General features: G+C 36.6%; 3 protein-coding genes and 2 pseudogenes across 4 annotated transcripts; 2 read left to right on the plus strand and 3 right to left on the minus strand.

Moving 5' to 3' along the window:
• Nucleotides 1-1,378: 1,378 nt before the first annotated feature.
• On the minus strand, nucleotides 1,379-75,843 carry Pak2 (p21 (RAC1) activated kinase 2). The gene is made up of 15 exons (XM_047563816.1): nucleotides 75,556-75,843; nucleotides 41,086-41,293; nucleotides 30,160-30,260; nucleotides 29,666-29,813; nucleotides 28,151-28,182; nucleotides 27,686-27,793; nucleotides 26,119-26,251; nucleotides 24,158-24,221; nucleotides 22,228-22,276; nucleotides 21,821-21,933; nucleotides 20,415-20,532; nucleotides 17,350-17,449; nucleotides 14,742-14,938; nucleotides 5,027-5,164; nucleotides 1,379-4,593 (listed from the first exon to the last, which is right to left on the minus strand). The coding sequence occupies exons 2-15, from the start codon at nucleotides 41,270-41,272 to the stop codon at nucleotides 4,507-4,509; spliced, it is 1,575 nt and encodes a 524-aa protein (XP_047419772.1). The 5' UTR covers nucleotides 41,273-41,293; nucleotides 75,556-75,843; the 3' UTR covers nucleotides 1,379-4,506.
• A 5,911-nt stretch (nucleotides 75,844-81,754) lies between these two features.
• Pigx (phosphatidylinositol glycan anchor biosynthesis class X) lies at nucleotides 81,755-115,283 on the minus strand. The gene is made up of 8 exons (XM_047565479.1): nucleotides 115,220-115,283; nucleotides 113,895-113,992; nucleotides 113,274-113,445; nucleotides 109,704-109,767; nucleotides 102,698-102,839; nucleotides 93,812-94,025; nucleotides 84,928-85,028; nucleotides 81,755-82,655 (listed from the first exon to the last, which is right to left on the minus strand). The coding sequence occupies exons 1-8, from the start codon at nucleotides 115,281-115,283 to the stop codon at nucleotides 82,512-82,514; spliced, it is 999 nt and encodes a 332-aa protein (XP_047421435.1). The 3' UTR covers nucleotides 81,755-82,511.
• Nucleotides 98,667-98,775, minus strand: LOC124993863 (uncharacterized; annotated as a pseudogene).
• On the plus strand, nucleotides 113,707-118,637 carry Cep19 (centrosomal protein 19). Of its 2 annotated transcripts, none has more exons than XM_047565296.1 (3): nucleotides 113,707-114,028; nucleotides 115,801-115,964; nucleotides 116,627-118,637. In XM_047565296.1, exons 2-3 carry the CDS (start codon nucleotides 115,835-115,837, stop codon nucleotides 116,986-116,988), a joined length of 492 nt encoding a protein of 163 aa, XP_047421252.1. In that variant the 5' UTR covers nucleotides 113,707-114,028; nucleotides 115,801-115,834; the 3' UTR covers nucleotides 116,989-118,637. The 2 variants fall into 2 exon arrangements, with proteins under 2 accessions (XP_047421252.1, XP_047421250.1); XM_047565294.1 differs by having other exon boundaries at nucleotides 113,710-114,028; nucleotides 115,825-115,964.
• A 4,614-nt stretch (nucleotides 118,638-123,251) lies between these two features.
• On the plus strand, nucleotides 123,252-123,941 carry LOC124993285 (programmed cell death protein 10-like; annotated as a pseudogene).
• Nucleotides 123,942-144,179: the final 20,238 nt, after the last annotated feature.

Consider the following 144,179-nt stretch of genomic DNA (forward strand, 5'->3'; position numbering starts at 1 on the left):
TACAAGCAGTTATTGCCTATACCTCTCACCCCAGCCATGTATTATGCTTTTTGATAACTAACCCTCAATATTGTATCTGTTACCCATACTAAGGTATCTAACCTCACAAATTGAATTTGTATAATTAAATGATGACTTTAAATAATTTTACCCTGTGTGTGTATGTGGTATTGGGGGTTGAACCCAGGGGTGTTCTGCAGCTGAGCTTCATTCTCAGCCCTTTTTCTTATTTTGAGAGAGTGTGTCATTGTAAGTTGTCCAAGCTATTCTCAAACTTGTGATCCTCCTGCCTCAGACCCAGAGCTGCTGGGATTATAGGTGTGCACCACCACGAAGTACGGTACTCAAGTCAGGCATCATGGTGCACGCCTGTAATATCAGTGGCTTGGGAGGCTGCAGTAGGAGTACTGTAGTTGGAAGCCAGTCTCAGTGACATAGTGAGGCCCTAAACAACTTAGCAAGACCCTGTCTCAAGATAAGATATTAAAAATGGCTATGAATGTAGCTTAGTGGTAAAGTGCCCCTAGTACCCTGGTTTCAATTCCCAGTACAAAGAAACAAAAAAGAAAGACCTTTAAATAACTTCTTATACATTCAAAATGGTGCCATGACACCATTAAAATGTTTAAAATATTTATTCCAAAAATATTAGTATGCTCTTTGAAAACCTTTTAGACTTTTAAACATTATTTTATGCTATACTGACCAAAATAAAAAATGGAAGTTTAGGAAAGGTAAAAATGAACATTAAAAACGTTTATTTCTAGCCCTGAAAGAACAAAATTATTGAAAGAAGTCTCAAATACAGCAGTTAATGTCAGTGTAACAATACTGAATGGGATTAAATTAAAAATAGGTCATATAAAATTTTAAGACAAAACAGAAAAGACGGCTACTTGCACTGAATTCCACTTCTACCTACCAAAACAAGAAGAAAAAAGCCAACACATTCCAACCAACAATGTTGAATTTTAAACAATTTTTTCTTATGAAAATCTGTCAGGATTATCAGGCATTTCTTTCTGCCTCGTGTCTTGACAATGTTTTAATATGGTGAATGATACAGACTTCAGTTCTTTCAAGGCCAGGTCAGTGCTGGAGTCTTCTTTCTAATGCCAATACCTCCTAATGCAGACCTTTGCCAATTTTCAATAATGTGCTGAGAAAAACTGTGTGCGTTTTTTCCTTATACATGTGTGTACATGTACACACACTATGGAAAAACTGATTTTTAGCTGTTTAAGTATCTACTGAGAGCATGGAGACAAGGAAGGTAATCTTTTTATATTACTATGAAATCCCACTATAAAAGTCAAAAATAAGTGTTCATCTGATTTTTAGGTAGTCTATTATATTTTGAAATTTCACTGGATAGACAGTATATTTAAGAAGTATTAGTTCCAAAAAAATTGATGCAAATTCCTTAATCCTCTTTTTTTTTTCTAACTACTCCCTAATCACATCTAAAATCATTCAGGCTAGAATACAGTATATACGAACAAACATGTATTTGAGTGAGCCCTACAGAGAAATACTCATAGGTAGTTTAAACTCACTTGTTAAAGGCACAGGTTTGTTTAGGACTAGTGGTTACTAGATAAAAGTGAAGCAGCTCAATATTTATATATTTATATGTTGAAGGGAAGAGAATTCCTATTTTGTGCCAGACACCTAACAAAGACAGCTGTGTTAGCCATGATGTCTTATGATGAACTATCACTCTCATTATTTACTATTCTAGATACCATAAAATTTCAATATTTTCATAGTTTCCCAGTTTTAATTGTCCCTAAGAGCAGCAAAAGGAACAAGAGAAGATAACTGTAGGACCAGAAAGTCTAAATAAATAAGTACTATAGTAATATTGCCCTAATAACACAAGAGGATCCCTACCATAACTTTTAGATTTAAATGGGAATTCTCATTTTAAAGTGATGACAAAAAGGGTAAATACAAAAGGCAATTATTAAAAAATATGAATCTTGATTCAGATATAATTGTTCTTTCATGAGATCTAAACATTTTAATTTAAAATTAATAAATCACAATTTTGTATTGCTTTTTAAGATTATTTTGTTTCAAATGACACATTTCAGAATTAACCAAAATATATTTCTATTACAGGTTAGTTTACCCAGTAAGTAAAGAATGAACCACAGTGCAGCTCCCTTAACCTAGGAGGCAGGTTTTAATGACAAAGTCCGTTGCCAGCAATGGACATGCAGGTAACCATCAAAGAAGTTGTAAATACAAATCACAAAATGCTTCTATCAATGGAAAAGCCCTCTGTTGAGTCACAGCATAAAATGGGGGCGTTGGCACATATTCCTTGACTGAGGATGGAAATGCCTTCTTGAGTGGTTGTGACGAGCACAGTCTTATCATCCATAAGTACATCCATAAGTACTACAGTAATATTGCCCAGTTCGTTTTCTATTTCACTGGTAGCATCTTCTTTATCATAATCCATCCAAACAACTGTTTACAAAGCAGATTCAAATTTGGAACTCAAGAGGCACTGTAGCTTTCCTCAAAAAATAAACCAGCTTGTTTCTGTAATTTAGTGATAGCTATAGAAGACCAAATACAGTCCAGAGAAAAATGAAATCAAGAATCCTACTGAAAACAGAGGCCATTAAGTGCTCTAGATAAGTTTCATTAATTATTTCACTCATTTTTCTGAAAACCTTACTGCATTATCAATAAAAAGCCATTTCTCTTTATACCTGAATCTTAACACAGATAGGGTGGGAATAATTGGAAATGAAACCCTGCTGGTTTTCCCAATATACTCCAAAACAGCAAAAATTATTTTTATTCATGATTTGTACTATTGCAGGATGCCAAACAGGTGTGAAGTTCATTGCCAAGGGATGGTGGGAACAAAATGCCAGAACCAACCACAGATTCTTCTCTTGTAAGTGGTTCCAGGCATGTTAGGATGGACAATACCTCCTCCAAAAGCAAAACAGCAACAACAGTAACGATGAAAAGGAGAAGAAAAGAAAAGGGGAGGGGAGAGAGAGGGAACTCAATATAATGTAATATAATGCTAAAGGTCACAGACCTTTTATTAAATCTTTTTAAAGAAGCATTACTATCAGTAAGCACATTTTTCTTCCTTTCTCCACTTTTTTACATGAATAGTTTTACTTATTTGAAAAACAAAATCTAAAGTAACTCAACATCTCAAATGATGCATGAATCTATTAACAAGTACTTTGCTATTTAAGTTCTTGTAGACAGTAAAACACTGCTAATGGGCTGGGAGAACAGTAACTTACGACAAATATTTACTGTTCATAAGCCTCACTCATCTCTATAATATTGACATTTCATGATTTGAATTATTTTAGAACTCACCAAGGTTCAAGCCTCTCACTTTTGCTAGCCCCAAATATAAGTGGGGAAAAAAGTTTACTTTAAAATTCTGAAAATTCAATGGTTATTATATTATTTGTCCTAGGGGTTGGGGGAGGGGTAATTGTGATGGGAGAGGTTAATTAAAAACAAAACAACCCCCCAACAAACCTAAAATTGCAACATATACAAAAACCTATTTCCAAAATGAAGGGGACAGAAGAGGGAAAAGAAAGGGGAAGGTAGTGGCACCAACCAAAGTCACAAAGCCCAGGGTGCAACAAGCACAAATCACTTTGGCTCCTGAAGCCAAATCTAAAGAGGAAACAGGTAGAAAGGAAGACAAAACTGTAAGGTTGTACAGTTGATGGGATTCCTTTTCTGTTTCAATGATTTTAGTTATAAATATAGATTATTAGTTTTCTTTCTATACATGTAACAAATGCCAAACTCACTACCATGAAATTTCTAAAACTGACTCTTTCACATTTGTTAAAAAAGGTAAAAATCACATACTTTTCTTCCTTGCTTCCTTCAGTTCAAGTTCTGAACTGAAATATTACATGTAACAGTAGCTGATCAAAACTTCTATAAAAAGTTAAGCCATATCAGCCTCCTTTGCCAATATAAAGAGCTACATAATTTCTATCATACTTGCCTTCAATTTAGGCATGAGAAGAACTTCTCAAAGCAACTCAGAAGGAGCAAGTCAAGGAAAGGAAAAGTTATGAAGGAGAGAAATAAAGACTAGCAGATAAAACACTCTGAAAAACTCCAATCTGCCATTCAAGTATTGAAAATATCCCAAAGGAGACAATGAATGGGATCTTTTATACCAAAGTCAGCAAAATAAAATGCAAATCTCAAGCATAATAAATGGCCTTGATAGGCTGCCTGCTGAAAGATGTAAGGCTAGTGATTTAGTCCATAATTCCTTTTTGACCACAAAGGAGGGATTCACTTGAAAGTCATAGTTCTCCTTTTGTAATTTTTTCTTGGTTGTCTTCAGGGAATAGTAGTTTTTTGTATTTTTCTTCCATGTTATGCAGACCATCTCTGTAAACCTCAAAAGAGAAATAACTTTCATATATTAAAATATTTCTTTTTAGAAACTGGAAAAAAGAATATAAAGCCACGTCAATGATGTTAACGGTTACTCTTCATTGCTTCTTTAGCTGCCATGATCAGTGGTGTCAAGCTGGATAATGGTTTGGCCAGTTTCAGGAAGGGGTGCTGCCAGAAAGAGGGAAGAAAGAAATGCATGAATGTTTTCAATTTAGAAACAAAACATTTTCTTTCAACTAAACCCTGAAGACTACTTATGAATACAATTTACTTAGACAACACATATTTTAATACCTGCCCAAACCCCTCATAATCAGTACGTAATTTTCATGGTTGAAACAAAGTTGTTTTAGTTTTTCTAATTTCCAAAAATACACAGTTAAACAGTCCATGCCAGCACTGAATGGGTACAATATGTGATAATATACAAAAACTTACTATTACAATATTAAACTTTTATTCCTGGCAGATGAAACCCTAACAGCTGCCTTGCTGGCAGTGATCAATGAATAGCGAAATATTATTAACACTATGAAAATGTTCTGTTGGTTATTCAAAAAGAGTCAATATTTTCAAAATATGGCATCATTTCCAAATTTACCTGTAACAATTCTTTGGCTGAACCCCTTTTCTCAACATCCATTTCCAAACATCGATTTAAGAAATCTCGAAATATTGGGGAAAGTTTCTCTGGATTCTGAAGTTCTGGAGTTCCATTAGTTGCTATCAGGTATAATGCCTAAAAATAGAACAATATCTGTGACACTTTTTCTTTTTCTTTTTCTTTTTTTTTTTTTTTTTTGTGGTTGGGGGGGTGTTACTAAGGATTGAACCCACGGTTGTTTTACCAGTGAGCTACATCCCTAGCTCTAGTCCTTCTTTTTTGTTTTGTTTTTTGGTAGCAGGGATTGAACCCAGGGGCACATAACCACTAAGCCACATCCCCAGTCCTTTTCATTTTTTATTTTGAGACAGGGTCTCACTAAGTTGATGAGGCTGGCTGTGAACTCACAATGTTCCTGCCTCAGCCTCCTGAGCTGCTGGGAGTACAGGCATGTCCTTAGTTTTCATTTTTGAGACAGGTTCTCACTAAATTGTTGAGGCTGGCCTTGAACTTGTGATCCTCCTTCTTCAGGCTGCCAAGTCACTGGAATTACAAGTGTGCAACCATTGGGTATGGCATTTGTGACATTCTTAAGGTAGCTCAACAAAGTTTTATCAAGTTTACAGAACTCCTCCCGACTGCCCCCACCAGGGCCTGCCTTGTGCTTGCTGGGCAAGTACTCTACCACTGAACAACATCTCCAGTTCTTTCAATTCTTCAAAGACAATCACCATAAATACTAAAGAGAGGTTATCATCTCTTTTTTTTTTTTTTTTTTTTGCTGGTGTAGGAATTGAACCCAGGCATATGCTAGGCATAAGTGTTCTACCACTGAGCTATGCCCCAGCCCTGTTTTTATTTTGAGACAGGTTATCTCTAAGTTGCCCATGCAGGCCTCAAACTTGGGATCCTCCTGCCTCAATCTCCCCAGAAGCTAAAATTACAGGTGTGTGCCACCAGGCCTGGCAGCTTCATCTTTTCTCTGTTGAACTATAAATGTGATACATCTTGCTTATTAAAGGAAACAAAATCAACAACAAAAACTGACGAACACTTCCAGCCAACATGCTACACTCAGAATCTTTCCACATCTAGTCTTTTTAGACTAAATTTCTTCAGTAAGCAATATGCATTTAAGATCTTCCAGAGTCTAATATGTCCATTCCATGAGCATGTAATAAATTTTCCATGTTCTTTCCCTGTAATAAATAAGTAGATAAAGTTCTTTCATGTCTTTTTGTGGTCTGATAGCTGTTTTTTAATCAATGAATAATATTCTATATGAATATAACACAATTCAATTTTCTCTTATTTATTTTGTGGTGCTGGTGATGACACCCAGGGCCTAAGCATGCTAGGCATATGCTCTACCACTGTGCACAACCCTTAATTCACCTTTTGAAAGACATCTTGTTTCCAGATTTGGCAATTATGAATATAGATGCTGTAAACATTTGTGTCTAGGTTTTTGTGTGGGCATGTTTCAATGCACTGGGGTAAATATATAGTAACACATTGCTGGGTTATGTAGTAAGGTCATGAGTAGTTTGGTGGGAAACTGAAAAAACTGTCTTCTAGAGTGGAGCGGCCCACTAGCAATGAATGTATTCTGGTCGCTCCACATCCTCACTCAGCATTTGGTATTGTCAGATTTTTTTTTGGACTTGAGCATTCAAAGGTGTGCAATGGTATCTCATTGTTATTTTAATTAAGCAATTACCTAACTCCATGCATGTTTAGCTCTTTTCATATGCTTATTTGCCATCTGTGTATCTTCTTTGGTGAGCAGTTTATTTAGATATTTTGCTGGGGGTGGGGGAGCTTCCCTCTGTGCTCGGGAATCCAGGCCCTCACATATGGCAGGCAAAAACTCTACCACTAAGGTACATCCCCAGCCCAGAAGATTCTAATTTTAAGGAAGTCCAATTCATTCTTTCATGGATGGTCCTTTTAGTGTTGTACCTAAAATCACTGCCAAACCCAAGGTCACCTAGATTTTCTCCTGAATTAATTTTATTCTAAGATGTCATGCCTGAGACAGCAACTAATTTCAGGTTAAGATCACAAGACTGTTGGAAGTCTCCATACCCCCATCAGAAGAGATAAAGACAAACACATAAAATATTCTAAGTATTACCACCCCCACCATCACCAGCCTCCCCATAATCTTCTCCCCACTTTGAGATCAATCTCACTATATTCTTTACCTTCTTTTATGTTAATGATCACAAGCAGCCCAGGACTCCCAGTCATTCCCTTAGTTTCTGCACTCTAATGCCCATGGGGCTCTGAACATTCTCCTTATTCTCACCAGCAGTGCTTAGAGGGGTGGCTTTTTTCCCCCTCGCAACTTTAGGCCTAGAGGTAAAGCAAATGTCCTTTCTGTTCTTCATTTTTCTTTGAAATCTTCATCATTCCTTTTCTCTATAACACAGGCTTTTGACTACAAATCTACCTTTCCTTGTTTCAAATACCTACTAAACCCCAGGTCATTCCCCACTCACTCCTTCAAGATTATAGCTCTTGGGACTGTTATCTCTAACATTACTCCTGTCCTAATTCATGGCTATCTCAATAGCTACACAGATTCATGTTAGTTCCTTGTCTTCTCTCATGCCCTCATGCCCTTGCCTTTCTCACCATATACACTCATGCCCTACCCTTACCAGGAGAGAAACCAGCAACTGCAACTCTTAAATTGTTGCACTCTACCTCCTATCTTTTGTACTCCCAGTACTCCAAAGTCAGCAATCCTATGACTCCACTGGGACCTAAAATCTCATAGGTCTTTTAGTGTCCATCATTCCTTTCATGTCACTCCCATGACCCTCTCCCACTCACTTTATAGCATTTATCTAAATGTGGTTAAAGCTGTGTACTCCTTTCCCGTATCCATTCCGCTAAATGTAGTGAGATTTAAGATTGATATCCACTAACCTCATATGGGCTCCTAGTGCTTTCAGCAATCATACTAGATTTTCCTACTCTATTTACTCTCCTACTCTCCTTTTCCTAAGACATACACATTTAGCTGTCATATCTCCTTAGATGCCTCTTGGCTATGGCGATTTCTTACACTTTCCTTGTTTTTGATGACTCTAGACAATTTTGTGGAGTACTGGTCAGGTACTATATAATACTTGATAAAATACCCCTCTAATAAAATGTGTCTGACATTTTTTTTATGGTTATATTGAAATTATGGGTTTTTAAAAGGAAGATCACAGAGTTAACAGTGCCATTTTCTTTTCCTTCCTCCCTCCTTCCTTCCTTTTTTCCTCTTTTGCAATACTGGGGATTGAACCCAGGAGTGTTCTATCACTGAGTTACAGCTCCAGCCCTTCTCACTACATTGTGGAGGCTAGCCTCCAACTTGTGACCCTCTTGCCTCAGCCCCCCAAATAACTGGGCCACCACTGCCTGGCAACAGCACTGTTTTCACTGCATCATATTAAAGGTACACACTAGCAACATGATTTATGACTGCTGGTGTTAACCTTATCACCTGATCAAGGGATTGTTAGGTTTTTCCATTGTGAAGTTTCTCTTCCCTTTCCATACTGCATTCTCTGGAAGTCACTATGTACAGTCCATAGTTGAGTTATGCTCTACTTCCTGCAGGGTGGAGCATCTCCCACATGATTATTCAATCATTTATATCAGCATGGACTCATAGATATTTATTTTAAATTTCAAGTTATAATTCCTTACTACTTTATTTTACTTTTCAAATTGTTCCAGTTTTGGCTATTAGGAGCTCTTTCAATTGCCCTCTATGATATACCTCCCTCAATGTAGCCTTTAAAAACATTTTTTAAATATTTTAATTGACTAATAGTATGCATTTATGGGGTACAATATGATGTTTTGATATTTGTCCACATTGCTGGATGCTTTTCTATTTAATTATTTATTTATTTTTGTAGTTCTAGGGACTGAACTCAGGGCCTCAGACACTAACATACTAGGCAAGTGCTCTACCACTGCTACATCTGCAGTCCAGCATCCCCCCCATTTTTTTTTTTTTTTTGACTCCTTAGTTATTAGGTACAACTCTCTCTTATTATTTAATGTTGGCATCTTTCAATACATCATGTGACACAGGACAAGAATCTTTGGGTTCTCCCCCTTCACCCTGAAGCTTCTGTTGTCATCTTACATAAGCATATCTCCAGTCTACATTGTTATTATTTTTATTTAAGCGGTTTTATCTTTTAAAGATACTTATATAACAAAAATTTATATATTTACACATGTAGTTGGATGTACTTTCAACTTTAATGTGTTTGAGAAAGCTTTTAGCTTTTGAAAGAGATTTCTGGGTTGATTTTTTTCTTTCAGAACTTCATTACACATTACTAACACTTGAAACTGTCTCACAACTCACTGATGCTATTTCATTTAAAATTTTTTTCACTTCTATCTTTATATTTTACTGTAGCTAGCTTCTATTGCTTTAATAATCTATCATTAATTCAACCTCAAATATTTTAATTTCCATAATGTTAGTCAGCTTTGTGTCACTGTGACCAAAACAACTAACAAGAAAAACTTAGAGGAACAGGTATTTTGGCTCAGTTTCAGAGGTTTAATCCATGGTGTGCTGATTCCATTGCTCTGGGCTCAAGGTGAAGCAGCAAGCACATCAAGGTAGAAGGATATGATGGAGGAATGCTGCTCTGCCAGAAAACAAAGGAAGAAAGAGAAAATGGGCTACAGGGAAAACACACCCTTGGAGGGCAGCCTCCAGTGACACATCTCCAACCACACCCCTACAGTTACCACCTAGTCCATTCAAACTAGGACAGACTGATTAGATTATGACTCTCACAGTCTCATCATTTCACTTATAAATATTCCTGCAGTAATACAGGAGCTTTTCAAGGACACTTCATATCCAAACCACAACACATAACTAACTTTAACTTGGGTCTTTAATTTTAAACATATGACTTCCAAATAGCTAACTTTTTAATACCTGGAACATAATTATAAAAATTATTTTAATGATCTGTGTGCTAATTCTTTTATCTGTGCCAGTTCTGGGTTAGTTTCAGCTGATTATTTTTCTCCTCATGATAGACTAGGTTTTCCTACCCCTCAGCCTGTCTGTTAAAGCTATGACTGGATGTCTGGGTGCTCGTTAGGTCCTGGCCACTTCTGGATTCCTATAAATATTCTCTTACTTTTTTCCTGGCAGATCAAGGCTTCTTTTATTTGAATGACTGATCTATGTAACTATGGAGGCCAGGCAGGAGGTAGAGCTCTATTTCTGGGTCTCTTCATCTTTGGACAGTCTTGATGATCTCTGCTTCCTTTCTTGGCCTGGAGATGCTCTTCACAAAGCTTGTGGTGTTCCCTGGTTTCAGACCCACAGGCCTCAAGTCAGCTCATTCAAGATTCTCACAGGTCTTGTGCCTTCAGTTTGTGATTATGTTCCATGAGAATCTGCTTTGTTTTTTAGCCATGTTGCTTCATTTACAGTTACAGGCTCTGAAACAAGTGGCAATCTTCTTAGATTCATGGTATTTTCTGAGCAGCTGACGCACAATTCCCACCCTTTTCATCCTGGTTACCTTTCCTAACCTAGTTGACAACATATGGGATTTGACTGTTTCACCGGGGTCCAACCAGACCTTCTTTTGCCCACAGCAGAGGATGCTGAAGACAAGCTTCTTCTGATGCCTGATTATAACCAGGCTGTGGTCATGGCCCTGTAAGTGTTCCTGAGCTTTGTTTTGGCATGCAGTTTTAAGTTATATGGATCTTAAGATTTGTTAGGTAGAACTGAAGCAATTTTTAATTTAAGGGTAATTATTTCCCATCATTGAGACAAGACACTTACAAGTCTTCTATTCAATATCTTGTGAATGATAAGATTTTCCACAATGGATGACAGAAACAAGCACTACTCCCAAGCTTAAACATATGGCAGGCTCTTCTCTGTCTAATCTTGTTTTTCTGAGCTGGGGGTCTCACTATGTTGCCCAGACTTGAGCTCAACTGAACCTCAGCCTTCCAAATAGCTGGGACTATGGGTGTGCAACATGACATCCAGCCCCAGTGTTTGTGTTCAGTGATGGAACTAAGTGATTGAACTAAGGGCCTTGTGCATGCTAGGCAAGCACTCTACCACTGAACTATACCTCAGCCCAGTTCTTTGCAATCTTATCAGATAATTATATCTTAGTTTCTACATTGGTTCTTCACATTAATTTCATTAAATGCTTTAGGGGGGGTCATCCACAGATCTTGAGAGTCTTCAGCTTTCCTCCTTTTCTAGCTTTTTCAGGAATGTCCCATTTGTTATCCCTCTCTGTACATGGCCTGGAAATTGGGGCCATTGTAGGGTTCGCTTCAGTTGTACTCACTTTCAGACGTCACTCTCCTTGAAAACCACTGTGTCATATAATCTAGTTTTGGGGGACTGTTTCAGGCAAGAAGGGTTAATCTGGTCCCTGTTACTTTACTTTGACCAAAAGCAGGTATCCCCATTCATCAAGTTTTAACCAATACTTCTAACATTACATTCAAAATTGATCAAGTCTCAGTCTTCATCTTAATTGACATAACTATAGTTTCTGCCAAGCTTATCTCTCCCTCACTAGATTTCAGGGTATATCTTTATCTAGTTTTACCTATCTTTCCTGTCATTTCTTTTTAAGTCTCCTTGCTGGTCTGCCTCAACTCTTTGATGAACTGTGTCAGGGTGCCAGCTAAATTTCTGACTGCCTATACCCATTTGACCTCGTTACCTCATCTTGCCTTGCAGCTTCAGACAACATCTATAGTTAAGGAGCCTCAATTTTATATCTCTAAACTGGATCCCAAACTTGCATACCAAACAGCCTCACTAACATCTCCACTTGAACATTTTACTGGGTGTCTTAACTAACATGTCTAAAACGTGTTAAAATATTATCAACTGATCTCTCAACTAACCATCCCAAACCTCTACTCTTCCTGAAGTCTTTCCCATCTCACCTAAGGTAAACTTCAATTTCATCATTCCCCTTGCTTAGGCTAAACTCTTGGAACTATCCTCAACTCTTCTTTTATATAGACTCTTTTCAAAATACATCTAGAATCTAACTGTTTTTTTAATCACCTCCACTGATACCATCCTGGTCAACATTACTGTCATTTCTTGCCTAAATTATTACAATAGCTTCCTAATTGATCTTCTTCCTGCTTCTGCCTTTGCCATCCTTGAGAATCTCTTCTTAACAAAGTGACCAGGTAAGTCTTTTAAAAATTAAATAAGACCATTTTACGCCTCTGCTCAAAACTTTCCAATGGTTTCCCCAACTTAGACAAAAAGTCAAGAGTCCACACAAAGCATTCACAATGCCTCATTTCACTGATCACCTTAATGCCTACTTAGGTTTGCTCAATACACTATATCTATGCTAAAATCCTTGGAAGATCTTTGAATGTACCAGGAACATTCCTGCATCACAGCTTTGTTCTTGCTGTTTCTTCTGCTTGGCGTGCTCTTCCCTAGGTAAATAAGCATTACTCTCTTATATCCTGTGTCCAAATGTCCCCTCACTGAAGCCTTCCAAAAGTACCCTTTTAAAAGCAAACCCAACTCTCTCTCTCTCCTTGCCAGTCCCAGCACCTAAATAGTCCATTGCTTAATGTATTATTCTTATTTGTTTTATTATTTCTCTCCTTCCACGAGAATGTAAGTTCTACAAGAGCAGGAATTTTTGCTGGTTCTCTACGCAGTAACTTAAACACCACCTAGCACAATGCAGGTACAAATTCAATATTGGCTAAATGAATATATGAAACTAGAGGGTTTTGAAAACTGTTCTGAAAAGCGTTCTAAATTAACCACCTATTGAAAGTATTTTAACCGTGTATTTGAACTGGAATCTGTGGCAAATGGGGCAAAAAGCATTCAGCAAAGAATATCCAAATCCAATCCCTCCGTTTTCTGACCTTTTTACTTAGCATAATATCATCAAGGGTCACTGTTGTACATGTATCAGTACCTCCTTCCTTTTATGGTCAAATGATATTTCACTGTTCATCAGGTGATAGGTGTTTGGGTTGTTTCTACTTTTTTCTATTCTAAATAATACTGCTATGAACACATTTGTGCTAAGTTCTGTGTGGACATACGCTTTTGTTGTCTTTTTCTTTTGCCAATGCTGTGGGTTGAATCCAGGACCTTCTGCATGCTAGGCACTCTAGCATTGAGCTACATCCCCCACTCCATGGACATATGCTTTTAATTCTCTTGTATATATACCTAGTCGTAGGATTGCTAGGTCATATGGTAACTCAATATTAATTTTCTGAGGCGCTGTCAAATTTTTTTCCAAAGCAGTGCAACATTTTACATTCCCACCAGCAATTTATGAGGGTTCTAATCTTTTTTTCCTTTTTATTTTTGTAGTACTAGGAATTGAACTCAGTGGTGTTACACCTATAAACTACATCCTGCGGGAAGCCATCCATAAGCCATGTGTGTGGGAACTGAGCCACACTGGTGCCATTAGGCAAGGAAGCCTGGTTTTGGGAACTCCCAGTCAGCACCCACTGGTTCCTGATTCACATGGTGCACTGTCCTAGCTGACCACTCACATTCAAGCACAGATTCAGAGATGGGAGTGACCCATGAGAGCCCACCCATGTCCTGATTTTCATGAGGAAGCAAGCACTGAGACAAGACTCCTCCCACACTGAAACATTATGTCTACCAATCCCCTTTGCTCTGTACCACTGTAAATAAAGCAAGCAGGGGCTTCATCTTTGTTAGAAGCCGTACCTCTCTGATCATATTAACCCATTACTGTCCCTGCTCTTTAAAATATATTTCTGATCTTTTTTGTTTATTTTGTGGTTCCATTTTCATAGCTTTTATTGCACAGCCAGCCCGAGGGGAACCCTTTCCATTGCCCACTAGAGATTTGAGCAAGAACATCTGCAGCCTTTTAAATTTTATTTTGAGATGATGGTTTTGCTAAGTTGCCCAGGCTGATCTCAAACTTGCAATCTTCCTACCTCAGCTCCCAAGTCCCTGGTATTACAGGTGTGCATCACTGTGCCTCGCCAACAATTCCGATTTTTCCACATTCTCACCAGCACTAATTACATTAGGTATAAAGTGGTATCCTGTGGTTTTGATTTGTATTTCCTTAATTACAAATGATGTTGGGCTACACACAGTAATTTACAAGGGGACAGGAGGATGTCTGAAATTCTTCACATCAACTGCTAGAACATTTACTTATTCAAAGTCTACTCTGAAAATGGCCTTGAACACTATCAGTTATACACCTTTCTCAAAGGTGTGATCTTTCTTTCCACTTTTCTGGACCCTGGGGTACAGAGGATGAAATTCAAAGTTGATAACCTGATTTCTATATCCATGGTACTTAAATGTGCAGGAGAAGGTACCTTAACTGTGTAGAAAAAGGTATCTCTATCTAGGTACTTGGACTATGGAGAAAGGTGAGTATATTCTGACTTATAGCCCAAATAAGAAACCATACAGCTTACTAATAAAAATCTACACTCTTTAACTAACACTTTCATCTCAGAAGCACTGTGATTTGTATATACAAAGTAAGGACAGAGATTAGGTTTTGTCAAGTTTCAATTCTAAATTCTTGACCAAAGAATAACACAAGGAAGTTCTAACTACGTTTTAAGGAAAAGTATTTTTCTTACAGTAAAGCTGGTGTTAAACTGGTCTTACCCTCAAGGGATTTTCATTGAGGTATGGAGGCTCTCCTTCAACCATCTCAATAGCCATGATACCCAGAGACCATATATCGACTTTGGGGCCATAAGCTTTCCGTGTAACCACTTCTGGTGCCATCCAGTAAGGTGTTCCAACCATGGTACTGCGTTTACTCTGCTCAGGGGTGATCTGGGCACAAAAACCAAAGTCGGCTAAGAAACAAAAACAAAACATCTAGAGTTAATAGTTTCTAGGGATTATTTTATAAAAGAGTTCACCTCAGATGACATAATTACATTTTGACTACTCAGGTTCTTTTATTTTTTTTTAAAGAATTTAATAATAAAATATTCCAGACTGGAATTAAAATATTTTGCTTCTTGTGCCTGTAACAAATTATTAGATTATTAGAAGGGCTTTTATTCTTAATAATAAATTTCATCCTAAAAAATTTAATAAAACTGAAAGAGGTCCAAAAAGGCGGCAGGGGGAAATAACCAAAGGAGGACACCAAATGTAAATGCAGTGAATCGGGCAAAGGTCAGGACACTGAAACTACTTTAGAATAAAATGAAGAGAAGTTAGTATCACTAAGCATACAACTTAGCAGAGAGCTTAGAAAAAGAATGCACTTAAGTGCAATTGTACTGACAAGGTACTCAACAGCATTAACCTACTCCAACTATCTCAACTATAACCGGGGAACAGAGAACCTACTTTAGTACCTGATATTAAGTTTTGGGGAAATGTCAGGATGAGAATTTATACTCTTCTCTTCCCTCTATTGTTAAAGTTATTCAACTACTTATGTTAACTACTGGTATCAGGTCTGTAAGCTTTCAACTGTTTTGTATTTATAAAGTATTAATAATAGCTATGAACTGCTTGATTTGTTTTATCTAAGATATTTTATACACTGTTTTTTTTAGGTGATTCTTCCACATTAGTCCATTTATCTGCCTCACTTTAAAAACTATATTACAGTATAAAAAAATACCAAATTACCATTCCCTTAATGTTTGACATTTAAGATAGTTTTAGTTTTTCTTTACCATGTTGTAGAGAATATCCTTTTACTAATTGTGGTGAATATATTTAGAAATCTATAGGAGTGAATAAAAAGCCAGGTATTGTTCCAAGTACCTTGTACAAATAGTTAATTCTCCCTCATGATAATGCTGAGATTTTTTTTTAATTGGTTCTAGATAATCTACTTTTCTTTTCTTTTTTTTCTTTTGGTACCAGGCACTTAACCACTGAGTCACATCCCCAGATCCAGACATTTTTAATATTTTATTTAGAGACAGGGTCTCCCTAAGTTGCTGAGGGTGGCTTTGAACCTGCAATCCTCCTGCCTCAGTCTCCAGAGCCACTCAGATTACAGGCATGTAACACCACACCCAGCTTGGGTAATTTATTTTTAAATTTATTTATTTATTTGTGTGTGTGTGTGTTGCTGGGAAATTAAATGCTAGGGAATTAAACCCAGAGTCTTGTGCATACTTGCCAAGTGCTCCACCATCATCTACAACCCCAGCTACAGGTATGTTTTTTCTAGTGGGGGTGTGGGGCGAGGGTAGTACCAGAGATTGAACCCAGTGTTGCTAACCACTGAGTCACATCACCAGCCCTTCTTACTTTTTTTATTTTCAGACAGGGCCTCGTTAAGCTGCTGAGGCTGGATGTGAACTTGCAATCCTCCTCCTCAGCCTCCCTAGTCACTAAGATTACAGGCATGCACCACTGTGCCCAGCCCCAGGTATGTTTTCTATTAAAATTATTCTCATTTACAAATAGAGAAACCAAGGCATATATATTTTCAGTTAATTTACTTGTGATCATTCATCTAGTAAGTGGCAAAGTCACCACAAATCATTATCCAAAAATGTCTAATTCCATTTTCATATGTCTCACCCAAAATAGTGATTATCTATTTCCAACTTGCCCAGTAAGATAATTTAAAGACAGAATCTTAATAAATTTTAATGACCTTTAGAGGATGAAGTTTAGTAGCTCTGCTTGAGTTCTCCAGAGGGCATGGCAGAAATTCAAAGATCATGGACACAGAGAAAAGAGGTTCAGGATGTTTTTCATTGTGTCTCATACAGAAGAACATTAGAAAAGTGGGATATTTTCCTTGGCCTCTCTGAGATCAGAGTCATATAGCCGTCTCCTGATTAGGCTATACAGTACATACCTCAGAGAATGCTGAAGAGTGTAATGAAACTAGTCTAACAGATGGCAGAAACAAATCCAGTTTATCTCTTTAAGATAGCATCAACACTGTTTGTGCCAGTCCCAGGCACTGCTTCTTAGTCCTTTACATCTTTAACCTCCAAATAAATCCTGAGATTGCTACTATTATCTTCCTCAGTGAATAAATGAGAAAAGAGACACAAAGAGATTCAATTGCCCAAAATTATTCAGCAAGTAGTAGCAGATCTGCTATTTAAACCCAGTCCAGTTCACAGTTCATAGTCTTTACTCCCCTTCCATATATTAATTTTTTAAAATATTAAAATATTTTTTAAAATATTAAATTTTTTAAAAAATTTAAAAATGCAGGAGAGTAAACGATAATAAAAAATAAGTAATGAGTGTTTTTTCTTCACTTGTTACTCACTAAGTTTAACTGATCCTTCCATCCCCAAAAGCACATTGTCACTTTTGATGTCTCTGTGGATCACTTGATTGGCATGTAAAAACTCCAATGCCTGTAAACACTGAACAGAAGAAAACACTATCAATGAAACATTACCAAAAAGTCCCGTTCACTAGTTCACACAGAGTAGTTACAGTAGTAGTTATGACTAGAGCACTGCCTCCAGTATTCAGCGGATTACCTGCAATCCTTAACATTTATAAAGAACATCCTCTCATATGCAAAGTTCTGAACATAAAATACCTTAATTAGTAAGACAATCCCTTCCCACATTCTGATCTCATCTAGAGACATTATTAAATAATGTCATAAAATTCTTTCTTTCCCAGGGTTTTTTTGTTGCTGTGTTTTTTTTTGTTTTTTGTTTTTTTAAGACAAGGCCTTTCTATTTTGCCCAGGCTGCCAGGCTGGCCTCAAATGATCCTCCTGTCTCAGTTTCCTGAGCAGCTAACACTGCAGACATCTGCCACATGCCCAGCTCATCCATCACTGATTTCAATTTTTTTTCCTCTTTTGCAGTGCTGGGGAACAAACCCAGGACATTGTAGATGTTAGGTAAATAGTCTACCTTAGAGCTATATTCCCAATCTTTGCCACGGATTTTTAAAACTTAGTCTTCAATGGGCTCTCTTATAAAATGATGAGTCCATATAACTTCTAGGCCTTTTCAGGTTTAAATCCCTCTTAGTACACAGTACTTGATAAATAAGCGTAAGTTCTTTAGAAATTATTTCAACAGTAGAGAATAAACTTCCGGTTATTTGCACTTGAAACCTGAGGTACTCAGAAGTCTAATCAATGTGAACCACTGAGAGAAGGAGGCAAGATTGAGTGTGGTCTAGTTGCATTCAGGGGTTCATCAATGTAATATACTATTGTCTTCTTCATTTCTTCTATAGTGCATTTTATGTCAAGCTATATCCACAATGAAGGAATATAGCTAGGGGTACAGCTCAGTGGTAGAGCACTAGCCTAGCAGGTACAAGGCCCTGCTCTGATCCCCAGAACTGAAACTAAACAAACCAACAAAAAAAAACCCACAATTAAAAATAAATAAATAAAATAAAGTCATTGTGTCTATCTACAATTAAAAATGTTTTTTTAAAAAAGGATAAATTCCTCTCTTCCTTAAATACAAGAATAAGATGAGACTTTAAAAATTTCTTTGCCCCATGGTTTTTTAATATAAACTGAGAGAATAAATTATACACCTGGGAAAAGTTACTTGTATTTTTTTTCTTATCCCCATCAGAACAGAACAATGAACAAAATCTGCACATTATTTATAACTACTAAAAATCTCATTCAAAATATTCTACTATTATACAAAGAAAAAAACAGATGTGATTAGTATCATTATATTTACCAGGCATTTAATCGAACTCTTGAAAAGAATAAAGTCACAGAAAAATACTCAAATAAGTAGAAATAAACTTGTCACTATTTAAAAACTTTTGGAGGTGGGTACTGGGGATTGAACTCAGGGGCACTCAACCACTGGGTCACATCCCCATTCCTATTTTGTGTTTTGTGAAGAAACAGGATCTCACTGAGTTGCTTAGCGCCTCACTTTTACTGAGGCTGGCTTTGAACTCGAGATCTTCCTGCCTCAGCCTCCGAAGCCGCTGGGATTACAGGCGTGGGCCACCACACCCAGCTGCAATTTAAAAATTTGTCAACTAAAAGAGGACCCAACTGAATGAAGCTAGAAAAACTCCTAAAATTGAAAAAAAAAAAAAAAAATTGAGAAAAACACATTAAGTATGAATAGATAAATTTTTGTTAAGTTTTGGTTAGTTTTTAAGTGGCCAAACATACTTTGTAAGGGATATAATATTCAGAACTATGAAAGAGTTCTTATTTCCTTTTTTTAACCACTCAAGTCAAACATAACTCAGAATTAAATTTTCAAACAATATTATCTAAATAAAAATAATTCACTATGTATTATACAAAGTTTATAATTCACTACATAATAGTCCTTCATAAACTTTTATAATTTTGTCATTTATGACAATGATTTCTATATCAGGACAAAGTAGTATCAGTTTCAATGACAATAAGCAGAACATTAACCTAAGTCACCTCTATATAAAAAGTTATAGACAGACAGATGGAACACTGTTTTTGGCTTAGACTTGGGCAATTTGGAAAATTCTACTAGCTCAAGCAAATAGTACATCTAGAAATTCATCAACAAATATAAAGAAACAGCCAATTTCTTCACCTTCAGTGAGCTCGATAAAGCCAGAAGCAGACTTACTGATATTAAAGGTAAACATGTGTCTTGCTTTGTCTGTGATGGTTCTAGTTCCCAATTGACAGGGGGGAGGGGTGGGGGCGGGAGGAAGGATACTGAGGATTCAACCCACAGGCACTTTACCACTGGCTACACATCTAGCCCTTTTTAATTTTTCCTTTGAGACAGGGTCTCACTAAGTTGCTTAGGGCCTTGCTAAGTTGCTGAGGCTGGCCTTAAACTTGTCTGCCTCCTGTCTAAGCCTCGTCGGGATTACAAGCAAGTATTACCACACCTGTTGAAGGGCAAACTTTTAAAAGAACCCCCATTTACTCTCAAAAGTGTCCTGCCTGGATGAAAAACTACTGTGATGACTATAATGAGATTTGACAGTGAATTTAGTTCTTCAAAGGCCTTAACAGGGCATGTGTGTTAACCCCAGCTACACTAGAAGTAGAGGTAGGAGGATTACAAGTTCAAGGTCAGCCTAGGCAACTTTTGAGACTGTCTCAAAATAAAACAGTAAAAAGGGCGCTCAGGATATAACTCAGTGGTAGATCGCCTCTGGATTCAATCACTTGAACCTCAAAAAAATTAAAAAGGGTCTATACCTCATTCCCTAGGTATCTTACACATAAAGGGCTAAAATTCTCATTTGAGATCAAAAGAGTATGGGATAACTTACAGAGAATGTGTACGATAAAAATTCTCTGTTCAGAATAACTTTCCTTTTATTCATCTTGCTAACCAATATCATCCTACTTTATCCAAAAGAAAGCAAACTCACCTCTCTGCACACAGCAGCAATCTGTGCTTCATCCATGCAGGTTTCTGTTACAACATCAGTAAGTGACCCACCAGCAAGATACTCCATTACTACAAACAATTCATCTCCTACCAGGTAACTAAAAATAGAACATATAAAACATACTCACATTTTTATTCTTGTAAACATATGACACTCTATGTTCAAGAGTTCAAATATTAAGCACCATAACAATAAAACTATAGAGTTGATAGTTTAAGAGCTAAGAAGAAAACGGGAAAGTTACTATATAACAGCATAAAAAAATAACCAAAGGTCATTATGTTTTAAGTCACAGTTTGTCCATAATGGTCCACATATAAGAGTTTTCCAATCAAAATAACCCATAATATAGGGATTACTGGTCTCATTTTCCAGATACAGAGGCTTAGAGAAGTGAACTCATCGAAGGTCACATAGTAAGTGATAGAATCAGCACCTAAAGTCAAGTTCTAATGATTCCAAAGCATACAGCTTATCTTAACCAGCACTCTGTGCTGACTTGAAATACTATTTTAAAAAGCAGAGAAATGTACCTGAAAGTTTATTTCCATGAATGCAGAATTTCCATGAATAATTAGGGCTAACATCTCAAAATATATTATCATTTCCCCATCCTAAACAAATTTATATATGGAAGAAAAATCACCTGTAACCTTATAATTCAACCACTAGTATCACTGTTTGTTTTCTTTTTAGGTACTGGGGATTAAACTCAGGGGCACTCGGCCACTGAGTCACATTCCCAGTCCTATTTTGTATTTTTATTAGAGACAGGATCTCACTGAGATCCTGCTTAGTGCCTCACTTTTGCTGAAGCTGGCTTTGAACTCAATCCTGCCTCAGCCATCCAAGTCGCTGGGATTACAGGCATGCAACACTGTGTCTGGCAAGTATCACTTTTCACCAGTCATCTTTCATTCATATATACAATCAATTAAAAAAAAATTGAATAATTTTCCATTCTCTTTTGTTTTTTTAAACATTAATTCCTAAAGTACTTGAGCTTTTGATAAACATGTACAATTTTCCAACAAAGAATATATAAAAACTGATCTAAAAGTTTAAGAATTGTGTAGTCAACTCTAAGATATGAATCCCAGCTGACCATTCCTTATATGTTTCTACTTCTGATCATTTGCAATGAATATACACACACCATCAGCAATGCGCTTCATTTAGCTGCCTTCTCTCACTTGCCAAGTAATAACCTTGTAGCAAAAGGACCTTTTAACTTGGAATATGTTATTTTTTCACCTTTCCTCTCTCACTTTTAAAATTTACTTCTCGGTATTGACATTCCAAAATGGCTAGCCTCCATCAAACCATGAGACTACCAATTTCCATATTTTTCTCCCAATGTTTAAAAGAACCTCAAACATATTTACCTGTCTAAGAAGTTAACTATGTTGGGATTCTTTAATTCTTTCATCACCAAAATCTCATTAATGATCAGTTCCTTCTTGGGCTGTTTCTGTAAATTAATCTGTTTGATAGCAACCTATAATAGAAAAATAATTGAAAAAAAAAGTGGTTTTCCTAATTCTCTTAGAAAGTAACAAACACCAACCAGTTAATTTATAGTAACACATGATATTACATAGAGAGGTTATAACTGACAAATAAATAAACAAGAAGTATTTTTACTTGCACATTGACTATGCACAGTGTTTTATACTCCAGAGACCCTAAACAAGTTTAGATTTATCTTGACGTTGATTATGCTTAGCTTTATCTAGCATTTCTTCTACACAAAAAGGTGATATAACATCTAGAAATATGAAAAAGTTGCTACCTCCTGTCCCAGAGCCACATCAGTAGCAGTAAAAACTGTACCAGAAGCCCTAAGGGGAAAAAGACACAATCAGAATTAAGGTTTCTAAATCACTGCCATTTATAACATCCAAAGACTTTATTACCCCCTTCTCAAAATTGAGAAAGGATCAAAGAACACTTAAGATATAACATCTTAAAAACAAAAATCAGGGTAAAGAGGAGGCAATCCTTGTGACCAAAACTTTTATTTGAAATATTTCAGAACTACAAATATATAAGGATCTAAAAAGATGAAGAAATTAAAGAATAACATAGACAGCTCACAAATACAGTTCCCTGCTTAAGAAACAAAGAACTGCAAATAAACTTGAAGATTCCCAGTATGCCCTATGTCATTCCCTCCACCAAGGGTAACTTGTATTTGGTGTTTATCCTAGGCATCATTTCCATGTACTTTTCTATATTTTTAACTATGATGTTTTATTTCATGTATTTATCTGCAATTGCTTTCTAAAATTCACCTGGTTGAGTGTGGTGGCACACTCCTGTAAAAGGGCTAGGGATGGAGCTCAGTGGTAAAGCACCTCTGGGTTCAATACCCAGTAGCAAAAATTAATTAACTTGGATTTGTGATACCTATCCATATACATAGGTATTATTCTTACTCACTCACTATTAATTATTCAACATATAACATCTATTATCACATTCAAAATATTAAGGTGATTTTCAATTTTTATTATTAAAATCAATGCTAAACTGAATTTAGTTGTTAAAAACAAATTCAAAAGTTGCCAAAAATTCTCATTCTAAATTCCAATAATGCTTTCTAAATTCATAGAACATTTTCTAGAAATTAGTAACATTAAAAATTCAAGATGGGGATATAGCTCAATTGGTAGACTGCTTGCCTCACATGCACAAGGCCCTGGATTCAATTCCCAGCACCATCAAAAAAAAAAAAAAAAAAAAAAATCAAATCAAGATGTTGGGCTGGTGTTGTGGCTCAGTGGTAGAGCACTCCCCTAGCATGTGTGAGGTGCTGGGTTCAACTCTCAGCACCACGTATAAAAATAGATAAAGATACTGTGTTCATCTACAGCTAAAAATATTTTTTTGGATGTTCACTTGCTCTCACTTGCTTAGTATACTTTAAAAATAAATAACTGAACAAAATCAGATTGGCAGGCTCAAAGATCAATACTCAACAATGTGATTCAAAAACATTTTATTTATTTATTTTTTTTTTAGTACTGGGGATTGAACCTTGGGGTACCTTACACAGTTCTTTTTTTTTTCTTTAATATTTTTGGGTGTTGATGGACCTTTATTTTATTTATTTATATGTGGTATGGTGAACTGAACCCCGTGCTTCACACATGCTAGGCAAGCACTCTTCCACTGAGCTACCACCCCAGCTCTCACCAGTCCTTTTTATCTTCTGATCTAATTAATTGCTGAGACTGGGTAAAAACTTGCAATCCTCCTAACTCAGCCTCCTGAGTTGCTGGGATTATAGGTGTGTACCACCATGTCCAGGTAAATGCATAGGTTTTTGCTTTCCTTTGTTTTTGCAACACCAGGGATCAAAACCAGGACTTCATATCCTAGGTAAGTGCTCTACACTGAACTATACATACAACCCCAAATGAATGTTTTTATGGCCTATGATTCTGCAATGAAAATTTCCATCTAAAAATCCCTTAATATCTATGAGAAATAACATTCAAGAAGAAACAATGAAAAAAAAAGAAGAAGAAGAAACAATGATGTAAAGTTATTGCTAACAAGTAGGGTTTTTCGACAAATGCATTATGTATTTACACAAATCCCCTAGAGTACCACTCAAAGAATACAGTAAGTGTTCAATGTCAGGGGGAAAAAAGAGAGATCATGCTGAATACCCAGTAAGTAGTGAATATTATCACAAGAGAATCATAAATACTTACCCTTGTCCAATTTTTTCATATCTTGTATATTTTTTCTTAGGGTCACCTATGCTCACAATAGTTCCTATTTTAAATAAAAACATTGAAAGCTCAGTCAAGCTTTTTAAACACAAATTAATTTTAGTATAATTATTCCTTTTAATAAACTCTGATTTTAAAACAATGGTTTTCAAACATATAGTTTCAACAATAATTTGTTTCAAACAAAACACTGAAGAAACTTAATAAAAGCAAAAATGTATCAGAAACAAGAAGACACATACTCTCCATTAGTATTAGGACTCCTAACTAACCACCTTCTCAAAAATCATGACATTTCAGAACAACCAATTGTTCTAGTCTACCTGAGATTTAAGGAGATTCTCAGGATATATAGCCTTCCAAATGGCAATTCTAACAGGGCATGGTGACATGGGCCTGTAATCCCAATTATTCAGGAGCTGAGGCAAAACAATCACAAGCTCGAGACCAGTCTTAGAAACTCAGCAAGACTCTTTCTCAAAACAAAAAATAAAAAGGTCTGGGGTGTAGGTCAGTGGTGAAGCACCCCAGAGTTCAATCCCCAGTACCAAATATAAATAAAACAGCAATTCCTGGGAAATGGGTCACTCTACTTTTCTACTCCACTGCATGTATTACACACTAGTGGTGTTATGAAACTACTACAGTAAAAATAAATAAATGATATCTAAATGAATAACCCCTGACTATTCTAGTATATCTTATTTCAATATATTTAGGAAACCATCTATTACTATAGGATTACTCTAATATGAACTAATCATATATCTACTTTAGGAATGTTCAAAGTCATGACTAACAAATGGTAAAATTAGGAGGCTAGATATAAAATTATAACTTAAACTCTTATGACCAGTAAGTCAAAATGTAAGAAAGTCACATTAAATTTTTCACTTACTCAAGACAAAGAAGACAGGGACATATCAAGGAAACTCACATAAATAATCTTATGTAGGTACTCAATCTCAAGTTAGCCACTTAGGTTCAAGCCAAGAAACTAAGGGCAAAAAGATAGGGGATGTGATAACTAAAGGTCACAAGTGAATAGTCACAACTAGCATTCTACTATTTTTAAAAGCAGGAGCCCTCCTATGTTATATATATAGAGAGAGGATACCACAGTAAAAGCAGTTTTATATTTTAAAGTACTGATGAATCAAGACCACATAAATGTACAACATGTAACCCATCTATAGAAGTATTTTTCCTTGAGCCTTCTAGGTCATATTGTTCTTTATAACTATAGTTACTGTAGCCTAGTAATCAGACTTTATTGTTACCCCCTTCCTGGAACTGTTTACATTATTTATAATGCTTGATTCAGGCTACTGACAATTAATGAATTTAAAGGGAGAAGGAAAAAGTGTTTTACCCTAGATTATATTTTATGACTACACATAAAATATATTTTGGAAAAGCTATAGGTTCAGACAAATATATATAAACCTCCTTTGATAAGGTTTCCAACTATGTCTATGTTCATATCCTTTAGACTTGGTTCATAGTAAAGAAGTATTGCTCCCAAAGGGACTGACTTCACAATCAATACAGGTTTCGAATGCAGTAACAAACAAACTGAATATTACTTTGCCTTCACTTTTTTTTTTTTGGTACTTTGGGTTGAATCCAGGAGGGGCACTAAATTGCTGGGATTATGTGCTACCATGCCCACCTCTCTACATTTTAATTGAAGCAATTATTCCTGTAAGAAAATAATTTTTCTTTCTGCCTGAAGGCAAAATAAAAAGGCATGTATTACAATCCAGCTGGGTCGTCTTCTTTTTTTTTTTTTTTTTTTTTTTTTTTGCAGTGCTGGGGATGGATCCCAGGGCCTTGCACGCACCAGGCAAGTGCTCTACTATTGAGCTATATCCCCAGACTTGGGTCAAATGTTTTAGGAAATGTTAATTCAAGAATAATGTAAAATGTAGGTAACATACTTAATTTCTCCATAATCTCTTCATCTGTCATCTTTGTCTTCTTTTTCTGTTTGTCTGAAGACTTGGCACCACTGTCAACATTTGAATCACCAACAGGTGCAGGAATAGGGTCAATTACAGACCGAGTATATATCTGCAGAGATATATAGTTCATTACTGAGATTTAAGAAAAAACATTTTAAGATATTCTTACTAGTTATTCAGTTCCTTAATTTTTTACCAAAACTAAAGTTATTGCTCTTATTTTTCTAAAGAACACAATATTTTCAGACTACCAAAAACATGTATTGAAAAAAATGTGAAACATTTTTCTTGGCCATAGCATGAATGTATTTAAAAGAAAAACTAGCAGCCAGGCACAGTGGCACATGCTATGATCCCAGTGACCTGGGAGGCTGAGAGACAGGAGGATTCCAAGTTCAAAGCCAGCCTCAGCAATGTAGCGAGGCCCTAAGCAACTAAGTGAGACCCTGTCTCAAAATGAAAAATAAAAAAGGGGGCTGTGAATGTGTCCCTGGGTTCAATCCATGGTAACAAAAAGAAAAAAGGATAACTAGCAAAATAGCAGGTCCGTGAATAAAATGTATGTGTGCCCAGATCTAAAATAGTGTAACTGGGGCTTGGGTTATAACTCAGTGGTAGAGTGCTTGCCTGCCATGTGGGAGTTACTGGGTTCAATCCTCAGCACCACATAAAAATAAATAAATAAAATAAATGTATTGTGTCCATCTACAATTAAAAATGTTTTTAAAGTTAAAAAATAAAATAGTATAACAATGTAGTAAAAAAGCAACAGTTTAAAAATAATGTTTTTAATTAAAAAAGATAAATAAAATGCAAAAAAGACCTTGCATTTTGAAATCCTGATGTTGAAATAACTATTAGTGATTTCTACAAAACATTTTACACAAATATAATGCCTATCCTCTCTTTTACTTCAAAGAGCCAGTGGTAAGAAATAAAGAAAACAGAGTCATCTATCCTGAGATCAGGATCCAGTGGCAGTCCTGGGAGCTCTGCCTGTGCTCTGCACTGTGTCCCACCACATCACAGTCCACTGCAAGTCCCTTTAGTAGTTCTCTCTTCCTAGCTCCATCTGAGGTCAATACTATTAAAATTCTCCCTTAGCTGGTGAGGAATTTCACTCTCAACTGTCTTTTGAATGACATCAAAGCTTTGAAAGAAATATAAAAATGAGAAATAAAATATACGATCTGGGGAAGAGGAAATATCTAAGTTTTACATATAATAGTTATCTACATTATGAAAGAGAAAAACCAGACAAATAGATGACTTCTCTGGAGAGGAAGACAAAATATAGAAAGAAAAAACCCAGTGAGTTAAGTAGTCTAACTTTTAAATAAGTCATTAGATTTTTATTTTTCAAAAAAGTAGTTTTTGATGAGTATTCTTTAGGTAAAATCTTTATCTTAAATTAATTTGCTTATACTAAAATATTTAAACTTGAAGTCTTTTTGAAATTATCACTGAAAGTCAAACAAAAACAGCTATTTTTAGAAACACACATGCACAGATGCACACACCAGGACATTAGTCAATCACTCACTGATTTTGTATGATCTGGTCGTGGTGCAATGACAGGAGGTGCAGCCTCTTCATCATCATCATCTTCCTCTGTTACGACTGCTGATGTTTCTGATCCCTTTGTATTTAGCTGCATTCATCACATGAGCAAAGGAAGAGAAGCCAGTAAAATTAAAAGGTTAAAATGTGACCATCTCTCTTTTTTTAGACATACTTTAAGAAGTTATGTTTTCAATAGCTACTTTTACATGATTAAACCTCACTGGTTCCAATATCATCAATTAAAAAGTAAAGGTGATTTATGAAATATGGAAAAGTATATGAAATAAATGTATATGATAAATATTCTTGAGTACTATGTACAAATATATTGAAAAATCATTTACCTCTGATGGCAAAATTTATTTTAGAAAGCAAAATAAAAACAGTTTTGTTTTGAGTAACCTAAATTAGAACAAGAACTATAAAAAATAAATTATTAACTTACTGCTGGTGTTCCAGAAGGGAAGCCATCCTTCTCTGAATATGAAAAAGAAGGGAATGTTAACAATTCAAGAAAGAAAACTTTATATAATCAAAAAAATAATAATATAAAAGGAGAGCAAGTGAAATTTCTTAACCTAATTTAATTTTACCTCTTGAGAAAAAAGACAATAACAGTAATACAAACAATAATTTATGTAAGACTCAGTTAATAACGCTCAAATCTTAATGAAACCTCAAAAATATTTTTTAAAAAAACCTGAATTGATACCGAAAATGGGTGAATTTTATTATATGCAAATTATGCTTCAATAAAGTTACTAAAATGTAATGAAAACTATACCTATCAATCTGTATTAAAAACAAAACATTTTATTGTTTAAGATACTTTCTCCAGAGAATTGCCTATCAAGGAAAAAGGGGATATAAAGCCACCATTTAAACATGGCAACTGCCAAAAGCAGTATTTTTGACCTAAGGTTTCTTTCTTTTTAAAATGCAACTTACTAGTTGACACAAAAATTCTAGGTAAAAGTCTGACCTTTTCCTAAGGATAAACCAGATTAAAGTTTTAAAAAGCTCAAGATTAATATTACTTGCAAAGAAGTTTACTTCTTCCTGAACACAGCCTTTCTTTCTGTGATGATGTACATATTAAATACAATTAATTCAAACCACAGATGATTTTAGCTTAAGTACATTATTTTTAAAACTAGATGTATAACTTCAGAGAAAGAAACTTTAAATAAAAATAACATCCTGAGGGATATAATTGGCAAAATCTACACTGAGGGAAACAGGACACACGATCTTGCATCTTTAAAGTACAATGCAAGGAAGAGAAAGCAGAAGAACCAGTGTGGGGAATGGGAGTCTAAATCTCAAAAGATATTCCAGAGGAACCAACTGTAACACATGGACTTGATTCTGATGCTGATTTAAATGAACTATTTTTAAAAATCCATTATGTTCCAATTCTTATCCAGTGATATCCTAATTCTGAGGTATAAATCTTTTCAGTTATGTTTATTTTTATGTATTTACATGTTTGACCGCTTTCAATTTTTGCGTAGGAAAACATTTTTTACTTCAAGGTCTGTACATTAACTTAGCAAAAGTCCCTTCTATGCAACTCACAATAAACATAACTCTAGCATAAACATTTCTATGAATCCACACCTTTTCCTTTTAAACTGAAGATCCTTAAAGCAGTGAGGAGGGAAAAACCCCAATTAAATGTAACAAATCCCACTATCACATTTAATTCTAATGTATAAAAATATGGAAAAAAATTTAACACATCCAATTCCATTTCTAACAAAATTATGAGATTAATGTAATCCTCAGAGTCCAAATGATGTTCAAGAACCACCTAGTTTACAAAAAGCATCTATACAGGAGAAAGTAGGAACAAGAACTAAAGCTTAGCCTTTTATTTTTCCAGAAATAATCCTTCTATCTAGTAGTGCTTCACAACCTTCCATGTGATTCAGTCTTTCACCACTGTCTGATATCTTACCAGGAGGAGTAAAACTTAGATATTTCTGCTTTACTGTGTTGGAGTCATAGAATTTTAAGACATCTAGCACAGCTTGAGGATTCTTCTTTTGCTCTAGTTTGGTGATGTTAGAGGTCTGTAACAATCGAGCCCACTGCTCTGGCATGCCCTAACAAAAAGAAATTCAGAAATGAGTTGTGGTTTCAATTGCTTTAATAAAATCGATTTTCAGAGATAAATATCAAAACACATAAAACAAAACATATAATTTTAGATTTGACTAAATTTTAACTGGTCTGGTTTTCTAGTCTACTTTTCTATATCTGTTTTGGGTAATCATAACTAATAGGCTCAGTTCCCCTAGGGAAAAAATACACCCTACCTTTAGTGCTTGTAAGAAAAGACAGTAAGAACTGACAATTAACTTGTGGGCAGAAAAATTAACTTCAAAAGTTAGTACCACGGGAAAAAGTCTGAGTGATGTTATAAACGAAGCCTAACTAGGTAAAACTTACAGTAAATTCTCCAGTAACGGCATCAAAGCCAACATGGATGGTGTGCTCAAAATCAGATGGAGGAGAAATCTCTGGTCGTTCCTTTTCTTTCTTTTTACTTCCTAGAGGGCATTCAGGAAAAAAAAAGAGAGAAGTATCTATTTAAACAAGGTTAATAATCTTAAATTTATATAAGATAGGAATGATGTTATTAGGAATGATGTTATTCAAGAAAAGAGAATTCCCTTAAAATACTGACAGAACAGAAACCTATAAATGAGGTGAAGTAACCTATACTGCTGTAAAGGGCTGGGGACCTGTTAAGACAAGTAGTTTAGAAGCCATTTCTTTATAGTACAAACTTATCCTTTCCTCTTACTGAAGTTAACAACTGCTATATTTCCAAACAACCCAGTTTTTGAACGACCTCACTGTAAAATACTTTATGCAACATTTCTGCCAATCACATTCTATCACCTATAAATCACATTCTCTGTAAATTCAAACATATCAGTTCCTTTCCTCCCTCCCCAAATATCCCTGCTTTAATTTGCAGCTGATACTCGTGTGGGTCTATTTCCGGATGTCCTGTTCAGTTACAACGATTGGCTTATCCACACCTTTATGCTAACACCAGTCGGCCTTAGTCACCATCATTTTTGGTAAGCACACAGTTTAAGTCCAAGTCGTCCTCCTCATTATCTTTGTCCTTCTCCTTCTCTTCTTCTAAATCAAAACTACTTGGATATTTCAGGTCTGCCCCATTTCTATAGGAATTTTAGAATGATCTTGTTAAATTTCTATAAGAAGCCTGCTGGGATTCTTACTGAAATTGTCCTGAATCTATAGACCAATTTAGGAAGAACCGATTTCTTAACACTGAGTTTTCTCATCCATGACAACAGTGAATCTCTCTCCATTAAAAGGTCTCCTTTTTAAAATTTTTTTTTTTTAATTTCTTAGTTTCAAGTGGACACAATACCTTTGTTTTATTTATTTACTTTCATGTAGTGCTGAGGATGGAACCTTGTGCCTCATGCGTGCTAGGTAAGCACTCTACCATTGAGCAACAACCATAGTCCAGCTTAAGCTATCTTACAAATACCTGTGTTTTGATTTTCATTTTCACTCAGTATATTTTCTAAATATCCTTTCAATTTCTTTATTTGGAAGTGTTTTATTTACTTTCTACATATTTTCAGAGGGCTTCCTGTTACCGATTTCTAATTAAATTACTTTGTGTTCACATAATAAACTTTGTTATTTCAATCCTTCCACACTTATTGAGATGTTTTTAAAAAATTACTCAAATATGATTTATCTTGTGTACACTTATAAGAATACACATAAAAGAATCGTGTATTCTAATTGTTGCATGGAATGTTCTATAAATATTCATTAGGTCGAGTTGGCTGGTATGTTCAAATCTTCTAAATACCAATTTTCTATCTACTTGTTCTATCAATTACTAAAAGAAGTGTATTAAAATCTCCAATTATAACTGGATTTCTCAATTTCTCTTTGAAATCCTATCCATTTTGGTGTCATGTATTTTGAAGCTGTTAGCAGTGCATAATGTTTACTTGTTACATTATCTAAATGAACTATTATGAAATAACTTTCTTAATCTGATAATATTTTTTGAGCTCTAAAATCTAGTTGTCTGATGTTTACATAGCCAGTTCAAGTTTATTTATGTTGCTAATATAACCACCCTGTTCTGTGGTGCTAGGGATCAAACCCAGGGTTTCAAGCATGCTAGGCATTCTACCACTGAGCTACACTCCCAGTTTAGCATACTTTTTATTTTAACCTATCTTGTGGCTGGATGTACAAAAAGGAATATCCTTAGTTAGCATATCATAGGACTGCTTTATCAATCTTTTCTGCCTTCTTTTGAATTAATCAAGTATTTATTATCCCCTTTCATCACCTTTGTTGTTATATTCACCTTTTAAACTATATAATTCAATGGGTTTTAATATATTTTTGAATTTTGCAACCATCATCATACTCTAACTAGAATATTTACATCAGGAGCAGCAGAAACCTTATACCATTCGTGATCATTACTCCCCATTCCATCACCTGTGTCACCACAAATCTACTTCCTGTCTCCAAAGATTTGCCTATTCTGTCTAATCATATAAATGGGATCATATAAAATGTGGTCTTCTGCAAATAGTTTTTTTTACTTAATATTTTTGAGATTTCATCCAAGTTATAGCATGTATCAGTACTTCATTCTTTAAGGACATGATTGTTTTTAGTTAGTTAAGAAAAAACATAATCTCTTCCAGTGCTTTTCATTTCTTGGTGAGGATGCACATTTCACCTGACATCATTTTCCTTCTGCCTGAAGGACCTGGTTAAACTTTTTTTTGGTAATAAAGTATAGTCTGATGCTGATAAATTCTTTTGGCTTTCACACATGTTAAAAGGTATTTGTTTCCCTTTTCTTTTGCAATGCTGGGACAGAGAACTCAGGGCCTCACGTGTGATATTCAAGTGCTACATACCACTTACACCACCAGCTCTCTGCCATTATTTTAAAAATATTTTTCAAATATTTCTCCCCTCTCTCCCTCCCTCCCTCCCTCCCTCCCTCTGAGACTTTTTTTTTTTTTTTTTTTTTTTTTTTTGCCGTGCTGGGAATCGAACCCAGGGCCTTGTACATGCCAGGCAAGCACTCTACCGACTGAGCTATATAAACCAGCTCCCTCAGAGACTTCAATCATACATATGTCAATCTTCCTGAAATTGTCCCACAGCTCTTTCACTAATTTTTTCTTCTTCAATGCCTACTCTGCTATTAATCCTATGATCGAATTGCTGTTTCTTGACTTAGGGAGATCACCAATTTCCTTTCTCTTTGCTGCAGTCTAGAAACTCTGCAGGCAGAAAGCTGAATGACTCACCTCATTTGTTTCTTTTCTCTTAGGAATCATTTTTCTTCATTGCCTGATGTCCAGTGTCTTGAAAACCATTGTTTTGTGTATTTTTTCCTTTGCTTTAGTTCCTTTAAGTAGAAGTATAAATCCAGTCCCTGTTGCTCCACCTTGACTAGAAGTGCAATAGACTTTACTGTCTTATCTGTGGTATTATAAAATTTGAGGATGCTGTGATCTTCATTAACTGAGTTGAGTTCACAATGAGTCACATTCATCTGGAAATCATATTCTTCAGGTCTTGGACACTTTTTTTCTATTATTTCTTTGATATTTCCTTCATTCTATTTGTTTATTATTAGTAATTTGAAACTATTCTCTCATATTTTCCATGTATTTTTTTTGGGGGGGGGGGTACCAGGGATTGAAAACCATACACCCTACAGCCCATTTTATTTTTTATTTTGAGACAGGGTCTCACTAAGATGCCTTTAGGGTCTCACTGAGCTGCAGAGGCTGGCTCTAAACTTGTGATCCTCCTGCCTCAGCCTCCTGAGTCACTGGTATTACAGATGTGTGCCACTATCAGCCGGTCCCATTGATTTCTTTTTTAAATTACTTTATTTTATTTAGTTTTGTATGTGGTGCTGAGGATCAAACCAGTGCCTCAGGCATGCTAGGCAAACACTCCACCACTGAGCCAGTCTCAGCCATCATTGACGTATTTTTGTTTAACTCTTAGAACATTTTCTCAATTATCTTCCAATCATCCTCCTATTGATATCGCTTATATATTTTTGGTAATCTTAAATATTGACTTCCCAGGAATTACTCCTCATTGTAGTCTTTTCTTGTTTTATGGGTTCTTTGAAGATTATATGGTCTATGTGTGTATAAAACCTGAGTTTTGTGATCTATTTTCTTTCTACATTGTGTTTTTCTAAATGCCCTTTTAATTTCTTTTTCTTTCTTTTGTTTTGATGGTACTGGGGATTTAATGCAGAGGACCTCTACCACTGAGCCACACCTCCAGCCCTTTTTATTTTGAGGATAGGCTCTTGATAAGTTTTTGAGGCTGGCCTTCTTATCATCCTCCTGCCTCAGACTCCTGAGTCTGGCATTTATTGACATAGGTGGTAAATGCCTTTTATAAATATCCCGTTATTTTGGGCTCTTACAATGTCTGGAGATCTTTTGCTATCTACTAATATAGAAAAGTATTAAAGAGTTAACTGAGAGATAAACTTAGTCTTTCTTCTAAAGATGGGACTGGGGTGTAGAATGCCTAGGGTATATTTTCCCCAAGAGTACTGTTTATCTGGGGAAAAAAAAATTCTCCAATCTCTTGTGAGCAAACTATGAGTCAAGCTACAAGTATTCTGAAAACAGGACAGAGGAAAGGAGTTTTATATGCTGACTTTTATTGAATCAATGTTTTTCATTCTAATGCTTCAACTTCCCGTGAATTGAAAAGGGGCCCCTCTGGTCTAATTTCTCCTGAACTAAATGCAAATATTCTCCCTCCATCCACAGGATGGGGGGGGGGGGGCGCTATATTTTCATGGCTGGAGAGATAAGAGAAAAAGAGTCCCAGGGAGTCTCTGACATTTTATATGTAAATTTTCAAGTAATTCCCAGTCCTTTCAGGCTGGCTATCCCCTCCTCTCCTCCCCCATTCCCCACAGTACTGTGTGCCTCTAAATCTTGAGCCTCTGAGATTTTTAGAAGGGAAACTGATTCACTTCCCACAAACATTACCCTCTGCAAATGTGTGATGTCTTTTTTTTCCATTTAGTCAGGTGCCATTTCCCACCACTCCACTCCTCTAAATATGCACTGAAAGCTGTGCACTATGTCTCCTCTCCTATTTTTGTTGTCCTTGTAATTTTTTTTTTATTATTTTTACTGTCATTTTAGCTGGATCTTGGGAGGGAAAGTAAACAGAAGCAATGTGGTTAAATAGATATGTTTAACCAGAATATCCTCCTATTACGAAAGAGTTAAAAATCATGCTCTTTGATAGGTCTGCACACACAAAGCTGGAAATGTTACTGCTATTCTTTGTTTACGAAGGTAGTAATGATCTAGCATTAATAGGAAACATGATATTTTTTGAACAGTGATGACAGACTTGTGTTCAAATGTCTACTTCTTCTCTAGGTCTTCTAGGCACATCTGTGGCCATAGTAAGAGAGCAGGTCATAATGATCATGGAAAGGAACAGAGGGAAATCCAACTCTCAGAAAAGTTTGCTGTCTTTACTGAAACATGCATCCATCATAACCAACCTCTAATTTTCCACAAGACTGACTTTGAGTAATCCAAGGTCATACCCTCTACTTCTCTTTATGTCCTGTGGCTTCTAACTCAGTATACTGCTTATAGAAGAAATACTTGTTAACTATAAATTCGTAGTTTAATTTGTGTACTGTTCTTGTATGGCTGACAGAAAAAACAGAATTTTATGAACTATGAAACATTTTGTTTTTCTTTTTAAATCTGTTTGTCATCCTACTTCTGGGAACATCCATCATGCTTTCTTTGTACATGGTTGGGGAAAATGTCATTTTCTTATATAACCCTGATCACAGATGATTGGCCCAAGGGGATATCTCACTCAAGCCAGGCCAGCCAGGTTCCCCAACAATCCCAGTCAACTGCTTCAGGGGTGATATCTGACCTAAGCCAGACCTGGCATCCTGAGAATCAGTCTATCTCCAGTGATTATGGTTATAAGAAATAAAGCCCAGTTACTGTTGAGGGCTATATTTCCTAACACAGAGAGAAAATCCAGACTAAAATACAAAAGAAACAGGAAACAGGTACACAGAAAGAGGAAAGATAAGATATAGAGCAAAAGAATTCCTGGTTCCTGTTGTGTCTAGGGCCCAACCATGTTCTTCAACTTGGGAGTGTTGTGTTTAGAGAAACAAACTTATTAAAGAAAGTTTCATATGTTAGGGATATAGAATGAAAAGTTACAGAAAGACATGAAAATGATTAAGAAGAACTTGAGATACACTTATATGCTGTACTATGCTCAAAGTAAAATGACATAATATCCTAAAAAAAGTTTAATTCCATTTGTTCTTCACAAATACTTCCTACATTTTAGTAGTCCCAGCAGGAGCGGAAAGGGATATCAGAAACAGTATGTAAAACAAAGGTGCTAAAGCAAGTCTCAAGCTGAACAATATGCTCAAAGGACCCTGCTATATAAACTGACCACATAATTCTAGAAGCCAAGAATTAAAAGATAAATAAAAATAATTTATTTAGACACCTTAGTTTTGGAAGGAAATCTGTTAATGTTTAAAAAAAAAAAAAAAAAGTAAATCAACTTCCCACTGTTGCCTATTAATCATCTACAGTGTGTCCACCAGGCAACTAGATCACTTGATGGGAAGTAATGGACTCCAGAAAGAAGTTTCATTTAATAAAATGCAAAACTTATTAGTGTTCTAGGAGAAAACGAGATTCTTAGAATCATTTCCCAACTTTACCTTAGACAACAAAACAAGAGCAGCAGGCAGGCAGCAACCTTCAGTCAAGAGGTAGAGCTCCTGAGGCAGTGCTGACAACAGGTAATTCAAAAAAGTATAAGTAGGCTATTGTCACATCCTTTCAGGGTCTCGGGCCTTTCAGGCTACATTTGAGCTACTGTCTAAGGTTAAGAAAATCCATATCTGTTTAAAAGGAAGACTCTTCTATTTCTATTCTAACAATCAGTTTTTACATCCCCTTATTATTTTGACCTAGAAAAGCTTCAAATTGGGAAAACTACATTTGTTCCACTATACAGAAGAGCATTCTTTAAGAAACAGGTAGGGAAGTATGAGCTAGCATTATTACTACTAATATCAAAATTCGATTTTTGGACAAGAAAGAATGTTTACCATCTATTATCTCCATAATCAGAAGTGAAGGTGCATGTTGGTTAAATAATTATATGTGATAACTGCTTTAGTTAATAAATACTACGTACTCAACACCAGCTATCTGAATAGAGCTTGGAAAAGTATACCAAAAGGTGGCTCACTGCTATTTTCCTTATTAAAACAACTAAACTAGCTAAGCCATTTCTCACTACAAAGCCTCCTAACTAGTTTCCAATTTCACTCTTAGACCCCAACAAAACCTATTTTCTACACAGCTACCAGTCCCTCCTACCCAAAACAAAAACATGACCAGGACTTTCCCCTGTTTAAATTCTCTAATGGTTCCCCAGAAAACAAGATGACATCTGAGCTTAGTACTATAGAACACAAGGTCATTTGTGACCTGGTCATTACACATTGAATGCAGGTACCCAAAAACCATACTGTATCCCATAAATACATACAATTATGTATCAATTTTTTTAAAAAAGGTATTTCTAATGTTTTACATTTTTCCAGTGACACCAATTAAAACCAGTAATAATGGAAGACACCTTAAAGCATTTCTTTTAAGATCATTATGATTTTTAAACTGAAAATGTACTTGTTTCCCTTCTAGCCTCTGTATACTGACCACATATTGTAGTGCTCCTCTTCTACACCAAATCCCTATATGTAAAAGAACACAATCTATGAGGAATGTTCAAAGATAAAAAGCAATTAGGAAAAAATTAAAGAGGGAGACAGCAGCTCAGGATGTAGGTAGAACACTAATAGAAATGCTGCAGGTGGCTGAAGAAAGAAGCCCAGCGGGTAGGGATGGGGGAACCCAGAGGCAACTACCAGGCAATGAATGAGAGAGGATACAGTGGGAACAGCCCAGCATGACATACATACACAGGTTCTCCCTCATCCTGATGGTGTTGCTCCTAGGCAGGAACAATAAGAACAGGAACTTGAGTTGGAAAGAAGCGTCAAGAGGAGGCAGAATGATGATAATGACTGAAGTTGGGAAGGAGGTTCATTATACTATTTTCTTTACTTTGTATATGGCTAACAAGTTCTGCAATTTTTTGTTTTCAGTGGTAGGGACCAAATCCAGGCCCTCGCACATGCTAGGCAAGCATTCTGTCACTGAGCTATATCCTCAGCTCAGAGACTTCTATTTAATATAAAGATAAAAGTGGGGGACCTGGAGTTAGTTGCAGCTGCTAGGTAATTCTGGGAGAAAGCAAAGGGAAAGAGAAGGTTTGGTAAAGAAGGGGGAAAAAGGAAGATTCTTAAAATGATCAGATTATGCTGTTTTGCACTTGCATGTTTTGCACTTGCATGCTATTTGCAAATGCATGTTCAGTTTGCTCACAAACCCTACCATTATCCAAATGGAAGTACTGGACTAGTCACATTTTCTATTTTGTTTTGTTTCATCTTATGGGTTTCTTTAACCAGCTACAAGGTTGTCCCCAAGTATTAATTTATGTTTATATGTATGGGTGTATATATATATATCCAGGTCCCAGTAATACTGGGGATTGAACCCAGGGGTACTCTACCACTGAAGTTATACCCCCAATCCTGTTTTAAATTTTTTTTATTTGGAGACAGAGTCTTGCTGAGTTGCCACGGCCGGCCTCAAACTTGTACTCCTGTCTCAGCCTTCCAAGTTGCTGGGTTTACAGGTGTAAACAACTGCACCATGTTTATATATATGCAAAATACATATTTATTTCCAACACACTTTTAAATCTGTACCCAACATATTTTATCCTATCTTGAGCATTCCCTTACTCCACTTTGGATTCTGGTTCCCCACAGTCAAGTAATTTCAACTCTGCAACTTCTTCTGGTATTAACCTCCATAATTTTATTTTTTCATTTCCAAAATTTCAAATTCTATGTTTAAATGTACTGAGCCACTACAATGGAAGATGAGGATTTATAGCTAACACATGCCTTTATGCCCTCTTCCCAAGCACAGTTTTTGGTTCATTGCTTTGTCTTCCCCTTTATCCTTTACTTAATCCAGCCTAAATTTGATCTTCAAACATACCAAATACACACCTGATCCCTTGTTATATAAATTTTAAAAACATACTTTCACTAGGCTCTTCAGTTTATAGCCTCATGAAAAAAAATTTTTTTCAGGTGGTACTGGGGATCAAACCCAGGGCTTCATACAGCATTTACTCTACCACTGAGCTACGTATCCATTCCCTCACATAAAATCTTAATAAAAGCAAAATTAGAAACAAGTGATATATGACAAAATGAACAGGTTTTCAACTATCCAATGATTATGTCATATTTGCAAATCTAAATTCTTCAAGATTGGATTCATTATTAATGTTAACTCAAATTTTCACCATTTTAAAATCTCAAATGTGTCTTAAACCAGGTGTGGTGGTGCATGCCTGAAATCCCAGCGGCTCAGGAGTGTGAGATAGGAGGAATGTGAGTTCAAAGCCACCATCAACAATTTAGCAAGGCCCTAAGCAACTCAGCAAGACCCTGTCTTTAAATAAAATATAAAAAAGAGCTGGAGATGTGGTTCAGTGGTTAAGCACCCCTGGATTCAATCCCTGGTACAAAACAAAACAAAAAAAATACTGTATTAAGCATTATTTTATACAAAGCATCACTCTTCCAACTGGGTTTACCTCTCCATGTAGACTTAGGACCTGTATCTTTCTCTTTGCTAATATCTACTACCATCTATCAGAGCCACATTACCATGCTTACTGTGATTAAATAATCCCCCTACCCTTACTTGAAGAAGCTCTGAAAATGAATAGTTTCTTCCTTAATTTGACACCAAAATTAATTTAGGGACTTCTGACATATATAATTTTCATATATACATAGATATGTATATTTATCTACATATATGAGATTATTTACAGCCTTTATCCCAAGTTGTATGACAAGATCAATGGGTTCTTAACTGGGAGTACTTTTGTCCCCCAGGAACTATTTGGCAATGTCTGGGGACATTTTTGATTGTCATGACTGGGAGAGGTTGCTGATATCTAGTGGGTAAAAACTAGAAATGCTGCTAAACATTCTATAATGCATGGGGACAGAATGCTACAACCACACATTATTTGGCCCCAAAATATCAGTAGTCCTGAGAGTGAGAACCCCTGGACTAGACATGCTTTGCTGAAGACACACTGTTAATCACTAAGGCTACCCCAGATCTTTCTGAGGACTACAAAAATCAGAAAAACATCTTAATTCCAAAACAGCTGACTCCAGGGATAGTTGTCCCTGTGTTAATAGTACGTTTCCAGGCTGGAGGTGTGTGTGATTCAATGGTAGAGGGCGTGCCTGGCATGTGTGAGGCCTTGGGTTTAATCCCCAGCACAGGTGTATGTGTGTGTGTTCACATGTGGGGAAGCAGGTTTCCTCAAATATCACTACTATGGCTAGATATGGTTTGTCCCTCAAAGGTTGAGGAACCTGTCTCCAGTTAATGGTATTGAAAGGTGGGTGGACCTTGTGGGAAGCAACTGGGTTCGGACTATCTCAGAATAGATTAATACCCGTCTCAAGAATTGCATTGGTTCCTGAGGGAGATGGTGGTAATTAATAGAAGAACAAGTATAGCTTCCCCCCACTCTCTTACATCCTGGCCCACCTATGTCCTCTTCTACAAGCAACTGATTCCCATTTTGTATTCTGCCATGGTGTCAAGATGCCAGAGGCCCAAACCAAACATTCTTTGGACTATTCAGTCACCAGAATCATTAAGCCAAATAAACCTCTTTTCTTATAAAGTACCCAGTCATGGATATTTTGTTAAAGCAACACAGAATGGACTAATGCAATCACAAATCCCCATTAATTTAAGAAAGTCTTAAACAATGACCAAAAGTCTCAGAAAAAGGAAATGAGTATAGAAATTCTCTGATTATAATAAGTAGGATAAACAACAACTTTAGTTTTATTCTTTTCTATTACAGTTTCAAATAAACTAATCTTCTTGTTTATTTTTATAGACAGGTCTCATTATGTTGCCCGGCTGGCACTGAACTCCTGGGCTCAAAGTGATGTCAATAGTGCCTTTATATCAGCATCGACTGTTTTCTTGGATCTGTTTGTTGTTCTTAAACGATACCAACGCAGGTAACATACAATAATAAACGAATACGGAGACTCTTGAAACCGCAACAGCTATTTACCTTTTTCTGTACTTGAGAATATGGAGATGATTTTATTCCTGGGCTTTTTTTCCTCTGGAACAGAAGGCAAAGGTTTCAAACTATGATTGGCTGACAAAGGATCTTTGCCTCCGGTGCTAAAAATGGTACTGCTCATTCGCACAGGAGGTGCTGGAGGCTTGTCTTCCAGTTCTCCGTTGTCAGACATGATTTAGAATTATGAAATGGCCTGAAAGATAGGCAAACCCCCCCCCAAAAAATATTAATAACAACATTAAAAAAAGCAGTATGAACTAGCACAAGACAGTAGTAACTAACCCTGGCACACTCCAAATTAGAAAATGTCATCCATTTAAAGTGACATCTGCAAATTTGGGGGGATCAATAAATCATGGGGGAGACATTTAAGAGTAATATTGATCAAATCATGTTCTTATGTATGCCACAATGAAACACACCATCCTGTAAATTAATATTTACTAATTTTTTCAAAGAGAGAAAAATCAGGAACATGTAACATTGTGATTCTCAACAAAGGTAATCTCCCCTAACAAAATTAGTAAATGTTTAGTTTTAAAATGTTAGTAAACATTTAAAAAGTCAAGTGGAAATCATGATAACACTAACATCAAAAGCAATTCCTGGGCTGGTGTTGTAGCTCAGTAGTACAGTACTTACCTAGCACATGTGAGGCACTGGGTTCTATCCTCAGCACCTCATAAATATATATACATAAAATAAAGGTATTGTGTCCATCTATAATTTTAAAAAAGCAATTCCCCTCATCAACTGATTGTGAGACTGTTCCAATGGACAGACAGGCAACGTGGAGTCTTAAAAGAGAGAAAATTCCAAAGAGGAGACTATGTCCTGAACAGCTAATTAGGATATCTCTGGTAGGTCCCTCTTTAGAAATAGAACGCTTAGTTCTCAAACCCATGACTAACACCCCTCGACTGAGATTTCACACAAATCAGTCTTGTGATTGATAACTTACCTTTCACATAAAACTTCCAAAAAGAACATGTTATTGATGCAAAGTTTGATCTCTCTGGAAATCTGACATTCTAATCTATACACATTAGTCTCTTTTGCAAGACAGTCACATGATGCTTGACCAATTCCGGTACATTGCCAAAATTAAATCTAGAGCATAGCTGAGAACCAGGGTATAGCCACAACCACAAGGTTCTATCACGGTCAGGTAACCTCTCTCACCCATATGGTCATTTTGTTAGAAATATCAATTTGGTTTATATATGTTGATAGGTATATATTTTCTTTTAAAAAGGTGGGTCATACAGATTTAAAATCATCAGTAAAGGGGAGAGGATTTCTAATTTATACAAGTTCTAATGCAAAAGTTTATTTAAGTTTATTTAGGAAACAACATATTTCCCTATTAAACAAGATTTTGATTGGTTTCTGATCTTGATTTGATTATGTCATTTAATACATTTAGTAAACAAAAGTGTGTGTGTGTGTGTGTGTGTATTGAAAAGAATTCTAATAGCACTTCGAAAACTGAGGGATGAAAAGATTATTAAACCAAATTCTACTCCAAATCTTACAACTTTTGATTCCCTTGATAGAGTGTGTCACAAGCACTACTTGTGCTAGTGAACTACTTTAACACACTATTATCTGCCGAAATGACAATTATTTTTCAGCCTATAAGAAGAATAATGAGAGAAGTTAAGGAGAAAAAGTACATATTTGGGGGGATAACCACATAGAGAAAGCAGGGGAAAAGGAAGTAAAAAACATCTAATATGTGGGGAAGACTGCCTGCCTAAGGAAGAAGTGGGGTGGAAACTAAGGTAGCACCAAGGACATGCTTCAGATGATTCTTCCAAAACAGCTGCTTGCAGGGAGTGGGTGGGCGTGCTGGTGTTTTCTTAAGCCGGCAGAGGGGAATGCAAGCAGATTCAACTGGCTAAAAGGGACCATGGATGTAGCTCAGCAGTAAAATGCTTGCCTAGCATGTGAGAGGCCCTGGGTTCAATCCCCAGAATCCCCAGTACCGATACCAAAAGGAAAAAAAGGGGGGCGGGGGGGGGGCAAAGGGAGAATAAGGACATGTCAAAGGGGACAAGGAATACAGAAAGAGTTCCCAAAGACCAATACCAGAATGATGTAAACAATAAAATTAATATAGTATTAGATTACAACTCAAAGTACACAATAAATATACATCATTTCGCACAGATACAAATAAATGAATGGGGGACAAATCTTTATAGAAGAGTTCCAAATTTACATATGTAGATACATCTTTTCCTAGGAAATTGAACTTAATTTTCTCTCAAGTGTGGGCTGGACTTAGGATTCATTTCAAAAGGATGAAAAGGAAAAAATAACTTTGCAGTTAAACCTGGCAAACATAATGATCATAGTGAGCAGTTACCAGTTTTAGGCTAACATACTTTACTCCCTAATCTAATGTAATGAGAAGGCACTTCACCTCTGTAGTACTCTTCCCCAAAACCCATAATCCCAGTGTAGTCATAATAAAAACATCAGACAAACCCAAATTGAAGGATACTCTAAAAATTCCTGAACAGCATAATCCTCAAAACTTTCAAGGACATTAAAAACAAAAAGTGATTAAAAAATAGTAATAGAATTTTAGGCTATGTAAATTACACTTCAGTGAAAAAGGAATTAATAATATCTACCTCATAGAATAAAGATTAAATGAGCTAATAAAGATTAAAAGCTGCTGCTATTATTATCATTTTTTAAAGCCTCTATGATAGGCACTGGAGAAATTAAAGACCACCCAGGTCTTCTCCAAGAGTTCACAAGTCAGTGAAAAAGACAGGCATGCCCTTTATCTCTGCCTATTCTCAATACATGCTTATTAAATCACTCAGTTTCTTCAAAACAGCAATTCTCAAACAATAGCAATAACAGTTTTTCAAAATATTTCAGCTTCAAGAAGCTCCCCGTACACTGGAATTGAAGCCAGGGCCTGCACACATTCGAGGCAAGGGCTCTACCACTGAGTTATATTCCCATCCCTTTTACTTTTTTTTAAATTTTCAAACAGGATCTTAGGTTGAACTCAAACTTATAATCCTCCTGCCTCTGCTTTCCAAGCAGCTGGGATTACAGGCATGCACCAGTGTAACTGGCCACTTTATACTTTAAAAATTATTGAGAAAAAAAAAAATTATTGAGGATTCTATTATGGTTTAGATTTTAATTCCCTCCAAAAGCTGGTATATTAAAAGGGTTGGTCACAGGATGATGGCATTATTGGGAAGTGATGGAAGCTTTAGAAGGTAGGGCCATGTTGGAGGAAGCAGTTCTTTCTCTCTCTGGTCACACTGGTCAGTCACAAAACAAGCGGCTTTGCTCCACCATGATGTTCTGCCTTACTACAAGCCCACAGCAATGGGACCATGTGACTATGGATTGAAGCCTCAGAAACCATGAACCAAAATAAATCTTTTCTCCTTTCAGTTGATTTCCTCAGTTATTTTGTCACAACAATGGGAAGCTAACAAATTCCAAAGAGTTTTTGTTTATGAGGGTTACACTTATATTTACTATGAGAAATTAAAATATTTAATTCACTTACAACTTTAAAAACCACTATATATTAACATAAATAACATTTTTATGAAAAACTATTTTTTAAAACAAAAATATCTTAGATGGGCTGGGGATATAGCTCAGTAGGTAGAGTGCTTGCCTTACAAGCACAAGGCCGTGAGTTCAATCCCCAGTACCACCCAAAAAAAAAAAAAAAAAAAAAAAAAAAAAATCTTAGATGACTGGCATTTTTTACAATCCTGAAAATTTCTTTTGATACTGAGGATTGAACCCATTAATGCTTTGCCTCTGAGCTACATCCCCAGTCTTTTTTCATTTTTTATTTTGAGGCAGAGTCTTGCTAATTTGCTGAGGCAGGCATTGAACTTTCAATCCTCCTGCCTCAGCACCCTAGTCACTAGGATTACAGGCGTGTTCCAGCTCCTGAAAATCTTTTTAAATGTCTGGTTTAGCAGAAGACAGGTGGATGGATTATCATATCTACTACCATATTCAATCTGTTATGCTGTGTTGGTTTAAAATTTATGACAAAATCTGGTCTTAACCAGGTGTAGCTAAAAAGGAAGATATATTCAAGAGCTTTTAGATAACTATGGGCATTCTTTGATACTATACCAAACCTAAACTTCCTAAAGATTAGTTGTAGAGTCTGAAATAAGCAATGAATTTTCTGTACTCTGTGACATTAAAACCACCGATTTTTCTTTTTCAAACAAGTATAAAGTTTATGATATCATGAATTAGTTCTTTGGAAAATATGAATTAAATGGGTTTTGAAGTATCCCAAATGTTAACAGGTATCATTACATAGTAAAAATGAAATCACATTCATCATTATTACCCACATGCTCCCATTTTTTTGTCATGTTTATTGAGGTGGCATGAAATCTATATTTATTTCATCCTCTACTCTACAGAACACATTTTACAGAGGAAAATGTAATTAATAGCAGGGTTTCCATGCTAGGATAGAAAAACCTCCTTAATCCCAACATGGTTGAAAGTTTATATACATAAAACATTATGTACCATATTGCTTTTCATTACAATATCAGGCTTTTGTGAATTATAGAGTGACTAAATGACATCTATATGAGAAGCAACACTAAATTCTAAGCACATGACTTACATAGCAACTTTTCATAACACAGCCTTTCTTTATACCCTAATACTTTGATTATCCTAAAATTATTTTTCTTCTGCTTAATTTTAATGTGCAGTGTAACTTTTAAAATTTCCTCATAGATTTAGTCTAACAGAACTAAAGAGGAAGTGTAAAAAAAAAAAAAGGAGCCAAGGTATTTTTTTGTCTGTTTCAGAACTAACCTTCTGGTAACTGTACACAGGAAAGTTAAATTAGCCGTGTGTCAAGGAAATTCCAAAGAATACAACTCTAAAGCAATATTTGCCTAAACAAAACTCAAATTTAGTATTTAACACAAATCAGAGATGTCCCTAACAAAATTACTCAATATGATAAACTATACCATATTTATCATATTGAGTAATATGCTAGATAGCAACAATTCTAATAACTAATAAATTATATAAATGAATAGATCTTAGTAAATATAAGCACAACCCTTGATACAATATCAACATTTATCCCATCAGCTTAGCTGAGAATTTTATTTCAGGATTTCTCTAATTTTGTCTCTACGTCTTTAGCTGTGATCAGAGGAATTTAGAAGATACTTGAACTAGCTGGGCACAGTGGCACATGCCTGTAATCCCAGAGGCTCAGGAGGCTGAGACAGGAGGATCACAAGTGCAAAGCCAGCCTCAGCAATGCAGGTAAGGCCCTAAGCAACTAAGCAAGACCCTGACTCAAAATTTTAGAAAAAGGTGGGGTGGGGAGGCAGAACTGGGGATGTGGCTGGGTTCAATTCCTGGCTCAAGAGTGAGGCAGGAGGATCACTAGTTCAAAGCCAACAGGATCACTAGTTCAAAGCCAGCCTCAGCAAAAGTGAGGCCCTAAGCAACTTAGTGAGACCCTGTCTCTAAAATAAAATACAAAATAGGACTGGGGATATGGCTCAGTGGCCAAGTGCCCCTGAGTTCAATCCCCGGACCCCCAAAAATAAATATATAACACATGATAACACTCTCTCTGGCTATATTTTCCCTCAGTAACTGCCTACAACCTACAGATTGTGGAGGATCCCTAAGTGCCTAAACTCTAGCATTTAAGGTCATTTAACTACAAATTACTGAGTCAATCTTATTTCAAATGAAAGCACCACACCAGTCCTATGCTTGATGTTCCCCAAATATATGGAAGATTTTCCTAAGTCATTTTTGTGTATATTTTTCCATCCTTCAGATAACCTAAACTTCCAAGGCTCAATAAAAATGATTTCCTGGGTAAGGTCATTTCTGTCTCTCCCTACTCAAAATGATCCCTCACATTCTCCAAACTTGAGTTACATAGGAAAATAAATTCAGGGTGTATTATAAAGGATTAGAATTCATCAGTTCTATCACCCTTATTTTATATGTGAAAGAACTAACCTACCAAAAAGTAAGTGGTTTGCCAAAAATCACGCAGAAATAACTGCTGAAATAAAAATTTAAATTTCCTAACAATTCCATCTCATGCTTTTTTCTCACTTATGCTAATACAGAGTCCTGGAGCATTCTTTGGCAATGAATTACAACTATACATCATTAGTTAACATTTTATGTGTTTTTTCCAGTCCAAGATTTCAAGCAATTCAAAGGCAGAGACTTTGTACATATTACACAATGATGTTGACTGACTCACGGTACCATGCTCTGTCCCCAAAGGAGATACTGTTCTTCGTGAATTTATTAGATTTTTTAAAAACAGCTTTTTACTAGAGAAGATATAAACTAGCCTACATTAACAAAACTTATCTTTGGAAATATTTGTACTTTTCCCCTCACAGTTGATTCATGGCCTTATCTTGTTCTTTTCCATAAAGCAGATTTTGGGAGTTTTGCTTGTGCACTGCTTCTATTGACAGTGTCAAATGCCTGAAAAGTGCCAAATGAGGCTGTAATAAGGTTCTTTATATTGTTCTTACATTTTAACCAGAAAAAAACAATTCATGATAAAATACTTTATTAACCTTATGATTTGTTCTACCATTACTCAAAAATTTCTTCTTCAAAATAAAGAGCAAATAAATAGTGCCCTTCTTCCATCTGTTCAAACACTTTTTGCTACTTTTCAGTGACAAACAAGTAGGCGAAACAAAAAGTGTGCCCAAAACACACTGTACTCTTCTAACAGACCCATTGTTTAACTGTGACACAACTCAAACACAAACAATTCCTCAATTGTCTGCTGAAGGAGGCTAGGATAGCTAAATATACAGCAGAAATGAAAAAAGTAATGGTGTCTGGAACCAGTCAGTCCAACTTTATTGTCATACACTGAGATCAAGTAAAGTCATATACATTTAAAAAACAATTTGAGAAGCACAATTTTGGTTTATATCTTGAATTAGTTTATATAAATAACAAACTTTATGAATGTAATAACATAATCAGACCTCTAACAATCTTTCCAATAAGCTGCCCCAACACCAAAGGCCCTTCCTCTACCCTAAAAAAGTCTCAAGAATTTCTGAGAACCCAAACATTAATGAAAATATCCCCACATCACCTGAAGATGGTAACACACACTATGAACAGCAGGTTCACAAATCAGAAGGAAAGGAGTATGTTCATTTGATGACAATAACCATAACACAATAAAAAAAAAAAAAAAAAAAACCATAACATCAGGCCAACTAGTAGCCAGGCTAGGAAGAAAAAAGGGAAAGGGAAGATATAGAAAACACAATCAGGGGACAGGGAGGGAGGGAGGGAGGAAGGAAGGAAGGAAATGAAACTTTGCTTCAAACTCAAATACAAAACTGGATAATTTATCAAATATTTTTAAATACATAGATGGAGCTAAGAGGAATGATTTCATGGAGATCCAAAGCACACAGTGAAATCAGAAACTAAAATGAGCAAGCAATTTACTAATCTATTTCCCCTCAAGGAATTTTTACTATACCGTGGAGACCTTAAGCTTCCATTTGATGACCTTCATAGGGGATAGGTGATAAAACCCAGAGTCTGCCTAAGGTGAAAATCTAATAGGAATCCCTCTCACATAAGGCTAGGACCTAAAAGGTTTTAATCTATAGGACAAATCAGAAATAAATCCCTCTGGACAGAAGGGAACAAGAAACCTTAAGCACTAAGTATGGTGATGGTAAGAGGGGGGAAAAAAATCTGACAAATCCTAATAACAAAAATGCATTCTGATGGTCTGAACTCATTCCATCTAGGAGGTCCAAAAAATCTCTAAAGAGGTTTTAACTGAATGTGGTTTCATGTTGGAGCATTCTCGAGTAGGTGACAGAAGCATATATAAAGTCTCTCTGGGAGAAATTAACTTCAACACAGGTATCAAATAATACCTGAAGGTAAAGTTCTGAGGGAAAGGATTAGCCCTCAGTGAAAAATCAGAACACAAGCAAGACCAGCAAGACACTGTGACTGGGAGCTAGCCGCACAGACTGATGACAGAGATGATCGGACAGATGATATATACAAACTTGAAAATAAATGCAGAAAAGAGTGAATGTGAAAAAAACACCATACAAAGCTTTCAGTAAGAAAAAATAACAATCCCAGAAAATTAAAGACTCAAGCTTCAAGTAAAAAAGCAGGACACAGCCCAAGAGAGACAAAGTAAACTTGGAGATGTATCTGAAGAAAGGGCCTAGAAATGTAGCAGAGAAAACAAAAGAGAAGATGAGTAGGTTGGACAGGCTAACCTACATCTATATGAGTTCCAGGCAATGACAGATGATTGAGGGGCTGGCCCCTGGATAAATTAATAGCTGAGAATTCTCAGAACTGATAGTGGTCATAAATCCATTAAGTTGAAGAAATGAAATAAAAGAATGACAAAAAATAATTTACATATAGACATGTTATAGTGAAATAACATTAAAGACAAAGAATTGTTAAAGTTAGCCAAAGAAGAAAAAGACAACTGAACTGTCAGTTTACTTCTTATTATCAATGATGAAAGCAAGAAAACAGTGGAAGATCTGCTGTACGGTAAGGGATCTGGAGATCCAACACAACTATCTTAAGAATGTAGTTAGACAGAAACAAAAAGTTTAACAGGATGGGAATCACTCTACACTCTTTAAATGAAATCAACTGATTTGGAAATCGATACCAAAAAGATAACTGGGGGGAAATCCCCTTAAGTTTATATAAATAAAACACTGCCAATAAGCTATGAGAACACCCTTAGAATTGAATAAGAATTTTAAAAACTGTATTAACTGTATTAAGTACAAAAGAGATTACCAGAGGCTAGGGAATTAATGAAATGAGGAGTTACTGTTTAGTACATACAGAATTTCTGTTTGGGATCATGAAAAGATTCTGGACATGTATACTGGTGATGGATATACAATACTGTGAATGCATTAAATGCCACTAAATTGTACCCCTAAAATAGTTATAATGGTATAGTTTGTTATACATTATTTCACCATGATCACAACAAAAAAATTACAGGATATGAGGCACTTAAGGATATTTATAACTCTGAATTTTTATTTAAAAAAGAATTAAAATTAATGAATTAAGCCAGGCGTGGTGGTGCACGCCTGTAATCTCAGCAACTCGGAAGGCCAAGACAGGAGGATTGCGAGTTCAAAGCTATCCTCAGCAATGGTGAGGTACCAAGCAACTCAGTGAGACCCTGTCTCTAAATAAAATACAGAATACGACTGGGGATGTGGTTCAGTGGTAAAGTGCCCCTGAATTCAATCCCTTGTACCAAAAAAAAAAAAAAAAAAAAAGAGTTAAGTGTCCAGTCTAAGGAATCAAAAAAAAAAAAGACAGAAATTGCTACACAGAAGAATAATACACAATACAAAAGATCAATAAAGTTAAAAGTTGAGTCTTAGACAAAATTAGTAAAATATGTCTGATGAAGTTAATTGAAACAAAGAGAGAAAGCACAGATAACAGTATCAGGAATAAAAAGTGATTCTACTAGCATTCAAGGAGCAGAGGTCATAGATGTCAAACATTCTACAACGTACTGTGACTCCTGAATGTTCCTCCATGCATAATTTATACCTTAAAAAAAAAAAAAAAGGGCACAATTCTCTGAATGTAGTATTCAGGAATTTTTGTTTTGGGTTGTTTTTTTTTTTTTTAACACTAAATGTAAAAAGACTTTCTTGAAAGAAAAAGATTTTTTGTGTTTTTAACATACTCAGAATTTTTCAGCTATGTAACCTCTATTTAAAGTACAAAGAGCTTGTACTTCGCTCTGTTCAGATTTTACCAAGCTTATTCACCATTTGAGTCACCAACACCAGTTCTCATGTGTGAGACTATACTGCAGCCAAGCCCACGTATATACAAGAGCCTTTGATTACTTCTCAATGACTTGTTAGTGGGGTCATGATCAAGTCTTTACAAACGGAAATATATATTTGTTCGTCTTTTATTTTTTCTACTACAGTTAGGGTATTACATTGATTTCTTTTTCCCCTGAAATTCTGTGGGGTAGGTTTAACAATCTACAGTTTCCATTTAACATGAAAACAGTGTAACACAGAGTATAAGATACAGATCCAGATATCCTATTTCTGGGAATCTATTCCAAGGATACACTGACAAAATACAAAAAGACATATGCATTAGTCTATAACTGTAGCATTATCTGTAACAACAAAAGACCAAAATCAATTCAAATGGCCATAATAGTAGACTGCCTGAATTAACTGTATCACAAACTAAGGTATTACGAAGCCACAAAACAAATCCCTAACAACAAAAACAATCCCTAATACCAAAAACAATACCATGAAAGAAAAAAAACAGCAGCAGCAAGAAAAATCACCCCGTATATTGCCATATTCACCAGCATATTAGATGAAAAGGCAAAATAGCAAGATGGTGTTGGGGGAATATATATGTACATGTGATACACACAATGCAATATATAACATGTATATTAATGCTATCATTTACCAAATGGAGTGGGGGAGGGTAAAATTGGGTATATCAACATATACATGCTTGCTCAATTCACAATAGCTAAACTATGGAACCAACCTAAGGGCCCTTCAACAGATGAATGGATAAAGAAACTAGTATATATACACAATGGAATATAACTTAACCTTAAAGAAGGAGGAAATTATGGCATCTGCCGGTAAATGGATAGAACTAGAGATTATTATGCTGAGGAAAACAAGTCAATACCAAAGAACCAAAAGTCAAATGTTTTCTTTGATATGCAGATGCTAATTCACAATAAGGAAGGGAGGGAATAGAAGTATTTTGGACAAGACAGAGGGGAGTGAACTGAGGGGAGGGGCATGGGGATAGGAATGATAGTGGAATGAATCAGACATTATTACCCTGTGTGCATATATGATTTACATAACCTGTGTAACTCTACATCATGTTCAACCAAATGAATTTGAAGTTATACTCCATTTATGGAGGATGTGTCAAAATGTATTCTACTGTCAAGATAACTAGTTAGAACAAATAAAAAATATATTTAAAAAATAAATATATTCTTTTAAAAAAAAAGTTTTTCCAGCTTTGAGGCATAACTGACAAAAATCATACATACCACGATGTGATATACACTGTATAATTACTATTAACACATCCATTACCACCCATAACTATCATTTTTGTGGAAGTGTGCATTTAAGACCTATAATTTTTTTTAATGGTTACTTTAGGGATGAAAGGGAACAAAATGCAGGGCACTGAGTTAAAAGTCAGATTTCTTGTTTTTTTGTATTTGATACATCTTTTAAACTATATAAAATCTCAAGCATAAGCAGAAAAAATACTGCTTGTAATAAGATATCAGAAAGTCAATATAACAATCCATTATTCACTAAAAACAATCCATGTAGTTTTCAGTTTGCAGACAACCCATGAACCTTTCTTTCTTAGCCTTACAATTAAATGAAACAAGGACCAAATATTGAATAGAATTGCAAGTAAATTAGCAGTGGCTGAAAAGTCTCACGTTCTTCTGTTTTTTTACATGTTCAGAGAATGACAGTCACAGTGGAAACTTTGATTATATATATTACACATTTAGCAAATACTCATTAACCAAATTGTGACTTTGTCCCTATTATCATCTATTGTGATGTACCAGATTTCCTCTCCTAAATTCTCCGAGAGGATACTAAATTTATAGGTCTTTTAAAATTCCTCCAAAGTACCTAGTAAAGTATTAAATACATCATAAAAATTCAAAGTGTTTTCAAATAAATAATGTTAGTCATTTTAGGCAAATAAATTATTGCCACTATTCAAGTTGTCTATTAAAAGTCAATTCAAAATTTCCTTCATTCAATCACCAAATAATCTGTATTATCTATTCTTTCACATTGAATGGGATGGGAGATTTCAAGATGTGAAAAGTGCTTTGAAGAATTTCTATCTAAATTTATTATTATCATTAATTCTTTTGTCTCCCTTGGTATATTAGAAGAAACAAATGCCATCAGTTGCAAAGCTAAGTGATAAATTATTAGAATAAATGCAAATTTTTAAGGCAAAGAGGAATATACAAAATTCAATTGAATTTTTGTATTCTAAACAGAAAATGAAATGGAGAAAAAGATACCATTCACAATATCATATAAAAATATGAATTTCCTAGGACAGAGGTTCCCAGACATTATTGGTTCATAATACATGTCACATCCCAGTAATTATTTCATAGTACCTCTAGGCAAAAAAAAAAAAAAAAAAATCCAGACTGTTTTATTTATTTAGCAGTCAGGTTAAAATACTTGCTATTAAGAAAAATACACATAAATTGAAAGAAAATGATTACTTCGTTCTCAATCACAAGTATCTCTGAACAGGAAATATGTGCCCAATGGGCACCACAAAACTTTCAAACCTTGCACACAACCCATCCTTATTCCAAGTTCCAAAGATTTTCATGCTTTCAATCTCAGCAATCACATAACAAAGATAAACTTTGTTTACAAAGTAAACAAATATACTACAACCTAATGTTCAAATTATGGTCTATGTAGAGCTAGAAGCCAGGCCTATTGTCCAACAAATATCATGCACTGTTCCCTCCTAAAATTGAAAATAGTCCATGACATCTACGAGCTCAGTGGGGCACCACACAGTACCTTGGCATAGCTTGAGACTGGACCCAGAACATTTATACAAGGGAAAAAACATACTGAAATACCTTAAAGTCCTAAATAAGTGCAGAAAGATATTAATGTTTATGAATTTAAAATTCAAAATGGAATAGATACCAAACTTCCATCAACTGATCTACAGATTCACTATAATCCTAATCAATTACAAAAGGGTTTTGTGGAGAGAAAAAAAAAAAAAAAAAACTGATTCTAAATTTTTATGGAAGGCCAAAAGGCTCACAGAATAGCAAGGACACCCTGGGAGAATAATACAGAACAGCTCACCTTGTTCCTATATGAAAAATTTTATTAAAAAATTAGATCCTAGCCGGACGTGGTAGTACACATCTATAATCCCAGCGGCTCAGAGGGCTGAGGGAGGAAGATCAAGAGTTCACAGCCAGCCTCAGCAAAAGTGAGGTGCTAATAAGCAACTCAAGTGAGACCCTGTCTCTAAATGAAATACAAAAAAAAAAAATAGAGCTGGGGATGTGGCTCAGTAGTCAAGTGCCCCTAAATTCAATCTCCAGTATAAAGCAATAACAAAAATCCTATCAGATATCACACTTTTGTATCTTTTCAGATGATCCTCTCAGTCTCATCTCCCTCTTGTTCAAGCCACTACTTTAGTAACCAACTCTATATTTGCATGGCCAACTTTCCTACACATAATAACATAATAATGTCTCACTTTCATGTGTGAATAGCACTGCCATGGTATGTAGCACCCATAACCTACAACCTGGGTGCAGAGGAGTTAACTGTGGAGTGAGCCTCTGACCAACAGTGATAGAAATAGTCAGATCATTCCCCTTTCTCTCTGACCAGTTGGTGATGGGAATAGATCATTCCCCTTTCTCACCCAGTACTGGATGGTCCTGTGACCTACTTTATATAAGTCTCTGGGGGACAATACAATGGGCTTGAGCCTTATTAGACATTCTGGCTACTGATTCTTTTGTTTCACTCCCCTTTTTTCACACTTCTGCTCCCTGGAAATGCACTTCCTAATAAAGTAAAGTTACATAAGCCCTCTCCCTCTGCCCAAGTTCTGCTCTTGAGAATCTAGGTAAAGACAGATTGCTATCTTATATCAGAACAAAAAAACTTTAGACAAATTAAAGATTGGATATGAAAGTCAAAATTCTAACTCTTAGATGATTACATAGAAGAGTATCTTTATATAGGAGAATATCTTCATGACTAGAAAGAATATCTTCATAGAATATCTTCATGACTGTGAGGGAAAGACTATTAAATATGACTACATTCTACATGGTAGAATATAAAGCTCCAAACCAGGACTGCAACAAAAGTAACTGATAAAAACGTATCTTGGATAAAGGATTCTCAGAAAGAAGAAAAAGATAAAAGATCCATAAATAAACAGCAAATGACATGAGCAAGCATTTTACAGAAGAGGACAAATACACACATACATGAGAATATGCCCAACCTCGGAAATTGTGAAAATAAATTAAGGCCACTAACAGATAACATTTTATACCTCCCACACTGACAAACATTAAGAATTAAGAAATTCCACAAAATAAAAGTGTTAGCAAGTATGTGGCTCAGAGAGAATTTTCTATATTGCTGGCAGGAGTCAGTTAGAACCCTGATCTTTTTATTTTTTTCTTTTTAGTTCTACATGACAGTAGAATGCATTTTGACATACATACATGAGTATAACTTCGCATTCTTTCAGTTGTACATGATGGGAGTTACACTGGTCCTGTAGAGAACCCTGTTCTTAAGAGGGGCAGTCATGTGAAAATTTGGGGGCAATCAAGAGAAAAACAAGATAGGATTCAAAGTTACAATGTTCCATCAGAAAATTTCTTCTTAATGATCACTTGAAAAGCACCAAAATAATGCCTATTATAATCTATTTAACAAATGTTAGAAAATTTGTGCAAATAAACTTCATATAATTTAAACATCAAAGATAGAAAGCACCTGAGTGTTCATTTATGAAATTTAGCATCTCAGCCATTTTTTTCTGTAAACAAAGATACAAAAGTAGCAGCAAACACAATTACAGAAAGATTTCCCACCATACCATATCCACTAATTGGCCACATTTTATTGAGTGATTAACACTGGCTATCACCTCATAGAAAATGGAGTTGAATGCTATTCCTTTCTTTGATGGTTTCGTTTGTTTGTTATTTCCGCAATCCCACAGTGCTGGGGACTCGAACCCGGGCCTCAAGCATGTGAGGCAGGCACTCTATGTGATGGGCTATATCGCCAGTACCCTTTCTTTGAGGAAAAACAGTAAGTTACCTTTAATTTTAAAAAACCAACCTACTCATCTTACAAGCTCTCTCAAATACTAGTTATTCCTTTATTGTCATAACCTGACATAATCTCTACTCCTCTGGGATCCTACAGCACTTAATGCCATTCCCTCGCTGATTATTAATCTAATGCTTCTCAATTCCATATCATCCTTTCTGCCTACTCTGAAAACAGACAAGGGCCTATATTTTTCCTCAGTGAGCAAGCACAATAATAAGCTTGTCAGTAGAGGGCGCTGGAGACATTTCAGGAAAAAAAGAATTCTGCTTCCTGGTTCCCATCACCAGACTCCTCAGAGGCAGGCAGTTCGTCTAGTGTCAGGTTCCAATAGGACAAGGTGGCCAGTAGTACCCTGTTTAGCTAAAACCCTGTTCCAGCAGCCAGCAGTCTCTTCCCACCTACCCACACTCTTCTTAAGCAGTTTTGTAGGAGAGTTAACTGTGAACAGCTTATTAAGTGATTATCACCCTACAGGCAGATGTCCAGCATCTATGGCAAACACAAAACCACTAAATGGCAGAGACTTCTCTGCAATTACAGTGATCCATAACCATTCACTCTTCCACAAGGTTCAGAGCTTAGCACTAGACGAAGGGAGGGCTTGTCTCTGGGTGCTCTCTCAGTCCTGGTTATAGTAGCCAATCCTTTTGCTATTCCCATGTTCTTTTTATTCTTACTTCTTACTTTATGTTCTCTTTACTTTTTACTAGCTAATTCCTCATAATCCTGCTACTCCCCTACTAGTCAGTCAATCATTCTTTTCATGTCCAAATCTCTCTTGATTGAACCTGGAATGATAGAGTCTCATTCACCAATATGATAGTTACACACTTCCTTTAACTTTGGTCACCTGGTTTCTTTTTTTTTTTTTTGCAGTGCTAGGGATTAAACCCAGGGCCTTCTACCAACTGAGTTATATCCCAGCCCTGGTCACCTGATTGCTAACTTTATTTTGTTCTTTCTACAAAATTATTAACTGCCAGGCAAGGCAGAACACACCTATAATCCTAGCAACTAGGAGGCTGAAGCTGGAGTATCCAAGTTCAAGGTGAGCCTGACAACTTGGTGAGACTGTCTCAAAATGAAAAAAAAAAAATTATTGACTGGCAAGGAACACCTTCCATACTTCTCTGCAACTATGTACAACATAATACTTTCAATAAAGAGGCACCAATAAATGTTTAAACTTTTATTCAAATAATGATGCAAAAATGCCCCCATAAACCTTCATTAGTTTAAAGGCACTATAAACACATGACTCACTTTGTTTCAGAACCTTAACCAGAAAATATAAATAAAATGATGATGCTAAACCTCATAAATGGGACAGTTTGAGGAGCTTTCTACTTTTGGTGTTTATAATGTATGAAGTTTATCTGTATAACTTATCTAACAAACCCGTCAAATAGATAATACCTGTACATGAATGTTTGTAGCAGCATTGTTCATGATGATAAAAAAAAAAGAAAAACAACCCTAATATCCAATAACTGATGAATGAATAAGTGAAATGCAGTATTGTCCACACTATGGAAATATTACTCAGCTAATAAAAGGAATGAAAGCTGGGCATGGTTGTAACTGTAGTTACTCAGGAGGCTGAGGCAGGATATGACAAGTCTGAGGTCTACCTGAGCAACTTAGGACTATCTCAAAATAAAAATTGAAGAGGGTGTAGCTCAGTGGTAGAGTGCTTGCCTAACATGTAGGAAGCCCAAGGTTCCAATCCTAGCACTGAAGTGGGGAAAAAAGGAAGAAGTACTGATTCATGCTAGAAGGAGGATGGCTCTTGGAAACTGCACTAAGAAACTAGTCGCAAAAGACTACATATTGGATATATATGTCCAGAATAGGTAAATTTAAAGACAAAAACAGATTAGTGCTTGTTAAGGGGAGCAGGGGTGACTGACTTTGAATGGGAGATTTCTCTTTGAGGTGATGCAAATATTCTGGAATTAGTGATGATGACTGCGCCAACTTGTGACTAAAAAAAAAAATCTGACCTTAAAGGGTGAATTTTATCATATACGAATTATATCTCAGTTCTATGGCCACACTACCCTGAATGTGCCCAATCTCCTCTGAATTGTATCTCAGTTTAAAAATTTTAAGGGAGTTTTTAAGGAAAAGAAAGCAAGCACCATGGGGCAGACAGATACAAAGTTAAAAGGGACACAAACACACAGATGATGAGTTTGTCTCTGGTGAAGTGGATACTCCAAAGAATATGACAGGGCTGGGTACAGTGTAATCCCAGAGACTCCGGAGGCTGAGGCAGGAGGATGCCAAGTTCAAAGCCAGCCTCAGAAAATTAGTGAGACCCTGTCTCAAAATGAAACATAAAAAGGGCTGGAGATGTGGCTCAGTGGTTAAGTGGTTCAACCCTGGGTTCAATCTCTCATACCAAAAAGAAAGAAGAAAAAAGAAAAGAAAAGAAAATGACAGGTTCCTAGAACAATACAAGAAGAACTTTAAAAACGAGCTGAAGAATGGAAGCACCACTGTAATAACCACATGGCTTTTCAGTGGGGTTACTTTTGAAGGTGACAAAACTACTTAGAATTTTTACTATATTAAGAAACAGAACCACTCTCATGACTTCATAGCTATGCCTCCTACATTCTATGCTAGTATATGTAATATGTGAAAAGGCTGACAACAGTCATCATTTTTTTAAAAACTGCTGTCTGGATTACTTATTTTGCCAGTAAAATTTCTTCTTCTTTTTATTTTTATTTATTTATTTATTTATTATTGTATGGGGATGGCACCCAGGAGCACTCAACGTTTAAGTCACATCTTCAGTACCCTCCCACTTTTTTTTTTGGTACTGAGGATTGAACCCAGGGGTGAACCACTGAGCCACATTCCCCAGCCCTGTTTTTTTTTTTATTTTTGACATGGTCTCATTTAGTTGTTGAGGCTGGTTTTGACTTAAGAATCCTCCTTCCTCAGTCTCCCAAGCCTCTGGAACTACAGGCTTCCATCACTAGCTAGTTCCTTCTATCTTAACATTCATCACAACAAACAAATGTGTGTTCTCTTAAGTACAATATAACTCTGCAAGCACAGATTCAGTGAATTTTCTGGTTAACAATTCTACTAATACATTGCATTGTGCCCAGTCCAGAGATGGCAATAAGTAATTACTTGTTGAATGAATAAATTATTGAATTAACAGATTCTATTTGTGAAGGCATAGGAATTAAAGGGTTTCTTCTTCTTAGAGCAGTGAAGGTCCAGGAAAATGAGAAGACATATTCACTACCTTCTTGAAGGTCACTATTCTAGAAAGGGGGAACAATTAATGGAAATGTGACATTTAATTAATCGCTCTAACAACTGATAAAACAGATTCAGAAACCTCACATCTTAACCATCATATGTTCAAAATGAGACTAGGACATTAAATAGTCTAACCTTCACTGTACAATTTCTAATACAAGTATTTGTGGGAAGCTGTCATTTAGCAGAATCAGACTAGGTTGAGTCATGTGATGCAGAGGCCCTGTTTCCTTCCGGAATTTTCTCCTTAAGAAAATGGCTTCAGGGCTGGGGAGATAGCTCTGTCGGTAGAGTGCTTGCCTTGCATGCACAAGGCCCTGGGTTCAATCCCCAGCACTGCCAAAAAAAAAAAAAAAAAAAAAAGAGAATGGCTTCCCTAACTCTATCCTATCCTGTCCATCAGAGAATAAGCTCCTCCCAGTCCTTGCCCCCTTTACCTGTATGTTATAAATAAAAGAGAATTGGGCAAGTTGTTGCCGTAAGAGGCCAGAGCTGGTATGGCCAGACCCATCATGCCCCCTCTCATTTAAAAAGAGTATTGGCTCTTATGTGTTTATTAAGTAGTTAAGTTTTTTGGGTAACAGAAAAACCTCCAACATCCTCTTCTGGCAGTTTAACCCTTTTCTCCTCCACGCAGGACATGACAGAGAGGACCCCAACAAGTATCCCTTGGTATTTATAAGAGATCATATTCCTAACCAGAAGACAGGATTCCAGGTAACAGGAACAGTAAGTATGACCTCGCTTGTGAGATAGTAAGGATAATCATACATATGGTAGCAAGTAGTAGCAAATAAGACTAAACTGAATGGGCCCAGAAAGTTGTCGGTAATGGGCAATCGGGGGCGGGGGGGGGGGGACCTGGAAACTTGAGGAATATTGTTTTTATTCTTTTTTTTTGTTTGTTTATTTTTGGTACCAGAGATTGAACCCAGCGGTACTTATCCACTATGTCACATCTCCAGCCCTTTTTATTTTTTATTTTCAGACAGGGTCTCACTAAGTTACTTAGGGCTTCACTAATTTGCTAAAGCTGCTTTGAAATTGTGATCCTCCTGTTCCAGCCTTCTAAGCCACTGGGATTACAGATGTGTGCCACTGTGCCCAGCTTGTTTTTATTCTTAAAAGTAGTATGTGAGCATTATAAAAACCTCACAGATTCCTGTGTTCTTTCCATTTCCACACAAGAATAAGAAAAACTAAATAAAAAAGACATATTTAGGGGAAAATAATAAAAATCTTAAGTTTTCCCTGATCCATTCATTCAAATATTTCTTTACTGCCTAAAATGTGTCAAGTACTAAAGATCAAAGATTGAGTCTTAGTTGGACATTATGGTACACACCTATAATCCTAGCTACTCTAGAGGCTGAGGCAGGAGGATCACAAGTTCAAGGCCAGGCAGGGCAACTTAAAAATAGAAAAGAAAAAAGGAAAGAAAGGGTTGGGGATATAAGTCAGGAGCACCATGCATGAGGTCCTGGGTTCAATGCCTCATACTGCAAAACAAAATAAAAAGAATTAGTCTTGGTTTTGAGGTCAGTCAGTAGGAAGACAGTAACGAATAACACTCAGCAATGAAGTAAAAACTAACAGGGACCAAAGAAATGCAAAGGAAAAACAACCAGAGAGCTGGGGATATGGCTCAGTGGTACAGCACTTGCCTAGCATGCCTGAGGCCCTGGGTTCGATCCCCAATACAAAAGAGAAAAAATAAATAGATAAGTAATTAGACAAATCAGATTGGTTTTTGAAAGATGGGAAGGAATTTGCCAGGCAGAGAGGAAGGTCTCTGTATACACAGGAAACACAAGTATAAAGAAATTTTGTAATTCAGATGTGATCCTTTTTTCTTCTTCCCCTTGGCCTCTGCCCAATCACCACCCTAAAAAAGTGAAACATGACCAAGCACAGAGAAAGTGAATTGGTAAGGCTCGGAAAATGCTTTAATACTATCTGTACAGTAGAGAATGGGGAGAAAAGAGGCAATAACAACAAAGACTACTATAAATGTAGAAAGAAGAAATGTGTTAAACACTATGAGGTCTAGCTTGTCTAAGTTTAGCTGCAAACTCCAAATGGCAATTCAAAATGGGAAAATGGCCCAGGGGTAGTGGTGCATGCCTGTGATCCCAGAAACTCAGGAGGCTGAAACAGGAGAATCACAAGTTCAAAGTCAGCCTCAGCAACTTAGCAAAGCCCAAATATGCAACTTAGTAAGACCAGTCTCAAAATTTTAAAAAGGGGCTAGGATGTACATCTGTGGTAAAGGGTACCCTGGGTTAAATCTTCAATACAAACAACAAGCAACAACAACAACAACAACAAAATCAGAAAAAATGGGTGGGGGCATAGGAGGGGCAATAAATATATGACATGTTCAACTTCACTGAGTATCAGAGAGACACAAATTGGGACAAGATAACTTTTACCTGTCAAAGTGACAATTTTCATTCTCAGGTAAAATCTTTTAATGAAAGAAGAAGGTCAAGATTGATTTGATTACTTAAGTGGTAATCTAAGTGGAAAAGGGCTAGAGGTGTAGTTCAGTGGTAGAGCATGTGCTTAAATATCCTAGAAAAGAAAGGAACAGATTTATTCTAGTAAATAATGGTATCAAATCAAAGTCACTCATGTAGTCTGTCCCAGATTTCAATGAACACAATTTATATCTGACCTCTGAGTATTCCCACTAACTATAAAGTCACTAAATCTTAACTGAAAAAGATTCATAACAAGTCAGGTTCTGCCTCATAAAATGAAGCTCAACCCCCCGACTAAAATAAGATATGAAGATACCTTGTCCCACTGCACAGGCCATACCTTTATTTAGGGACTCAATGTCAAAGAAACAAAACAGGCAGTCACCCCCTGCTATGCAGAGGCAGGCAGTTTTAGTGGCAGCCAGAGTTCCTTATCTTCTCTGACTTTTTCTATATACATTAGAAGGGCATGCAAATTCCAAAAAACAAAATGAAACAAAACAAAAAATTTATGTGTTTGTGGGTACCTAAGGTTCAGGCAGAGTTGTGTAAGAGCAGAAACCTGGACTGACAGACACATCATTTCCTGAGAGGCGTAAAGTTGTATAGCTTGATTTAATTCTAACCTTACACTGGCAAGAACCAGGAAGAACCCTCAGAGAAGCACATTCTAGAAACCAAAGATTTTCACATACTATGTCAGCTCAGAGTTACACAGATAGAAACAGTTGATAAAATCCCATTACCCTAACCCAGAGGTGCATATTAAACGGATGTCCATTGTTCATTGGAAATCAGGCCATGAGTTGCATTTTTAATCCTCAACAATACACAAGCAAAGGTTTCATCCAGAACCATGATCAACTGCAGAGGCAAGGAGAATCCACAAACACAATGCACATCAGATAAAAGTTATACTTCAGTGATGAATAGGCAGAAAAAAATTCAACAATCTAGACAAAATAAAATAGCATAAGGAAGAGGAAAGATTATCCTTCACATAGAAGCAGGGCCTGATTTAAAAGGTAAATTACTTCAGGACACAGAACTAACTTCCCAACATTAAGCAAACTTTATAAAACAAGTGTACATGGAGATGAAATGAGAATAATTTAAGAAGAAAAGGGGGCCATGTTCATACACCTATAATTACAGCTACCAGGGAGGATGAGGCAGGAGGACTGCAAATTCCAAGTCAGCCTCCAGAGGGCAAAACATGAAGAAGAAGGGGAAGGAAAAGGAGTGGCTTAATTTTTAAGAGGATGCAAAAAAATTAAAACTGCAATAGCAGAAATAAAGCTAATATTGAAGATAAAAAAGAAAAAACAAAGTCAAGAGTAAGGGCAAACTTTTGAGTAGCTCACAAAGAAGACAAATGGTGAGCCAACTTAATGTTTTCAAGGAAGAAAAAGAACAAATGAAACAAAAGTAACAACCAAAAGTATTTCTGGAAATGGAAAAAAAAACAAGTATGTCAATCAGGAAAAACTAGCATTTCAGGCAACAATAATGAACATTTACAAGACATGATCTGTTGTAATACTTCAATAAAAAGAAAAAGGAAAATTCCTACCACCAACCTGACACAGGAAAAACAGCAAATGGGGGGGGAGGAGCTGTCTGAAACAAATGATTAATGCAAGATGACACAATGATATCGACAGAATTTCTGAGAAAGTCAGTGACTTGATAATTTTATACGTGGCTTCAAGTACTCCTAACTAAAAATATTAGTTGAAAATGTATGACACATGAATACACCACAGTGAATCCCATTATCATGTACATTCACAAGACTGGGGACCTAATTAGAGTAAGATATACTTCATGTATGTATAATTTTATCATAATGGAATCTGCTGTCATGTATAAAAAGAATCAATTTTTAAAAATGTATGATAGGTGACATACATGATGAAATCAACTTAAATATGAAACTGAGAAAACTGGCAATCCTCCTAAATAAAGCTTAAATAATGTGTTAGCACTGAATGCAATTACCAAGACTAAAGACCTGAAAGAAAACAAAGTTAAAAATATTAAGTACAAAAATTATTTAACAACATCCTGGGTCCCACCCTCACCCCAGAAGGCAAAAGGGGATAAAGTGAAGGTGGGCTAAGAAAAAACTAGTCTTCAGATACAGAAAGTCAAAATAACTTTCTTTTTAGACTGACAAATCAGAAATGTTTATATTTTTTTCAATTTAGAACAAGATTTAAATTCACTTAAACTAGTATGCTTTAAAAACAGAATGTATGCATTCCAAATATCTTATATAAAAGCAAACAAAGCATAACTCACAAAGTTATGTGAACAGAACAAAGTTATGTAAAGTTATGAAAACAAGAAAACACTAAAAGATGAATAGATAAACAAAATGTGGCATATACACACAATGGAATATTACTCAGTCTCAAAAAGGAAATGAATTACTAATACATAGTACAACACAGATGACCCCTGAAAACATGCTACCCAAAATAAACCAGACAGAAAGGAACAATTAATGTATGATCCCACTTTTATGAAATATTGGGGAAAGGCAAATTCATAAAGACAGAAAGTAGATTAGAGGAGGGTACTAGAGACTGGAGGTAGGAAGAAATGGGTGGTGTTTAGAGAGCACAAAGTTTCAGTTGAGGAAGATGAAAAACATTCTGGAGATGAATGATGGTGATGGCTGCATGACACTGTAAAGATTCTTCAAGCCAAAGACTTGAAAATGGCAACGATGATAATTTTATTACATATATTAAACATAAATTTTAAAACAAAGCAGGAGTAATAAATGATAATAAAAGAAAACATTGAACATATCACAAATAAGCAATCATTATGACAATAAGCATGAATGTTTTAAGCATCCATTTTGGACTAAAACAAAGATAGACCACATGTAATTTAAAAAGAGACACAACAAAAAATTGCAAGGAAAGATAAACTTTAGTAGTATGCTGAACAAGGACATATAGGAATTTAAGACAATATAAAATGCAAAAATATTAAACAGAACTTTTTTTATTGGTAAAGTATAATCCTAACAAAGATCTTTTACTCAGGGGCACTCAATCATAGAGTCACATCCCCAGTGCTATTCTGCATTTTATTTAGAGATGGGGTCTCATTTTTGCTGAAGCTGGCTTTGAACTCTCGATCCTACTGCCTGAGCCTCCCAAGTGGCTGGGATTATAGGCATGCACCACCATCCTGGCCAAAGATCTACTACATCAAAATGTATGAAAAAAAAAAAAAAAAAAACTCAGAGTCAAGAGAACGAGAAGATAAGCCACAGATAGAGAAAAAAAAAAAAAAAATACTCACAAAAAAATTATCTGACATAAAGAACTATTTCCCAAATTTACAAAGAACTCTTAAAAACTCAGCAGTAGGAAAATGAACAACTCAATGTAAAAAAAAAAAAAAAATGGGCAAAAGACCTGATGAGATAAACTCACCAAAGATGATATATACGGCTGGTGCAGTGGTGCACACCTGTAATCCCAGCAATTTGGGAAGCTGAGATGGGGGAATCACAAGTTCACAACCAGTCTCAGCAACTTAGCAAGACTGTCTCCAAATAAAAATAAATAAATAAAAAGGGGCTTGGGATGTAACTTACTGATAAAGTGCCCCTAGGTTCAATTTCCAGTACAAAAAAAAAAAAAAAAAAAAAAAGATATATTGATGGCAAAGCATATGAAAAGATGCTCAACATCATAAATCACTGGGGAACTGAAAATTTAAGAAACAACAAATGTATAAATGTCATTATACATTTGTCAAAACCCAAAATTTAAGAAACATTGAGTTATTACTACACACCCATTTGAATGGTTAAACCTAAAACACTGGTAACACAAGCTAGTAAGAAGGTGGGGAAAAAGGAACTCTCATTCATTGCTGGTGGGAATGCAAAATGGTATAGCTACTTTGGGTTTCTTACAAAACTAAAAGTATTCTTACTATACGATCCAGTATTCATGTTCCTTGATCTTTACAAATCAGTTGAAAACTTATGTCCACAAAAAAAACCTACATGCAAGAACCTGAACAAACATTACTCCAAAGAAGACATATAAATGGCAATAAACACATGAAAAGATGTTGAATGCCACTAATCAAATTGCAAATCAAAACTACAATGAGACACCACATACCCATCAGGATAGCTACTATTTAAAATTGGGGAGGGGGATAAAAAGTGAAGCAAGGCTATAAAGAAAATGGAACCCTCCTATATTGTTGGTGGAAATGTAAAACAGCACAGCCACTGTGGAAAACAATTTGGTGGTTCCTCACAAAATATTAAAAATAGAATTATCATACAACCCAGCAATTCCACTTCTGGAAAACAGGGTCTCAAAGAGATATTTATTTGTATATCTATGGTCAAAGCAGCATTATTAACAATAGCTAAAATGCAGAAGCAACCCAAGTTTCCACTGATGGATAAACAGATAAGTAAAATATGATATATACATACAATGAAATATTATTCAGCCTTGGAAAAAGGAATGATTTTTAAACATGCTATAGCATGAATAAATGTGGAGGACATCATGTTAAATGAAATAAGCCAGTCACAAAAAGAGAAATACTGGATTATTTCAGTTATAGGAGTAGTCAAAATCATAAGGATGGGAAGTAGAATGAGACATAGTTCAGTTTTACAAGATGAAGAGAGTTATGGAGATGAATGGTGGTGATACCCATTATTATGAATATATTTAATACTACTGCATTCTACACTTTAAAAACTGAGAGAAAAAAACCCATAGACATGGATTTTTTATAGCAGCCTCATTCCTAATTGCCCAACTTGGAAGGAACCAAGATGCCTTCAATAAGTGCAAGGATAAACAGACTGTGGTAAAACCAGACAATGGAACATTATTCAGTGATAAAAAGAAATGAGCTATCAAGTCATGAAAAGACAGAGGAATTTTAAATGCATATTGCAAAGGGAAAGAAACCAAATTGAAAATCACAGTATGTGATTCCAACTACATGGCATTCTGGAAAAGGAAAAACAATAGAAACAGTAAAATGATCAGTGGTTGCCAAAGGTTGGGGAAAACGAGAGATGAACTGGCAGAGACAGAGAATTTAAAGGAGGAAAATTATTCTGTATGATACTATAAGGGTAAATTAATGTCATTAAACATTTGTCAAAATCCACAGAATGCACAACACAAAGAGTGAACCCTAATGTAAACTATGGACTTTGGATGATAATAACATGTGAATGTTAATTCATCGATTATACCAAAGAACCACTCTGGTACATGATGCTAATGTTGAGGACAACTGCGGGAGCGGTTAGTGGGAAGCATGAGATATATGGGAACTATGGACTTGCTGCTCAGTTTTGCTGTGAACCTAAAACTGTTGCTATATATAACGAAGCCTATTGGTTAAAATATACCTAGAATTTTAAAAATCAGAAATAAGACAAATTCAATAAACACATAGTTATTGCATATCTATTTGTTTGAAGCTTTGCAAAATAAAACAATACCAAAGAAATAAAGAAAAAAGCAAAGAACAACAAATATAAATAAAAACTGGAATTATCTACTATTTGGAGTATACTGAATGGAACATCATTTATGTAAAATTACAGAGTACAGCCAAAGCTGTACTCATAAGCAAATTAAGAGGTTTAAAAGCTTTTTCTTTTTTCTTTCTTTTTTTTTTTTTTTTTTGCGGTGCTGGGGATCGAACCCAGGGCCTTGTGCATGCAGGGCAAGCACTCTACCGTCTGAGCTATCTCCCAGCCCCAAAAGCTTTTATTTATTTATTTTTTTTTTTGGGGTGCTGGGGATCGAACCCAGGGCCTTATGCTTACAAGGCAAGCACTCTACCGACTGAGCTATCTCCCCAGACCCAGCTTTTATTTTTAAAAGGGAAAAAAAAAAAATAACTGGAAATCCATTAGGTTAGAAAAAAAAAAAATAACAAAACAAAACAAAACAAAAAAAGAACAAGAGTAAAATTAAGAGAAAAGTAGAAACCTGGGATTAAATAAAAACAAAGAGGGCAGGGGTTGTAGCTCAGTGGTAGAGTACTTGCCTACCATGTATGAGGCTCTGGGTTCAATCCTCAGCACCACATAAAAATAAATTTAAAAAAGGGTACTGTGCCCATCTACAACTAAGAAAAAAAATTTTAATGAAATCACTAATAAAATATCTTAAATGACAAAAAAAAAATTTAAAATGTATATAATAATAAATGTAAAAATCTAAAAAAGCTGACCTGGGAAAATTAAATTATCAAAAATAACTCATAAATAAGTAGTGACTCCTAAGTAAATAATAGAAGTAATTACAGAAGTTACCTTATGGCTTGCCAGTCCCCTCCACCCCCCCAAGTACTGGGGATTAAACTCAAGGTGCTCCACCATGGTTTTTTTTTTTTTTTTTTTTTTTTTTTTTTTTTTTTTTTTTTAATTTGAAACAGGGCCTTGCTAAATTGCCCAGGCTGGCCTCAAACTTGTGATTCTCCTGCCTCGACCTCCCAAATTGCTGGGATTACAAGTGAGAGCCACCATGCCCAGCTTTTGCCCACTCTTAATAAAACTAAATTGTATAAGATTCTCTTCCATCCTTTTAATAAATTCTTTACACATGACTACTATGAGTAGAATTTTGGCTCCTCACAATCTACGCCTAGGTGGTACCTATAACAGAAATTTTCACTATTAAACACTACTATCAATAGTTAAAAAGAAGCCAGACATGGTGGCACACACCTGTAATCCCAGCAACTGGGGAGGCTAAAGTAATAGAATCTAAATTTCAAGGCTAGCCTGGACAACTTAACAAGACCTTGTCTCGAAATAAAGGATAAGAATATTGCTCAGTAATAAATCACCCCTAAATTCAATCGCCAGTACGGGGGTGCAGGGGGTTAAAAGAAAAACTATCACCTAAATATTTTAAAACATTTGATAAAACTCTAAAGCCATTTCTATCTTTTGTAAAGTAAGAACAGAATAAAATAAGACAATCTCTCTAGAAACAACAGCTGCCATCATCTTTAATTGTAAAATTATCAGACAGTATCTCAAAACAATTATCACCTCTCATTTAAGTAAGTCTTAAGAGTTTCAGGCCAATGTAATAAAGGCCTAAAATAAATACTGTGACTATTTAAAAGGAGACTAAAGTTACTACTACTTTCAAATAAAACAATAAATCTCCAGAAAACAAAAGTAAAGAGACTTTAATGAAAATCAGAAAGGTACTAAAACTAAGAGTGAACAGGAAAATACAGTTACTTCTTTGTGCCTATTACAAATAATAGAAATAAACCCACAAAAACAACCAAAAAAAAATCAGTCATTACTTCAAAATGCAAGTTAAATTGTATTTTTGTTTGCCACATAATAAGCAAATTTTAACAATTTTATTAAGAATAACATTTGTGGGCTGGTGATGTGATTCACTGATAGAACATTTATTTGTCTGCCATTTGTAAGGTCCTGGGTTTAATCTCCAGCATCACAATAAAAAAAAAAAAAATCAGTTGTTTCAATGAAGACAGAAATAAAAAGATATTCACACTGCAACTGGTGATACACAAACTTTTTGGAAGGGTTAAGACTTTTAAAAGCTTATATCCTTTAAGGAGTTGTTCTACTAGGCCATCTACAGTAATAATCAGAGATAAAGATTTCTGTAGAAGTATATTCACTATAACATTATAAATATAAAAAATTAGAAATAAGTTACATACTCAGCAATAGGAAAATATTCAAATTAAGGTACAATCCCACATTGGAATATTAGATAAACAAAAATAATTTTAAACTGTTTTTTAAAGGAGAACAAAATGAAACATCCAAGATCTACAGTTAAGTAAAAAAGCAAGTAAATTATCCAAAATGATTCCAATTTTATAAAAACAAACTACATATGCGCAACTACATATGCGCGTATATATATATATGGGGAAAAACCACCAGCAAGAAACACACCAATGTATAAACAGTAATTATCCACAGGTAATTTAAGAAGCAATTTTTTAAAATCTTATTTTTTCCAAATATCTAATAAGAAGAGAACAAAGTTTGGAAAGAATACTCTTTAGGGATACTTTATCAAAAATTTGGCTATGGTTTCCACTATTACATCTGCCAGTAAAACTCCTAATTCTTTCGTAATTTGCTCTTTAGAGAACCTAAGATTTTGTCTAAATGCTTCACCCATCTCTGTAGATTGTTTTTATTATTGAACAATTTTGTTCATTCGTAAGATTAAAAATTAATAAATAATTTCAGAACTTAAAGGAATAGGAATTTTTTTAAGTTAAGATTATACTTTAGGGCTGGGGTTGTGACTGAGTGGTAGAGCACTCGCCTAGCACGCATGAGGTCCTGGGTTCGAGCCCCAGAACCACATAAAAAAATAAAATAAAGGTATTGAGTCCACCTACAACTAAAAAAAAAAAATTTTTTAAGTGTCCCAAAAGGAAAACTAGCTCTCATTTCCAGATGAGTAACTCATGCTTTCAGCACACAGCACATAGAGATTATGTGTTAAAACATTAAGACAATATATAATATCTAAATTATGGTGAGATCAGGAAAAATTCCCAAAGAAAGCTACACACAAAAACTGAGACTTGAAAGGTGAGAATGAATCAGGTAGATGAGAAGCAGAGGTCAAAGAGGGGCATTTTCCCTTCTTTGTAAATGTGATGCCTACAATAAAAAATATATATTTCCTCCTCCAATCCCTATAATACTAATTTTCACACCACCCTCAAACTCCTACAATACTTTTATACCTGTATTTAATTTCCATAACAAACCATGCTAAGCTCTTTTACCCCTACCATGAACAACAACAACATAACAGAAGGATTAAGAATCAAACAATTACTGGGGACAGGGTGGCACAGGCCTATAATCCCAGCAACTCTGGAGGCTGACGCAGGAGGCCAAGACTCAAGGCCAGTCTAAGCAATTTAGTGAGACCTTGTCTCAAAAAGGACTGGGGAGGGTTGGGGATGTAGTTCAGTTGGTAGAGTGCTTGCCTCGCAAGCAGTAGGCCCTGGGTTCAATCCCCAGCACGGAAAAAAAAAAAAAAAAAAAGACTGGAAATGTTGTTCAGAGATAAAAAGCCCCTCTGGGCTCAATCCCCAGTACCAAAACAAAACCAACAACAATTATTAAAACATACCATAATATAGAAGAATGTGCTTTATAAAGGTGGATGGGAAAGAATCTTTTGCTTGCAGTGCTGGTGATGGAATCCAGGGCCTTGAACATGCTAGGCAAGTGCTCCTACAATGCTAAGCTACATCCCCAGCCCAGACAATAATCTTAAAAAAGAATTAATAGCAATTGTGAGTAAAGAACAATTAAATAAGGAAATATAATAAGGAGGTATACATTGGTAAAGTCTTGGAAGGAATTTACAGTCTATCAAACCTTAAAATGCACATTTAAAAAATTCTCAGGTGGACTCTGTGGCACACACCTATAATCCCAGCAGCTGTGAAGGCTAAGGCAGAAGTATCAAGTTCAAAACCAGCTTCAGCAACAGCAAGGCACTAAGCAACTCAGTGAGACCCTGTCTCAAAATAAATATAAAATAAGGCTGTGGATGTGGTTCAGTAGTTAAGTGCCCCTGAGTTCAATCCCCGGTACCGCCCCCCTCAAAAAAATTCTCTTTATGGGAATACGTACACGTATGTGGATGCACAAAGATACAAAGTTCATTAAAGCTCTAGTTTTAGTTGTCCAAAATTAGAAGAAACATAAATGATTATGAATAATTAAAGTACTACCAGATGCTGGTGGCACACGACTACTAATTCCAGCTACTTGGGAAGCTGAGGCAGCAGTATTGCAAGTTCTAGGCCAGCTTGGAAATTTAGTGAGATTCTGTCTCAAATTTTTTAAAAATAACAAAATGGGTTGAGAATGTAGCTCAGTGGTAGAACGTCCCTGGGATCAACTGCCCTAGTATTTCAAATAAATTAAGTAAGTACTACCATATAATGGAACATCTATTTCCTGATTGTTAAAAACAAAAAGATGAAGTGTAACTACATTAATATGGAAAACAATACATAATGATCAGGTTTTTTTAATTTTAAAACCAATATAAAAAATATATAGCATATAACACCAATGCTTAAATAATACCGTTAATAGGGGGAATAGGACTAGAAAGGAAAAGGAATAATTTTAACTGCGTAAGTAATCAACTTGTTTGAACCTTTCGTAATGAGCCTGAATTTATTTTATTTTAAAAAATAACAGAAAAATACACAATTCTAGTCTGTTGTTATGGTTATCTCTGACAGATGAGACTAAGATGATTTTTTTCCTACTGTTTTCACTACTTTCCAACTTTTTCATGAGAAATATGCATACTTTTACATTAGAGAAACTAGTTTTCAAAAAAACCTGTATTTTATTTCAAAAATTAAACTATTTCAGTTTTTTCTTGTGTAAAATTAATTTTATTCTCCTGAAAAACAATTTTTAAATTTAATAAGGATTGCCAGGCCCAGTGGCACACATCTTAATCCCAGCAACTCAGGAGGCTGACACAGGAAGATCAGGAGTTCAAAGCCAGGCTCAGCAATTTAGTGAAGCCCTAAGCAATTCAGCAAGAACCTGTCTCTAAATAAAATATTAAAAAGGGTTAGGGATGTGGCTCAGTGGTTAAGAGCCTCCAGGTTCAATCCCTGGTACCAACAACAAAAAATTAATTCTGACCTTGGAAACTTGATTCTGTGATTTCAGCCTCCTTTAGAAAGCAGTTTTAAATTTAAGTTTAGGAATATAGTATTTGCTGTAGGACATGACATTTAAATTTGGACTATTAGCTAACATTAAGCACTGCAAATGCTAAGTATTTTATCTTCATTGTCTAAACAGATTAAACAGTTCTATGAAACTGAAATTATATTGTTACATTATTATCTCCATATTATAAATGAGAAAACTAAGTTTTGAAAAGAAAGTGTATTGTGCAAGAAGAGTAGCCAGGATTCACACCCAGGTCTCCAGTTCCTAAGTGCTTAGGATACAAGGAATAAGTACTAATATAAGATACCATACAGATAAAAGACTTGAACTCTAGAATCCTGAATGAATGTTCAGACTATTAATCAGCTGGTGATCTTAGAATCAGTAGCGAAACTAGTTTCATCAGGGAAGAAAACTATCAGTATTTGAGGCAATGGGGCTATTCTCCCCCTCCCTACTTATGGAAAGGAAAAGGGATACAAGGCTGAACTTCTAAGCACACAGTCCACTCAACACCTTACCTCTGATTAGTGTGTAATTAGTTAACCCTCCTACTGGAAGGGGTTTTGACAACAAAATGATCAAATCCCTGAAGACTTAAATTCTTAAACGTGGCCCAGTTTTAATCAAAAACAGAAAATTGAAAAAGTCAAAAGAAATGTATACATGAACACCATTATTGTAATAACCAATACTGATAGATTAAAGACAGGAAAAACTTATCAGTAACTATTTATTTTATCCTTGGCTACTTATACAAGTTCTCTCATTTTTCAAAAAAGTAAAATTGAAAGTTTATCTCAGCTACCAGAACGAGTTCTAAGTTCCCTCTTTTAAAACATATAATTAAAAAGAAATACAAACTAAACTGTTAACCATGTCTACATGGAAACCTGTCTATCATGAAGATCAAAGAACCACAGGAACCCCTATTCATTTGTTTAGTAGATATATACCAACTATAAACTTAAAGTTACTTTATGAGTTTGGGTTGGCAGCACTGGCATTGAGTGTCACCAAGGTCAGAAGAACAACTCTTTTCTGGAGAGTAGGGTGAGGTTTGCCTATAGTTTCAGTGCACCAGAAGCTGAGGCAGCAGGATAGCTTCAGCCCAGGAGTTAAGAGGCCAGTCTGAGCAACATAGTAAGACATCATCTCAAAACAAAAACGAAACAAAAGAGTTTATAGAAATAAGTGGCAGAGAAGGTGATATCAAGAGAACAAGTTTCATACTGCTACATTTCTACACCTCAATCCCTCAGGCCAACAAAGCAACCTTGTAAGTTATAGACAACTGATCATTTGGTATAAAAGATGACAGTATTGAAGCTGGTACTAAGCTATTTTTCCAGCCTGTGGAAGAGAAAGGTAACAGTGGACTATTTAGTGAAAACAAAACACACTGAATTTAGGTCAACCTCTTTCACCAAAATCTGAAAGTTAGACCAAGACCTACATATACTATAGACCAACATGCGGTTCAGTTTCCATAATGTAAATCAGTGTTCTTAGTTAACTGATAACTAGAAAGACTTAAAAGCAAGGATAAAAGAGTAAGAGTTGCTTTAAATCGATATACCTGACATGAAAAAGGCTTTCACTCAAGGAGGAAAGGGAGAGATACATATAGATGAACATGAATGTCTTTCACAGCCCTAGAGCTTCTGGCAAATTTGACAAGTTTTAACCTGCTTTAAAAATTACTGTTCACCGCCTTCATCCCAATCTAATTTATTTAATGTTATTCTTTTGGACAACCCTACAAAAAAAGCAAAACCCCCAGAGCAAATTCTTGTACATTTCAATATCCTGCCTACTTATAAGAGCGGAAGAGTCAACACAGCAGGGGAAAAAACGTGACGTGCACAACCTTAATCCAAAATACAGCTCGTAGTAGTTTAATTTTAGGCCTAACCATTTTGATTGTCTTTTTACCAAAAAAACAACAACAACTACAGATCACTTGCACCGAGATTATATTAATGGGAGTTGGTTATTTATCAAAGGGGCAACAAATCATGCTCACACTACTCAGAATTATTCCCATTAAAGATAAGATACAAGGATGGGGACAACCTTAAACCAACTGACAATGGCAATTACTCTACCACTTTAGTTCTTCAGTGACTATATCTTTAAAGACTATATCTTTAAAGGGTGAGCACACCCAGGAATTTGTGACAACGTCTTTTTGCATGCACGCTCGTGTGTTTCAAAGAAAGCCAAACATGGTGAAAAGCCAATCTCAACTTCACCTAAATTACCTAAAGAAGCAAATATTCGCCTCCTGGCTGAAGATCAAACAAGCACTGTGAGAAAATCCGAAAGTTCTGTTCTTAAGCGGAGGCCCTCAACTCCCGGGTAAACTGTTTCTACTAAAGAGGGCTAGGGCAGAGAGCTTACAGTTGAGAAGAGTTAAGAACTGGGACAATAATCCCAGCAGTGAAACTGCAGCGAACAGAGATAGCAAAGAGGAGCTGAGATTAAGGGAGGAAAATCAAGGAACAAACCCCGAGGGGTCCCGACCAGCAATAGTAAACCAAGAAAAGGGAAAGGGTGAAACGCGAGGGAAGGAAAGACGGACGGCAGAGTCCATGGCGCGGCACGATCAGAACAGGGCTGGGTCCAGGAAGAGCGAGCCCTGGCAGCCCAACAAGCTTCCCATTTCGGGCTAAAGCCGAGAAGAAAACAGCCCCAGGGAGTAGACAATGAGCCACCGCCCCAGGAGCCGCGGCCCCCAGCTCGCAGGTGGCGACTTCCCGGACCTCGCAGGGCAGGTCTGTAGTCCCAGGCCGCTCCCATCAACCAGGCCGCGAAAAAGGAAGGGAAGAGGGCGACGGCCCACGTCCCGGACGAGCGGGCCTGTCTGCACACTTACCCAGGGGAGGAAAGGTCCCCGCCCCGGCGAGGCGTCTCGGTCGGAGCTCCTGGAGGGCTGCGGGCTGCCCCGGGCGAGCGCGCGGTGCTGGGAGGGGAGAGCCGGGCAGGGCAGCGCGGCGGGGCGGGAAGAGGAGCCGCGCCGGAGCGCAGCCGCTGGTAAGCTTGGCCGGGCTGCGGCCGAGCCCGGCGGCGCCAGGGAGGGGAGGGCGGGAGCCTTCGGCAATGGCGACGGCCCGGGCCGGAGGGGAAGCGGAACAACCGCCGCTGCTGCGCGTGGCCACAACCCTCCGGGAGGGCGATGGCGAAGAGCGGGGGGCGGGGCCAGAGCATTGCCCCTCCCCGATCGCAGCCTTGGCTCCCGGGGCCGGAGTCATGAACAGCCTCCCGATGGGCGCGCTCGTGCAGGAATCCTGGGAGTTGTAGTTTAGTGATGGTTACTGTTTGGGGTTTTTTTCCCTCTCCCCTACCTTTTTTGGGTGGGTGGAGGGGGGATGGTCTTTGTATCGAGAGGGACAGCCAGTCCCTCATTTAATTCAGGGTTGTGCACTATCTCCAGTCGGGTTTTGCATACTGATGATGCTATCAGAGTTACCAGAGAACTGCTGATACACAAATTTGATCCAGGACATTTGTTTCTCGGAATTCATCCATTCTCCATTTTGCCTTTTTTTTTTTTTTTTTTTAACCCCTACAAAATCTTAATATATTTTGATGTTGATTTAAGCCCAACTCTTTGCAAATTAAGGCTTCTGTATTTTATCCACAAAACTCATGAATGTATTCATATATTGTATGAACATTTCAGTGTCTAATATGTATAGGACAACATTAGGGACAGAGTTCAATATGATTCACCGTGTCTTCGTGAAGCTTATAAATATGAAAAGAGTAAAGTACTAATATCTGGTGTGAGGAAAAACTGAGGGAGATCACTTTGGACAGAGTGGTCAAAGAAGCCCTCTTTACAGAGTTGACCTTTAAACCATGAGAAGCATCCAGGGGAAAGCACTACAGGCAGAAGGAAGAGAAAATAGGTTTCCCATGGTCAGTTAAGAAAGCCTGTGTAGCCAGGTGTGGTGTTGCATGCCTGTAATCCCATAGGTTCAGGAGGCTGAGGCAGGAGGATCTCAAGTTTGAGACCAGCCTCAGCAACTTAGCAAGGTCCTAAGCAACTTAGCAAGACCTAGTTTCAAACTTAAAAATTCAATAAAGGCTCAGTGGTTAAGGGTCACAGGGTTAAATCCCCAGTACAAAAGAAACAAAAACGGAAAAAAAGAAAAAACAAAACTTGAATGCCATGGTTAGAAGTCTGCACTTTATTCCAAAAACCATTAAAAGGTTTTAAGTAGAGCAGTGATATTATCAGGCTTATACTTCTAAGATCACTAGACTGCTATGTGAAGAAGGGAGTATAGGGATGAAAGAGGAGAAGGGAAGTGAGGGGGTAATCATGATGGACACTAGGCAGAAAGCAATGGAAAAGGAGAAAGGTAATCTCAGGATGCAGAGCAAAAATCTCAATTGATATGATGCATATAGGAGAGAAAAGAATCAAGAAGCAACATGGCAACTATTAGATAACCTGAAAAATGTTCCCATTATTAAATAAACCAACTCTGGACAAAGTACATCCTTACAAAGACATAAGTAATCCTGCAAGAAAAAAGGAGAATATCTTTGGTAGTCTTCCAAACTCCACACTCAACCCAAACAAGAAGGAAACCCAAGTGGTAAGCAGGGCAGAGAAACCATGGTTGTTGAGGTCAAGGGTACCTACTTATCAAAAAAATGTCTACGGTTTCAATGGCTGTAAAGAAGACAAAGACCAAAGACAAGGCCTTGGACCTGTTCAAGAAAAATTGATCTGTGATCTTGGTAACTCAAAGGGATTATACAAACTGGAAACATGCAGAACATTTATTTTAGCCTTGGCTTGGCAAGGACAGAAGAATTAAAGTTTCTCCATAGAATTCTTAACTAAATTTTCCCTCATATGAGTTTGAACTTAGAGCAAAATTCAGGAAACCTCAAGTCAGGAAAGTAACTGATAATGCTTAAGGATCTGGAGGAAATTAATACAAATTCTCACTGCATAGGCACACCCTCAACCCAGGTCCCAAAGAATTCTACAGATGAGAGGATTTCAAAAGCTAAACAAAATATGCCTATAATACACCTGGGGAAATAAGCCACCATGAGTGGATCAAGAGAAATTATGAAAACAGAAATGAAGTCCATACAGGTTTTAGATATTGGAATTACTGGTTAGAGAATATAAAATAAGTTTATTTGAATGATTAAAGAAAATAAGACAGGAACTAGAAAACATGAGGAAGAAACAAGATTATTTTTTTAAATGACTAATCTACTCGTAAAGGAACCAAGCAGAACTTTTAGAAATAAAGAATAACTGGAACTAATCAAAGTAGAACTGCAAAACCCATGAGATAAAGCAACCAGAAAAGACACTGTCTACAAAGAAACAACTATTAAATTCATGGCAGATTTTTCCAAAGCACAAATGGATGTCAGTCTATAATGAAATAAAAATTTCAAAGTACCAAGAGAAAATAACTAAGAAGTGTACACCTAACTAAATTATCAATCAGATTAATGAGGTTGAAATAAAGATATCATAAAAATAAAAAGAGATGTTACTAACAACAGAGACCTACTAAAGCAACTCCTTAAAAGACATAATTTAGAGCCAGGTGTGGTGGTGCTTGCCTATAATCCCAGCAACTCAGGATGTTGACACAGAAGGATCAAAAGTTCCAAGGCCAGCCTCAGCAAAATAGCAAGGCCTGAGCACTTGGCAAGACCCTGTCTCACAATAAAATAAAAAGTGTATTTTAATGGGCTAGGGATATGGCTCAGTGATTAAGTAGCCCTGAGTTCAATTCTAGGTACAAAAAAAAAAAAAAAAAAAAAAAAAAAAAAAAAGCATCATTTAGATTATATAATTTAGATAATTTAAAGATCTCAAAAGGAAGGTGGAAAATACAAGGTATATAGATTAATAGCTATTTCCTGCCATCCTATATCATTAATTAGGACAATTGCGAAGAGTATACTTAGTGCATACTGTTTGTTTCATCGTCTACCAAACCCTACATTTGGCCATGAGTGGTGGCACATGCCTGTAATCCCAGTGGCTTAGGAGGCTAAAGCAGGAGGATCGCAAGTTCAAAGCCAGCATCAGCAACCTAAAAAGACCCTAAAGCAACTTAGAGGGAAACTGTTTCAAAATATAAAAAAGGGCTGAGGATGGGGCTCAGTGGTTAAATGCCCCCGGGTTCAATCCCCAGTAACAAACAAACAAACAAAACCCTACATTCAACTGTCTGCTAGTATAATATTTTTTAAGTTTGAGATATATAGGTGTCTTAGTCAGGGTTTCACTGCTACCACAGGTGCTATCACAATTAATTTGACTAAAAGCTGCCAGCACTGTCCATGCCACCACCTGAATGCTATGCTGCCTAGACATTTCTTCCACCAGATTAATAAATCCACCGCTTTTAAAATCAGCCTCACAGAAAGTCTCAGGACACAACATTAACACAGACAACTTCTCAGCCAGAACATAACAAGAATGGTCTCTACTCCAAATTCCAATAGTCTTTCTTTTTCTCTAAACATTCTTGAGCCCTGTCTTCACTGTCCACAGTCCTGTTGGCACAGTCCTATTCTGGTCTTCTGAGCTCCCACCAGAATCAGTCACTAAGCTTCGCTTACTACAACCTAAAGCATTTCTAGCTTGCACTACTAAATATCTCAAAATTCCTCCCACCAAAAAGCTCAAAAAGCTTCAGAACCACATGGCCAGGTTAGTCCTAGCAACGACCCCACTCTCGGTACCAATTTCTGTTTTAGTCAGTTATTTTGCTGCTATGACTAAAGGATCTGAACAGAACAATTTTAGGGAAGAAAAGTTTGAGGGCTCACAGTTTCAGAAGTCTTAGTCCACAGAAGGCTGGTTCCATTCCTTGGGGCTCAAGGTGAGGCAGGACATCATGGCAGAAGAGTATGGCAGAGGGATACAGTTCACATGTTAATCAAGAAGCAGAGAGAGACTACACTCTCCAGATACAAAATATATACCCAAAGCCACGCCCCCCCATCGACCACTTCATTCTGCCACACCCCACCTGTCTCCAGTTTCCAGTTAATCTCATCAGGGATTAATTTACTGATTAGGTTAATACTCTCACAACCCAATCATTTCTCCTCTGAACCTCTTGTATTGTCTTACATGTGAGCTTTTGGGGGACACCTCACATCCAAACCATAACAATAAGTATTTATCACTCTACCATAATTTCTTTATTTTCATATCATTATCATCCACAGCCAATTATCAGAATATAGACAAGTAGCTTTAAATGAACAGACTATCTGCCTACAATAATCTTTAAATTCATAAATATTCTGAAATCATTTGGGCTACAACAGATCTTTTCAGTTCTTAAACCATGCATCATGATCCAAAGGATCCAAAGGATCATGTAAGTTTTTGGGAGAGTGGCTAAGCTATAGATATACACCATACATACACACACACACACAGAGCTACCTTAGTTGAGGTATGCTGTTTCCCTGATCTTTGCATCTGAAAGAACCTAACAAAATTCTTTTCCTTTTTTTTATTTGCAGTGTTGGGGATCAAACCTATAGCCTTACCCTTGCAAGGCAAGTGCTTTATTACTGAGCTATATACCCAAACACCCTAACATAATACTTTAAGAAAAGCCATAAAGGTAGAACAAATACTAGAACATAAAGAACAAGAAACAATACCCATTCTCTTGGACTCAAACAAAAAGACCACACTGAGAATTACAAAACTGATTTAAAATATAAAGGGCTTACTCATTAAGTATCAAAAAAAGATAATATATCCCACCATCATGCCCACCCACAAGAATGGGGTCCTAATTAGAATAAGATATATTCCATGTTTGTATAATTTTGTCAAGATGGACTCTACTGTCATGTATAACTAAGAAGAACCAAATTAAAAAATATATGTATATAAAGATATCAAAACCAGAAATATCCTATCAAATTGATGTCATCAGCAACCACTTACCAGGCAAGAAGAGTTATATCAAAGTTTTCTTCACTCACATTTACATTGTTATTACTCTTCTGAATACCTGCATAAATGAGTAAATGTCCCAAGCCACAATCTTAACTATTACCTGAAAATGTGCTTAAATACTGATAAACTTGATTCTAATGAGCAATAAAAAAATATACCTATGGATACTGATTCATGCTTTTTTCTTTTTTTTTTTTTAAACCAGGGATTGAACCATGCTTAACCACTTCACCACACTTCCAACACTTTTTTTATTTTTTATTTTGAGAGAGTCTTGCTAGGTTGCTTAGGGCCTCGCTAAGTTGCTGAGGCTGGCTTTGAATTTGTGATCCTCCTGCTTCAGCCTCCCAAACAACTGGGATTACAGACATATGCCACCACACAGAGCCTGAAACACACTCTTAAGAAACGTACTATGTTCCACCACCTGTCTAACCATATTCCAAATATTGTCTGTTGATGTTACTGAATTTTAAATGACTATATATAATTCCATTTCAATGTCATATTATTAACTCCACAGTAAATTATTAATTTCAAATAAAAGAAATGCTTGTAAAACATGAATTCTTTCTTACAAAAAAATACAAAAGAGATATGAAGCTAGATTGGGTTGAAACTGCAGTCATTTTAAAGATTTCTAATATTTCTGTTTTTACAGCATTAGGTTGCCTTTTCTAACATTTAAGTCCCACACATGCATGCACCTTCAAAAAAAACTATTTTGAATAGTCAAGCTATATATGTTGAATTATGAAAGATTTATTCCTATTTAAAAAAAAATGTTTTAGAAAAACAAGAAATGATAGCATGTGTAAACATGTCAACATATATCAGCATATGTTACTCAACATAAAATGAACAATGCAACACACTCTGACCTGTTTTGGAAGATGCTTGTGATACATTTTTTATTTTCTATTATTATTTTATTTAGCAGTGCTGGGGATTGAATTCTCTCTACCACTGAGTTACATCTCCACCTCTTTTTTTCTTTTTATTTTGAGACAGGGTCTCCCTAAATTGCTGAGCTGGCCTTGAAATTACAATTCTCCCACCTCAGTCTCCCAAATTGCTGGGATTACAGGCATGTGCCACCATGTCCCACAGTTTTACTTTTTAAGTCTATGTCATTTACTTTATTTTTTAAAATGATCCCAAATATGACAGTAAATCAGACCCTTTGTTAAAAAAAAAAAGAAAATCACTTGAAATTCCATCTTTTTTGTAAATGTACAGTTTATTAAAATATACTCTTTAAAATGACAATCTGAGTTCTCTTTCTGACAATCTTGATAGTTTATCTTAGTACTGTTTCATCAAGTCCTATGCAAATATTATAAAAGGTAAAGGAGAACTGAGGTGCTTCAAGGAATAATCAATTTTGATATTAATAATGTCTTAACTGTTAAACTCTGAATAGCCTTAATAGTCTCATGAAATTAAAGTTTAAATAACTTCATTTTCATCCAAATGATTTTATTCTTATTTATAATGATTTTCTCAATTTTTAGCTTAACTTGAAAGGTTTCTGTTCAAAAAATTAAAATGATTTATCACTAATAAATAAGGAACTCATTTTTCTATCCCAAATGAAGATAAAGTCACAATATATAATTTAACAGAATTAAGCCTCTTCTATTGGTACTTGATGCTTGAAAATTATCAAGGTTCACACAACAGAGCACTAAATTTTGGAATTAGTTGAGAGTGACCTAAAATTTCCTCTGGTAAACATAATTTTAGTCACAAATGATGATGAAAGCAATGTGTTAATTCTGGCAGAACACCTCTACTCACAAATGAACATATCTTATTTGGTTTATAGAAAACATTAAACTGAATAAAATTTATAAGGAAAAATGACCATATTTGAAAACAGCTACAAGAATCAAAGTAGAACACAGAATTGTAATAAGCAGAGTCACAGAACATACTAAAGAGGTATGTATAGTCAGTCCCACTGGAACTTGTAGAGTCACATTCTTATATATCTGTGGAGAGAAAATAAAAAAATAAGAGAATATTCCTAAAGTGAGACTATTTCTTTGATTTTTTAATTTGATCTTTTTCTCTTTTAAATATTTTTAGCCAATGCTGTATTGCATGTAACATTATTATTTGAATGACTTTCAGATCTAATATTTCATTTAATGCTATAGATTCAAATTCCCACAATAGTTTATTTCGTATTAGTTTGATCTTTTTCTACTTGTTAGAGTTGTGTATTCTTTTTTAAAAAAACTATATCCCAGCATCACCTCTGTAATCAATATAAACAATTACTTCCTTTACTGCTTTACCTTAGAACACAGAATTCTAATTTGAGCCCTAGAGAAAAAACAATAAAGTACCTGATTGTTTCATGGTATCCCTCCTCAAATTATTCACAAATCACAAAACTGAATATATCCTTACTATGGTTAGCAATGCAAAAAATCTCCTATGATCAACTCAGTTTCTATTTTCTTTTTGATTTTGAAGATAAAGGGGTTCAATTAGGAACCTTGGGAAATTTTGTGGTTTGAAAATAAGTTTTAAAAAAACATTAAAATTTTAGGTCACTCTTTGAAATTCCATCTTTTCTGTAAATGTACAGTTTAATAAAATATACTCTTTAAAATGACAATCTGAGTTCTCTTTCTGACAATCTCGATACTATATCTTAGTACTGTTTCATCAAGTCCTGTGCGAATATTATAAAAGGTAAAGGAGAACTGAGGTGCTTCAATGAATAATCAATTTTGATATTAATAATGTCTTAACTGTTAAACTCTGAATATTAAGGCTATTCAGAGTTTAATGTTCATTAAAATTTAGGTAACTTGGGAATACTTTCCTTTTCTGTTTATGAATACCTGGATTTTAATTTCACATTTAAAAAAACTGTTATCGACACAACCTATAACAAACACTAACTGAAAATCAACTTTAAAAAAAACAGCATCTTAAATCTTAGTATAGAACACCACCTAATTAATGGCCTAATATCTATTTTCCTGGTTCGTATAAAGAAGAAATAAAAGGAAAACAATCTAAAATGTTTAATTATGACTTTTACTTCAAGTTAACTGATCTTAAAGAGAACTGATTCAAAATGTTTTAAAGGGTAATTATTTATTTTGTAGCAATGTACATTACTAATTTTTAAGTCAATAAATCATAAATAAACTGTAAGCATACTCTTTATTCATATAAAAAAAAAAATCAAATGCAATTCTCCAGATCTTTTCAGGTACCATATGGCAATGGCAGTCTACTGAAAAACAATTCTATGTTGCATAAATTATTAGCAGTCATCCATCTTCCCAAAAGTTGGTTCAACGAATGTCCTCCAATACAAAACAGCAGTGCTTTACAGTACGTCTTCACTGTAAGGGGCAGTTTCCTAAGCTAGCTGGTGGACAGATTACTAAACAACCACAAGAAAATTACTTCAAATTTAAATATCCACAATATTACAAATGAATAAATCTGCCTTCTGGTTACCTGACTGTTTTTGTTGCAAGCTCATTTAGCTCCTTGTAAAAGTAAACTAAAAATGAAGATACAGATTGTACCACTGGACCAAACAAAGCAGCCTTTAAAGAGAATTAGGAACAAAGAAACTAACAGTAATACAAACACTAATTAAAAGGCAGCTCTTAAAAGGGGAACAAAAGGATAGTGGGAAAAAAAAAGAAAAGAGGTACTTTGTAAAGAGACATCACTATGAAGAGAGGAAAGAAGTAGACTACTGTTAACTAAAGAGAGTAAGGGGGGGTATAAGTAGGAAATTGTAGATTACTAAGACACAACTGGTGCTTAGAAAGTATTAATGTCCAATTTAATGATAACTTAAAATAAGCTGGGAAGTTGAAACTACAAATGGCCTGAAGTGGCCCAGACTTAGATAAAAAAAATAGCAATACAACTGTCTAGAAGCTTTATCTTAAGTTTAAATGACAGTACTTTGGATTTTATTTTCCTTTTTCTACTTCCTCTATGTAATATAGTTTACTTTCTTGTTCAAAAACTAATAAAAAGTTCTAAATAAAGTCTTACTGATAAAGGAAAACAAAACGAACTTGACACTATTTTTCTTCAGCATTTTACACCTTTAAAAAACTCACAAATGATTGTATACCTTTACCCAAATGAGGAAATACTGTTACCATCAGTAGCAAAGAAACAACATTAACAACAAACAAAAAACTCACATTCTATGACAAAATAACAGATTTAAATGAGGCAGCACTATCTAAAAACATTAAAATATTAGCTTACTGATTTATACTTCATGTTGTTCCACTGGCAGATATCCTTACTCTTCAAAGCACAAGGAGCTGCCACTTGTGACTGAGCCCAGCATCTCAAAATTGGGAACTCTGAGAAAAATAGTAGAACACAATGTTAGAAAATCTGTACTTAGACCCAAGGCTAGGCTTATACTGAACATCAACAAAAGTCAAAATGCTGGGATATGACTATCCAAACATTTTAACACGAGATATATATGATTTGGGCCCACCTATCACATACTGTTATTGTAGCATCTTTTTTTTTTAAAATGTGGGTGAATGCCACAAAAAATTACAAAATTACAATGATATCGAACATGACTTCTTAACAAATCCTGTTTTCTTTTGGGTTTTGGATGATTTGGTTTTTTGTTTTTGTTTTGCTTTGTTTTTTGGTGGTACTGAGGATTAAACCCAGAGGGGCTCTATGACTAAGAGACAGCCTCATCCCCCACTTTTTTTTTTTCTTTACAGACTGCATTTTGATGCATTGTACACAAATGTGGTTATTTTTATTTTAAGACAGGGTTTCACTAAGTTGCCCAGGTTGGCCTTGAACTTGCTATTCTCCTGCCTCAGTCTCCTGAGTTACTGGTATTACAAGGCAAGCATCACTGTGCTGGGTTGCATTAAAAATTTAATACAAAAAATTTTTAAAAGGTAACATTTTTAAAGTGAACACACCCTAAGCATACAACTTGATAAATTTCCACATGAAAAAAACCCATAGGTCTGACAGGGGCAGATCCAAGATGGCGGACCAGAGGGAGGCTGCATTCCTTGTCGCTCCGTAATTCCGGTTTCAAGCAGAGGATGTCTGTTTCTTGGTGAGACAGTTTTTGCTGCTTCTCGATCCCCTGCTGTTTACCCAATTTGTCTACTGTGATCACCTACAGTCTGCCAGCATATCGACGCCTTTTTGAGTGCAGATTGCTCACTGTCGGGCGCCTATCATCCACCATTTGCCTGCCTCTTGCCTGTCCATCGCCTGCCTATCGCCTGCCTTACACCTATCCATCACCCACCACCCGAGGTTCACCTCCCGATTGTCCAACAACAGTCACCAAACTGATCGCCAACCGCCAGTGGAGCACCAGCTGCCTGCTGTGCCTGGAAGTTCACTGTTATACTACCTGCAGGTTTGATTACATGTGGCTGCCACCATTTTGAGACAACAGCCAGGCCCCATAGGCCCCCTGGCCGGACTGACTGAGCCCCATCTACAGGATCCCTCAGCCCGACCAATCACTCCCTGCTTCTGGGGCCCTCACAGCGACTGACTGCTCCCTGCTGCCAGGCCCCCCAGACGGACTGACTGCACCCAGGCTCCAGAATCCCACAACCACACCAAACACACCCCACCTCCAGGACCCCTGCCTGACCAACCGCACCCCGCATACAGGACCTCCAGTTGACCATGTCCACACCCCAAGCTGCAGCTCCACATCTGCCAACACATTTCAAAGCCAGAGCAGCCACTTTGGATAATCCTGGGAGTCATAGCTCCGATCTTTAGGTGGGGCAAATCCCATCCTGAGATGCCTGCTGGAGGCCTGAAGCTCATTGTCAGGTACCTTTCATGCATCAGGCTACTGAAGACTGGGAGGTTTCATTACTATGTGACTGTTATAGTGCAGATTTTCTTTTTTCTCCTTATTGAACAATTTTAAGTTCTTATTTCTTTACTTTTCTTGCTTTCTTTTCCTTTTGTTTACCTGTTCCCTCAGAGTCTCTTTCTCCCTTTTTGTATGCTAATAACCATTTTTTTTATTATACTCTCACCCTTTCTATTATCTAGAACTTCTGTATATTCTTTTTTTATCCCATTAACAGCTACATCCTACATCCCTCTGCATCCTCTTTGTCCTCCACTAGAAACTGCAGACCTTATTGCAAATCTGTTTGTTATACTGAAGATAATAATTGAACGCATTCTGTTTAACATGACAATATTGTTAATGTTCTCATAAGAGCTATTTGGTCTAGGATTGCATATTGTCTGAATTGGGCACTCCTAATACTGATCTCCCCATTAAAGAAAAGGTTTAAGAAACCTATAGGGGCCACCATAAGCCTATACAGGGGAATCTGCATTACCCCAGATCTGCACTGCTAGAGGGGAAGATACATGAACAATATGAAAAAACAAGGGAAGAAAATGATCCGAACAAATCTAGATTCTATATTAATAGAATCCAATAACAGTATGGTAGAAGAAATGTCAGAAAGGGACTTCAGATTATACATGATTCAGATGATTCACGAAGCAAAGGATGAGATAAGAGAGCAAATGCAGGCAATGAATGATAATACCAATAAGCAGTTAAAAGAGCAACTGCAAGAAGCAAAAGATCATTTCAACAGAGACATAGAGTTTCTCAAAAAAAAAAAAAAAAAAAAACGGAAATCCTTGAAATGAAAGAAACAAGAAACCAAACAAAAAACTCAATGGAAAGCATCACCAAAAGACTAGACCACTTGGAAGACAGAACCTCAGACAATGAAGACAAAATATTGAATCTTGAAAATGAAGTTCCCCAAACAGAGAAGATGGTAAGAAATCATGAACACAATCTACAAGAACTAAGGGACATCATGAAAAGACCAAATTTAAGGATTATTGGGATTGTGGAAGGCACAGAGATACAAACCAAAGGAATGGACAACCTATTGAATGAAATAATATCAGAAAATTTCCCAAGCCTGATGAATGACATGGAAAATCAATTACAAGAGGCTTACAAAACACAAAATGCACAAAATCACAACAGATCCACACCAAGGCACATTATAATGAAAATGCCTAACATTCAAAATAAACATAGGATTTTGAAGGCTCCCAGAGAAAAGCATCAGATTACATATAGGAGGAAACCAATACGGATAGCAGCAGACTTCTCAACCAAGACTCTAGAAGCTAGAAGGGCCTGGAACAACATATTTCAAGCTCGGAAAGAACATAGTTGCCAACAAAGTATCCTATACCCAGCAAAACTAACCTTCAGATTTGAAGATGAAATAAAATACTTCCATGATAAACAAAAGTTAAAAGAATTTACAAATAGAAAGGCTGCACTACAGAATGTTCTCAACAAAATATTCCATGAGGAGGAAATGAAAAACAACAATGTAAGTCAGCAAAGGGAGGAACTACCTTAGAGAAAAATCCACTCAAAGGAGAAACCAAGCCAAGTTAAAAAACAAAAATAAGCCCAAATGAGTGGGAATACAAATCATATCTCAATATCCCTGAACGTTAATAGCCCAAACTCATCAATCAAAAGACACAGAGCGGCAGAATGGATTAAAAAGAAAGTTCCAACAATATGCTGCCTGCAAGAGACTCATCTCATAGAAAAAGACATCCGCAGACTAAAGGTGAAAAGATGGGAAAAAACCTACCACACACATGGACTCAGTAAAAAAGCGGGGGTTTCCATCCTTATATCAGATAAAGTGGACTTCAAGCAAAAGTTAGTCAGAAGGGATAAAGAAGGACATTTCATACTGCTTAAGGGAACTATAAATCAGGAAGACATAAGGATCACAAATATTTATGCCCCAAACAACAGTGCATCCCTGTACATCAAACAAATCCTTCTCAATTTCAGGAATCAAACAGACCACAACACAATAATTCTGGGTGACTTTAACACAGCACATTCACCACTGGATAGATCTTCCAAACAAAAACAAACAAAGAAACCGTAGAACTCAATAACACAATCAATAACCTAGACTTAATACACATATATAGAATATTCCATCCCTCAACGAGTGGATTCACCTTCTTCTCAGCAGCACATGGAACCTTCTCGAAAATAGACCATATGTTATGCCACAAAGCAGCCCTTAGGAAATGCAAAAAAATTGAGATACTGCCTTGTGTTCTATCAGATCATAATGGAATGAGAATAGAAATCAATGACAAAATAAAAAACAGAAATTACTCCAACACCTGGAGACTAAACAATATGCTACTGAATGAAACATGGATAACAGAAAACACCAGGGAGGAGATAAAAAAATTCTTAGAGGTCAATGAGAACAATGATACAACATTCAAAATCTCTGGGACACTATGAAAGCAGTACTAAGAGGAAAATTCATTGCATGGAGCGCATTCCAGAAAAGAATGAAAAGTCAATAACTGAATGACCTAACACTACAGCTCAAAGCCCTAGAAAAAGAAGAACAGAATAACAGCAAAAGTAGTAGAAGACAGAAAATAATTAAAATCAGAGCCAAAATCAATGAAATTGAAACAAAAGAAACAATTCAAAAAATTGACAAAACAAAAAGTTGGTTCTTTGAAAAAGGAAACAAAATAGACAAGCCCTTAGCCACACTAACAAAGAGAAGGAGAGAGAAAACTCAAATTACTAAAATTCGTGAGGAAAAAGGAAATATCACAACAAACACCACTGAGCTACAGAACATAATGAGAAGCTACTTTGAAAAATCTGTATTCCAACAAAATAGAAACTACCGAAGACATTGACAAATTTCTAGAGTATGTGCACCTCCCAAACTGAACCAGGACATACACAATTTAAACAGATCATTATCAAGCAATGAAATAGAAGAAACCATTAAAAACCTACCATCCAAGAAAAGCCCAGGACCAGATGGATTCTCAACTGAGTTCTACAAGACCTTCAAAGAAGAACTCAATCCAATACTTCTCAAAGTATTCCAGGAAATAGAAAAGGAGGGTACCCTACCAAACTCATTCTATGAAGCTAATATCATCCTCATACCCAAACCAGGCACAGATGCATCAAGGAAAGAAAATTTTAGACCAATATCCCTGATGAATATAGATGCAAAGATCCTTAACAAGATACTGGCAAACCGCATCCAAAAACATATTAAGAAAATTGTGCACCACAATCAAGTGAGGTTCATCCCTGGAATGCAAGGATGGTTTAACATTTGTAAATCAATAAACGTAACCCATCATGTCAACAGACTTAAGGATAAGAATCATATGGTTATTTCAAATGACACAGAAAAAGCATTCGACAAGATACAACACCCCTTCATACTCAAAACACTAGAAAAAATAGGGATAGTAGGAACATTCCTGAACATTGTAAAGGCTATTCATGCTAACCCCATGGCCAACATCATTCTTAATGGAGAAAAACTGAAACCATTCCCTTTAAAAACAGGAATAAGACAGGGATGTCCTCTTTCACCACTCCTATTCAACATCGTTCTTGAAATACTAGCCAGAGCAATTAGACAGACTAAAGAAATTAAAGGGAAACAAACAGAAAAACAGGAATTTATGCTGTCACTATTTGTGGATGACATGATTCTATATTTAGAGGATCCAAAAAACTCCTCCAGAAAACTTCTAGACCTCATCAATGAATTCAGCAAAATAGCAGGCTATAAAATCTACATGCATAAATCTAAAGCATTTTTATACGCAAGTGATGAAACAGCTGAAAGGGAAATGAGGAATACAACTCCATTTGCAATAGCCTCAAAAAAAATAAAATACTTGGGAATCAATCTAACCAAAGAGGTAAAAGATCTCTACAATGAAAACTACAAAACATTGAAGAAAGAAATTGAGGAAGACCTTAGAAGATGGAAAGATCTCCCATGTTCTTGGATAGGCAGAATTAATATTGTCAAAATGGCCATACTACCAAAAGTGCTACACAGATTCAATGCAATTCCAATTAAAATCCCAATGACACACCTTACAGAAATAGAGCAAGCAATCATGAAATTAATCTGGAAGAATAAGAAACCCAGAATAGTTAAAGCAATCCTTAGCAAGAAGAGTGAAGCAGGGGGTATTGCAATACCAGAACTTCAACTATACTGCAAAGCAATAGTAACAAAACCAGCATGGTATTGGTACCAAAGTAGACAGGTTGATCAATGGTACAAAATAGAGGACATGGACACAAATCCAAATAAATACAATTTTCTCATACTAGACAAAGGGGTCAAAAATATGCAATGGAGAAAAGATAGCCTCTTCAACAAATGGTGCTGGGAAAACTGGAAATCCATATGCAGCAGAATGAAACTAAACCCCTATCTCTCACCCTGCACAAAACTCAACTCAAAATGGATCATGGACCTCAGAATCAGACCAGAGACCCTTCATCTTATAGAAGGTCCAAATCTTCAACATGTCGGCTTATGATCAGACTTCCTTAACAGGACTCCCATAGCACAAGAAATAAAAGCAAGAATCAATAACTGGGATAGATTCAAACTAAAAAGCTTTCTCTTAGCAAAGGAAACTATCAGCAATGCAAAGAAAGAACCTACAGAGTGGGAGAAAATCTTTGCCACTCATACTTCAGATAGAGCACTAATTTCCAGAATATATAAAGAACTCAAAAAACTCTGCACAAACAATACAAATAATCCAATCAACAACTGGGCTAAGGATATGAACAGACACTTCACAGAAGAAGATTTACAAGCAATCAACAGATATATGGAAAAATGTTCAACATCTCTAGTAATAAGAGAAATACAAATCAGAACTACCCTAAGATTCAATCTCATCCCAATTAGAATGGTGATTATCAAGAACACAAGTAACAATAGGTGTTGGAGAGGATGTGGGGAAAAAGGTACACTCATACATTGCTGGCGGGGTTGCAAATTAGTGCAGCCACTCTGGAAAGCAGTGTGGAGATTCCTCAGAAATCTTGGAACGGAACCACCATTTGACCCAGCTATCCCACTCCTCGGCCTATACCCAAAGGACTTAAAATCAGCATATTACAGAGATGCATCCACATCAATGTTCATAGCTGCTCAATTCACAATAGTCAGATTGTGGAACCAACCTAGATGTCCTTCAATTGATGAATGGATAAAGAAACTGTGGTATATATACAATGGAATATTACTCAGCCATAAATAATAATAAAATTATGGCATTTGCAGGCAAATGGATGAAATTGGAGAATATCATGCTAAGTGAGATACGCCAATCTCAAAAAACCAGAGGACGAATGATCTCGCTGATAAGCGGATGATGACACGTAATGGGGGGTGGGAGGGGGGCAAGAATGGAGGAAGGAGGGACTGTATAGAGGGAAAAGAGTGGTGAGAGGGGTGGGGGGGGAGGAAAAAATAACAGAATGAATCAAACACCATTACCCTATGTAAATATATGATTACACAAATGGTATGCCTTTACTTCATGTACAAACAGAAACAACATGTATCCCATTTGTTTACAATAAAAATTAATTTTAAAAATAACAATTAAAAAAAAAAAAAGGAAAGAAAAACACCATATAGCTGGGCGAGGTGGCTCATACCTGTAATTCCAGCAACTCAAAGACTGAGGCAGGAGGATCCAGAGTTCAAAGACAGCCTCAGCAACTTAGCAAGGCCCTGAACAACTCAGAGACACTGTCTCTAAATAATATACAAAAATAGGCTGGGGGTGTAGCTCAGTGGTTAAGCACCCTTGGGTTCAATCCCTGGTACAATCAATAACACAAAGATCAAATCTAAAACAGCATCACAACCAGCACTGTTTTCTCAAAAGAGGCACTTTTCAAACTTCATTGAAAGTAAGTAAAAGGTACTCTTAATAGAAACAGAAAATTAGACTGGATGAAGAAAACTATTATGGCTAAAAATTTTTTTACTTTCTCACTGTAAAAGATATGATGGTGGTAAATGGAAGATTGATTAAAAACATCCTATCTGCCAAGTTTTAGGCACAGCACTATTTAAACATTCTCAGGCAGCCAGCCCAAATTTAAAGATACAAAGTCCTAAAATCTGAAAGGGCTTCTTTAAAAAAATCAAAAAAAAAATCTCAATTCAAAGACTGTGAAGAAGGAAAAACAAAAGAATAATTTTTTTTAACTTTCTCCAAATTTCCACATAAAAACAGAAAGAACAATTACACAGCAAAACCAAAAGTCCACGAACAAAGTTTACAACAAAACAAGTGACTGCTGGGCACAGTGGTACACACTTGTAATCCAGTAACTCAGGAGGTTGAGGTAAGAGAATGACAAGTTCAAGCAAAGCCAGACTCAGTAACTTAGCAAGAACATTTCAAAAAAAAATTTTTAAAGGTGGGGAGATTGGGGAGGAGCTCAGTGGTAGAGAATTCCTGGGTTCAATCCCCAGTACTGGAAAAAAAAAAAAAAAAAAGTAAGTACTCTAACCATACCTCTGGAGTTAGCTGCCAAAGGAATCAGAGGAACATGATGAAGTACATCATGAGTATAATTAGGAAAACCCCAATCATGAGAAACCCTACAGGTCAAATGGCACAGGTCCTCTCAATAGATTAGTTTTGAAGAAAAGAAGGGATGAGGAAAAACTGAACTAACAGACATAACGGAAGTAACAGATTTCTTTTTTTTTTAATGGATAAGACTAAATGACAGGGGCTGGGGAGATAGCTCAGTCAGTAGAGTGCTTGCCTGGTAAGCACAAGGCCCTGGATTCGATCACCAGCACCCAAAAAAAAAAAAGACTAAATGACAAAGTCTAAGAATCTTGCCCATTATGGTAATAAAAGTATAGAGAAACAGGGAATAATTAAGTCAGTAGAGTGAGTTAGTCTTAGACAGAAGGAAGAGACCATGAGTGGGAGAGAATATATGGAGTTCCCACGAGGGTGGCTGGCAAAGTTCTATTTCTTGAACTGGGTGGTAGTTACAAGGGTATTTGCCTTATAGTAATTCTCTAAATGATATATGTGTAATTTCACTATATTTGGCTTCATTTTATAATCGGAAGTTAAAAAGAAAAAAGAAACAAGCTTTTGTCATCCCTGTCCTTGACTGAAGACATACATCTATCATACATCTATTCTTAATTTTCAACCCTCGGAAAAGATTTGAAATACTCACCTTGGTCACAATACATCAATAAATGTGGGTTGTTGACCACAATAAATGTTTCTTCATCTTTACTATGTGGCCGGTGATAGCGATAGTGCACAGGCAAAAAGGCTTGGAAACAATCGATGCACTGTGCATCTTGTCTGGCATAAATGAGAACTTCAGATTCCTTGGACAAATAGTTTGGGGCTTCTATATTAAAGTTTTCTGAAATCATCACTGCCTGTTGAAGAGAAAACAAACATGAATCAAGAAGAAGAAATAAATGAAGAAAAATAAAAAGACACAAGTAAAACTGGAAGACTGCTGTGCAGATATACAGAACTGTCAAATTTACCCCCGATATCAATCATTTTCATTTCCCTTCCATCCTCGATTTTAAGTAGAAAATACAGGATGTGATCTGTGTAATAATAAAAATAAACAGTGGAAATTATACTCTGGGGTGCAAAATTCACCCATAATAAAAATTATTTCTGTGAAACTTTCTTATTAACTTCTGTTTAGGTGACAAAACAGGTACCAAGAAAAGAATGTGAATAAAAACAGCATTATTTAATAAGTACAAAAGCTACTACGACAAAAACAATTAAACCTATATTAGGTTATAAATGACTGATATCATTCTGGTAATTTCCTGTTCTTTAGTGAAGCAACTAGAGTGGTAATAAGGTAGAACAGTGTGGTCAGGAAGCCACAAAGGCTGGCAACTCTTTCTACAATATGTATAAAAGGTTAATGGAAGAAATGGTAAATTATTTGTATGTGCATGTATGTGTGGGGCTGGAGATGAAACCTCACACCTTAGGTAAGCCCTCTACTGCTGAGTCACACCCCAAGGCCCTGCAAATATTTTATTCATTCATTCATTCATTCATTCATTCATTCATTCATTTCTCTGAGATGCGGTATTGCTATGTTGCCCAGGCTGTCCTCAAACATGTAATCTTCCTGCCTCGGTCTTCCAAGTAGCTGGAATTACAAGAGTGTGTCACTTTGCCTAGTTTGCTTCATGCATTTTGAAACACATTTATTTAGGATTGTTAACTTCTTTCTGATGCACTGAACCCTTTAATCAAATGACATTCTTTAGCTCTGGTAATAGTCTTTGCTCCAAAATCCATTTCCTAATTTTACTATTGCCAACTTTTTTTTTTCTTTATTTTTATTGTAAACAAATGGGATACATGTTGTTTCTGTTTGTACATGGAGTAACAGCATACCATTTGCATATTCATACATTTACATAGAATAATGATGTTTGATTCATTCCGTATTTTCCTTCCCCTCCCCCCCACCTCTCTTTTCCCTTTATACAGTCCCTCCTTCCTCATTCTTGCCCCCCTCCCACCCCCCATTACGTGTCATCATCCGCTTATCAGTGAGATCATTCGTCTCTTAGATTTTTGAGATTGGCTTATCTCACTTAGCATGATATTCTCCAATTTCATCCATTTGCCTGCAAATGCCATAATTTTATTATTCTTTATAGCTGAGTAATATTCCATTGTATATATATACCACAGTTTCTTTATCCATTCATCAATTGAAGGGCATCTAGGTTGGTTCCATAGTCTGGCTATTGTGAATTGAGCAGCTATGAACATTGATGTGGCTGTATCTCTGTAGTATGCTGATTTTAAGTCCTTTGGGTATAGGCCGAGGAGTGGGATAGCTGGGTCAAATGGTAGGTCCATTCCAAGTTTTCTAAGGTATCTCCACACTGCTTTCCAGAGTGGCTGCACTAATTTGCAGTCCCACCAGCAATGTATAAGTGAACCTTTTTCCCCACATCCTCGCCAACCCCTATCGTTGCTTGTATTCTTAATAATCACCATTCTAATTGGGGTGAGATGGAATCTTAGTGTAGTTTTGATTTGCATTTCTTTTATTACCAAAGATGGCGAACATTTTTTCATATGTTTGTTGATTGTTTGTAAATCTTCTTCTGTGAAGTGTGTTCATACCCTTAGCCCACTTGTTGATTGGGTTATTTGTATTCTTCGTGTAGAGTTTTTTGAGTTCTTTATATATTCTGGAAATTAGTGCTCTATCTGAAGTATGAGTGGCAAAGATTTTCTCCCATTCTGTAGGCTCTCTCTTTGCATTGCTGATAGCTTCCTTTGCTGACAGAAAGCTATTTAGTTTGAATCTATCCCAGTTATTGATTCTTGCTTTTATTTCTTGTGCTATGAGAGTCCTGTTAAGGAAGTCTGATCATAAGCCAACAAGGTGAAGATTTGGACCTACTTTTTCTTCTATAAGATGCAGGGTCTCTGGTCTGATTTCAAGGTCCTTGATCCATTGTGAGTTGAGTTTTGTGCAGGGTGAGAGATAAGGGTTTAGTTTCATTCTGTTGCATATGGATTTCCAGTTTTCCCAGCACCATTTGTTGAAGAGGCTATCTTTTCTCCATTGCATATTTTTGGCACCTTTGTCTAGTATTAGAAAATTGTATTTATTTGGGTTTGTGTCCGTGTCCTCTATTCTGTACCATTGATCTACATGTCTATTTTGGTGCCAATACCATGCTGTTTTTGTTACTATTGCTTTGTAGTATAGTTGAAGTTCTGGTATTGTGATACCCCCTGTTTCATTCTTCCTGCTAAGGATTGCTTTAGCTATTCTGGGTTTCTTATTCTTCCAGATTAATTTCATAATTGCTTGCTCTATTTCTGTAAGGTACATCATTGGGATTTTAAATGGAATTGCATTGAATCTGTATAGCACTTTTGGTAGTATGGCCATTTTGACAATATTAATTCTGCCTAACCAAGAACATGGAAGATCTTTCCATCTTCTAAGGTCTTCCTTAATTTCTTTCTTCAATGTTTTATAGTTTTCATTGTAGAGATCTTTTACCTCTTTAGTTAGACTGATTCCCAAGTATTTTATTTTTTTTGAGGCTATTGCAAATGGAGTTGTTTTCCTCATTTCCCTTTCAGCTGTTTCATCACTTGCATATAAAAATGCTTTAGATTTATGTGTGTTGATTTTATAGCCTGCTATTTTGCTGAATTCATTGATGAGGTCTAGAAGTTTTCTGGAGGAGGTTTTTGGATCCTCTAAATATAGAATCATGTCATCCACAAATAGTGACAGCTTAAGTTCCTTTAATTTCTTTAGTATGCCTAATTGCTCTGGCTAGAGTTTCGAGGACAATGTTGAATAGAAGTGGTGAAAGAGGACATCCCTGTCTTGTTCCCATTTTTAAAGGGAATGGTTTCAGTTTTTCTCCATTAAGAATGATGTTGGCCATGGGCTTAGCATGAATAGCCTTTACAATGTTCAGGTATGTTCCTACTATCCCTATTTTTTCTAGTGTTTTGAGCAGCCAACTGTCTTTTGAACATATTTTTTTCCATTCTTTATTTTTAGCTTGTGTCTTTAAATTTAAAGTATATTTCTTACAAGCAACATATAGTTGAGCACTGCTTCCTTACCTGAAGATCTGTATCTTTTAATAGGGATATTTACACATTTACCCTTAATATGGCTATCAATATGGATAAGTTTAAATCCAGTATCTTGTTAATTGCTCTCTAACATATTCTTTGTTCCCCCTTATGCTCTTTTTCTGCCTTCTACTGGATTAACTGAAATTTTGTTGTTGTTGTTTTTTTTTGGTACCGAGAATTGAACCAGGGGTACTTAACCATCGAGTCACATTCCTAGACTTTTTTATATTTTATTTTGAGACAGGGTCTCACTAAATTGCTTAGGATCTCACTAAGTTGCTGAGGCTGGCTTTGAACTCTCAATCCTCTGCCTTAGCCTCCTGAGTTGCTGGGATTATAGGTGTGCACCACCAAGTCCAACTAACTAAATATTTTTTATAATTCCATTTTATTTGCTTTGTCACAAATTAGCTATGACCTTTATTTTTGTGATTGTTTCAGGATTTACATCTTTAACAAATTATAGTCTACCTTCAAGTGATATTAAATTACTTCATGTTTCATTTAACAACTTTATAAAATTATACCTCTGATTTTCCCCTCTCAATCTCTGTGATATTTGCCACACATTTTACTTTTATATATAGTACTAATGCTATACTACACCGTTGTTTTTGTCAGTAATCTCATACAGAAAGTTGAAGAGTAAGGGGAAAAAAGTCTTATATATTTTACCCATGTAGTTTTACCCTTTTAAGCATCTCTTTCCCTTGGTATAAATCTAGATTTTAGTTGGTATTATTTTCCTCCTGCCTGAAGGACTTGCTTTAACATTTCTTGTAGTGGATGTCCACAAGTGGATGATGAGTTCTTTCAGTTTTGTATGTCTGAAAAAGTCTTCATTTCCCCTTCACTTCATTTTCCCCTTCTGTACCATTTTCAGTAGGTACAGAATTCAAATTTCACAGGTTCTTCTTTCAGTGTTTTATAGATGTTATCACAGTGTTGTTTACATTATTTCTGACAAATCTGCTGTCATTCTTTTTGTTTCTCTGTATGTAAAAGTTTTTTTCCTCTCACTGCTTCCAAGAGTGTTTTTTTTTTATTGTTGGAAAAGTTTGGTTGTCATGTGACTTGTTTTCTTATTGCTTCTTGTACTTAAGCATCTTAAAAATGTTAGTTTACAACTTTCATCAAATTCAGATAGTTCTCAGCCATTATTTTTCAAATATTTTTTCCATTTTCACCTCTTTTGATTCCTTGGAGACTCTAATTACTTGTATAGAGGGTCACTTTAAGTTGTTGCATAAGTTCACTAATGTTCCAGTCACCTTCCAAATTTGGTCATGTTTTACATTTTTGGTAAATTCTATTGCTATGCCTTCAAGATTTAATATGCCATTTATCCCACCCAGAGTTATTTTTGTCTCATACACTATAGTCGTTTTTTTTTTTTTTTCTTTTCATATCAGATAGGTAATGTGATCATAACAAGATATCATAAGGTTAGAGGGAGGCATATCTCACACAGCAGCGCAAACACCCAATCATCATACTTATGAACTGAGGACTGGTTATACACTGTAGTCTTACATGTTAGTTCAGTGCTGTTCTTTTACAATATTTTCCATGTCTCCACTTAACATTCTGAACATACTGAATACAGTTATGGCAACTGTTTTAATGACCTGCTAATTCTAATATTTGTGCCAGTTCTGAATTGGTTTCAAATAATTAGTTTAACTCCTCAATTACAGGTTGTAGTTTCATACAGGCTTGTGTAACTGCTAAATTTTGTGTGAGTCTGTGTGGTACTGGGGATGGAACCCAGGGACTCATCCATGCTCAGCCAGTTCTCTACCACTATGCCAAATCCCCAGGCCTCTGCTACTTTTTTCAAAGAAGTCATGATATTGTGAACCTGATCTCATTTGATGCTAGGTATTTCTGTATTCCTATAAATACTCTTCTTTTCATCCTATTTACTTATTTTTAACAGCATACATTCTTTCCTATAAATATTATTAAGCTTTATTTGAGAAGCAATTAGGTTATCTGGAAACTGTTTGGTTTGAGGGTCTTACTTTGAAGATTTGTTATGCAGGACTGAAGCAACGCTCAGTTTAAGGCTAAGTGCTCCCCACTAATGAGTAAAAGCTGTTCTGTTTACTCTATCCATTGTCCAATAAACTATGAGGCTTTTCTCAGTGGGAAGAGACATTATACTCTTGGCCCGTGTGAGACCAGCACTGTTACCCCAAATTGTCAAATGGTTCTTTCCCGGGCATCAGGTTGTTTCCTCACATACATGCACTAATGAACACTCAGCTATGTAACTGAGTGCAACCTTGCATGGATCACTGGAGTTCTGCCTCTATGCAGTTCTCTCTCCTCTGATATACTCTCTTGTGAATTCTAGTGACCTTTCTTTCCCCAGAATCGTAACTTTATCTCCTCAAAGAAGTCCACCAGGTTCTGTTTGAGTTCCTCCTCCCTGCATTACAACCAGAAACCTTACTTCTCAAGGAAGTAAGCCAGGACAACCACAGAGCTCACCTTGATTATTTCTCTTCTCTCAGATATCACTGCCTGATAGTCAATGACTTTTTTCAATATTTCATATATTCTGGTTGTTTCAGGAGGGAGACTAAATCTGTTCCTTGTTGTCCAACTTGTCCGGAAGCATAAGTATTAATGCCACATATTTTGATTTTGTAAAACATATTGTTTCAAAAACAGTTTTCACTTGGATCTACAAAATAGGAATTTGTTATGTTTCAATCTAATATTATACTGTTCTTAAATATGAGAATTTTAAAAATATCTATAGGAAGTGGACGCATAGATTAGTGGTAGAGTGCTTGCCTAGCATGTATGAGGTCTTGGATTGGATCCCCAAACTGTCCAATAACCCTACCTAAAAATGAAATGAGGTTTATTCAATGTCTTATCCTTGGTGAACCTATTTAAGGCTTGTATTTATTTTCAAATTGCTCACAAACTACTTAAAAAGCATTTTGTTACCATACCTCCCATGTGCTTTGAGAATCCATGGTTCTATTTGCTGGGGGCAAACATTTTATCTACAGGAAGAAAATTTAAAATCTCAGTGTAGTTGGGTACAATGGTGCACACCTGTAATCCCAGTAGCTTAGGAGGCTGAAGTAGAAAGATCGTGAATTCAGAGTCAGCCTCAGCAACTTCGTAAGGCTCTAAGCAACTCACTGAGACCATGTCTCTAAATAAAATACCAGAAAGGGCTGGGATGTGGCTCAGTGGTTAAGCACCCCTGAGTTCAACCCCCAGTACCAAAAAAAAAAAAAAATCTCAGCTCAGGTATATAAGCATCAATTAATCCCAACATATAAATTCCCTTCTATCCTGTTAAACTCATCTTAAAATACCACTTTTCATGACAAAACTTCTCTGCATAAGGAACTGGGCCACAGTCTCAACTCAGTCAGGAAAAAGAAAAGGCATCTGATATATCAAGAAATAATTTCCAATTATCTATCACAAATTTGGCATCTATTTTTCTAGAAATTTTCAAAACAAAAAAGTAAATATACTTACAACACTTATAGTTAAGAATATGAAAGATGAGCAGAAAAATCAGATAAAGAGAACTTGTCAATCAATGTACAAATTGTAAACATCCAAGTCTTATCCTAACCAAAGGTGTGGGTGCCTTGACTTCCTTTTGGATAACCCTATCCAAACTCTTTCATTTTCCTAGAACAAGGTAAGTGATTTTATTAAGTATATTTAAATATGATTCCAATCCATGTAATTATAAACCAAGAACTATGTTTAAATTTGAAACCTATTATTTTAAGTTCCAAAAGCTTCACTTAACATTCACAACTCAGGGCTGGGGAGATAGCTCAGCTGGTAGAGTGCTTGCCTTGCAAGCACTAAGGCCCTGAGTTCAATCCCCAGTACCGCAAAAAAAAAAAAATTCATAACTCAGTGAAGAAAATAATGAGGTTTTCCCATGTACATACAAGTATCTAAACTGACATACATATACACCAAAAAAACTCAAAATACAGGGAGAAACATGGTAAATGAGGGTTCAGAGAGTTGGAAACTTAGCATTACAAATCCTTCTGTATCTCCTGAATTTTAAGCCTAACAATATAATTCTTTATTAGAAAAAGTTAAAATAAATGAAAAAGGTGAAGAAGTTGGCCTAAACCCACAATTAGAAATAAACTGCCATCATGAATGACTACAAGTATACCTATTTTGCCTTTAAAATATTCATGTGTAAAGCCTGGTGCAGTGGTGCATGCCTGTAATCCCAGTGGCTCGGGAGGATGAAGCAGGAGGAGTATTGAGAGTTCAAAGACAACCTCAGCAACTTAGCAAGGCACTTAGCAACTTAGTGAGACCCTGTATCTAAATAAAATATTAAAAAAAAGGGCTGCAGACGTGGTTCAGTAGTTAAGTGTCTCTGGATTCAATCCCTGATACAAAAACAAGATTGTATGTGAATTATAATCTTATGAACTAAGACAGTCTCCTAAAATTTCTTTTCTCCCCCTTTGGTGGTGCAAGGAATTTACCCCAGGGCTACTCTCCTCTAAGCTACATTCCGAGTCCTGTTTTTTCATTTTGAGACAAAGTCTTGCTAAATTGCCCCTGATGGCCTCAAACTTGGGCTCCTCCTGCCTCAACCTTCTAAGTAGCTGCGATTACAGGCATGTGCCACTGCCTGGTCCAAAATTTCTTAATAAGAATCACCTGGGTTGTTAAAAAAGGTGTCTGAACCCAATCTAGATGTACTAAATTGGGATTTCCCAGGAAGACAATAATGTGTATAAAAAGTGCCCATTATTTTTGTTCTTATCAAAGCTAGGGAAACATTTGACAGTGTGAGACTCATGTCAGGAAAGAGTAACAACTTTGCAACTAGACAATCCTGGATTCATTTCTTGGCTCTACCATTTATCTATATGATCTTGTATAAATTAGTTATTATAAAATGGAGATAATACCTTCAGGATTGTTATGAAGATTAATTTTACCTTGCTTCCTTTAGAAACAAAAATAAAGATATCTGGCAGATAAATTAAAAACTAAACATTAAATATTAGTTTTTTTCCCTACTCATACCCAAATTACACAGATATCAGGGCATGTCTATCTAATTTAACAAACAGGCTGCTGAAGCACTATTTATTAGTCATTCTTTTCGAGATATATATACTTATATATATGTTTATACACACATATGTTTTGCATGTGTGTATACACACGATTATAATTTTCTTAAGTCACTAAAGTATGAATCATCCTGCTGAAAAGCATTAAACTGGCTCAGTTTAGCTGGCTTAGTCCTGACAAGTATTACTTATTGAAGAACACTCCCATCTCTGAAGATGTCACTTTATATACTTCAATAAAAATTTTAAAATACTACAGCATTGTCTTATGTACTATTTTGTCTTAATTCACATTATAGCATTCCCTAAAAATTCATTAATGTCTGTACCTCTGTTATGTTTCTCTCTCGTAATGAAGCCAATTCATAAGGATCCACAAAAAGTCCTGTTGGGATGTAGTGTTTAACCAACAGTCTGCAGGTCTGTAAGTCCTCAATGCTTTCTCCAAATTTCACTTTTATTAAAAGGTCTCTGAAAAACAAATGCATTTAAAATAAATTTCTTCATTTGATTATTAAATGAGATAGCATAACATCATATCCATAAGAGTAAAAGTGACCCCCAATACAATAAATAAATAAATAAATAAATAAATACCCCTTAAGTTTTGCTGAATACTAAGATAAGTATAAGTGAGATATAATTCCACAAAACTGGGAAAAAAACTGACCAGGGAACTGAAAAGTGAAAAATTCAAAAATTTCACACTGGACTAACTGAATGACATTCAAGCTCCAACCAACCAAAACTTACAAACTGAAGCATTCAATACAGACCCTAGTAGGGTCAGCAACCCTAGTAGGGTAAGGCTTAGCAGATAAATTAGCCTTAAAGTCACTTTAGCTTTAGGACTATATTTTAAAACAAATAAAATAAAATAAAATAAGGTTAAGAGAGGATTAAACTGATCAGGAGGCTGTGGCAGGAGAACTGCAAGTTCAAAGCTAGCCTCAGGCAAGTTACTGACTATGTCTCAAGAAAAAGTAAATTAAAAAACAAGGAGGAACAAAGATACAGCTCAATGGTAAAGTGCCCCTGGGATCAATACCCAGTATCAAATAAAGAAAAGTATCAAGCTGATAAATAAATAACAACCACCAAAAGAAGAAAAGCCCTAAAAAAAGACCCAACTGCCAAAAGAAGAAAAGCTCTTAAAGTCTCTAAAGGAAGACAAACCATTATCAATAATGTTCGTATCAAAACATTCTTCAGTATTTGGCATCCAATAAAATGTTATTAACACATGCAATGAAGCAAGGAAATATGACCAGGAAAATATTAGTCCATAGATACAGACCTAGAAATAACAAAAGTGACAAAATGAGCAATGGACATTAAAACAGTAATTATACATACACCCAATAGGTTCAGTGATTTTAAGACAAGCATGAACATTCTGAGGGAAAGAAAAGATATCTTTTAAAAGAACTGAATGCAACTTTAAGGGATGAAAAATAAGACTCCTGTAATAAAGTTACCCAGATGTGATTAAAAGCAATTAGAAACTGAAGAATAAAAGATCAATGACTTAGAGACAGAGCAGCATAAACCATTCAAACTAAAACACAGAGAAAAGACTGAGAGGATAAAAGGAATAGGTTCAGTGATCTTTAAGCAATAGCAAGTGGTCTAGTACATGTATAACTGGAGCCCTAGAAAAAGAGGAGTGAATACGACAGAAAAATTAAGGGCTGAAAATGTTCCAAGTTTCATGAAAACTATAAGCCCATCAATCTGAGATGTTCAACAAACCCCAAGCAGGATCAACATAAACAAACCACACCAAAGTATACTATTATCTAGTCAAAAAGAAAAAAAAAAAAAAAGTCAAAAGCTATCAAGGACAAGTTCACTTTTAGAAAGTAACTGTAATAAGACTAAGCCAGAAGACATGGCATAAGTAAGCTGTAAATGCACAAGACTGGTCATATTTAAAGTAATAAAACGAAGAAGCTGTCAATCTATAATTGTTTATCCTGCAGAAAAAAAAATCCTTCAAAACTAAAGGCAAAATAAAAACTAAGACAAACACAAACTAAGTTAATTTCTCACTGCAAGAAATAGTAAAAGATATTCTAGGTAGAAAGAAAATGATAATCAGATGGAAACACATCTACAAAAAAAAAGACTGAAGAACATCAGAAATGGCAAATATGTGGGTAAATACAAAAGACTTTTTTTGGCCAGTTCTGGTGGTATAAGCCTCTAGTCCTAGCTACTTCAGAGGCTGAGGAGGAGGATCGCTGAGCCGAGGAATTTGAAGTAAGTCAAGGCAACACAGAGAGACCTCATTTTTTCAAACATTTTTTTGCTCCTTTTATTTATTATTGTTGTAGATCACAATACTTTTATTTCTTTATTTATTTGTTTGTCTGTTTGTTCAGTGGTGCTAAGGATCAAACCCAGTACCTCACACATGCCAGGCAAGTGCTCTACCATTGAACCATAACCCCAGTCCTTTTCTCATATTTTAACTGCTTTAAAATAAGATTCATAAGTTGGAACCTGTCTGTAATGTTAGTAGAAATGTAAAATGATACAGACACCATGGAAACCAGGATCATAGTTCTTCAAAAAATTAAGATAATTACCATATGATGCAGAAAATCTACTTCTGGGAATTAAAAGAATTACAAGGAGGAATTTGGAAAGATATTTGTACATATATGCTCCTAGCAGCATTATTTGCAACAGTCAAAAGAGAAAAGCAATTCAACTGTCCATCAACATGCAATGAAACATTATTCAGCTTTAAAAAGAAAATTTCTGATATATGCTCCAACATGAATGAACTTTAAGGATATTATGCTAAGGGAATGAGTAAGTCACAAATATTATGATTCCACTTATATGAGATATCTAGAGAAGCCAAATTCATAAAGACAGGAATCAAAATGGAGGCCAGGAGCCAGGAAAAGGAGAGTTATTATTTAGTGAGTATAGATTTTCAGTTTTATAAAATGAAAAGAGTAATATGGAGGAACAGCAGTGATGGTAGCACAACATGAATGTACTTAAGGCCACTGAAGTGCACACTTAAAAACAGCTAAGAGAACTTTTTATGTTATGGGTATTTTATCACAATTAAAATAATATAAAAATATATGATTAAACAAAAATAATAACAATGTAATGAGGGGTTTATAATACAAGTAAAATGTCTGACAACAAAAGCATACAGAAGGAAAATAATCTAGTCTATGATTTATAATTAATTTATTCCAAATAAGGCAAGAAAGAAAAAACTAGAGAACAAATAGAAAAACAAAGATAAAAAAGTAGCAAGGTGGATAAATTTAAACTAAAACAACTATATCAATATTTACATAGAAGCTGGGTTGGAGTTGGGGTTGTTACTCAGTGGTGGAACTTTCCTAGCACATGTGAGGCACTGGGTTTGATTCTTATCACCACGTAAAAATACATAAATTAAACAAAGGTTAAAAAAAATCTACATAAAAGCAAATGGTATGGGCAGGCACTGTGGCACACACCCATAATCTTGGCAACAGAAGGACTGCAAGTTTGAGGCCAGCCTTGGCAACTTGGTAAGACTGGCTCGGAACAAAAAAATAAGATAAAAATAAATAAAGGAAACAAAATAAAAAATAAATTGAAATAAATTTTAAAAAGGGTTGTGGATGTAGCTCGGGCTACAGCACCCTGGTACCCCATACCACAAACAAATTTAAAAAAAAAAAAAAAGAAAGAAAGAAAGAAATGGTCTGACCAGGCACAGTGGCACATGCCTATAATCCCAGCAACTTGGAGGCTGAGGCAGGAAGATCAAAAGCTCCAGGCAGTTCTCAACAACTTAGCAAGACCCTGTCTCAAAATGAAAAAATAAAAAGATCTGGAGATGTAGTTCAGTGGTAGAGAGCACCTGAATTCAATCCCTAGTATCACAAAAACAATTATAAAAAATAATAAAGTAAATGTTCTAATCATTCCAATTAGAATATGGAGACTCACAGACTACATAAAATAGAAACATTTGACTATATGCTATCTACAAAAATCATACTGAACATAAAGACTGATTAAGTTAAAAGAATTAAAAATACATTCAAATATTAATAATAAATATGGGATGGCTATATCATATCAGAAAAAGTACTAACTGAGCTACATCCTCAGTCCTTTTTATTTTTTATTTTGATACAGGGTCTTACGAAATTGCCAAGGCTGGCCTCAAACTTGCCATCCATCTGCATCAGCCTCCTGAGTCACTGGGATTATTATCATACACCACCACACCTGGCATATTTTTAAATTTTTATGAAGTTAATTTATCTGTATTATCTTTCAGGCAACCTTTTTTCATCTTGTTCACAAATACCATGTAAAAATCTTACAGAAAATCTGATACTCCACAACTATAGCACTTGCCTGATCCACCCATCTACTTACTTTATAAAAGAAATATTTGTAATAAATTCATGATAGTTTCCAGAGATCACCTCTTCCTGTTCTGTGTTCATAAACCAATCTTTTAATAATCTGATCTAGAATTTTGCCCAGAATCTACTCAAGCTCACAATTTTATAGTTCTAACTTCCAGAATATCCAAAGGTTACAAACATTAGTTCAGCAATCTTTTTTTTTTTCTTTTTTGGGGGGGAGGGTCGGGGGTCGGGAGGTGGGAGAGGTACCGGGGATTGAACTCAGGGGCACTCAATCACTGAGCCACATCCCCAGTTCTATTTTGTAATTTGTTTAGAGACAGGGTCTGAGTTACTTGGTGTCTCACTTTTTGCTGAAGCTGCGTTTAAACTCTCCATCTTCTTGCCTCAGCCTCCTGAGTAGTTAGGATTACAGGCGTGTCACCATGCCTGGCTTAGTTCAGCAATCTTTTAAGCAAGTTCTCCTACTGCAATGAGAGTTCATCAGTGAAGAGAGACCCTGAACTCATTTTACAATAGTAGGCCCTTTTGTTTGATTCCCTTATAGATTCTGTTCTTTAGTTCTCTACTATTAATACCTGCTTGGCTCTTTCCAGAGTAGAAGTAATTTTTTGGGCTGGGGAGATAGCTCTGTTGGTAGAGTGCTTGCCTCGCAAGCACAAGGCCCTGGGTTCAATCCTCAGCACCGCAAACAAAACCAAAAAAAAAAAAAAAAAAAAAAAAGTAATTCTTTGTGACCAAGAAGAGGAGCAAAAGAGTTCTAGTATTCTTTAATTTGTTAATCCTTCTTCATTAATCCTAGCAAGATATCTGTTTTAAGTAGATCTGAAAAGCCTTCTGAAAAAAAGGTTTACTGACATTTTGTATCTCAAACAACTCAGATTTCTACTTTCTGAATCTATTCTTAAGCATGCTGTCATTCTATGTCCTTGGTTTTATGTCCTAGTTTCATTCTCAGTATGTATAATTGGAAAGTTACATTTCTTATCACAACAGCTTCTGCAGGTACTTCTTTCTTCCTTATTAGAATCATATGTAATGGCACGGTCAAATTTATATGATTTAGTAGCTCCCATTCCTCTTGAAATTCAGATCAGAACAATAGTTTTGTATATCCCAATTATGGCAAAGAGAGAAGCTAAGTACCTGGCCTAACTACCTGGTCATTGCTTAAAATGTGTCTCTGGAATTCCATTAAAAACTTTCAGAAGTACCCTCTCACCATCTACCCTCCCAAATTAATTTTGCTACTTTACCATCATATCTTCTCTTTGACTAAAACTGGTTTGCTTAGCTTGATCACCTATCTCATTATAATAATGGCTAACATTTTCTGAGTATATTAAGGGGATTTCTATATATTCTGATTTAATCCTCACATCACCAAAAAGGAAATACTAACATTACCTGGTTTTACTAACAAAGAAAAGACTTAAGTAACTTGCTTGCCTCAGGGCACATAGATAATGAGTACGTAGATTTTGAGCCCAAATCAGAGTAAATAGTAACCTAGGTTCTTTCTACATTATTTCCTAGCTGTTCATATGATACATTAACTCAGAAGAAAGAGGAGACATTTCATGTGAGGTGACTATGAAAAGAAATTATTTTAAAATTATATATATATCATAATTTATAGAATATCTGAGAATCATTTCAAAGTAATCACCTCAACAAGCTGTAAAGTTTGGGAAAGTTTTCTTACGGAACAGTTTCATAGCTCTTTACCACTTTGAAAGATCTTTAATACTGGCAAACATTCATCTTCATTCACCCATCTTTTTTTTCCTTCCCAGTTCTGGGGATTGAACTCAGGGTCTTGTACGTGCTAGGAGAGCACTCTAAAGCTACATCACCAGTCCCATTCATCTTTTAAAAACAATTTTATTGTTTGGAAACTGGAAACAGCCCAGTCATCTAAAACCAAGTCCATTAAATAAAAAATAGTGATTCAGGGGGCTGGAGTTGAGGCTCTGTGGTAGAGACCTTGCCTAGCATGTGTGAGCCCCTGGGTTCGATACTCAGCACCACATATAAATAAATAAAAAAATAAAAAAGATCCACTGACAACTAAAAAAATACTTAAAAAATAAAATAATGGGCTGGGGTTGTGACTCAGGAAGAGTGCTTGCCTAGCATGTGTGAGGCACTGTGTTTGATCCTCAGCACCACATATAAATAAAATAAGAGTCCATCAACAACTTAAAAAAAAATAGTGATTCAGAGTGTTGTATAGTAGTATTTAAAAGCACAGCTTTGAAGTGTGGAATAATAGTATTAAGTCTGAGTCAGAGCTCTACCACCGTAACTTCTTCCAAGTGATTTAAATTCTCTGAGCCCTAATTTCCACATCTGAAAAGCAAAAAAAAAAAATTAATGTGTCTCATAGCCACTGTGATGATTTAATAAAGTACTTCAAGTGTAGCTATTATCTCTCTATATAAAAATTTAAATAAACATGGTAAGCAATGTTTTTTTCTTTTCTCCACTGTTATTAAAACCATTAGGGCTGGGATTGTGGCTCAGTGGTAGAGTGCTTGCCTAGCATGTGTGAGGCATGGGTTCAATTCTCAACACCGCATACAAATAAATAAGTAAAGGTTCTTCAACAACTAATAAAAACATTTTTTAAAAAACATTTATAAGGATGAACCACATATGACAAATCTCTCACTGATAAACATTTATCTATGTTTCAACTATCAACTTTTTAACCTAAACTGTAAGAGTATTTATGTATGTGTACATATATATATTTTTTGTTTGTTTGTTTTTAGTTATAGGTGGACACAATACCTTTATTTTATTTTTATGTGGTGCTGAGGATCAAACCCAGGACCTCATGCGTGCTAGGCAAAAGTGCTACCACTGAGCCACAACCCCAGGCCCAAGGCAGTATTTTAATGTAAGTAGAAATCGATGGGCAACTTACCTGTGGAAACCATCTTTCAAAACTTCTTGCCTTAAAATAATTTCAGAACAAGGAGCCCTTATGCCTGTAAGAATGAAAAGACTTTTAAAAATAAGCACTCAATGAAAGAATAATTAGAAAATAATTATTTCAATAGGTTTTACTTGCCAGAAAAATAGCAAAAAAAAAAACACTTTAAAAATTTAAAGTTTGAGTTGCCTATAAATTTATTTCCACAACAGCATAGTGGCTAAGAATAATGACTATAAAGTCACACCTTTAATCCACTCAGGAGGCTTAGGTAGAAGATCTCAAGTTCAAGGCAGGCCTCAGCAACCTTTATTTGAGACCCTGTCTCAAAAAATAGAGGGCTGAGAATGTCTCAGTGGTAAAATGCCTCTGGGTTCAGTCCTCGGTACCAAAACAAAGATATTGATTATGGAGTTAGATTGATTTCAAATTCCAGTGTATCACTTAATAGCAATGTGTCTGGGCAAGGTAGTTTCTCTCTCCATGGTTATCCTAAGAATTTAGGATATGTAGAAACATTTAGAACAGAGCCTACCACACAGTATGTGCTCTATGTAAGTGTGTGTTATTAACAGTACTTGAGGGATGGGGGTATACCTCAGTGGTAGAGAGCTTGTCTAGCATGCATAAGGCCCTGGGTTCAATAGCCAGCTCACCCAAAAAAAAAAAAAAAAAAAAAAAAAAAAAACAGGATGTCTGAAGAGTCAGGAAATCTGGGATTACTGGGCTATTGGGATTATAGGTGTGCGCTGCCACACTCAGCTTGCCCAACTTTTAAAGAAAGCCTACGACATTTTCACTCTCTTGACCACTTAAAGAAATCTTATTTAATTTGGAGAAGCATATATTTCCCCAAATAAACAGATAACATGTATCTCTCAGGATAATAGGCTTATTTTTTATTATTTATTTATTATTCCTTTTAGATATAATGACCATAAGGGTCTTTCTTTGACATATTACACACATGGAGTGTAACTTCCCATTCTTGTGGTTGTACATGATGTGGAATTACACTAGCGATGTATTCATATATGAACACAGGAAAGTTATATCTGATTCATTTTCTTTCCTATTCCCATTCCCCACTCCCTTCCCTTCAATTCCCTTTGTCTTTGCAGCAGGCAACCTTGAGGAAGGAAGTAACATCTCCTCCTAGAAGGAAGCACGAGCTTCCTCAAATGCAATGATTCCCCAAGCACAGGAGCCCCAGGTATAACACAAATCTATTCTGTATGCACATCTCCCTGAGGCCCTCCACCTTGCTCCCAGGTGGACTTGGGGGAGTCTAATCCAATAAACTTCTATCCCCCGCATTGTGTTAGTATCTGCATAATGACAGAGAACATTCAGCCTTTGGTTTCTTTGGAATTGGCTTTTTTCACTTAGCATGATAATCTCCAGTTCCATCCATTTACCAGAGGATGCCATAATTTCATTCTTCTTTAAGGCTGAATCTTGTGTATATACACCAGTTTCTTTATCCATTTATCTGTTGAAGGATACCTAGGTTGATTTGATGCTATAGCTTAGCTATTATGAATTGAGTTGCTATAAACATTGATGTGGTCTCATCACTATACTATGCTGATTTTAAGTCCTTTGGATATATGCCAAGGAGTGGGATAACGGGGTCAAAAGGTGGGTCCATTCCAAGTTTTCTGAGGAATCTCCATACTGATTTCCAGAGTGGTTGAACCAACCTGCAGTCCCACCAGCAATGTATAAGTGTACCTATTCCCCACATCTTAAACACTAAGTTAAGTGTTTTTTGTGTTTACTGTTACTTATATTCTTTTTTTTTTTTTTTTTTTTGGGTACTGCAGATCGAACCCAGGGCCTTGTGCTTATAAGGCAAGCACTCTACCGACTGAGCTATCTCCCCAGCCCCCACTTATATTCTTGATTATTGCCATTCTGACTGGAACGAGATGAAATCTGTATAATTTTATTTTGCATTTCCCTAATTGCTAGAGATGTTGAACATTTTTCATATATTTGTTGGCCCACTGTATTTCTTCTGTGAAGTGCCTGTTCAATTCCTTTTGAACACTTATTGATTGGGTTGGTTTTTTTGGTGGTAAGTTTTTGGAGGTTTTTATATATCGAAATTAATGCTCTGAGGTGCAGGTGGCAAAAGATTTCTCCAATTCTGTAGGCTCTCTCTCCACATTTTCTCCTTTGCTTGAATAAGCTTTTTAGTTTGATATCATCCCATTTATTCTTTTTTTTTTTTTTTTTTTTTTTTTTGTGGTGCTGGGGATTGAATCCAGGGCCTTGTGCATTCAAGGCAAGCATTCTACCAACTGAGCTATATCCCCAGCCCCCATTTATTGAGTCTTGATTTTACTTCTAAAGGAGTCTCATTGAGGAATTCAGTTCCTAAGCCAACTTGATGGAGAGTTGGGCCTACATTTTCTTCTAGTAGGTGCAAGATTTCTGGTCTAATGAATAGGCTTAAATTCTATTGTACCCTAGAGAGTAGTAAACCATTCATTATGTGGCAGTAGAAAGCTAATTTACAAACAGCCAAATAAATACTAGTTATTTATAATATTTAAGGTCAAAAATTATATTTTCAAAATGAGGATGCTGCATCTAAATTCACTTTCAAGAATTTTTTCCTCTTAAATATTATTTGGTTGAGATGGCCTAAACAGTCTCTGTAAAGTGACCCCTTTTAAATTATAAGAGAAATCTTTACAGATGTCAAGTCCAGTTGCTTATAAATTCTTTTTGGTCTTATAATTCCTTTAAAAAATATTTGGAAGTCTAATTCTGTAAACACACAAAAGCAGAAACTGGACTGATGGACAGAATGATTAGTCGAACACGATTATTTTACAGACGCAGAAACTCACCCGGTTTGTGCTCACTTTCCCTCCCCAACCAAACGTGGTCACTATATTGTAATTTCTCTTGCAAGTGTCTCTCCCCCACTATCCTGCAAGCTCTGTGAATGGCTTAGGGCTGGATCCACAGCACTTGACACAGCATTCAGGCTCACGGACTCGAGTCCAAAGATATACATCAACTCCTATGTCCAGCCCCAAGTCATAAAGAAAACCTAGCCCGATCCAGTCAATCACCAAAGAAGTTTGTAAAACAAAACTGGATGCCTCCCGCTGCGCGCAACCCAAGTCTCTCTATATGCTGTTTTGGGATTCTCACACCTCACAGGGCGCGGAGGTTTTTCTAGCCCGTTGGTGGTCGGAAGCTTCATGCAATGCATGCCATAAACATCCCAAGACGCTTCACAGCTGTACTTCTTTTACGAAGTTTTAAAACAGCGATCCAGTCCCACTTCGAAACGACGAAGCCCGACTCTCCAAACTCCCAGGATTGGCCGAACAGCAATGAGCACGAGAAGGGAAGAGGGGAGGAGAAAGACACGCGGCCTTTGTTTTAACCTCCTCCAGCTCGCCCTACCATTCTAGAGTGCAGCGCCGAGTACCTGAGGCACCTTCGCAAACCGCGGCGCGGAGAGGACCCCGGACTCCGGCGCTGCCACCCCTACTGCCGCCAAGCCCCACCGCGCTCCCGCAGCCCCGCCCCCTTTACCAGCACCGAAGGGGGCGTCGGTGGAGTTGGTGGCGAGCGTTTGGGTGAGCCCAGCCGCCCCGAGGAGCAGCCAGGCCACGACCCGGACAGCCACAGCCCGGGCAGCCAGGACGCCGGCGGGCGGACGCCCGAGAGGAGCGCGCGGGGACCAGATGCAGACGCAAAAAGGAGCCTACACACGCCTCCCGCCGCTCCGAAGTGCGCAGCCACCGGCTTGAGTGTCCAGGACCGAGGGCTAGGTGCGGCGCGGCCGCGGCCTTGTGGGCTCCCGGTTCTCCACAGCCGCGGCACTACAAAGCTCCCGCGGAGGCTGAAGCTGCGGGGCGGGATCCAAAATGCGCTCTGGAGCCGCCCCGCCTCCTGTGGTCCCGATCGGAGGCGGGGCTAGGGGCGACGCAAGCGTCGTGACGTGTGCCCGGGCTGTTGCTGTGGGAACGGCTGGAAGGGCTGGAAGAGCTGGGGAGGGCGGGGCGCCCAGCCGGACCTAGACCAGGCTCAGTCCTGAGAGAAGGCTGTCTTCGCTCGGGGAGGGCCTCCTACCCCCGGGCCAGGTGCCTGAGTGCTCCGGCCTCCTGCAGAGGAGTTCACCCCGCGGTGACGTCAGCGGTCTGTGGCCCTCACCTCTTCCTGCAGCGCCAGACTCCGCCCGGCCTCAGAGTGCGCTTTTGTGCTATGCTGTTGGATGGAAACAACCCTCTTCCGGCGGTTTAGACGTTGACCTGCAGAAGAAAAATATTTTCTGTACTTCTCTAAGGGTAAGAAGTCTTCCTTACACTGGTGGGGACGTGAGTGGGGAGAGATTGTCTACGCACTGGGAAATCGTAGGTGCTATGGGGGGACACTTATCAAGACCTTCACTGTCACTGATCCCTAGGCAGAAAAGTATTCATGTCCAAGAACAATAATTAGGTGATGTGTGCCGTCCCTTGTCCTGAACTGCATGGAATCTGTAAGCAGGCCTAGAGAGTACCTACTGCAGATTGGAGCGCTTTTGTGCTATGCGGTTGGATGGAAACCACACTCCTGGCGGTAAAACAGAGTGCTCTAGGGCGAAGGTCTCAAAGAGTAAAGGGAATAGCAGAATAACCATGTTATTAAGAAATATGGAGATAAATTTTGGAAAAAAAGTGCCTGAAAAAATTGAAACTTGTTGACTATGGGGATGGATAGGGCAGAAAACAGTAGTTTTTTTGTTATAATCTTCCTGGGATTTATTTTACATTCCAAGCAGAATACATACACTACTTTAGTAAAAATAAAAACTTTAAAGAGAAAGTAGTCTTATGGTTAAAAAAAAAAAAATCTATACACTATTGAGTATCAATTTCATGCATCATTCCCAAGTACATCTTCCATTTGCTCTAGTGTGTGCAATTTATATTGTGTTCAGTAGGATCTCCTAGAAAGTTTACTGACATCAAATTTTAGTGAACTGGAAGTAATATTTGATCTTTATATCAGATCAGAGGCAGATCTGATACATTGAAAAAGCAGTTCTTTGTGATTAATTTCCTAAGAGTAAAAATTCTCATATCCAACAATAAGAAGTGATAATGCAGATTATAAGACAAATCCACATAAAAATTGTCTTTTAGGAAAATACATATTAATTAAATAATCATATAGGTTAACCCCTCAGAACATTTTGATTTTTTTTCTTGGAGTAATAAGGATTGAACCCAGAGGCACTCAGAGATATATCTCCACCCCTTTTTATTTTTTATTTTGAGGCAGTGTCTTGCCAAGTTGCCCAGGCTGGCTCCAATTTGGGAGCCTTCTGCCTCAGCCTCCTAAGTAGGTGGGATTACAGGGTGTGCACCACTTGCCGGCAGGACAAAATGTTGCATAGACCTTCATACAAAGAGTGCTGGATCTACAGTTTCTTAATTGATAAACAGAAAAGAACCTGTAGGTCATTTCTTGGTTTTACTCAGGGGTTCATGTACAGTCTTCAGTAATTGTGTAGTACTCCAAGAAGAGCTCCATCTGAGTTGTACTCCCAGCTCCCATGTGAACACACCTACATCTGTCAATGAACCAGAAAATCCTTTTTTTTTTTTTTTTTTTTTTTTTGGTCTTAGGGACTGAACCCAAGGACACTTTACCACGGAGCTACATTCCCAGCCCTATTTTTATTTTGAAACAAGGTCTCACTAAATTGATTAGGACTTCATTAAGTTGTTGAGACTGGCCTCAAACTTGCAATCCTCCTGCCTTAGCCTCCTGAGTCACTGAGGTTACCACCATACCTCAGTGAGTTGGTATGAGGTGTGCCACCATACCTGGCCAACCCAGAGAAACTTAGGGATACAGACTGAGGTTAACCAGAGCTAAACTGAATTTTTAGGCTAGGCCTCTAAGTATTGAGCTTCATAGCCTAAGCATGCATTTCTAGAACTGGACTACAGTTGAATATGCTGGGAAGGTGGGGTCAAGGAAAAAAGATTTATCTATCCAACACCTAGTTGTTTTGTTCCCCCACCTCTGCCAGCAAGAAATTATTATGCAACTAACACATTTTCATCAGATTTCCTCTGATTTACCCTGAAAGATATGTGAAAATGATGTGCACTGCCAAGAAATGTGGAGTTAGATTCCAGCCTCCAGCTATTATCTTAATTTATGAAAATGAAATCAAAGGAAAGAGTCGCCAGCGCATCATGCCAGTTCGAAATTTTTCAAAGTTTTCAGGTATCTCATATTTTATCTTGCCTCTAAAATATTGTCTAAGTCACTTAATAAAAACAGTTTGAGACAATGAAGTGATATGAACTTCAGAGTCAACAGATATAGGTGCAAATCATGACTATCAGGGACTAGATGTGTGACCTTTGAGTAAATTACTGACCATGAATTTCAGTTTCCTTATTTATAACGGGGAATTGATAATTTTTTTCTAGTTTGTTAACTGATAATTTAGTTAACATAATGTTGCGTAGACTAAATGAGGCAACAATATTCGGTAATTTTAATTCACTTCTCTCCCTACAAATATTTTTAATTTACAATTCTAACATTTTATTAGTACCACTACTGCTGCCTAAAAGCTAGAATGCCATTTTTTTCTTCTTAGATATGTTCTTCAGTTAAAATTTTTTACATCTCCACAAAGTGATTTTAAGTTAAGTAAAAAATATATCCACTCTTTCCCTTCTACACTCAAAACTCAATTTATTATAAAGGAATAGTTCTACAAATATTTAATTCCAATAAAGCCATTTAGGCACTTGTCTGTAATGCAGACAATGATTTCAGAGTTTTTTTGTTCTGTTTTGGTCCTTTGAAGAGTTTATGGTGCATTAATTGCTTGTAGTGTATATGACGTATGTGTATACGTTTTCCCTCTTTCCTAGATTGCACAAGAGCTGCTGAACAATTAAAGAATAATCCACGACACAAGAGTTATCTGGAACAAGTATCCCTGAAGCAGCTGAAGAAGTTATTCACTTTTTTACGAGGTTACTTGTGGGGACAGAGTTTGGCAGAAACGATGGAACAAATTCAACGGGAAACAACCATTGATCCTGAGGAAGACCTGAACAAACTAGATGACAAGGAGCTTGCCAAAAGGAAGAGCATCATGGATGAACTTTTTGAGAAAAATCAGAAGAAGAAAGATGATCCAAATTTTGTATATGACATTGTGGTTGAATTCCCACAGGATGAACAACTGCAGTCCTGTGGCTGGGACACAGAGTCAGCTGATGAGTTCTGACACCAAACACTCAATTTATTGGTGTAGCAGAATATCGATGTTTATATAAAAACATAGACGTGTTCTATAAATACCTGTAAAGAACACCAATTATATATATTGGTTCACAAAACAAGGACATTTATATCTACTATGTAGGTGCTTGAAGAATAGAGAAAAAAACAATATAGGATTCTGCCTTTAAGGAACTTGCAATATAATTAGAAGATAACTCAAAAGCTTGTGAAAAGCTAAATAACAGTATTAAGCAGCAAAAATATTAGAGCCAGATGATAGAGGCTAAAGTCAGAGCTTAAATAATTGTAGGGTAAAATAGTCAGGAAAGACTTTTTCCTATAATGGAGAAATAGGACTTTGCCTGGACCTTGAAATGGTAGTATTTATATCAAAGCATATGTAGGATTCCAGTTGAAGGCAGTGGAGAAAAGGTGAAAGGAGACAAGAAATAGAAACTTTTATTTGAGGAAGAGCAAATTATAGTTTGATGAGATTAAAGGGCATATATGGTTACCAGGAAATTATCCTTTATGCATTATGCCTTTGTATATATATGAACATTATTTTGTATGTAGATAGCTCTGATGTAGAAAAGTACCTCTGCAAAATTCCTTGCTGCTGCAAGTGGATGTTATGTGATGGATAAGAGGGGAGTTCTGCTCCTCTGGGATAAGGAAATGTATCCTAAAGACACTCCAAAACCAGGAACCTCTTCCCATAAATGAGAGGTTTGTTTGTAAAATGGGAACTCCACCTGTAATAAATGAACAATAGGTACTGCCAGTTTAAACATGTTCATGAATTTAGATGTACAAAGAAAGGATTTTTGTTTAATAAGGTTATCTGTACACAGATACATTTGTTTTTACCGGAATATTATTTAATTGGTAAAAGCCTATGTTTTCTATAAGGATATTAATATTTATTAAGTAAAACTGTAAAAAGAATAACTCATTCTACCTATTTATTCCTACTCTCTTTACTATTAAATACCCCATTAAAAGGGATTATCTGCATAGTGATATCACAGGGTCTTAACACAGTCACATCTCAGACACGTATTTATCAAAGATAGCAAAAGAATTTTCAGAATTAGAGATCCTTTCATATCTAGGTAGTATTCCATTTATTCCATTGTATAAATGTAGGTAATTTATTTTTAAAATTGACCTTAGGTAAATTTCTTTTTTCACTATTACAAACAACACTACAGCACATAACTTTTTTTTTTGTTTTTTTGTTTTTGTGGTGCTGGGTATCGAACCCAGGGCCTTGTGCTTGCGAGAGCAAACACTTTACCAACTGAGCCATCTCCCCAGCCCAGCAAATAACTTTATACATTCTCTTTTTGACCACACACAAGAATATCCATAGGACAGTTGGGCATAAAAGTACATACGTGTAATTCCAGTGACTCAGGAGGCTGAGACAGGAGGATCACAAGTTTAAGGCCAGCCTCAGCAACTTAGTGACGCCCTATCTCAATTTAAAAACTAAAATAAAAAAAGCCGGGGATTCAGCGTAGTGGTAAAGCACTCTTAATTCAATCCCCAGCACAAAACAAACAAACGAACAAGGATATCTACAGGGTAAATGCCTTCAGGGGGATTTTGGGGTAAATACATTCCAAATTTTAATAAATATTAAGTTGTCTTCTATAAATGTTCATTCGTTATATATGTATGTACTCTTAATGAGCAGCTATTGTATACTAAGCCCATAGGGTCTGGGGATACAGCAGCATACACAATAAAATCCTTGTCTTTACTAGGTTTAGAGTCTAGTTGGAGAGGAGAGACTAGCAAATGCACAGAATAATGTCAGATGATAAGTGCTCTGTATTAAAAAATAGGATGATAAGAATGATGGAGAGGGTGGGAGCCACTGTTTTAGATAAGGTGATGAGAGAAAGCCTTACTAAAGAGGTGATATTTGAGCAAAAGCCTGATAAAAGTTAAGAAAAATTGATGTGCTTTTCAGGATAAGTAGGGAAAGTTAAATGCATAGGCCCTGGGACTGGAATGTGCTTGACATATTTGAGGAAAAGCAGGAGGCCAACTGAACAAGAAAGAAAATGGTAGATGAGGTTTGATGTATTTTTACCAATGCATAGCACTTATGATGAAGGTTATTTATGCCAACTTGGGCTAGGGAGGTGGCTCAGTGGCAGAGTCACTTGCCTATCATGCAGAGGCCCTGGGTTTCATTCCCAGTGTGTGTGTGTCTCTCTCTCTCTCTCTCTCTCTCTCTCTCTCTCTCTCTCTCTCTCTTTTTCACTCTTTCTCTCTCTCTCTCTTTCACTCTCTCTCTCTTTCTCTCTCTCTCTTTCACTCTTTCTCTTTCACTCTTTCTCTTTCTCTCTCTCTCTCTCTCTCTCTCACACACACACACACACACACACACACACATACACACATTTTCTGCAACGAAGGTTGTGCCAACTCGAACTATCGGTAATACAGAGTACCGGTTTTCCCCACATTCTCAACAGAAAGTGTAATCAAACATTGATTTTTTCCAATTTTATAATTTAAAAGTAGTACCTCGCATTTTAATTTGCATTTCTCTTATTTTAAGTAGAATTGAGTACATTTAAGAGCCATTTTTTAAAAAGATGTCTTTCCTTCATTTTTATATTGAGTCACTGGTCTTTTTCTCACAGAATGATAAAAGTTCCTTATTAAGGAAATTAGTCCTTGTTCTACAATATGAACTGTAAATATTTCTACCTTGTCTTTTCCTTCCTTCCTTTTTTTCCCCCCTTTCTTCAGTTTTTCTTTCTTTCTTTTCTTCTTTCCTCTTTGTGATAATTTTTCCAGGCAGAATTTTTTTTAATGCAGTTAAGTTGATCCATACTTCTCTCTATACTCCTGCATTTTTTGTCTTATGTAGAAAGGCATTGCTAGGCATGGTGGTGCATCCCTGTAATCCCAGCAGCTCAGGAGACTGAGGCTGGAGGATCCCAAGTTTGAGGCTACCTTAGCAACTTAGAGAGACCCTTAAGCAACTTAGCAAAATCCTGGGTCAAAATTTTTTAAATTTTTTAAATGGGCTGGGGATGTGGCTCAGTGGTAAAGTGCCCTGGGTTCAATCCCTGGTATTAAAAAAAAAAAAAAAGTACAAGGGCCATAAATATATAAATACGTGTGTGTGTGTGTGTGTGTGTGTGTGTGTGTGTGTGTCTTTCTCTTTTTGACAGTGCTGGATCAAAACCAGGGCCTTGCACATGCTAACCAAGCACTCTACCAATGAGCTATACCCCCTGCCAGCACATGAGATTACTTTTAAGTGTTTATATATATATATATATATATATATATATATATATATATATATATGTATGTATACATATATGTATATCAGTTACTTTGGTATTAAATATGAGATGTGAATTCATCTTTTTCCCAGATGCCCATTCAATTGACCCAACACTGCTGTATATTGAATTACCTATCTTTCCCCATTGACTTGAAATGTCACTTTACCATATACTAAATCCCTGTATGTACCAAAATAGTCATCTTTTCACAATGGTAATGTCTTCTGCAGCATATTTCACAATTCATGTTTTTTGATGATTATTGAACCCACCTTATTTGTCTACTAGGTTTGGAACATGATATAAAATAGACGATAACTTTTGTCTTTGAGATGTTACATAGTTTAGCCAAAGCAACAGAATTAGCAAATATATGATAAAGGTACTGACTATAACTAGAGTAGAAGGGGGATATCATGTGAATTAGAAAAATTATTTTTTATATATCATCTCCGTCCAAAGTTATTACCTCTGCTGAGCCCTTCTAAATCTTCCCATTATAAAATTAATACATGTTCATTACTTTAAAATTCTAAAATACTAGAATGTAAAAGTAAAATGGGAAAATTCTCTCCTCACCTTCCCCCAGTTCCCCCTCAGAGAAGGTGGTTTCCCTGAAGGGACTCTGGATCACTTCTATGTTTGCAGCATCCATTCTTTCTCCCTCTCTGTCCCCTTCGCTCTCATTTTCAGCTTCATTCTCTTTGCTGCTGGTGTTATGCAGTCTATAATCATACCTGTTAAGATCCTTGCATATTAAAACCAACGAAACAAACAAAACCTGATTTTTCTCAGTCTTAATTTGTACAATACTACACCAGATTTTAGCTCATGGAGATTTTATATAAATCTCATGTACACACACCGCTATTTAGAGCAGATCTGGCTGTAGTCCATTTCTAGAAATGCAACTTGGCCTCTGAAGCTCAGTACTTCAAGGCCTGCCCTGAACATTCATTTGTCACTGATTAACCTCAGTCTCTTAGATGCCTAAGATTCTCTGGTTCATTTACAGATGTAGGTTTGCTCACATGTGAGCCTGGAGTACAACTCAGATGGAGCACTTAGAACACTACACTCTTACTGAAAACTGTACACAAACCCCTGAGTGAACCCAAGAATTTGACCTACAGGGTCTCAGGAGGCTGAGGCAAGAGGATTTCAAGTTCAAAGCCTGCCTCAGCAAATAAACAAGACCCTAAGCAAATCAGTGAGACCATCTCAAAATAAAATACAAAAAAGGGCTGGGAATGTGGCTCAGTGGTTGAATGCCCCTGAGTTCAATCCCTGGTACCAAAAAAAACAAAGAAAGAAAGAAAAGAAACTGTGTATTGAGCACTTTCTACATCAAGGTACTATGATACTTAACCTTAAACATTTTTCCCTGAGAAATTTGCCAGACTAGATCTATCTTCCTTGTACTTTCCCAGTTATTTTACTTATTATGTTTTTAATAATCATTTAATTGTCTGATATTTGACAAAAGTTGTAGTGCATTAAAATTGAGGAAAGGTCATTGGATTTGGCATCTAGCTCTCTTGTTAAAATTCAAGAATGAAACCTGAAGGGATTGATTAGGATACAAATCACAAGATATTAAAGACATTACAAAGGAAACAGGATCACAGATCTAAATGACAATACTAAAAAGTACAACCCCTAGGAGAAAACAAAGGAGAAAAAATTCATAAACCTGTGTTAAGCAAAGAGTTCTGAAAACTGACACCAAAAGCATGATCTATAAAAGAATATGTTGGAGTTAAAATTTTTTTAATTTTATTTTTAAAATTGTGATGACAATATTGAGAATATATGAAAACAATGTACAGAGAAACCATTGGCAAATCATTTATCAGAGAAAGGAGCTCTACAGGATATATAAAAAACATAACTCAATAAAAACAGGAAAAAAAGTTTGAAATGGGCAAAAGATTTGCATAAACATTTTATTGAAGAAGATAGGCCACTGATAATAAGCAAATGAACAGATGCTTAGTATCATTAGCCATTAGGGAAATAGAAATTAAAACTACAAGCCCAGCACAGTGGCACACACCATTAATCCCAGAGACTTGGGAGGCTAAGGCAGGAGGATTGCAATTTCCAGTCCAGACTAGCAATTTAGCGAAGCCCTAAGCAACTTTGTAAGACCCTGTCTCAAAATAAAAAATAGAAAGTGCGGGGGATATAGCTCAATAGTAAAGCACCTCTGGGTTCAATTCCCAGTTACTTCCCACCCCACCCCCCTGCCAAGAAAAAAGAAAAGAAATAAAACTACAATAAGATACTACTTAAAACCCACCAGAATGTCTATTAAAAAAAAAAAAAAAAAGACAGACAGATGCATAATGTTGGTGAGAATGTAGAGAAACCAGAAACTTCCTACATTGCTGGTGGTAATGTAAAATGGCATAGCAACTTTGGAAAACAGTTTGTCAATTTCTTAGAAGTTATGCAGAAACTTATACTAACCAATAATTCTACCCATAGGAATCTACCTCCAAGAAATGAAAACCCGTCCATACAAAGACTTGTATGTGAATGTTTATAACAGTATTATTCATAATAGGCAAAAAGTGAAAACAATACAAATGTCCATCAATTGGCAAATGGAGAAATAAAAGGAATATCCATACAACAGACTGTTACTCAGCATTAAATAGGAACTAAATCGTGATGCATGCTACAGGGATGATCCTGAACAATATTTATGGGTATTCAGGCTGGGCAGGATTCCAGATAATGCCTGGTTCCTCTCAGGTCCTTTCAGCTTCACAGGAGTGAATTGATCCAGGAGTTGAAGAGGGCTCCAAAGGTGGGAAGTGAAGTCAGCGCCTCAGTTGCTGATCTGTGTATGTTTTGTGCCCAACTGTTTTATAACCCATAAAAACAGATGAAGATTTCTCTGCATTTTAGCATTGCTTTTTCTACTCTAGTTGGCTTTTGAATGAGGATGACAATGGAAGAGATGAAGAATGAAGCTGAGACCACTTCTATGGTTTCTGTGCCCCTCTATGCAGTGATGTATCCTGTGTTCAATGAGCTAGAGTAAATTTGTCTGCAACTCAGACACTGAGAGCCACTTTCATTAAGGCTGAAAAAGAAAATCCAGGTCTCACACAAGACATGACTATGAAAATTTTAGAGGAAAAAAATGTAGAAGTTAACTTCACAGAGTTCTTTCTTCGAATGCAGCTGATGAGGTAGAAGAGTATATGATTGAATAATCAGAACCAGAATTCCAGGACCTAAATGAAAAGGCAGGAGCACTTAAAGAGATTCTCAGTATGATCCCTGAGAGATCAATGACAGAATGAGGTTTCTGTGAACAATCAACGATATAGCTAGTGCAATAAAAGAATTTCTTGATAGTAAATAATGTCTTCAAGAAATATCAATACCAGAACCGCAGGGCACTCGAACACCAAAAGAAAGAATTTGTAAAGTACTCCAAAAGTTTTAGTGATACTCTGAAAACATCATTAAAAGATGGCAAGGCAATAAATGTGTTCATAAGTGCCAACCAACTAATTCATCAAACTAACTTGATACTTCAGACCTTCAAAACTGTGGCCTGAAAGTTGGATATGTTAAGAGATGTAATTCTCAGTGGCAGTCTTGAACTGCCTTTATCTGTAAATTTTAAAGTTTGACTGTATAAATTATCAGTCCCTCCTGAAGGGAGGATGTTGAATGGGATTGATGCCATCTTACACCATATTTTGTAAAATGTAGCTTAATCATAACCTCACACTGAAGATTTTGCATCACTTTTGCTATTATCATTCTTTTAAGAATTATAAGCCAAAAAAATTTACGTCTTAATGGATCATTATATAACATTCCTTAAAAGAATTGTAAATATTGGTGTTTGATTCTGACATTTTTAACTTGAAAGTGATATGCTGCATGATAATGTATTTAACAATATTTGGTGGCAAATATTCAATAAATAGTTTACATCTGTTAAAAAAAGAATATTTATGGTAAGTGAAAGAATTCAGACACAATAACTACATATTATATGATCCATTTATATGAAATATTAAAGAAAAGGAACTCTGCATAGAAAGCAGATTAGTGGTAGCCTGAAGCTGGAGGTAAGGAATAAGAATTGACTGCAAATGGGTATGAGAGATACTTTGGGGGCCATAGAAACACTCTAAAACCATATTCTGTGATGTTTGCACAATTCTGTAAATTCACTAAAAATCATTCCTTTGTGCACTTAACAGATTAATTTTATGGCATATATAGTAAGTGAATATAGCTATTTAAAAAATAGGAAACAAGAAACAGAATCAGTTTGTTGACCACTGGCATGAGACTGAACCATAGGACCCAAAAGTATGTATGAAACTTTCTTGAACCCACCTAGAGGTAGAGCCTGAAAAAGACAGAAAAAGGAACAGAATAAAGGCATTCATTCAATAACACTTTTTTTTTTTTTCCTTAGTGCTAGGGGTCAAACCTGGAGCCTTGGACACACTAGGCAATGTTCTGCCACAGAGCTATACCCTCAGTCCATAACACATACTTTTGAGTATTTACTCTGTGGAAACTCCCCAAGATCTCTGGGAAGGGACAGTTTAAAAGGAGAGGAAAGGTGGGGCACTGTATTCCTTGAGAGGCTGAGGCAGGAGGATCACAAGTTTGTGGTCAACTTGGGTAACTTGGTGAGAATCTGTCCCAAAGTGAAAAATAAAAAGGGTTTGAGCCATACGCAGTGGCTCACCCCTCTAATCCCTGTAATTTGGGAGTCTGAGATAGGAAGATCGTGAGGCGCTAAGCAACTCAGGGAGATCCTGTCTCTAAATAAAATATTAAAAAGATCTGGGGATATGACTCAGTGATAAAATGCCCATGGGTTCAGTCTCCAGTACCAAAAAAAAAAAGGGTTTGGGTATATCGTTCAGTGGTAGAGGACTCCTAGGTTCAATCCTCTGTACTGCCCAAAATCCTATTCCAAACAACAGTAGTCAAAACATTAAGGGTGGCTGTTTCAAGTCCTGTGGATGTTCTTCTCTTTTTTAATCCACCCTAACTGTTCTTATTATAGTCATTTCTTCCACAGACAGAGAAATCCTGAGGGAAATCAGTTCTTTTGTTTTATTAAATTCAGTCTTTAATTGTTCATTCAGAAACTGATTACATTGATAAATACCAGATTTATTACACCATCTTCCTTTCTATTATTATTCCTCTATAACCAAATAGGTTAGAATATGAAACAATTCAACTCAGAAGGCATTCATCACAAACAGACTGAATTCATAATTTCACATTTTTAATAAGATGAATTCTTAAAGTAATTAGGCCTAATAATAATCATCTTTTCCTTTTTAATAGGGAAAGGAAGAAGGAGACAATATACTGGTGCCCAGATACCTACTAGTTTCAGTTTGAAAATCCTGGAAATCATCGAATATTGAGAGGGCAGGCTGTCATGTTTTAGGAGTTTTGGGGGGAAAAGTAGAACTAATCAAAAAAGTTAAACATCAATTTTGAAATTTAATTCTAAAACCTTCCTTATCTATAAATAGTTCATGTTTTAAAACACTCATAGAATCATAACGGTACTCTGCCTTAAAAATAAACAATTTTTAAAACTTTCAAGTCATTCCTATATAATTAACCTAACCATCTCAGCACAACCATCTTGTTTCATAAATGAGAAAATTATAGCCCAGTTAAGAGACAGCTGACCAAGATAAAAAGCTAAGAACTCAAATGCATATTACCTAAGGTGTATATTACTTCATCTACATGTCAGAAAGATGAAGTAGATGAGGTAATATGCTGCAGATGTCCAATTCAAGTTAGCATAAGGGATCTGACCATCCTTTGGTATAAAACTTGAGTAACTAAGTCCTAAACTCTAGAACTTAAAAATTATTTCTTAGTGGATACACACGTAGAATTATAAACACACACACAAACACAAAAAAGAAAACCTAGAGTTTTAGAAGAAAAAATATGTTCCCACAATTGTGTAATGATTTAGTAGAGAAAGGTGAATAGAACTAAGGACTTCTGTTCCCTTATATAGTATCTCCTGCCCACTTTTTAAAAGTATTTTACAGGTAAGATCTAGAATGCCATCATCAAAATATTATCTTCCACAGAAAAGTGTTCTTAAACCTAAAAGAAATTACTAAATTGCTTCATGCATTATAATAAATAGAACTTTTAATGATTTTTTTCCAACATAATATTTATTAAGGTGGCTTTACGGCAAGTATGGCCAGCATATAACCAGAACAATACTCCATTTTAAAAAATAATTAGGGACTGGGTTGTGGCTCAGTGGTGGTGCGCTTGCCTAGCATGTGTGAGGCACTGGGTTTGATTCAGCACCACATATAATTTATGAATAAAATAAAGGTCTATCAACATCTAAAAATTTTTTTAAAATAATTATTACCGTATCAGAGAAAAAATTCCCACACATGCTCCATTAAAAGCAAAAAGCAAACAAAAAGTTGGAAGTATATATTTAAGATAGGGTATACTTTAAATAATGTTTTCTGTTTCTAATTAAATATGGACACCTGATCCAGGAATTTTTCAGTTTGTGGTGTGACAATTCTTAGGTTTTTTTTTTTTTTTTTTTTTCTTTTGGTGCTGGGGATCGAACCCAGGGCCTTGTGCTTACAAGGCAAGCACTCTACCAACTGAGTTATCTCCCCAGTCCCTGGTGTGACAATTCTTAGGTTAACAAATTCCATTAGTTAGCCTTTCTCATCAACCTTGACCTTGTTGATCGTAGCCTTGTGTAGTTGGGTAAGATTACCACATGCTCTCTACTTAGAAAAAAAATTTAATCAGAACCAAAAAATCTGTTAGCATTACTATTAAATATTTCTTGATTACCTTGTCACTCTTCACTTTTATTATGTACAGATGCTAGTAATTTTCACATTTTTGGTCAGTTGCATTATCTTTCCTCAAGAAACTTAAAGTATGTGTTATTTCTGATAATGAATCACAGAAATTAAATGGATAAATTTAAATCCTAACATAATACCCCACTAATGTTTATAATTTTTATTTTTAGGCATCAGTTAAAAAGGAATTTAAATTTTAAAAATGAAAGCAAAATAGAGGGAAATTTTAAAATTTTTAATAGAATTCTCAGAGTTCACTTCATCCCAAACTTTTTTTATCCAAGACTTTTAATCTCTTCCCTTGCCTTTTTCTCTTCACTCTTACCAAACACTCCCCTAAAATTAGAATTATCAACTAGTAATAATTTTTGTTGTTATTGTTGTTTCTTTTTGTGGTGCTTGGAGTCACACCTATGGCCTCAGGCATGTGAGCAAGCTCTCTACCACTGAGCCACGTTCCCAGCCCACAAAAGAAATTTTGAGAGTAACATTTTCTCTCTCATATCTACTGTCTATTTGAGAAATATTAACATACTCCAAAACGGGAAAAGGCTAAAAGGAGAAGGCAATACCTTGAAAAAATATATATAAACTTGTGTTAATTATCCAATACTGGGGCAGTATTTGTAAGCTTGCCCAAGGATAATTTAATTTTCTAGAACAATATAACTGTGTTTGATTTTGCTGTTTTCCTATTGATTACAACCTAGTCATTGTGCAGTTACATGTTAACATGACTTCTGTTCAGCAAAGAAGAGAACCCTGAAGGTTATGGTTTATTTTCCTATAGGACATTATCCACTTTTGTATACCACCTATCGGCAGTATTTTAATATGCTCTTATGAATGCCTATGAATACTTAGTTCTTCAAAATACTCTGAACCTTCTTTATCATCTTTCTGGTCTTCTTCATCAGTGAGTTAGTAAGTCTTAAACTAGTATTTATTTTATGTTTATATGAGAGTTATATTTTTAAATTTTTGAAAATTATTCTTTGACACCTATAGCCATATGATACCAAGATTAACATCTTTTTGGACTTGGGGGCATGCTTTTGATGTAATAGGCTAACATGATTTAAATTTTTCACATGTCCACCTGTGAGAGGAGCTGAGAACAGGCAACAGGAAAGAACAGAGAGCTTGAGGCAAAAAATGGAAGAGGTCAAGTTGAGCAACCAGACAGAAGGACAATTGCCACAATAGAAGTCACCCCTTTCTGGGTCCCAGCTGGCCCAAGTAATCAAGCTGTGTCGCTGTCTTCTTGATAATGCTTCTGAGAAGGTCCACCCTTGCACTAAACAACTTAACTGGTGGGCTCCATAATTTCTAGAGAGGCTAGGGGCAGCAATCTAGCTGTACAAGTTGGGGTGTGTGGATAATGGTTACAAAGTTGCCTTGAACATATAAAGCAAGTGCATCATGTCACTTAAAACTCCCTCCCAATGGCTCTGCCATAGCTCACAGTCAGAGGTTGAGCTTAAGGAAAATAGGATGTTTTAGTTATTGCTGCAAATATGAAAAAAGAAAAAAAAAAAGCTACCATCAGAGGGCAGTGTTTGTTCTTTAATTTATCAAACGGTAGATTTGACCGGGCACCAGAAGAACGCTGGCTATATTTTCTTATAATTTAAACAATGTGTCTTCATCCACATTCAGGGTAAGCTTTGCTCAACCTTTCATTGTCTTTAAATACTCTTTTTAAAATGCTAGGATGGCCGGGCACGGTAGTGCACACCTGTAATCTCAGCTATTTGGGAGGCTGAGGTAGAAGGATCATAAGTTCAAGGCCAGAGTAGACAATTTAGCGGGACCCTGTCTTAAAATAAAAAAAATGAAAAGTGCTGGGGCGGGAGCTCAGTGCTAGAGCATCCCGGGGTCCATCCCCAGTACAACATAAAATGCTAGGATGCCTGTGTCATACCCAGAGGCATTTTTTTTTTTTTTTAAGGTATCTTAGGCACTGACTCCATGCCAAGCACTACTGTGGGTAGCGGAATGCCAGGAGAACAAGGTGGCCAGGAACCTGCCTTCATGGAGCCCACACTTCACTGGGGAGAAAGATCACCTAGTCAAAAACGCTACGCAAAAAAGGTAGGGTAATATAAGGTTGGCCCTTCATTTAATCATCATTTCCTCCTAAGGAATATGAAAAGATCAAGGAAGATAAAGTATATCAGCCTGATAAAGCCACTGTATGCAAATTCCAAGATCGGGCAACTAGAACACTTGTATGACCAAGTCACATTTTATCGTTTTTTGCTCAATAAACTTTATTTTTAAAATCCAGCTTTTTTTTTTTTTTTCTTTCTGTTTCTGATTTCTTTGTTTATTCCTGGGCCTGTCCTCATTTTCTTTAAAAGGTTGATGAGAAGGAACCAGGAGTTAGTTTTTCTTTTGCTTTCCCTCTCTCCAAATCTGAGGATTTCATTCACAGCTGAGCCTAAACCTTCCCTTGGAACTGAGCCACTTGCCTCCAACTCTCTTCTGAGCTCCAGGTATATGTTAGCCTTCTTCCAGGTATACAGAGGTAACACTTACTAGAATCCAAAGTAACTTAGACTGTGAAGTAATATCACATTCAAAGAAAAAGATCAAGATTTTATAATATTTTGAGCAACTGAACTAAAACCAACAGGATGAAATATTGTGGAGATAAAAGTAATATTCACCACTTATATTAAGAAATATTAATTGCAGTAGCACAGGATGAAAAAGAACTCACTTAACAGCAATTAATGTGAAACAGGAGGTTTAATCAACAGTAGATTCAGTGTGAACACTGAGGAGTGGCTGTCAAGGAGCTAAGGTAATCCTTTGCTACACTCATTGAGGCTTAATGTCCAGATCAAGGAGAGGAATAGCCCCATTTTATGCTGCACTGACCTGATCCTGTCTGAAAATGTGTTCTCTTCCAGGAATCTCATTTCAAAAGGAACATTGACAAACTGAAGTAAACCCTTTAGAGTGACCATGTCACGTGAGAATCCTTTGAAAGAAGTGGAGGAATTTTTGCCTGGAAAAGAGATTGCTCTTCGGGTTTTCAGTTATTTAAAGACTTCCATGTAGAAAAGTATATTAAGTACCTTCAGAGTGAGCAAGGCACAGTGAGTGGAAATTTAGGGAGTGGCTCTCACTTCAGTGAAAGACATACTTTCCTGAATATCAAATGCCAACAGTGAAAAGGATGAATTTGTGAAGTAGTGGCCAGGCAGTCCCTGAAAGCAATCCAGAGAGGCACTAGAGGAGGTCAACCATCAGTGTTCTACAGCTTTCTTGGAGTGGCATCCCAGGGAGACAGGGTGTGTGTGTGGGGGGGGGGGGGGGGAGGAATGGTCATTGTGGAGTGAAAAAAAGGAAAACTAAGGAGTTGGAAATAGGACTCCTAATTTATCCATAGTAGCTCAGTTCTTATGTGTTTGAGTTTTCTCCATTTCAGAGGTCCCACTGATGCATTCATTAAGTTTCTGCTTCTAAAATCAGAATTTGAAAACCACCAGAGATAATAGCTCTCTTTACCAACTTGGACACAATGCCCTCATTCACCTATGGAATTTTCCAACCTTTCTTGGAATGGGCTCCTTGGGGGTGGAGAGGGGGTGGGGAGAAAGAAAGAAAGAAAAAAGAAAAGAAGAAGCAGACTTTCTCTCTTTTGGTTAGTGGCTCTTGAGTCTACAAGGCCTGGCAATCTCTGGAGATGATTGACATTAACCTTTAAGCCTGTCTTCACTGGCTCCCTTTCCCCTTCCTCCTCTCTTGCCTCTGATCTCCTGTAGCAGACAAAGCTTGCTCCCCATGCAGTGAGGGGAGAAATCCTGAGGCCTAGTTCCTGTCAGAATTCAAGGCTTGGACACCTTTACTTCTGTCCCCTGCCAGATCTCCAGGAAACATTTGACCAGAATAGGCCCTTGGAGGGGAGCCTGCTGGGTGGAGGACCCCTCCATGCTAGCTGGGGCTTCCCCACCACCCGAGGCTCAAGTTCTCTCCTCCTCATTCAGGACCTCCTCAGCACTACTCTTTACACCAGGGCTCCACTAACCAGGCTTCTTCTCAAAGTTTCATTTGTGTAGTTTTGTTTTAAAATATAGATTCAAGTCACTCCTCAGATTTCCTGAATCCAAATCTCCTAAAATGGGATCTAGGAATACTATTTGTAGCAAACTTCCCCAGGGAACCCCATTTGTGATCTACACATTCTGGCACCGAGGCCATCTTATCTTACATGATTGTTGGCTTATTTAAACATCTTGTCTTCCCTTACAGTGAAGGACCACGTGACTGTGTGTCACTTGATTTTGTTTCTCCATTTCCTACCACCAAATCAGAATGTAGGAGTTGCTCGTCAATGTTCGCAGTTGACATTGGGGTGATGCACGAGAAACCCCTTGTGTCCTCTCTTCTCGTTTTATCTTCTGAAATTTTTGGCTGTCAAAGTCACTATTTTGGTCAAGAGACAAACTTTGAATCTCTACTCAGAATGTTGATTCTCAGACTTCAGGGTGGATCAGACTCACCTGGAGGATTTGTTGCAACACAGATTGCTGGGCCTGTCTACAGGGTTTTGATTCATTAAGCCTGGGGCAGGGCCTGTGAATCTGCATGTCTAACAGTCACCCCTCCCTCAAGACCACACTTTGACAAGCACTGTGTTGAGTTTTTGCTTTCCTTCTATTTTTGGGAAATCCACAATCCACAATTCCCTTTTGTTCATATTAGCTCCAATATACTCCATAAAGTCTCTCTGCTTATAGATCACACCCCATCCCCTTTCTGTGGCTCAAGGGTTTCTCCCCACCCAGACACTATGCACTTAGAATCCTTTCTTCAGCAGAGGGAAGGGTTACCTCAGGCTGAAGCACTGAGAAAGCTTCCAAAAAGAGGTAGATTCCAGCATGTCTTCCAAGGGATATTTGTCTATTTAGAAGGAAGGGGAAAGAGCATTCCTCACACAGGCACCATATTGATGGAGACCCCTGAGAACAAGGGTATGAGGAACAACCTCATGCTGAAACAACAAGTCTTCAATGAGGCGGTGAAGTATGTCACGAGCAGAGACTTGTCTGTTGTCAGAACTACTAGAACCTTTTAAATGCAGTCAACTGCTCTGGGGTCTGAGTGATGCTGGTTTTGTTGTAATAGATTATGAAGCTGTTCGGGAGCCTGGGGCGGGGGGCGGAGCTGCAGCCTGCAAGGCGGCATGGGCAGTGCCGTCAGGGGAATGGGCATGCTTACTCCGAGGCAGGGGCAGATCTTTCCACTTCTTCTTTCTGTGGAAAAAACCCCCACCCCTGTGGGGTGTGGCAAGAGCTGACCTGAGGAAGAAGCTTTGCTCAATAGGAAATGAGCCTGATGGTGAAATGAGGAAGCTACTGGGCTTCAGCTTGATGGTTTTGAATTATGAAAAGAACGTGTGAGAAGTGAACACAGTTGATAGTGGAAAACTGGAAACAACCCAAACTTCCATCAATAAGACATCAGTTACATAATCTGTGGAGCATCTATACATAGTGTGAAGCCCACGGGGTGACAGGAGGTAGAGCTGGACCCAGTGACCTGGAAATAACTTCTAACTACGTGACTAAGCCAGAAAAACAAGTCACCGAAGAGTGAGCATGTTATAATCTTATGATTTTAAAAATACATCAATAAAAGCTCTTGGATGTTTACAAGCTGACTGCTCACAATCCTCTGTGGAAAGGGGGTGAAGTTAAAGTGGGATGTGGAATTTTTTCAAACTAATTTTCCAAATATTTTGAAGTTTTTCAAACATATCATTGTAATAAATACTAGCTAACACTTATTGTGAAGCACCATTCTAAGTGCTTTAGACCTATTACCTTGTTTAATCTTCCCAACATACCTCTGGAGACAGTTATTAATTTCTCCCATTTTACAGATACAAAATGTGAGGCACCCCAGAATTTGTATACTTACTTTCTCAATGGACCCAACTGGTCCGTTGGATAATAACTGATTTTTAAAAAAATTAATTAAAAAAGAACAACTAAATGCAAAGAAAAAAGCAGGAGGAGTCTCTAAATTTGTCCCTTTTAAACATTGATCCAAAGATTCCCCTGTTTTTTTTTTTGTTTGTTTGTTTGTTTTTTGTTTTTTGTTTTGGTTCCAGGGATTGAACTCAGAGCCGCTTAACCACTAAGCCACATCCTCAGCCCCTTTTTGTATTATATTTAGAAACGGTCTTGCTGATTACAGCTGTGGGCACACCTGGCCCCAGCCCTTTTTTTATGTTTTATTTTGAGACAGGGTCTTGCTTAGTTATTTAGGGCCTCCCTAAATTGCTGAGGCTGGCTTTGAACTTTCAATCCTCCTGCCTCAGCCTCCAGAGTCACAGGGATTACAGGCATGTACCACCATTTCCAGTTCAAAGATTCGCTCTTAATTTCAACTCAGATGTGGATAATTTAGACCTGAAATCAATAATTTCAGGACCCAAGGCAACCTCGCTTCTCTCCCCTGCCCCAAACTGTTGGTTACTGTTTTTGGAACAGGAACAAAATGATTTTACCACCCGAATAGAGATTAGTCTTAATATGTAAGTACCTTGGAACAAGGTATAACTATCTCAGATTTAATTGTATAAATCTAATTTAATATTATTAAGGTGTAAGTAGGAATTATATCTAAAAGACAGGATGTGATAAGAGAGAAGACAGGCAGGAAGGAGAGGACCTAAAGAGTACCATTGGGCTCACATGGTGAAGACTGGATGCTGCAGTTGATTGTACTACTTTATAGTGATACAAGACTTACTTTTTATAAACCCTTTTTTTTACTTTTTATAAACCCTTGCTCATTATTCAGGTGGAATGACAGAGCCAGTGCCCTGGTCAGCCTGGAGGCAATAAAGGGTGGCAAGATCACAGGCTGGGGAAAAGTCCCTAGCACTACACCAGGCAGCTAAAGGATAGGGCAAGAGTTCTGATTGTAGCTACTAAATGTAGGGACTTTGCTCCTACCCCTTCCCTACCCAATCCCATTTCTGGAATCATCCTCCTACTTCTTTCCCATCATTCTTTGCTTCCCTCACTACATCCTCAAATTCACAGTCACAAAAAGGAGGGAAATATGATATTTTTTTAAAAAGAAAATTGTCCTATGGGGTTGGATTTGTAATCCTAGTCCCTTGGGTCCAGTTTAAAGCCCTACCAATTCTTTGAACTTTTTTTCACTTTATCACCTGCCGAAAATGGGTGAAGTTCCATAACCCAATTGCTTTGTCCCTTAATTAAATCCAGTCAATCTACTTATTGCTTTTTTTTTTTTTTTTTTTTTTTTTTGCTTCATTCAATCTTGAATTCTTTACACAGTTTTTCCACCTGCCAGTGCTGCAGCAGTTCTAGACATTTAAACGATTGATGACTGGATTTTGCATAACCCTGGTGGCTTTGACTCTGGGATCGCATCTCCTAAAAAGGCCATCCTAATGACAGGAAGTTATGGATATGCTGCACAAATCCATGTTCTCTAGAGAATAAAAATAAAAATGAAACCAATGGTACTACAGATCCTCTGGGCTAAGTGGATGACTCCTGAAACTTCCTGCAGGGTATGTTTGGCCTGATGGTGTAGGAGGGAAAAAACTAGCGTGGGTTACAAGGAAAGCATCTGCTGCTTTTTGTTTCACAAGCTCCACATTTCTTGCCCAGGTCACTGCCCACGTAGTTCTAAAAATTGCCACCAGGGGGCAGGAGTATGCCAGTGTTACAGTGTTAGGCCTCTCCACCTGTCTGTTTTGGACTTTGGACGAATCTCTCTCCTCCCACTCTCTTTTTTTTTGGGGGGGGGGGGAGCAGTTTGCTGGGCATTGAACTTAAGGGCACTGGACCACTAACTCACACCCCCAGCCCTATTTGTATTTTATTTAGAGACAGGGTCTCACTGAGTTGCTTAGGGCCTCACTGTTTTTGAGGCTGGTTTTAAACTCTCAATCCTCCTGCCTCAGCCTCCAGAGCTGCTGGGATTACACCTGACTCTCTTTTTCTTTCTTACTGGAGTTTAACCTAGGAGCATTCTTGCACTAAATTATACCCATAGCCCCTCTTTATTTTTATTTTAAGATAGGGTCATCCCAAATCGCCCAGGTTGGCCTCAAACTTGAGATCCCCTGCCTCACCCTTCAGAGTTGCTGGGATACAGCTATGCACCACCACATTGGGCGAAATTTCTTTACAGAGGAATTTCTGATACTTTTGTACAGATTAAGAAATCAGGGAGAATGAGGCAAACAGGTGACAGCATTTCATGAGTGGCAGAGGTGGAATGTAATCCATGGGTTAGGCTTTTTTAGAGTTCACCTGAGTTTATAGTTGATTTCCACATTAGTTTTCGATGTTTTACAGCCATCTTTTTTAAAGGTAATACATTAAGAAAACTTCCTTGTTGCTGTAATTCCTTTTTTTCCTATTTTCTTTCACAGATTTCTAATTTTTGTCATGTATAATCCTTTCAGTACTTTCCCCAATGTCATAAACAGAGCCTTGTGTCCTTAGACCTTTACGGTGTTTCTCTTAATTGATATATTTCCTTCTGTGTTGGCATCTGCACTGTTGTCTGTGACTTAAAATGTCAGCAGAATCACTGGGATATGTGTGTGTGTTAATGAGATTGCTCTACATATGAGGGCTGGCTAGAGGCCCTCAACAGGAGCACACGCTCTTGGGGTGATTTGCCAAATGAATCAGCGTATGCCTCACAGTCCCCTGCAGGCTGCTGCGTTAACTAGCATAATGGACGTGAAAGGTGTTTCCCGGGGGGAAGTTTCTAATGCCCAAGATGTGTGGATCCCCCAGAAATACTGAAGAGTGCCTCTGCCTTCCAGAAGGTGGGGTCACAGGCCTGGGGCCACACCTTGCAGAGCCGCATTCTAGGCTCGACTCCTGAATGACTAGCTACAGACCCAGGGGAGTCCTGGCCCTTGGAGTTTGACTAGATGGTGGTTGACTCCTTTAATTTGCTCTAATGGAAATGGAGTGCCTAAAAGGACAGAGACCTGGGGCCTCGTCAAGTCCACAGAACAAGTTTTAAGGCTCTTTCTGTTACCTGCCTGATAATAAACATCATGTGCACTTGGCCAAATTTGGGATGAGATTTGCTTTCCTTGTGACAGTGAGGCAGTGGGTCAAGAGACCTGTGCATCTCACCCATTCTCTACCAGATAGACCTTAATAATCACCACGCTTCCTGAGATTGGTTCTAAAATCTTATTTACACCCTATTTCAGAGAAAATCCCCCAGCAAACATATCTGCATCCCTTTCCTTCTTCAGTCAGGGAAAAGTCCCAGTGGGGGTGAGGGAAGAGACGTCACCTACATCCTCTCTCCACATGTCCCCTCCAGCTGGAGGAAATAGCTTTGCCTGCTCTCTGCTCTTTACAGGCCTGTTTCCTGCAGCTCCTTTTTCGCCCTCTCAGCAGTAGTAGCATGTTTTACACATAACAGTGTGTTCCCTAATTAACACACCCTTGGGCAAGTTTTCCTAAGCTACATTGTAACACTTTTGAAAATCTGTTTATATCAAATGTTTAAAGCAACAATGTACCTTGAAATATAAGATAATGTTGCAAAGTAAACACATTTATGTAATTTTTTTCTTTTTTTGTTACTGGAGATTGAACCCAGGGGCACTTAACCACAGAGCCACATCCCCAGCCCTTTAAATTTTTTTTTTTTTTTTTTTTTTTTTTGGTGGTGCTGCGGATCGAACCCAGGGCCTTGTGCTTGCAGGGTAAGCACTCTACCGACTGAGCTATCTCCCCAGCTCCTAAAATTTTTATTTAGAAACAGGGTCTCACTTGCTTAGGGCCTCACTAAGTCACTGAGGCTGGCTTTGAACTATCCATCCTCCTGTCTCAGCTTCTCAAGTCGCTAGGATTACAGGCACGTGCCACTGTGCCCAGCTCATTTATGTAATCATAAGGAGGGCATGCTTTTACACTTTTCCTTCTTTTTTTTTTAATTTTTTAATTTTTATTTTTCCCTCCTTCTAAGGAGGTGTCTTCTTGTTGGTTTCATCAATTCCTGAAGAGTCCATCTCAGAAATAACAGCTCCCATCTCCATTCACTGCTGTGGTCAGACTTCCCTCTCTGTGGTCTACTTTGTTTTTGTCTAAATTGGTTGCTATTTTTGTTCCACAGTTCTTTTTATTTTATGGAGGTGCAGCAAAGTGTACCGATTTTAAATGCACAGTTTAAGGAATGTTTACATATAAATACACTGTTGTTAAGGCTACAGAGACAGGCACAGCACATCTCCAGCACCCTGTAGCTGCCTAGTCTCCTTCCTACTCAATATCCAGCCTCCCAAAAGTTAAAGAGATGTTACTCCAACTTCGACCATCATAGACTGTTTTCATCTTTTCCTGAATGTAACTGAATCAAATGGCATATATGCTTCGACTATACTGATTTATTTTCTCAACACAGGGCATTCTATAACAGCAATTTACTCTTGTGTGTTGCCATATGGTGTTCCATTCTATGAACATATCACAATCTGCTTATCCAGTCTTCTGTGAATGACTTCTGCATTGTCTCACGTTTTGGATTACTGTGAATAAAACTGCTAAAAATGCTCTTGTTGGTAAATTCTTTTGGTAAATTCAGTTTCCTTGGTAATATGCTAGGAATGGAATTACTAGGTTACAGTATAGATACACAATTAGCTTTAATAGACACTATCCTACACTTGCCCAAAATAGCATTGATTTACATTCCTACCAGCAATCGGCAGAGTTTAGTGGTTCCATATACTCTTCAACAATTGGTATTATTGTTTTTAAGATGAGCCATTCTGGTAAATGTGTATAGGTAAATTATTAGTAATTTATGGGGTTTCAATTTGCATTTTCCTGATTTAAGCATTTTAATTTTATTTATTTATTTATTTATTTATTTATTTATTTATTTATTTTTGGTACCAGGGATTGAACTCAGAGGTGCTCAACCACTAAGCCACATTCCCAGCCCTTTTTATTTTTTATTTTGAGATGGTCTGGCTAAGTTGCTTAGGGTCTCACTGAGTTATTGAAACTGGCTTTGAACTTGTGATGCTCCTGCCTCAGCCACCTGAGCCACTGGGATTACAGGCATGAGCTACCGCACACTCAGTGAGCATTTTATAAATGTGATACTGAGGATGGAATCCAGAGTTTTGTGCGTGCTGGGAAAGCACTCTATCACTGAGCTACATCCCAGCCCTGACGTGAGCATCATATGTGCTTATTGTCCATTTGGATATCCTCCTATGAAATTTTGCTCATTTTGCCTATTTAAAAAAATTAGATTGTCTTTTATTGATTTGTAAAACTTCTTTATAGAGTCAGAAATGAGTTCTATGTTTGTTACACATATTATAAAAATCTCCCAATGCAAGACTTGCCTTTTGCTCTCAATATGCCTTTGATAAACATCTTCAATTATAATTAATCTAATTCATCTTTTTTTTCCTTTTGGGTATTGCCTTCTGTGTCATGGCTAAATAATCATTGCTTTCCATAAAGACATGTCTATATGGTCCTATTTTCTTCTAGAAACGTTGTTTTAGTTTTAGCAATTAGTTCTACAATTCATTCAAATGAAATTTTATGTATGGTACAAAATGAAAGATCAAGGTTCTTCTTTTCTTTTCCCTCATAAGAATATCTAGTTGCTTTAGCCCCATTTATTAACAAGATCCTCCTTTTCCCACTGCATTTCAGTGGTGATTTGTCATATAGCAAGTGACTAAATATATGTTGAGTTTATTTCTGGACTCTCTGTTCTCTTTTATTGACTTATTTTTCTGCTTTTACCCTCAAACAATGACATCCTAATTAATGATAAATTTCTATAATCTTCAAGTCCGGTAATGTAACTCCTCTAACTTTGTTTTTCTATGCCTTTTGCATTGCCATATATATTTTAGAATCTTCCTATCAACTTCTTTTCTTGGAGGGGGAGGAGGAGGGGTACAGGGGATTGAACCCAGAAGCTCTTTTGAAATTGTAAGATAGGGTCACTAAGTTGCTGAAACTAGCCTCAAACTTTGATCCTCCTGCTTCTGCCTCCTGAGTCACTGGGATTACAGGTGTGTGCCACCACACTTGGTTCTTCCTATCAATCTCTATTAAAATGTTGGTTGGAATTTTGATTGGGATTGCATTGAATCTGTAGATCAATTCTGTGAGATTGACACCTTAATAATACTGTTTCTAATTCATTCATGTCACATGTTTCTCAATTTATATGTTTTCTTTAATTTCCCTTATGTTTTGGAGTTTTCAGTAAAGGATTCTTCATATCCTTTGTTAGATTTATTCCTAGATAACTGGTTTTTTAATTTTATAAATGGTGTTTAAGGCTGCAATTGTGGCTAAGTGGTAGAGCGCTTGCCTCACATGCTTGGGGCACTGAGTTCGATCCCCAGAACCACATAAACAAATAAAGCCATCGTGTCCATCTCAACTAAAAAAAAAAAAAAAATTTAATGGTGTTTAAAATTTTTTCATTTTCTAATTAATGGTAGAAGCATATAGAAATAGTTGGTTTTGTATATTAACTTCCTATCTAGCAACCTTATTAAATTCAGTTATGAATTCTAATAGCTTATTTGCAGACTTCTTCAGAAGTTCTATGTACATCATCATGACATCTGTGAATGACAACTTTCTTTCTTCCTTTCTTTCTCCCAATTTTTCAGTATTGTTTGATTGTACCTCTAGGCTTTCTGTAGATGGATGTCATTTATCAAGTTAAAGAAGTCTCTCAATATTATTGATTTGTAGAGTGTTATTATGTTAACAAGTGTTGATTCTGTCAAATACTTTTTTGCATGTTGAGATGATTACAGTTATTCTCCTTTCATCTGCTAATGTTAAATTTATATGAGCTGATTTTCAAATGTATTAATCTTATATTACTAGAATAAACCTGGCATTACTGATCAAGATGTAATTTTTTAAATTTGTTCTTTTTAGGTAAACATGACAGTAGAATGTATTTTGACACGTTATACATACATGAAGAAAGATATGATTTTTAAAAATATAATGCTGACTTTTATCACTAGTACTTTATTTAACCTCTCTCCCACTGTTCCTGGCAGGTGCAGACTGAACACTTCTAGGTACCACTCCTAACTCTCAGTTGAGTTAGTACGTAGATTTAGGGTTAATAAACCCTGGATTAGTAGTTTTTAGATGAGCGTTCCTTAAATGATTAACATGCTTGCATGCAAAGCTAAGCAGGGACCTTACTCAAAGTTTAAGGTAATAAAGGAGACAGATACAAAATGAAGGCAGAGATGCCAGTTTATCCTGACTTTGGTTACCCATGGGATATCTGCAGGCCAGTTAAAGAGCTCTTAGCAAAGCCAGCCTCTCTAAGTCCCTCTTACAATATCACTTAACATGTTTTCCAGTTTCTTTCAGATTCTGAGTTCAGAGCCCAGACTAATGTGTCTATTGAATGACTGAGGCTGTAGTAGATTGATGTTGCATGTCACCCAGCTTTGGAAACAAGAATAGAAAAGGGCTATTGTGTTGTATTATGTTTTTTTTTTTTTTTTTTTTGCCATACTGGGATCGAACTCAGGGCCTTGTGCTTGTGAGGCAAGCACTCTACCAGCTGAGCTATCTCCCCAGCCCTATTGTGTTATATTATGTACCAAATGCATGGATGACGTGGGGAACAGAAAGTGATTCCCCATTCAGGAGCACTTTAAAATAAGATTAAAGATGTGGAAAAGGGCTTACATCCCACATGTGCCACACACCCCTCCTGTCATTGCCCAAACACCATACAGAGTACCTCAGTCCAGTACTAATGGGAGTAATTCAGCACTCAGTTCTCAAGGGTGCTGAAGAGAGTCAACAACACAAGAGGGACTGGAAGATGCAAATGAAGAAAAGTAATAGTGACAGCAATAAGGGGAAAAAAAGGCACCTTATATATCCCCAGAGTTAGTATACCTGGCACAGAGCAGGGGCTTTATGAATATTTGCTCAATGAATGGTCATTCTCTGTGTACGACACCGAGGGGCATGGAACAAGGAATAAGATATTTCTGTGCATTAGGACTCGAAACAAGCCAAAACAAATGAATGCATATTACTAAAAGTTAACAGACCTAAAAAGCTTTGATGTCAAAATCATAGAGAAGACACTGAACTGTACTTCCCTGGTTGGGACACTGGGGTTGAGAATGTGGAGTGGGATAATGAAGTTGTTTTTTTAAATTTCTAGTTGACTGATATTAAGAAACCTGTGGGCAGTTCTCCAGTGAGTGCTCAGGAACCTCTAACCTTCCCTTAGCTCTCTCCTCCTCAGTTGCTGTCAGTCTGGGGGAGGGGAAATTCAGTTCATTTTAGGAACATTTAAGAGTGAGATTCCTGGTCAATATCACACAGGTGAGTCCTGGAACTTCAGTAAGAAGGGTAGAACTGAGACAAACCAGTCTAGAAGGGTTACTGGACTTTTTGGGTATGAATTTTCTAAAACCCTCCAGACAACAGCAAAAAAAAATACATATTGTCTCCCCAAAGACCTAAACCTCACAGTTACACACAATATGATGAAGTGTTGGGCAAGGTGCAGTAGTTCATGCCTGTAATCTCAGCGGTTAGGGAGGCTGAGGCAGGAGGATCACAAGTTCAAAGTCAGCCTCAGCAACTTAGCAAGACCTTGTCTCAAAATAAGATATTAAAAAGATCTGGGGAAGTGGCTCAGTGGTTAAGTGCCCCTGGGTTCAATCCCTGATACCAAAAAAAAAAAAAAAAAAAAAAATCATAAATCTAGAAAAGGGTAGCTTGGTATTAGAAAGGACAATATGTCCCATTAAAAAATTGAGAGCCATACTAAGATTGTATTTCTGTCACAGACTTTGTAAAAGCATTTCTTCTTGTGAACACGTACTTTATGCAAAGAGTTATTTCACTCTAAATGCAACTGTCTTTACAAACTCAAATATTTTTCTTTTCATACTCCTATTTTCCCCCATCATTTAATATGCCTTACTGGTGATATCTCTACTGAACTGTTTCAATCTTCTGCATATTTTGCATTCCTATTGTGCTACTAAGTTTTATTCTTCTACTACTGAAAAAGAGGACATGTTTTTCTTTTTGCGTTTATGGACTCTCTCTCTCTCTCTCTCTCTCTCTCTCTCTCTCTCTCTCTCTTTAACAATGTGTGATGTCTTCATTCACCTAAACCCAAATCCAAATGGCATTAACTGGGTACATGGCAAAGCCCTGTTTCTCTGCCTTGTCTTGAGCAATTAGTTCCTCTACATCAACTTTTGTCTTGAGCAATTAGTTCCTCTACATCCATTCTCTAGATCCACTAAATGAACTGCTTTTGCTCAACAATTTGTCATTCCTCATATGGTACAAACCACATAATGTCAACTCTGTTTTGATATCATGATTATATGAGTTTCCAATTCTTGGGTTATATTTGTATAGTCCTCCCTTTCTTAATGAATATTCGCATTGCATTTGTTCTGTCATGTCATAGTAAAATATATAACCATTGTCAATGCATGTCAGGGTTTTTAATCAACAGTGAAAAAGAAAAGAGAACTATGTAAGCTCAAAAGTATGGGGTACAGACCTCAACCGATTCAGAGAAGCCTTTATTCATTCGCAGACTTGGGCACCATCGGGGCACATTTTCTGGATGAGAAAATGGCTCTCAGTTACAGAGCGGATTTTGGTTTTATAGGATACAATGAAGATGATATAATCATTGGAAGCTGTGTACATGCAGTTTTGACTGTCAGGAACTAGTTGTACAGGTTAAAACTTTAATTTAGGAGTGTAGTTGTAAAAAGGTTGAAAATCATCGTTGTCTGGGGAGATAAGAGCCCAGACCCACAGGGATGAGTATCAAATACTGTCCATTGGTTTTTATTGTGCCTCCATTTAGGACTAATCTGCCATGGGGAAAGTCAAGGTTTAGGGCCCCGTATTCAGTATCCACCCTTTCCCCGAAGGCACATTGTTCCTTGGCTAGTTACCCCTCCCTCCTCCTGAGCCACTCCTCTCTTCATTTTTCTTTGGGGGCTACCTTACAGGAGTATTATTTTCCATAACCTTTCAAAATGAATTCAGTTTGTGTCACAGTGTTCCCTGCTGCCACGGAGAGCCCGCTGATAGTGCTGAGCAGCTTCCTCTATAGATCTTCTTTGCTTCTTTTTTTGGCACGGGAAATCGAATTCAAGGGCACTCAACCACTGAGCCACATCCCCAGCCCTATTTTGTACTTTGTTTGGAGACAGGGTCTCACTGAGTTGCTTAGCCTTGCATTGCTGAGGCTGGTTTGAACTTGTGATTCTCCTGCCTCAGCCTCCAGATCCATTGGGAACAGACATTCTTGCTTCTTTGCTTTGGGTTATTCCTGGATACATACTGGCTATTCCCCTGGGATCTAATACATATTGCAGAATATTTTACAATCTATTACAAAAATTGATCCAGAAATAATGAAAATAACTGGAACTTCTGGTAAAAAAAAAAAAAATGAATGAAATAGAAAAACATTATCTTTAGTAACAAAGTAGATGTATAAAGAAAGAACCTAAAGTAATGATAGCAACAAAGGTGTCTGAGCTGTTTCTGTCCTCACCTAGCAGGTCATCAATAGTTGCTTATTAGGAAAACTGTGGGAAATTGAGTTGAGGAAGTAAAATTTATCCATATTTTAAGAGGAAAGCATGACATTTTTGAAAAGTTAGAAAATTGGAGGTATTCCCTATTTTAATCTACTATTATGATCAAAGTGGAATTTTTCTTGTTATCTCTCAGAGGAAGGATGTTCTACAAAGTGAAACAGTCAATAGAGGAAGACCATATTGTTCAAGCAATCTAGTTCAAGAAGTCAAGGTTGGCCTAAAAACCTGAAGAGAAGTGTCTCATATACTCTCCATATTTTAGGAGAGGTGACATTAACAAATCCTCGTTTGGAAACAGTTCTTCCCACAGATCTCCCAA

Source organism: Sciurus carolinensis, chromosome 9 (assembly GCF_902686445.1).
Source record: "Sciurus carolinensis chromosome 9, mSciCar1.2, whole genome shotgun sequence".
NCBI classification, from domain to species: domain Eukaryota; kingdom Metazoa; phylum Chordata; class Mammalia; order Rodentia; family Sciuridae; genus Sciurus; species Sciurus carolinensis.

Bases quoted from the DNA above. Each gene is read 5' to 3' on its own strand.
- Pak2 (XM_047563816.1), bottom strand. From the start codon at position 41,272: ATGTCTGACAACGGAGAACTGGAAGACAAGCCTCCAGCACCTCCTGTG. The intron at 26,252-27,685 runs GTGAGTGATTGA...ATATCTCTGCAG, and splicing joins GACCAGATCATACAAAATCA to ATATATACTCGGTCTGTAAT. The intron at 21,934-22,227 runs GTAGCAACTTTT...TTTCTATTATAG, and splicing joins ATGTGGCTCTGGGACAGGAG to GTTGCTATCAAACAGATTAA.
- Pigx (XM_047565479.1), bottom strand. From the start codon at position 115,283: ATGGGAGCTGGGAGTACAACTCAGATGGAGCTCTTCTTGGAGTACTAC. The intron at 94,026-102,697 runs GTACAGACATTA...TCTCTTCAACAG, and splicing joins GAGAGAGAAACATAACAGAG to GCAGTGATGATTTCAGAAAA. The intron at 85,029-93,811 runs GTGAGTATTTCA...TATTTTTCTCAG, and splicing joins ATTGATGTATTGTGACCAAG to AGTTCCCAATTTTGAGATGC.
- Cep19 (XM_047565296.1), top strand. From the start codon at position 115,835: ATGATGTGCACTGCCAAGAAATGTGGAGTTAGATTCCAGCCTCCAGCT. The intron at 115,965-116,626 runs GTATCTCATATT...CCTCTTTCCTAG, and splicing joins AAATTTTTCAAAGTTTTCAG to ATTGCACAAGAGCTGCTGAA.